Consider the following 144,179-nt stretch of genomic DNA (forward strand, 5'->3'; position numbering starts at 1 on the left):
TTAAGGTTTAAAATCACATCAGGTGATGAGACACTTAAACAACACCTATCCACAGCATCTTCCCGAGCAACATACATTAGCAGCAGTAGTCAAAATCAATTGATAACATGGGGTGAAGAAATAATTGAACAAATAATAAATCAAATAATAGTGTAATTGGTGGGTAATTTACCCCAACCTATGGGGTAAAACCGATCACCTTTTGAAAATATATGAGAAAAAACTATTAGGATGATTTCAAAAGAAAAACCACTGATTGGCACTTCAGATATGATACTTTAACAGATATAATTTGCAGCTTTCTCAATTCAAAAATAATCATGAAAACATGAAAAAAACCTCAAATTTTGGTCGGTTTTACCCCGTTCGACGGTACCATTTTTAAAGAAATAAAAGATCCTTATTTAGTTTAAAACGTTTATTTATTTTCGTTACAACATTCATAAAACAAAATACAAAAATATTGAATAATATCCTTATTTGAAAACTTAAACAATTGCTTCCACTGATCCAATAAGTTCTATTCACATCAAATTGAGATCATATTATGGATTTGTACATTTTGGTTAACATAAACTAAACTTTGCATGTTTTCATGGACATAAAGTCAACCACGAAACACAACTTACACGATCTTCATGGTAGCAAAATATTTATTTTTAGAAAAGTCAAATTCGGGGGGTTTCGTGGAATCCTTTTTGTGTCCACCGGCTAATAATTTTAAAACAATAAAATTAGTTTTACATATTGTCAATAGATCTGTTAGTTCGCTGTCAGGAACTATGCTCTCCAGCAGCTGCCGAGCTTGGTGGAAATGTTTACACCCCGCTATATATAAAAAGACACTGTCAACTGGTTGCTGCTGAAATCTCTCAAATGAAGTCATTTCCCTAAATTCAGAATATACTACAGGAGGCGGAGTTAGAAGGTTTTGAAATGGCGCAAATCTGTGCTCGTACCTTACTTGTTCGCTGTCGAAACGTGGGTTAGGGATAGTTAACTTCCCTTCTAGTCGGAAACCCATCAAAGCCTGCAACATAAATCAAAGACATGTTTTACTCTAATCCACAAATAAACATAATGTTCACGATAAAGATAGATAAAAGTAAATACAAAGGGGGAAATTATGTGAAATATGAAGGAAGAAAAGTAAAAAATTAAATATTATGTTTACATGGGTTTAAGCCACAATTGATTCTAATTAAAATTATCAATTTTATAATTGTTATTTGACGTTTCGAGCTCCACTCCGGAAATCGTTGAAACGCTATTTATGCATTACAAATAGATTTGTTGACAGTTAAAATTTTAATATTTTTCCAAACATATAAGTTGAATTTAATACAAACATTAAAATAATCTAGGGGACAGCTATATTAAAAGCTTTAAATCAAAGTTAGCTGCAAATACAAAAATAAATTTAAGTTTTTAACCTTGTTGTTTGGTTGATTATTGTACCCACTTGAATGGTAATGCTGATAAGAATGGCTATAAAAAATTTAACAAAACTGTAATATGCGTTTTTTTCTATGACATAAAAAGTAATATTTCTTTATTGGTACTTGATTTTCGATTTCTTTGTAGATTTTTATTTAGTCTAGCAATTGCCAATATTGGAGAGATATCATTTAAATCGCGAAACGCAGTGGCGTGCTATTGGGATGCTTCAAGCTGGCAAAAGTCACAGAGACGTTGCTGAGGTCCTTCACACAAACAGAAGTGTCATTAATCGTTTTTGGTTAAGGTGTTAAGAAACCGGTGATGCTGCTGAACGTCATACAGGCCGTACAAGAATAACCAACCAAATTAAAGACCGTTTTATTAGCTTGCAGGCTTTGCGAGAACGCACTGTAACTGTATCCCAATTACAAATGATGCTGCAAGAGACTCATGAGGTGATGACTCAGAGAAAATCGCGCTTATCGACTTCAGTGAGCACAAGAACACGCAAATTGGCTTAGACGTGTGAAGACCTCTACTTTGTTCACACGTGGGTCCCTATTTGGATTTGTACCAGATCAGAAGGTTCATAAAAAGCAAGGCGGCAGTATAATTGTATGGGATTGCACACTCTTGGTGGAAGAACCAAACAGACTACTGCAATATTATTTTTGAACCTATAGTTGTACCCCTTTCAAAACAAGCTGGTCCCCAATTTCATTTAATGTACGACAATGCGCGTCCTCATATTGCCAGGATCGTGCGAACATTCCTCGAAGATAATGAAATTGAGGCTTTACGATGGCCTGCACAATCGCCATATTTAAACCCAATTGAGAATGTATGGAAAATATTGGGCAAACGCATTTTACAATAAAATATTGCGTTTAATACAAGACTGAATATATAAGAATACTGTAACAAGACATTGACCAGCTGATCATGAGTTTGCCTTACAGATGTAGAATAGTAATCAACAATCGTGGAGGTCATACACTATACTAACTTAAACTAAAGACTACTTTGTTTAGAATTCAGGGGCAACAAATTGGCTTTTTATTTTTTTTTTAGCATTTTTTTGGCTTCTCTTGGAGTTATCATTTAGTTTTCTAGAGAGCTATTGTGATAATTCTAAGAAAATCTTTATTTTATATTCGGGACACTTGTTTATAACTTTTTATTAAAAATATTTGAAATAAATTATTTGAATTCGATCTGGAATTATTTGAATTTGGATTTCTAGATCATAATCATTCTTTTATTGGCGAATTCCAAATTCTTCACATCCAAAATAAAAGCCTTAAGCTAAATTTATTAGAAACTATGGAAATGAACAAATTAAAAACATACATAATTCTGAATGACCAACTTGAAACAAACAGTTCTACCCTCCTCAACCTATTTCGTTAAAGCCTTTAAATTGTAAACACATCCAAAAATAGATCACTTGAGAAAGGCACTCTGGTGAAACAGCTGTAGTGATAAAGTATTAGAATAAATTTTTGAACGAATGAATTTCCATCAAATAACGGTCGAATTCATCACTTATTTTAAATCCTTCTGTAACCTCGCATTTTGTTTTTGTCCCCTAGATTATTTTGATGTGTGTATTATAAAAAAAATCTTACTAGCTTATTATTTATAATGTATATTTTTTGAACAATAATATAATAAAAATTTATATATTTACAGAGTTTATCTGTGCTAAAAATGAGATTAAGTAATTACTCTAATAATCATTTTTTGAGATACAAATTCTAAACTCACTTTTTGTGCAATTGTAAATACAGATTTACTGTTGTAAATATATAAATTATATTATGTTATTTAATAGTATTATTGTTTTACAGAAACGTTTTATAAAACTAGTTATCACGTACAGTCCACTAATTTACCAACCGTTGCACGTCATCGGCGTCATAGCCCGTGACGTCACATGATACCAACACGAAATATTTAGGCGGTAGGTGTGTTCTTTTTTAGAATCACTTTGCCGAGTACACTGGTATTACAGCCACTAGACATATTTTATTATATACGCGTAGAACTAATATTTAAAGATTTCTATTAATGTTAACTTGAAGAAATAGGTAACAATATGTTTCATTTAATTTGTATAAATGCATTATAAAGCGTTTTTATGAAGAACATTTGTTCGGAACACACTGTAACTGTAATCGAACGAAGGTGAAATTTTGGTATAAATTAGTAACACTTATTTGACAGTTGCGGTGTTGACAATTTTTGTACTTTATTATTTTAAATTTTAAAGTGAATACCGCTTGTTTTATATTTTTACCTATTTAATAAAATCTGTTCTTTTTAGAACAAAATTAGTGTGTTTTATTTCAAAAATGTCACGTAAGAATTTAAATAGTCGTTGTAAAGAGTATAATAATAATTATGAGACCTATTTGATTTAAAATGGATTCAGGATTTTTTTATACTTTTGCAACTATGTCAACTTCGATATCTGACGTAGATAATGACGTGCAACGGTTTGTAAATTAGATGGAGTGTAATAGTAATACGTTTATAATAATAATTCAAAGTTACGTATATCCCTTCCCGTCAGCTGCACAGAACGAATAACCAAGTTGTTTGATGGTTATTGTTTTCCAAATTGACGGTTGACTTACTAGGCCTCGATCTTGTAGGCATATAGCCATGCTTCTAGTTGATAATTCTGAGGGTGATGTTTGTACCCTCAGGATAATATCAAATTCTGATTGTTTTGTTCGTTGTATATGTATTATGTATAATTTGTAGATGATGTGTCCCTGATTTTCTATTAATCCGCTAATGTTGATATGTTCTTGTTACTGCTGTGTTTGCTACATATTTTCTTCATTAAGTAGGATGAGAGCTGCTTCTTGGATTTTTCTCTTTTTCATATCTGTTCTTTCATGACTATTGATTTAACTTTCCATTGTACTCTGTGTTCACTATCCCAGGCATGTTTGAATATCTGTGATTTGGCGAAGTCTCTGTTTTTGATGTATGTTTTATACTCGTTTACTCTGATACTCAGTGGTCTTGTGGTTTCTCCCACATAGAAATTGTTGCATTCACGCACTCTTGTGTGTTGTTAAGTTTGGTTTTGGACAGAATAGAGCTGTATTTGTTGTTTTGAATGTTGCTGTGATGTTCTTATTTCCTACCTTTTTTAATATTTCCGATAAGCCCTTCACACCTTTAAATCCATCTATACATCCCTTTTTGTGGGCATTTTTGGATTGCTTATGGTGTTTTGTTGTTTCCTCTCTTCAATCTTATTAATTTAAATGTCTGCTGGTATGGGTTGTTTTTTTTTGTAAACTTTAGTTGGACCCATTACAATCAAATATATTAATGCCATATAAACATAATATTTAACTTAGACATACCACAAGAAAACAGTTACAGAATCTTTTTAAACGAAAAAAATCTCTAATAACAAAGAGTTTTTCAAAGGAAAAAACGAGGCAGAAAAGAAATGCGATACTAAAATTACCTTATAATAACCCCCGCACATGTTTTGCAGAGCTTGAAGATATACAATATCTCTGTTATATTGCCTAGATTTTTTCTTATTCCTCGGCTTCTTTTTGGTAGTTCCTTTGCCTTTGTGAACATCATGCAGAATCTCATTTTCCAATAAAAAGCTATCGGCTCTAGATAAAGCTGAGATTAGCCAGCCATACAAAAATTCATACAAATACCTGGAAAAGTAAATGTACCTTAAAGATATATTTACTGACTAAAATATGCGAGAAGTACAATAATTTTGTTACCTTTTTAGTAAATAATATATAGATCTTTCGTCTTTTATTTATGAATTGATTCCCAAGTTAGATGGGCTAGGTTAAATTACAGACGGATAAATACTTCCGCCCGTAATACTGAAATAATGGCATCTTCTATGGTAAACATTCCAGAAGTAAAAACACCTTTTTGTTGGGATCTCTAGGTGCAGGGTACTTCAGGTTGTTACAGGTTAGTAAAATCAGGATGTGGTCTTGGGAAGTCTAAAAGGTAAGAGTATGGAGTTACTGGATACATTAAAAAAAATCTCTCATTTATATTTAATAGTCGATATGAGTATGATTTATAGAAAAATGAAGGACACCCTTCTAAGGACCAGTGATAGGTGCTGAACACTGAGTGTGTACGCCCTTTAAGTTGTACTAAATGAGAATTAAACAAAAGCTTTTTACAACCAAAAGAACAGAAGATAGAATTGAATGGTGTAACGATCTGGAATTTAGTATTTTCTTCCGTTTCTTAGTATTTCTTTATGCTTTACTATTTTTCTTCTGAAAATACTTGGCAATCAATATTTCCTTTCTTATTTAATTCATTTTCGTTCTAAAATTTCTCAGAACATAATTATATTCAAGCCATGAGCTATTTTAAACAAATCACTATGGATCAAGAGATAAGATAGGTTATCAGATGAAGAGCAGAGCATTGTTTTAACTAACATGCTTTTTAGAGCGATTATTACATCTAAAATTCTGACCTATTGACTATTAGGGAAGATCCATATGTTTCGACACAGGGACAATTAAAGAGCGAAAATGAATTAAATAAGAAAGGAAATACTGTGCACAAACTACTTTTAGAAGAAAAATAGTAAAACATGAAGAGAGGCTACGAAAAGGAAGTACTTAAAGTAATGGTACCAGTGAATCAAGAGGTTACAACCTCTACGAACCTGAAATTTATATCAATGAATTCTGCTTCACTTATGGATTAATGTAAAATAATTATTAGGTGCTCAACGTTATTTTTCATGTAATTTATATTTAAAATGTCTTGAAACCACTGCCATTAAACACCATAAAACAACAAAAAATGACACCAATGATAAACGTTTCATATGCTCAAGAATGGTAATACTAACCAGTGTCACCATAATTATACAAAATATGTTTTGTTCTGAAAAATAAAAATTATCATATTTTTATGTATATTTACTCTCACCTACTTTTAACAGAAAATTATTGCTTTGTTACCATGATTACTTTAGACTTGGTGAGGTTAGGTTTGGTTACGTTAGATTAGATTAGGTTTATTAGGATTATTTTACATTTTTAATAATAAAATATCAAGGAAAATATGAAATTTAAGTTAATACATATTGTGGGATGAATCGATATCAATAAAACATTATAACTTTATTTCGGCATAACCCTGCCTCGTCAGAGATCCGAGAAGATACAACTCGTCAATTGCTTTCTAAAACTTAAAAGGCACTCGAAATAATGATATGCATTGAAATAAGCATAATATGAAAAGAAAATTTAAAGGTAATCAGTTTAGTGCAGAAAATAATTATGAATTACCCAGCTACTCGGCAAAATATCGACGAAGCTCGTATTGGTCATGCCAATAGAAGGAGCAGCGGAGGGCAGACATATTATGTAACAGTTACCAGCTGAAGTCCGTTTGAAGAGGTTTACTCTCCGGACACTGGAACTCACTTAAGCATGGGTGTATGTTACCTGAAGTAAAATTTAATTAAAATATTAAACATCATATAATATTATCAACATCATGTACAATCTTTGGTAACACATTACATTTTAAAGGGTTTTTACCCAAATATTTTGGTGGCTCAGGCATGGTAGCCTGTATTTTAACCTGATGATGGAACAGTTGTTCCGAAAACGTTCGTGTTTTTAATGTTGCCCTTTTAAGGGTTTTTATAAAATAAAATATACCCACATACAAAGACTAACCTCTTTTAGTTAAAAAAAACTCTCCACCTTTTTATTACAGAGGTAATTTCACCCCTAAACCGTTTTTTCGAACTTTTCATAAAATCGCATATAAAAACTTTTAATCTCACGAATTAATTTTGTAATATTTAAAAAAAAATTGTTACAGGAAGGCAGAAAAGTGTCTCCCAAATTAAAATGCATCTTTTGGAAGACTATTCACTACGAATTTTGACCAGGATGAACGGCTTGTGGAATGCAATTTTAGATTCCCTTGCCGAGTAATTTATCCAGCTGTTTGTTTCGCAAATTTTAGGAAATACAGTGGTTAAGATTTGAATTCGGTTTCGCTAAGTAGAAATCGTTCGATTTCTCTTTTTGTTTTTAGATGGCGTAGTTACGTCCGTATATAGTTATTTTAATAACTATTGTCTAGGACGCGAGAGATTTTTGTTTTGGTTCAGAGCAGTGACTATACCGTTCTGACGAGACCTAAGGAGGTAGAAATACGTATCAGCGGTTGTTGCTGCACTGTATCAAAACAAAAATCTAATACCGTCATTCTGTTTTGTTATTTACTTCGTTTGAAGTACCAAAAAATGAATTCACTACGAATTTTGACCAGGATGAACGGCTTGTGGAATGCAATTTTAGATTCCCTTGCCGAGTAATTTATCCAGCTGTTTGTTTCGCAAATTTTAGGAAATACAGTGGTTAAGATTTGAATTCGGTTTCGCTAAGTAGAAATCGTTCGATTTCTCTTTTTGTTTTTAGATGGCGTAGTTACGTCCGTATATAGTTATTTTAATAACTATTGTCTAGGACGCGAGAGATTTTTGTTTTGGTTCAGAGCAGTGACTATACCGTTCTGACGAGACCTAAGGAGGTAGAAATACGTATCAGCGGTTGTTGCTGCACTGTATCAAAACAAAAATCTAATACCGTCATTCTGTTTTGTTATTTACTTCGTTTGAAGTACCAAAAAATGAATTCACTACGAATTTTGACCAGGATGAACGGCTTGTGGAATGCAATTTTAGATTCCCTTGCCGAGTAATTTATCCAGCTGTTTGTTTCGCAAATTTTAGGAAATACAGTGGTTAAGATTTGAATTCGGTTTCGCTAAGTAGAAATCGTTCGATTTCTCTTTTTGTTTTTAGATGGCGTAGTTACGTCCGTATATAGTTATTTTAATAACTATTGTCTAGGACGCGAGAGATTTTTGTTTTGGTTCAGAGCAGTGACTATACCGTTCTGACGAGACCTAAGGAGGTAGAAATACGTATCAGCGGTTGTTGCTGCACTGTATCAAAACAAAAATCTAATACCGTCATTCTGTTTTGTTATTTACTTCATTTGAAGTACCAAAAAATGAATTCACTACGAATTTTGACCAGGATGAACGGCTTGTGGAATGCAATTTTAGATTCCCTTGCCGAGTAATTTATCCAGCTGTTTGTTTCGCAAATTTTAGGAAATACAGTGGTTAAGATTTGAATTCGGTTTCGCTAAGTAGAAATCGTTCGATTTCTCTTTTTGTTTTTAGATGGCGTAGTTACGTCCGTATATAGTTATTTTAATAACTATTGTCTAGGACGGGAGAGATTTTTGTTTTGGTTCAGAGCTGTGACTATACCGTTCTGACGAGACCTAAGGAGGTCGAAATACGTATCAGCGGTTGTTGCTGCACTGTATCAAAACAAAAATCTAATACCGTCATTCTGTTTTGTTATTTACTTCGTTTGAAGTACCAAAAAATGAATTCACTACGAATTTTGACCAGGATGAACGGCTTGTGGAATGCAATTTTAGATTCCCTTGCCGAGTAATTTATCCAGCTGTTTGTTTCGCAAATTTTAGGAAATACAGTGGTTAAGATTTGAATTCGGTTTCGCTAAGTAGAAATCGTTTGATTTCTCTTTTTGTTTTTAGATGGCGTAGTTACGTCCGTATATAGTTATTTTAATAACTATTGTCTAGGACGGGAGAGATTTTTGTTTTGGTTCAGAGCAGTGACTATACCGTTCTGACGAGACCTAAGGAGGTAGAAATACGTATCAGCGGTTGTTGCTGCACTGTATCAAAACAAAAATCTAATACCGTCATTCTGTTTTTAATAACAGTACAGATATTTTTTTAACTTATCCCCAGTTTAATTCATTTAAGTAAAATATAATAGAACATACCAATAAATGTAGTAAAACTCATGCACACTATAAAGTTCCAACTCAAATCCAGCCAACAGATACATAATCATGATTCTTAAAGTGTGATATAAAATCCAGGTTCCAAAGCAGGCTATATGTGGTCTAGAAATTGGAGAATTAACGGAAAGGGTGTGCAAGTATGCGTCTACTCTTTCTGCCTGAAAAAAATGTATGGTCAATATATATATATATATATATATATATATATATATATATATATATATATATATATATATATATATATATATATATATATATACATCCTGCTATCATTTTGGCAACGATATATTATGCTTTTACCATCAATTTGGCATCGTCTTGCAAAGTGGCATCTGTACATCGATGTCACTTTACAAGACCTTAATAACTTTTTTCCTGTACTTGTTACAAGAAGTCTTATCATCTCAATTGATTTGATGCCGTTTTGGTTCTTTAAAATATCAGCTTTCTTTTTTATCCCTTACTAAGTTATATAAGTTAATTCTAAAAAATGTATATCCCACTTTTATTAACAGTCATTTTGGCATCGCTGTTGAATACAATATTACCCACAAAGAAATAGTCAGCTTGAGAATATATATATATATATATATATATATATATATATATATATATATATATATATATATATATATATATATATATATATATATATATATATATATTCGGCAAATTTTTAACTACCGTATAGGTTATTCAGTATGATGTGGAACAAAGATAACACTTAATTGTTTAAATAGAAGTGAGAGGCAGTCACCATCTCGATGTAGTAGGTATGACTTTTAAACAGTGTTGCTATTATTTCTGTTACATCTTTCCTTTTAAAATTTTAGTCCGATACACGAGTCTAAAATAATATTTAAATCCACTACAGTTCATTGTAGAATGAAAATTAATATTGTCCCAAAAAAATTCAAATAAAGTAGCCACGTAATTGTTATTTTCTAATCGATTTTATCAATTACCTAATTAGTTAACAAAGAACATTGATTTAAGTAATTTATGTGTGGCAACAAAGCATTATTCCCCTGAAGAGTTATAAAATTTTAAGCAACGCCTTCTTTCACAGTGCGAAGCGGCATAAAAATACACCGATGACCGACAGTAATTATCGGACATTGATGGGGAGTGCAGTTCTTTGCATAAAATTATTTCGTCGCCAACTTTCCGTCGGTAAATCTTAAGAAAAACTCAAACACTTATAGGTATTCGAGTTTTAAATGTAATTTTTGTAGATTTTTAGTTGTGGTAGCTAGGAAATAAAACAATAATTAACTTAACAAACATTAACTAAATATAAATATTATTTTTATAAGAAAAAACCAACTAAAAAAATTATTCTAAATAATTAAAATTAAAGACATTTTTAAACAATCTCTAACCAATTAAATGTTCAAACAAACCACCATTTTAAGCTAAACAAAATCCGAATCTATCAATTAAAGCAAGTCTCATTGCATTTAGCTGATTTGGTTGTACTCGACTACAAAGTTGAACAATTTTTTCTTGCAATTCTTAGAATGTTTTAGCCAAGTAATAATATTTAAAGATCTCTATTATTGTAAACTTAAAGAAATACATCCTAACTTGCTTCATTTAATTTGTATAAGTGGATTATAAGGAGTTTTATAAAGCACACTTATCCGGATCACACTCTATCTGCGATCGAACAAAGGTATTTTAGGAATAAATTGGTAACACTTATTTGACAGTTGCGGTTTTGACACTTCAGATTTGTTTTTATTATTTACTATTAATTAAATTCTGTTCTTTTTAAAACAAAATTAGTGGGATTTAATTCCAATATCACATAAGATGTTAAATAGTCGTTGTAAAGAGATGGTAGCTTCTTTAATTCATTATATTGAACAGGCCCGTGATAAAAACGGCCCCATTCACCGATGAAGATGTTTAAAATATAAATTTTTCATTTAAAGTGTAGCTGTAGCTTTAAATTTACATATTTCCACTGCGAGTTCTATCTCTCAGGCCGTAAAAATTAATACACCTCTCACGGCACCACCCCAAATACGTACTAGGCCTAAAAAAGTTACCAATACTGAATTAATAAATACAAACTAAATTCGTAATAAAATTGACAGTATGTATAAACAAAGTAAGTATACTTTTCGTTAGATATCATAAAGTGCAATTAAGTTAAACAGATTTGTTTAACATGAAATCAAATTTAATTCTTTTCAGAAGAACATGTGACTTTGATCTCGTTATGGATTCAATTTAAGGAAAAACAACTGTTTAGTGGTTGTCTTATGTCACTCAGCATTATACTGAAGAACGCTGGTTTTAAATTGCTAAAAGATTATCGAGAACTGATGTAACAGTTTCATATTGCTGTGAAGAGAACAGAATTTTTGAGATTATATCAAAAATATAAGCATGAAGAACTAGACAAGTTTGTTTTTATAGATGAAACTTGATTTTTTAAAATGGATCTATGTGTTGCTCGATCAGAATAAAAGAAGTGTAAAATCTATTAAAACTTACCGAAAACGGTAATATATAAAAATTATTTTGTAGATACATTATTCTTCATGCTGGTAATGAAAATGGCTTGCTTCATTGAGAGCGCAGAGGCTATATTTTCCTCTAACCCGGCTTTAATGGACTACTATGGGGAAATGAATTAAGCAAATTTTTTATCGTGGTTTGAAAATCAACTATCAGAAAGTTTGTCTGACCCATCCCTAATTATAATGGATAACTTTCCATACCATAGAATATTGTTAGAGAAAGCACCAAACATGTCTTCAACCAAGACTGAAATAAAAGATTGGTTAACTAACAATAAACTGCTTTTTAATGACACAATGTTGAAAAACGAGCTTTTGCAGATAGTTGCGCAGTAAGTACGCCTGACGAGAGTTTAGGTTATTAATACTTATGTCTAGAAACAAGCCAAAAAAAGATTGTTGATGATTTAGCAGAACAATATGGCCATAAAGTATTACGTCTGTCACCATATCGCTGTATTTTCAATGCTATAGATGGTTATAAAGAAAATGTGATGCTTTAGACATGTGGAAAGAAGCTCTACAAACTGTTACACCCCACATATGGCAAAATTCTATTGGTCATATAGAAAATGTAATTAAAAAGTGGTACGACCGAGAGCATATAATAAGGAAATTCTAACTATTATAATCAATATAGACGGTGATATGACTATTTGAGCATTAAAATAAGCTTCATTTTTTATAGGTTTAAATTGATCATGAAACAAAGTTTTTCTAAAAAAAACCATAGATGGATGAAAAAAATATAAAAAAGACTAAAATCTGAAAACAGAAGTATGTACTAATATGTAACTTTTAAGCATCACACTTTTTTACACTGTTCACAAATTATATAAAACCATCATATGCACAATTGTAATATATCGATCAGAAAACTGAAACTTAAATAAAGCTGAAGACAAAAGATTGATCAACATTTGAAAATCTAGTTATAACAAATCATTTAAAAGTAAATAAGTAATGAAAAAAGTGTTGTTTTTAATCTATTTTACTTCCTTATACTACACAAGCGGCTCAAATAGTTTTTAACGTAAGATTATTAGTTAAGACTTGTTTTCTATTTCTAATTTTTTTATTTATTTACATTGAATATTAATTTGTTTTGTTGTATAATCCAATTCTGCAATAATTATGTGAAATATTTCATTTAAAATGAATTCAGTATTTTTTTTGTAATTTGGCAACAATGTCAACTTAGATCTCTGACGTAGATACTGACGTGCATCGGGGTTTATACTGTCCCTACTGTATATATTATATATTGTACAAAGAACAAAATATATTCTTACCTCATCTTGCAAAGATGCGAAGTCTTCTAAAATATGAGCCAATTTATCTCTTTGCCTTGCTCTGTTATGTCCACACAATTGCAGAAAGAGTGTAAATGGTCTTGTACAATGTGATAAAAATGTATCAACGTAATGTTTGGCCTAAAATTTAAAAAAAGTTATAGTCTGCAATCAAATTAGTTATTATAGTTTATATTTACACATTCCCTCAAGAGTAGTATACACAATAAACATATCAATCCTAATTTTTTTTATTAGAGAAAAAATGCCTATGATTAACCAGCATTTTATATTTAACCTAACCTGCTACTTTACTGTCCTAGGTATTCCCAACGATTCACCTTAGAATCTAATGATTATTGTTGCATAATTCACTGTTGTGGCTAGATTCACTGCCAGAAGTTAAACTAACATTTACACATTTATCACTATTGTGGCAGAATTATATTAGATAAATTAAAATACTAAATTTTGTAAAATGAATAGTTTTCGTTAAAATAATTAAACAATTAGTAATATAAACAAAATACAATATGTATACAATATGTTATTGGAATATCTATTGATCCGCGTAGAATGTAAACAAGTTAACCTTGTCCGATGGTAATCTCAGCGCAGTACGATTAATCATTGAAGAAATTATATAAAAACTCGATACAAGAGAGTAAAAATATATATGAAGGGGTTAGAAGCAAAAGGGTAAAAGTACATATTTGCCATAAAATCAATTATGTGCAGATTTGGGTAGTTAAAATACCAAATTACATAGTGGCATAAGGATCCAAATGAATTTAATACCTGTAGTGCCATTTATCGGCTAATGAAAATTACATAAAATTAATGAAAATTACGTAGAAATATTTACCGGCAAGCACATTTGTACCGTTTTAGATCCAAACGTTTGGGGAACTCTTTGACGGTAAAAATATTATATTGTAGGTTATGTACTTTTGTTTTAGTTTTATATTGCTAATACCGGTTCTCGTGTAAATTTAATTTTGCCAACTTTAAAATGAGTGAAATCAATAGCAGTAATAAAAGTAAATGTGCTAAAAGTAAGACAATAATAATTTATTATACATTTATTTCAATCAGTCATTAAAATAAATTTTCAGTTGATTTTTGCAAACATTAACTCATACAATGTTTTTATATTTTGCAGAATTGCAAGTCTATAAACCTGATAAATATGATTCTGATAGTGATTTGGATCCATATGCAACTGATGAGGACAGTGAATATTATGAAATATAATGTAATATTACGAAAAAAAAAACTATTAAAAAAGGGGAAATTTGGGAGCACGATTGCAAGTATGACTGCATGAAAATATCCGACAATGATGCAATAAGTATTTTTACAAAGTTTTATGAACTTCAGACATATGACAAACAAATTACATTGGTTCCTGCATTAAAAAGGTCCCTCCCAAGAGAATAAAAGCTGAGGCACACTAACACAAAGAATTTGCCACCCATATTCTCCTGATGGACTTTCGAGTCTGCAAGACGTTCTTTTTGAAACTGTTAGGAATAACTAATCGCAGATTTAATTCGGTGTGTAATAAACTATCCAAGGAAGGATTTCTGCAAGCCGATCAACGAGGCAAACATCCACCATGGAACAAAATAAGTAAAGAGAGACGTGATGACGCCATATCACACATCAAAATGTTTCTGAGACATAAGAGCCATTATTCTCGATTACAAAATTCTGCCTCCGATATCTATCAACTGATCTAAATATCAAAAAGATGTACAGGGTTTCACATTATATTTTGCCCCCCCACTTATTTTCCTTAATTTCGGGAATACAAAAAAAAAGTTTCAAATAAAAATTGTATTATTTTATCTGTACCGACCAACAGTGTAGCAACAGACCAAAATTTGTATACAGGGAGTGCCCAATAAAATGCATTTTCAATATTTCAAATGGGACACCCTGTATTTTTTATAGTTTTGAGTAGCCCTGCATTTCCTGATTACAAATATATAACATAGTGTAGCATTAGTTTTGTTCTATAATGGACTATGGTACTACTATACTATACTAAGATAAGAAAAAAATATATTTAGAAAGTCAACAAAATTAATGACTTACAATACTACATTTAAGATACAATACTACATTTAAGATTACAATATATGCTCAAAGTGCCCTCCATTGTTATCAATGCACAAGTAATATCTTCGTCTCAAATTTTCTAATGCGTCAGATATTGTGCTATTATGACCATTTAAATTTCCGCGCGAACTTTTGCCGTGACAGTGTTAATATTTGTATTTGAATCCAAATACACTTTTTCTTTTAAAAGCCCCCATAAAAGGCTATCACATGGTGTTAAGTCGGGACTATTTGGTGGCCATGTAATGGTACCCTTATTGCTGATCCACACATTAAATTGATTATTTAAATGTTCTTGAACGGCTACGACAGTTAATTTATAATCATAAAATAATGGTCCAACTAGGTATTTTGTTTTGAAATATTGCGCACCACACATTTATTGATTTTCTTCCTGACTTTTTATTTGCTTAATTTTTCTTTTTCTATTATTTTTCTGATCCCACGAATACCTATTTCTTCTATTAAAAATGCCCGAAGTTGAAAAATTTGATTCATCTGTCCATAAAATGTTATAAAAATAATTAGGATCATTGTTCAAATTTGTAAGTATGTCTTGACAGAACTGTAAACGGTTTCTCTTATGAACATTGGTAAGTTCTTGTACCGGTAATATTTTGTACGGCTTATAGTTGTACTTTTTAAAACTTTATGTATCGTCGCACGGCTTTTCTCTAATGCATTAGTAGCGTTGTTTAGACTAGTTTCGGAATTTTCTAAAATAAAAATGTTATTATAGATTTAATCCATTATTTAAGTATTTTTTACCTTCAAAGTAAAGCAAAGTATTAAGATCTTCATCATAATTTCCTACGATAGTACGTTTCTTCCGTTCAAACATTTTTTCATTTATGACATGACGATAATTAAATAAAAATGTATTTGCAGAAGGAGTCTGTCGATCTGGATAAATCATCCTATATTCTCTTCTTGCCGCTTGCTTGTTTTTATTATTTTTTACATAAATTGAGAATATATCTACTTTTTCATCTGCAGTATAACCCATTTCGGTATGAGGACTGACAGTTTATAATAAATTAATAATTGTTTCATTTTGAAATGTCAGTTGCATAGCCACCTATTGTTACCCTTTTGTAGTACCATATGCCATTATAGAACAAAACTAATGCTACACAATGTTATATACTGGTAATCAGGAAATGCAGGGCTACTCAAAACTATAAAAAAATACAGGGTGTCCCATTTGAAATATTGAAGATGCATTTTATTGGGCACTCCCTGTATACAAAATTTGGTCTGTTGCTACATTGTTGGTCGGTACAGATAAAATAATACAACTTTTATTTGAAACTTTTTTTTGTATTCCCGAAATTAAGGAAAATAAGTGGAGGGGCAAAATATAATGAGAAACCCGGTATACCCTCTACATTGAATGGTGTTCAGAATTTACCAAAGTACCAGTAAAGGAAACATACTATAGGCATATTTCTTGTACTGAGTTTAATTTGAAATTTCATAAACCTCATTCAGATACATGCGATCTGTTGAACAATTTAATAAAAAATGGCCCCAGTATCGAAGTAATCTCGCAAAGTAAAAAAGAGCTGGAGGTACATCATAGAGTTGTAGAAAGTGTCGTAGCTGCCAAGAAAAAAGATATCGAGTATTGCTCAGAACACTCTCTCTCTCAACTTGCTTAATATGCTTCGACTTCGGTTCAATGTACTAGTCTGGAAAGAATAGACCACAAATTTTATGAAAGTTGGTATTCATACATGGAATGTGATATATCTTTCGGTCAAATTGAAAAAAGGAAGAAGAAATACCCTCATGTATTTGTATCTGATGATTGGGTTGACATTATTAAAAAGACAAGCAAAAATTTCAATGTCACATGCATGAGTAATGACGACTTTCTCTCATTCCAATATCTTCATCACAACATAAAAGATACAAAGAAAGACGAGGAAAACCTGATATTTAGATGGCGTGAAAATGTCTAGCTTACTTATTTATACAAAGAATAACTTTTTGAATTTTTCTTTTAGGATGTCCAGAAATGAAAGCTGGACTCCAATTTACACCGAAAGTTGCTCTAAGGTAAAAAGGAGAAGACCAACCTTCACATTGGAAAACCTAGATAAAATACTCTACAACGACGCAGTAAAAATTTCATATGGAAAGTATGAGAATTTTAAGGACATTATTATATTATATACCGCCTTGCCATCACCAATTTTATATTGATTTGCCTCATAAAGATAAAAAAGTATTGTTCCATGCTGCTTGTTGTATATTTAAGGTTAGTTTCTCTTCTTCTTTATCAAGGTGTGGATTAGTTTTAATTGGTACATTTAGGTCAATTCTGTCAATTAACTCCTGTCTAAAGCTAGACCAGTCTGTTCCATTATTGGTTAAGGTAGGGTTATTTTCTCTTAGTATAATATGCTCACAGATTGATAGTAGTATTAGAGACTGATCAGAACTGGGACCATCAGCTTCTTCTGTTTTTATAAAACTTGCTGCAAATTGTCTTGAAATGAAAAAGTCAATCAAGTCGGGTGTTTTATTTTTACCAGTGGGCCAACAATATGTGGGTTTTTTAGTTGAGTGCCATTTTCCATATATAATTTATCATTTATATAAATCATGATATTTTATCAGTCTAAAGATTTTATTGCTGACTAAAAATTATTACCTGTGAATTGTTTAACAGAGTTTTGGAGATCAGGGCTGGCGGTGAAATAAATGATTTGACAGACTCTTTCAGTATGTCTTTTAAATTTCCAGTTGAACCAGGGTACATCATTTGTAGAGCTGAGCGAGACAATATGCAAGGACTAGTTTTACTAAAGTCAATGAAAAAATCCTAAAAAAAAATATATTGGTGTAAAGTCACAGAATTATACATTGGTGGGGGGTAAAAAAATTAGATCACATTTAAATTTTGTGTTTTGAGCTAGAAATTTGTTTACGGTTATATGGTTTCTTAGCAGGCGCTGATATATTGCTTTCCGAGAAATGATGTTGATCATTTGTTGTTGTTATCTGTCAGTTTAGTCACGTACTGTCATGTATTTATGACGTTTACGACTTTTTTTTTATAAAATATCTCCATTCACTCTAGTGGAACCTTTATAGTTAATTGCCAAGTATACAATAAAGTGTTATTTGTTTCTATCGGCGTTACATCGTATTGTTGATGGTGTATATCTAATGAATCATAATGCATTGAGATTCTCTTAGTGTGGCAAGAATTATACCATTGATGCAAACTGGTTGCGGACAACGTGAAACTGCAAGAATTGTTGGAAGGAGTCTATGAGCAGTTCAAAATGTGTACCACCGCTATGAGGAGAATGGTCTAATAATCAAAAGCCCAAGATCTCAGGTGTACGCAAGTTTGCGGAATAGAAGAACCTCTGCGGTTTTCTAAGAAATTAATTTTAAGAGGTGAAAATGTAAATGTTAGTGAATGGACCGTTAGAAGAAGGCTTTGAGCTGCTGGATTATCTTACAGAATGATGGATACAGGCCTACCATTACAACGTCGGCATCGGATAACAAGATTACAAGATAACAAGAAAATTTTGCCCAGACTCACCTCCATTGGAAGAATGTAAATTGGAGCAACATACTGGACACCGTCGAGTATGGAGAAAATCCAGAGAAAGATATGCTGCGGCTTGTAATGATGAGCGACTGCCATTTGGAGGAGGATTGGTTATGATCTGGGCAGGAATTACTTCATAAGCACGCACAGAGTAAGTCTTGATACAAAATGGTTCCCTTGCGACTCACAGATACATTAGAGAAGTTTTAGATGATCATGTTATACCTTTTATGACTATTATTGGCGAACATGGCATTTTCATGCAAGATAATGCTAGACCCCATACTGCCAGAGTTGTCAGAGAATATTTTGATGAAGTCTGAATTAGGCGGTTTGATTGGCCCCCACTAGGTCCAAACGTGAATCCTATCGATCATGTCTGGGATAAGTTGGTTCGAAGTATACGAAGGCATACACCCGCTCCAAAAACTGCCCAGGAGCTACGAGAGTTGTTAGTGCAAAGATGGGATAATTTGATTGAAAGTATGCCTTGTCTCCTACAAGCTGTCATTAATACAAGAGGGGAAATACGCGCTCTATTGATGAAGATTTTTTTCCAATGTTTAGTTTTAATCATTTTTTTTGTCAGTTTCTTAACAATAAGTCACACTTTGTTTTACTATGAACTTGTTACTTCTGCTAAATGAAGCTCAAAACAAAAATAATATTGCTATTAATTCAATATTGCTTATTAAAGTTAGTTTACAAAATACAGTACCAACGGTTTACAACCGCAAACAGAAGTTTGCAACCGAAAATGTCAACGAGACATCACAATTTCAATGTGACCTAAATTTTTTGTACATGTTAATAACTCTTACAATGTTAATTAATAAATACTTGTGATGAAATCTATATCAGAAATACTTGCCATAGCATGATGCAGTGATGTAATTGTTGTGATTTTAGTGACAATTTTGAATCTTTCAGCCACATCAATAAAGTAACCAATAGCCCCATACCGTGATTTAATTTTAGTATATCTTGGAAATGTGGGAGGTAACAGTCTTTGGTTAATTGAAGGTTCAAATCCTAATATATACTCAGAATCGGCTACAAAAAACAGATTTTAAAATATCTAAATCATAGGAGCAGATTAATATTAAAATTTTGAAAAACTGTCAAAGTAACTACTACTTTATATATATGTACAAGGAATGAACAAATAAAATAATTTAAAAAACAGGAAGAGAAACAGAAAACCCATGAAAAGAAATAAACAGATATGAAATAAGGTGAAGATAATTCTAAACAGAAGAGAAATAGAAGACGTGCAGTGATACTATAAAATATGACTAAAATAGTCTATTTAAACAATAAAATCAAGTACCACGTAAAATTTAACAATATACGATATAAAAATCTTTATATAATACTACTTACAATCCTTACTTATTATACCCATATGCATAGTCTTTTGCATAATATGTAGCATGTCCAAACAATTAGCTAAAAGCCTATTGCATTCGGAAATCACAGGTTGTTCATCTTTTTTAAACATAGACATCAGTACTTGTAAAAACAGTCTCAAAAATTTAATTCTTGCAAATAAAGCATGAGTTTCTGGTTCAGGATTACTCCTATTTTTTCTATATAGATCCTCTTCAACTTCACGTAGCATTCCAATCATACGTTGTTGAGAAATGTCTGGGTTTAGGTGGTAACCATATTGCATTGGTTGAAAATCTTCTTCCTCGTATACCATACCACTACAATCAGTCGAATAATTATCAAATACTAGTGCTAGTTAAAACAAATCAGCAGAATAATTTTATTAGCATTACATAAACATTATGTTCTGCTACACAAACTTGAATGTATAGGATTTTATGGTCTAATTTTGTTGTGGTAAAACCTATTTATCAAATCATATTCAAATTGTCGAAATAAAAAATAATAGTTCATCTATTACCTAAGTTACCTGGTGTACCTTGGTACCAACATTTGGTACCGACATTCAAGGAACAAAGCGCAAAGTGAAGAAAGAATTTCAGGAAGAGGCGAAGAATGTTACAATGAAGCGAAAAATGGAGAAGCAGGAATATTTTCCTTCCAAAAAAAAGGAACTGAGTAAACATTAAATTTGTTTAACAATTTTTTAGCTCACAAGTATTTTTTGTTTTGTATCTGTATTGAATTTTTATTATAGTTCTATAACAAGAAATGTTAATTCTATAACAACATATAAAGTTCTATTTACAAGAAAGTTAGTCAATTTAACATTATTATACATTTTACTTGATTAGTAATATAGTGTAATTTTTTATAAGATTATATGTAGACACACTTAGGTTAGGTCTGAATTTTAAAGGTAAAATTTGTACATTAAAATAGGCAATGATGTTATTTATACACTTTTATATTAGAATTTTATTTTTAAATCGGAATGTACTGTACACCAATAACGCCCCCCTCCTTTGATTTCCCAGATTTTTAATAAAGAATAAAGACATTTTAAACATAGCTATTTAGTGTTTTATTTGGTTTGCAATAGTTATTTCCAGTAAACCTCTGCTTTATTTTTGGTGAAATCTAACAGAATTTAGTGTAAGGTTCTCAAAAATGAAAATGGATAAATGTCAATTTGGATTTATGCAAGGCAGGTCTACAACAGCAATTTTTATTACAAGATAGCTAATGTAAAAATTTAGAGTGAAAGAGATAGACTTGCACATAGTATTATTAATCTTCAGAAAGCACATGATGAAGTTATCAGAAACCTGCTGTGGCAGAGATTAAGTAGGAAAGGCGTGCCTGCTGAATATGTGAGTGATGTATGAGCAAGTAACAACTAGTGTTAGAACGATTGCAGGTGAAACTGGCAAATTTTGTGTGAAAATAGGGCTTCATCAGGGTTTCGTGTTAAGCCCATATTTATTCTCATTTGTGCTGAATTAGATAACAACTGAACCTTCTTGGTATTAGTAGAAAAGACTAGAGTAGTGAAGACAGGTCCTTGAAGAAAAAGAATTAAAATTAAGTTGGATACAAACAAAATATTTAGAATATTCTTTTAAAGATGATATTTCAAGTCCAGATAGAGTAGTTGGCTTGGATAGACAAGAACTCCCAAAAGATGATTTTCGGCTTTTAGGATCGGTATTACCGTTTTATCTATATTTCAATTAAAGGTAAAGGAAAGAGGTAAATTGGGTATGTGTGATAAAAAAGGCACCAAGAAAACTAAAAGGTAAGTTGTATATGAGTGCCTTAAGACCAGCTATGATGTATGGTACTGAATGTAGGGCAGTAAAAAAAGGGGATGAACAGCAATTGCATGTTTCTGAAAAACCATAATCTCATACAAAAAGCGGAGAGGTACTTAGTCCCTGGAAGAGAAAAGAACAGAGAGGAAAATAATTAGAGAAGCCGATCTCACATAGAGAAAGCTAATGAAAATAATAATGTTAATGAATGTTCTAGAAATAAAAATAATAGGAGGAACCTCTAAATCTTAATAAAAAATTACCTAATATAAACAATATCTATATATCTAATAAAAAAAGCATCACTAGCATATCAAAATAAAATAAACACAAGTCAGAATTTAATTTTAACTACATAATCTCAAAAGAAAAATAATTAGATTTCTAATAAAATTGAAATAGCCAGCTTAATCCTAAAATGTGAATATCATCCGCTTTGTACCAATACCACAGTATAATAAAAACTTTAGCGATATACTGTGCCAATATCTCAATTGTCATTTTAATAAACATGAAACCCGCCAATTTTTAAATTGGGACCCACCCACCAACCAATCACGCCAAACTTGGGTTGTGTGTTATAATGTAGTTTCTAATAGCCTACCAAGACAAATGGATATTTTTGACTCCAAAATTAATCTGTTAACTAAAAAGTATCTAGTAAAAAGTACAATAAGTTTGTTGTACATCAGTATTATTTTTATATGTTTGTATTATTCTGAGGTGTTTGTTATTTTAATAATTTGTTGTTGTTAAGGCATTGTTTAAATAGGACTAGTTAGCCAACGCAATGTATAAATTTGTTTGATTCTAATTGAGACAGTCACTAGATGTCACCACTCTTTCTGTCTCAATAGATTTTAATATACCATTGTTTGTTTGATATACATTATACTAGATGGTGTTATGTGAAAAAGTTAAGGAATAAACTAAACGTCCATTTTTGATCCACTGAATTAAATTCACCAGCGTTGCAATATTTCACTGACATAGTAGCGACAGGTTTACTTAAACAGAATAAAATAAAAATGTTACAAAAACAGAACATGAATCACAGGTATTCATTTAAAATAGAGTTATTACTATCAACTACATAGTAAATATCGTGTCAACTAAAATTGTACCTACATAAACGTGCTGTGACTTCTAAATTTTCCTATATCTAAATAAGTTTAAAGAATTTAAATATTTTATTTTATTTGGAAGTGTATTACAAAAATTTGGTCTGAGGTAAGTAGAACATTTTAATTCTATGTGTTTAAAACAAAAAACATTTGTATGAGAAATGAACAAATTAGGTATTTAGAAATAAATTTTACCGGATAATACATACATTCGATAATATTTGAAAAAAGTGATTTTAAATTAAAGTAATGTTACTTCCATAATAAATAAATGATTTTTTACAGATGGCTGGAAATATTTGTTGTTATTACAAATGTGGTTTATCACCATACAAAATTCATAGATTAAGAATGTTCAGATTTCCGACAAAAAATCCTTCGGCTTGTCAAACATGGATATTACACTCTGGTAAGTAAATAGAAACTTTTTTTATATTCTTTTATTTTACACCGTTTCCGTTAAGCAATTAACTTGAAAAAAATGTTTATTTTTTTTTCATTCATCATTTTTTATTATCGCCAGGGTGCACGCGTCATATTCGAGATGCATTAATTTAAATTTTACGTTTTCGTTGGTATTATAATTATGATATAATAAACTTTGGAAAAACAAATTAGTGAATAAATATCAAATTAATAAACATAAACAAAGTATTAGATATTAAAATATGTATTTCTGTAGCTATTTTTAGTTATTGTATTGAAAAGTAGAAATAAGTTCATCTTTATCGGAGAACTAATTTATACAAAGGTCCATCTGGGAAAAAATTATTGGTTTCACGTAAAAATTTTATACTGATATTTGAAGGTTCTAAAAGATATATGAGGGTTAGTTAATAATAAATCTGTAAAGACATACAGGTGATTTTGGCTATAAACGTTTTTTATCCAGTTTAGAGAAAAATAGTTAAAATAAAAATTGTAGATTCAAAAAGTTCTTCCATTTGTGAGTTTCTAAATTAAAATATATAAAGAATTCACCAAAATAGTTGCAAAAAACCCTTGATTTTGCAGAAATTTATCAATTTTAATAACTTTGTTTTTGCATAATGGTATGTAATGTAACTAATAAAAATAGTGACGATTTGTTTATCGTAGAAAGCGATTATGTAAACAACTTTTTGTTGAGCTATCCCAGTTTGAAAAAAAATTATGTTTTACGTGCCACAGAAGCCAAGATATTGCAAATTTTGCAATCGCCCTTCATTTTGAAAAAGTTCAAATCTAAAAAAAACCGAGCTCAAATGGTTCTCCATTCTACTTTCCGAAGCGGTATTTTAAGAATACCATCATTTTAACGGGTTATAAATTTTTACTTCTTTACCGCATATGCCATATGTAAGTTGGAACGCACAATTCAGATCTTCATTTAGTGTCCCTTCAATTTTCAGCTCTTACTGTTGATAGACAATGGAAGTATGATTTTAAGAATAAAATGCTTTGGTTTTAAATATAAAATGCTCTCTTGCCTAGTAATGGTCATAGAAGATTCTATTTTTTTTAGAAAGTGTGTTTTTCATCAGTTTTTAATAAGCATCTAAATAAGTTTGTGGCATAAACGATATCAACGTTATTTTAAATGTTTATAAACAGAATAAATAACCTATAAACTATTTGCTCTGATTGATATTTAGCGCACTTTAATAACTTATTCATTTCCATAATTTCCAGGAGCTATGTTACATGTCTTTGCGCAAAAAAAGAGTTATTATAATTTATAAATAACTGCAAAAATGAGGTTTTTTTTGCAACTATTTTGGTTAATAGTTTCATGTATTTTAATTTGGATACTCTCAAAGATTACATAACTTTTTATGATCTACAACTCTAATAAAAGGTGAAAAAATCTTAAACAGATATTTAAAGTCTCTAAAAGGTATATGAGGGGTAGCTGATGACAATTATGTGAAGACTACAGCTAATTTTGCTTTGATTTTTTATTAAACAATCGTAAAACGTGAAAAAAGTGTATGCGCATAAAACGTTTCTTATTCATGTTAGAGATATATGATTAAAATAAAAGTTATAGATCATAAAATGTTCTCTAATATTGAGATTTTTATAATTAAAATACATAAAGAATTGTACATACCACCCAAAGTGGTGGTATCGAAATTATATAATCGGATATTATATTTCCGCTATAAAAATGATTTACAAAGATAATCCGACTAATTTTACACTCAATTCCACGCAACTTATTACATTTCTTGAGAACTCTTTTGTATGTATCACCCCACTACAAGAAGCTTAAAAATCCTCCAACATAGATGGTATTCAAAAGGACTTATTGCAGCTCTACATAGGTACAAGAAAAAGATCAATAAAAACCGTATTACTAGAATCTTAAAAAAGTTAAAAGAACAGCCTACCTCCGACTTACAAGAGTATATATAAGTGCATCCTCTGATAAATCTGATGTCAAATCTAATCACAGCATACATGATGAATAGAATTTCTCTATTTCTCTCGCATTTATTCATTTTTTCTGCTCTCTGTATATTTTTACTTCATCTTTTGCCAAATTTAGACACGATATTTAATTAAGTAAGAAAACTTTATGTACTTCAAATACTAGCCCAGTGTGGAAAAAAAAATTGTTAATAAAAAATGACCTTAAAATCTCCAATCTCTTTTTTAATCGAAAGGTTATCCTTGACAATTAAGAGACAGCCAAGATTCTGGCAGAAAATTTAAAAGAAAAGTTTTGCAACAAATCTGAACTTAACCATATATACTCTTTTCTTCCTTCGCCCTTTCATTATTCATCCTCAGTTTCACAAGATACCAATTATCCGAACTCTCGTATAAACTATTTCGAACTAAAAGCTGCACTCAAATCCTATAAAAACACAAAAATTAGGGTTTTCTAGAATAATCTTGAAAAATTTCTCGAAAATTCCTTAGGCACCAACGACCCTCTAAATGAAGCCAGTAAATTTACCACTGACATACCGCTGACAATCGTTAATGAAAGATCTTGCCCTAATCTATACTAAGATAAAAGAAAGATCATTACAAAGAACAAACGAACACAAACGGGTTATGTCATGAAGACAAATCGTTTTTGTCTTCATGACATGTCATTTTTTCGCTGTATTACTAGCTACCATTCTACCACAATTTTACAATTATTTCCCGTTCTCCAACCCTTCCTACTCACATTTTAACCCCACTCCATTAGAAATACAGACAGTTGTACACTTGACTGCTGACTGTTGCTAGAAACAGTCGTCCTCTCTTTCGTCTGCTGAGTCTTATTAGGCAGACGTATAATCTCTCTATCGCTATCTATCGCTTGGTACAGACTTACCGCGCTTTTTCTCCACTCTAACTCTCTCGCATGTAGTTACGCGAAAAATACCGAAAATACTATTTTAATCGTGTACAGACGAAAAATGTGCTCTATATCGTGATCTAAGTGTTAGTACCGCGAATCACGTCTTCAGAAACCGGTAACCGGACAGTTTCCCCGTACGAAGAACAACCGCGACTGAAAGCCTCTAAATACCGCGAGTGTGTATATGTGCAGCAGAAGAATTGGTAAGACTTTATATAAAATTAATTTGATATAGTCGGTATAACCTTTTGCCACATATCCTAATTTGTTTGAACCAGCCCTATGTAATACAGTCCTCATACACCGAAATTATATTCATAATTTCACATATGTACACCCTTTTTGTACACACACATTTCTTAAGCAATCTATAATCAACAAGATGTCGTAGCAACTGTACTTACCATTGAAGGGGCATTTTATTTAATCTCCAGAAAAGCAATCATTGACAAAATCTCCCACTATAATTTAAATGGTAATATTTTCTCATTTGTAAAAAAATATCTAATTGAAAGAATCTTTAAAGTCCTTGCCAAGGGTAAACTTTTTCAATCTCTTCCTCAACATTAAGGTGTCCCTTTAGAATCTGTATTAAGTTTAACTTTATTCATTCTTGCCATCAACGAAATTTGCCTCCCATCAAATATGTTCAATACGCTGATGACCTAATCATTTACTGCCATGTTAAATCTGTCTCAACCTGATATAAACTTATACAAAGTATAGTAAATCTAACGAATTAAGATTATTACTCTCTGAGAGCAAAACCAAATTAATAAAATTTTCCATAGGGATTTCCACTCCCTTACCCCAAATTTTATTTACCAATTCTCTACTTTCTGTTGTTAATTATTGTAAAATTCTCGGTTTTATGTTTGACTCCAGAATAAATTGAAAACATCAAATCTCTGAACTTAAAATCAATTGTTTTAAAAGGTTGAACATTTTTAAATCCCTCAGTCATCTTCAATGGGGTGCCAATAAAACTACTTCTGAGCGCTTTTCGCTTTAGTCCTATTGAGAGTGTATACCGTGAATCTAATGAACTTTCTCCTACCCAAGACGATAATCACTTCTACTTTCGTATGCTGCATCAACATCCGAAAATCCATTTAATCCCGTTCATTCCCTAATTGCCACAGTGCTGTCTTCTTCCACTAACAATAACCAACACCTTATCATAAAACCTATACCTCAATTAATTTGTCCACTACTTAAAAATATTGACCTTTTTCTGACTAGTTCATTTCCTCTACCTTTACTTCCCCTCTGGGCTAAAGATCTCCCTTCAATATATACCTCACTCACTATTTTTAACAAACTTGAATCTTCTAACCTTTGTTCTAAACTATTTGTTCAGATTAACTTTCATATATCTATTTAGTCAATACAATTTTCACTGAGCACCTATTAGTTCAAAACATTCATGACATAATACCAAAATCTCTCTGCTTACGATGTAACAGTCTCTCTCATATGGCTGCCTTCTCACAACGGAATTACTGGTTATAAAACAGCAGATCATTGTGCCAAAGAAGCTACCAACCATGCCAATTCAACTAGCTAAGGAATCTCGAAATTCGTTTTAAAAAAGTCGGTAGAGGATACTTGACAAAACTTAGAACAAAAGAGCAAAACAACTTTTCATAAACTTCAATCTTTTATTGGTCATCTCTCCCTAGACTTCATAACTATAAGAGAAGCATCGACTATTACAAGACTACGAATCAACCATACCAAACTTACCAACTGCAAACAATTCACCAGCCTGTATAAAGCACTGGACTTGAAACCTACTCTAAGGAACTAGAGAATTGTCTATCTCTTCCTCAACTGTAAATGGTATATGTTGATTATGATACTTGAAAATGTTGACTATTTCAATAATTTTGTATTTAGGAAGTGCCAAAACTAAATCATCTACATATCTTTAAAAAAAAAGGAATGAAAAAAGTGCAATTGTTTCTAAATAAGAAAAAAATTTCTTTTTTCTTACTCTTATACATATATATATATATATATATATATATATATATATATATATATATATATATATATACATATATATATATATATAGATACATATATATATATATATATACATATATATATATATATAGATACATATATATATATATACATATATATATATATATATATATATATATATATATATATATATATATATATATATATATATATAAACATATATTGGCACAACTGCGAAGTTATTTATATTTTGAATACAGAACTTAAATTGTTTTTTTACTTTATTGTGCAGAAAGTTGCTTTTTTTAAGTTGTGTTAATAATAATATTGTTGTAGGTAATGCTGCATTGGAAAGTCTGGAGCTACCCGATTTAAAAAAAAATTTCCTTGCAGTAAGCATTTTGTCCAAAAATATCTAAATGCAAACCAAAAAAATATAGTGAAGTAGAAGAGGAAGGTTTGTTAACGACACCACGCGTTTTTTATACGTATTCGATAGCAAAACAACCTCAACCAGTGCCAATAGTGTTTCGCAATACATACATTGCTTATTTTAGGTCATGAAAACAATGTTACAATCAATTTCTATAACTATTAATGTAAACAATTTTGTTTTGTTTTTTTTTATCTTGAATTATTATTTCGTTAATATTGTCTATGTGTAGATATTAGAATTTTGATAAGTGGTATATAACTATTAAAATAATGCGAATTTAATTTTTGCAATATCTATCACTTTGTAATTTAAAATTATTTCATTATTAAACAGCTCAAATCGGGCGAGTTGATTGAAAAAAACATTCTCATTTATGTAAACAGAAATACAAAAATGGTGTTTATATCATAAAATACATAAATAAATAAAATAAAGGATACTATTTATTAAAGTGTTGTTTTATTATTCCTTTTATCCCAACACATAGATTAATTTTTCCCTAAATATGTGTTGCCTCTTGTTGTGGCATATCGGTGTGTTTATTTGTTTCAAAAACATTATCAAAAAACCATACCTATAAATTTACTATATTTTCATACGTCATTTTAAAGATTAAAAGATTGAAAATTTAATTTTCTCAAAACATACATAAAACCATTGTTTAAAAAGATTTTCTTTTTTAAACAATGATAAAACTTAAGTCTTGACTAAAAAATAAACCTCTGCATTAGTGTTCTAAGACGATAGCAATCGAGTATATTTCAATTAAATATTTAATCCTTTCCTAGCAAATCATATAACCAAATTAAATATCTGGTAAACTAATAAAAATTTAAAAAAGTTAGCATTTACCTACTTCATATAAATAGATTACTAACCGATTTAGATTTAGCAAGTCTCAAAGTATAAAAACAGTTTGAAATATTCGCTCGAAATAGTCAAGTTATCTTTCACTAGACGCATACAACGATAATATCAATAAGCATTTTATTAAAGTTTTATATTTTCTTCACAATCTGGCATCCGTGTACAGGTTTGCCTTAGTTAGGAGATAGGCAAAAATATACTCGAATAGAATCCTGCCGAGAATTAAGTTTCTGTTAATAGTTTTTTAAATTTATGACTAGAGGCCGCCATGTGACGGCAGAATTAAAGTCAAACGTTTGTTCCATAAGGATTGTCTAACTAGTCCTATTTAAACAATGGTTAAGGTGTAACTTTGTAACACTTGTGATTGTTATTTTAATAATTTATTGTTTTTAAGATGTAAGTTTGTAAAAATTGTAAGTAAATGGATGCCGTATATAAATAAATAAATAAATAAATAATATTTGAAACTTCTTCACTAGTGAAGGGTATCTTCGATCCATCCAGCATTGGTGTTGAGAGCAGCTGGTGTGGAGCAGTAAAGCAGTAAAGAGATGAATTATTATTATTATTATTACATATTAACTTACTTATGAACAAGATCCTTGATCTCTTCCAATAATTTGTAAATTGCTAAACAAAATACTCTGAGAGGTCTGTCTTCAATCATGTAGGGTTTGTGCAAATATAGATTAATAAATAGCGTTTGTGCTAGAGAATGACCTTCTAACCAAGAAACCAAACATGCTAAGGTGCTATCTATGATTCCAATCAATTCTGCATTACTGAATTCATCCAATTTTAGCATCTTGTCCTAAAAATAATATAGTTGTGCTCATACAAATTTTTAAGTTTAAAAGCAATATAACAATAAAGTGTGCAAATAGAATTTTTGTATGATTGTGGGCTTCTAAATTTTTTTAAATATCCATTTTTTTATAATTTAAGAGAAACTGTCTCATTTAATATATTGTGAATAATTTACTTTAGTTTAGTCCAGTCTGTACTTCAGTATGGCTTAATATTTTGGGGTTGCTCATCTCATCTTGAACAGGTATTTATAGCTCAAAAGAAAGTTTTAAGAAGTATGTATGGTGTTTCATTTTCAGATAGTTGCAAGCCACTATTTAAGAAGTCTAATATTTTAACACTACCTAGCCTTTTAATTTTCCAATTAATATTGCACATTGAGGAAAACAAGCTCAAGTTTGACAGAAATGAAGACATTCACTCACATGATACTAGAGGTAAATCAAATTTTTGACAACCTTATCCTAGATTACGTGTATCCCAGCATGCACCTGAATATATTGGAATAAAATGGTACAATAAAATAGTCAATATATTAACTCTCAGTAATTCTTCACATAAAGGTTTTAGCCAAACTGTGTATTCATTTTTAATGGACAACACATTCTACAGTGTTGATGGATTTTTAAATTTTTAACATTTTTGCAACAATAGTTCTAAATATGTATTTGTAACTTTTATTTCTTATTTATTTTATTGTAATCACTGTTTTATTTTAATCATGTGTACTTTTACTATACATTGTACTTACTCTTTTGTACTAAAATTTTGACTAGTCCGATAAGATTTATACATTTTTTTTGTAAGAATTGTGTAAACTTTGTGGATGAATAAATTCTATCTATCTATATAAACCTTTTAAAAATGTAATGTTACCTTAAGCTGTAAGAAGTACTAGACAAACTGCTTGAGGTATGATAAATGAAAAATTAAACAAAAAGACTTTCAACAACTAAAGGATTTTGAGTTAATTGAATCCAGGGTAATTACATACATTAGTAAGGCTGATCGGATTAGTCTGAAATTTGAACAGTGGATTGTGGTTTACTTTTTATTCACCTTTCTGTATTTCTCATTAAAAAAAAACTAATATTTTGACTTCAATTTCAAACTGCATCAGCCATTACAGCTGCTGTCAATGATATGCTTATGCGTAGTGATTACTTTTTGAAGCAATGTTGCCACATTTTTCAAATATATTGTTTATAACGAAAATACTAATTCTCAAGTACCATCATAAAGGAATAATGGTAATGAGTATCATTTCAGTTTTTTCTTGTTTCTAAGGGTTTTATCTAATAGTATTTAATTTGTTATTAACATTTGTTATTAAAAATAGATTAGATTTAATTTATTTAGCTTAGGTTTTTTGACTAGTTTTGATTTGATTATGATAAATGAGGTTTTGTGAAAATACTAAAGAGTCCAATCTCCATTTCATCTTTGTGCTGTTGCTATCAATATGGTGAATATTTCATTTTATGTTGTATTTCATTTTATGCATTGGTTATTAGCTTCTTTTTAATTTAAATTTTTATATGTGATTGGGTTATTCTCTATTTTTTTATAATTTAAGGGGAAAATGATTGATATTTACAATTGGTTTATACATTTTAAATAACTAAGGCTTTTTCATATCTTCATAACATTTTCCTCTCCCTAATTTTGAATTTCCGACTTTTTGTAAATTTTTTTAATATCTTCACACTTTTCATGTTTGTTTCTATAATAAAAAACATACAAATTTTGCATTTTTTCCATTTTTCAGGCTTTTTTTCTCATTTTTCCAATACAAATTCGCATTTTCAGCTAAGCTTACTAATGTAAACAAATACCAATTCCAGTGTAAAACTTATATTTTAGTAAAGTGAAATAACTTTTGTTACTGTTTTTATTTAGCAACAAAATGAGAAGTCCAGGAATATATTATTTTACACTAGATAAGAAATGGTACTTACTTGTACAGCTTGATCAAATGATATAATTTTTCTTGATCCTCTGTTGCACAACATCCCAGCATCCATTTTTGGATCCATCATTTCAATTGCAGACATGGCTTCGAAAAGGCCAAATAAGTCATCATGGAGCAATTCTCCCAATTTCAAATCTAAAAAACATTCAAAAGTGTTAATATAGAATTAATTTCCACCTATAAAGACTGTAAGGTTTGATGGAAAACTACAAGCAATAATAAAGTCTAATTTTGCTTTTTCATATATATGATATTGTTTTATAAATTGATCATTGAAAAAATTATTGTTGAGTAAACCAGAAGTCAACAAAACCAGAAATCAAGATTAAAATCATAATTGAAAGTAGGTATGGGGTTTCTGGCACTGACAAGAGTGAGGAATTCTAGACAGTTGGGAAAATCAAATTAATAAACCAGGAATTAACGAATGCTAAAAAGGGTATAATAAAACATATAATCCTACCTTTAACTGCCTCTTGAAATTTTGATGTAATATTTTCTGATACTTTTCGAGGACATGGTTGAGAAGATTTGGCACTGCAAGCATAAGACACAATAAAGTTTGTATTTTTTTGCACTTTATACCACTTACCATTCTTTTTCCATCTTCAATTTTAAAATATAACAGTTTTACTACTTCTATCGTTTTAATAGGCCATAACCCAACTTTAACTAAAAAATCTTCTTCTTATTTTATTTTCTTTGGCTTGTATACTAAACTCTGATTAGGGCGATTTCAGCTAAGAAATAAGAAGAAAATAGAAAAAAACCCAAACCAAATTAGAGTATTGTTACGATAGATACCTACTTATAGATTAGGAGAAAATATAATAGAAGAAATAGTAGCAAATTATGCAAAATAAAACAACTTTTATCGAGACACACACTCTTTAAAAAACAAAGCAAAGTCCAAACGGGACAATAAGAAAATAATTAGATTACATGTTCTTCTTATTTTATTTTCTTTGGCTTGTATACTAAACTCTGGTTAGGGCGATTTCAGCTAAGAAATAAGAAGAAAATAGAAAAAACCCAAACCAAATTAGAGTATTGTTACGATAAATACCTACTTATAGATTAGGAGAAAATATAATAGAAGAAATAGTAGCAAATTATGCAAAATAAAACAACTTTTACAGAGACACACACTCTTTAAAAAACAAAGCAAAGTCCAAACGGGACAATAAGAAAATAATTAGATTACATGTTACGCGATGAAAAGAACATAGTATTAATACTATATGATTGACAGAAAAGACTGTCAATTAACAATAAATAAATGGAATTTTATCTGAATTTGAAATGTTTTATGAGTTACCTACATAGCATAAAAACTCGAATAGTTTGTTGTTGTTGCCTCGGAAACAATAGGTACTATAAGTAATGCAATTAAAATTGAAGGTACTATTTAAACAATAAATTAATTATGTTTTTGATTGGTCTTTCGCCTGTTTTTAAAGCAATACTTATTGTTTTTTCTGTCTGAAAACCCAAAAAAAGAACAATAAGTATTAAAATAAACTAATTTAAAAATGAAATAATTAGTATACAATAAATGAATATTGACAGCATCGTAGTAGGTACTTACATTTGTTTACTTTTGCTTTGTCGTTGTATGTCTCCCAATCACTTACAACCTCTTTGCACACCTCCACCCAGGCTAAATCTTTCACATATCTGTTGTGATAATCGGCACTGTTCAAATTCCACAAGCAAACATGCTTTTCAACAGCCATTATTAAATTTTCCGGCTCACTCATGATGCGAAAAGTGAGTTAGACGAGAGTCAGAAATCAGAACGAAAACTGACCCACCATATGCGCGGCCTTTAATTTTGTAATCGGCATGACGTCATTCGGTTTTCTCCGTCAGGAATCCCCGAACGCACAGCTCCCATTCCGAACCGAACGCCAGGAACCGTTTCCGTTCTGAAATGTAACGACCGTGTGCGCTATGCAATGTATTTTTTATGGAATGCATGACTTCCAGGTGTGCGAATCCGAAAACCGAATCAGGAAACACAACCTGTGCGTCCAGTATAAAATAAAACTTATTTATTCCCAGGAAATACAGTAACCTTGATTGACTTAGAGCCAGACTACATTAAGGCCACACTCAAACCGAGCTGGTAAATCGCAGAAGAAACAAAAAAAAACGAAGAAGTAGGCGCTAAATAACTTAAATAAAACGTTAATTCAGCAGTTTTAAATTAAAGTTAGTGATCTGTTGTTTTGAAGATTTGAAGAAGGAAATCCAATTACAATTTCACGTGTGAAATTAGTGTTTGCATTTATTACTTTGATTACTTGCAATAATTTAACATTTATTTTTATCTGGATAGTTGCCATCAAAAAAATGAATTTCGATAGAAGGTATGATGGGGAGGCTTTTTTGTATCTTTTTACTAGGCAAACTTGTCGGCGAGCTTCCCACGAATTTGAATTGGAATCAAAGCAAGAGTTGGATGAGGAAATTGTAAGAGCAGTTCCACGTGGTGTCGATCTATATTCCCTTGAATTTCTTAAGGCTCTTCATGATGATCCGGAGAACAATCTTGGCCAAATATTAGCGGTAAGCAACTAATTTTGGTAATGTTACTATTTGTAAGCCTATAGCTAATTTACAATAAAAACCAATTAGATACTACATGACCCAATACTTTTCTAATTAGATAACAATATAGAAATGTACACTAGTGAAATAAAGTGGACTTTTAAGGGACAGATACAGAGAGGACAAAGGAAAACAATCACTCTGTAGAGAATTATAAACTGCCCAAGAATTGAGAACTAAAAAATCAGGCCTATATGATAGCTGTTATTAACTAAGAATAGAAGTCAAGTGCTCTAACAAATTGCACAAATTAATAAATAAATAGAAATCATGATAAAACTTTTTATTATATTATAGACTTTATATTTCTTGTCTGAAAATATATCATATCTAGCTCCATTTTTGTGTGCCAGGATAATAGACAAAAAACTCTTGCTTATATTTTGTTAATTAAAACTGTAAGTGTAGGGAGAATAACCTCTTTGATATTGAAGGTAAATATTTACTACTCAGCAATGAAACCATGTTATTGTAAATTAATCAACTGTGAGATTATTATATATGTATGTTATTACTTCATCACATATCTATTCATCTCACAGTTGCCATATAAACAATAATATCTCTTTCTCTCCACTGCTTTCCCTCCTTATGGGGCGCTCTTGCATTTCTTAGCCAATAGTGAAAGATGGCTAATTGGCTGGATCAATGCATCCTCTTCTGTTTTATTCCTTTGAAACTTCTATACAAGTCTTTTCCAGTCCTCTCTATTTCTCACTCGCTGTTTGACCTATCTCAATCTCAGATTAATTCTTGTATGATCTCTTGTTTCAGTTCTTCTCCAGCTATTATCAGCTCTTCCTCTTCTTCTTCTTTCATCTGGTTGATATTTGAATGCCTGTCTGGTTATATTATTTTGATATTTACTTAGTGTATGTCCAATCCATTTCCTTCTTTTAATTGTGACTTATTTTCTTTTGTTTTGTCTTGTTTTCAATGATTTATTTATAATGTAGTTAAGGTAAGGTAGTTGTTTCTTCTTGTCTTCCATATTTTGTGTTGTACAATAATATACTCCTAATACAGCTGTTAAATAGTTTGATTTTGGTTAATTCAGACATATTGTTTGTGCTCCAGATTTTCTTTAAGGAGTTATATGCATGTTGTATATTTACTATTCTTTTTTCTACATCTGATCTACTAGGCACAATCTTTTTTCCATGCTTGATCCCAGATTGTACTTCCTCCATTTGGCTTCCATTTATTTTAATTTCTTGGCTGTTGTTTTTTAAGGGTTTCGTTTTTTTCTGTATTTATCTTAAGGCTCATTACATTGGAGTATTTTGCAAGCCTTTAAATCTTTTTCTGCATATAGTTGATATGTTCAGTTTGAAGACATATGTAGTCTGTGAACTCCAAGTCCTTCACCTGGTTGTGCAAGTTCCACCTGATAACAGTTTTTTATCTCTTACTCTCTCCATGATCCAATCCGTTATGATTAGGAATAGTGACAGTATGCATCCTTGTTTACCTCCATTTTGTATATCCATATCTTCTACCATTTTTCCTGCATCTTATAGTATGGCTCTGTATCCCTTGTAGAATAATTTGATCAGGTTAGTACAATGAAATGTTCTAATATAAAAATTAGTATGAATGAATTTACAAGCTATTATTATATAAATTTTGAATGTATATATAGTGTCAACTTGAAAAATTTATAACTTTTGTGTTGTGTTTATATCTTTTTATAGCAAGAAAAGTGAAATAGTAATCCTTTCATTTTATAAAATATATTTCAATTTTTAGTTTTTTCTGTTTATATGAAAGAAATTTTAATAAAAAGCCTATATGAAAGAAATGTTAATAAAAAGCTGATTGTGGTTTGCTAGACATTGCTTCGATGAAGACAATATTTCCCATCTTTTAATATTATTTCCAGGTTGAGAAACATGGAATAAACAAAGTGGAAGTTCCTGGGGGCAAGAAAGAGACAGCATTTTATTGCCACCTGATGTTGGATTATTTTTATAAAATCAAAGATTTGGCCCCTAGTAACTCCAAAAATTGGACTGACCTACATCACTTCATGAATTATGTTTATAGAAACTTCGCTAGTGAGAGCCCTAGCACTAATTCTGAATGTTTGTCACCTTATTTCCTGGACGAAATGCGAGGATTAATACACAGGTAATTTTTTCATACAAATTGTTGCTAAAAATTAATCTTTTTGTTAGATTAAGATGTTTGAAGAATAATACTTCTATTGTCAGGTAATTGGTTTAGGTGTTTAAAATGTGGTATGTGATAAATGCTGTGGATAGGTCTTGGAGAAAGGCAGAAATGAAACACACATGTTCAGTTTGAACAGTTTTCAACCATTGCTTTATTTCAGACATATGACACACACATAATACATGTTGCATACACTGCAGGGGCCAACTTATGTTTCAAACTATTTCTAACACCCCCACTAGTTTGAAATATATGAACCAATAAACAACAATATAGCTTCTACAGAATACTACTACTTACTATCAGTGATACTTAAATATTTCACAAACTTACAATGTTCACAGCTGCCTAAAGCCTTTGTTAAAATGTCAGCTGCCATTTCATTTGTTTCTAAATAATAAATACTAATGAAACCATTTTCCACAGCTTCTCTAACAAAGTGATGACCAACATCAATATGCTTAGACCGTTTATGAAATACTTACTGGATTTAATGTTAACTTTAAAGCACTTTGACTATCGCTATACAAAGAAACACAATCATTAACCTGTTAATTCTTCTAACAAATTTTTTAAATAAATTGCTTCCTTTGATGCTTCAGATAAGGCCATAGATTCACCCCCAGGTCTTGAAGACAACAGCTGAGGCCTTATGTTTCTCAACAGGAGAATATGCTTGTCCCGTCTGGGGTAGATCTAGACACGCCCAACAAGTCACCACGGCGTTAAATGAAACATGCAGAATAATTACCGGTTGTATGAAGCCTACCCCCCCTACCCCTACTGTACCGGGTAGCTGGATTCTCATCACCAGATGACCGTAGATGCGCCTCACAATATGTGGAGAAGTTCAGGCAAACTTTCGATGAAAGGCACCAACTATACGGGTTTGACGATCCACCAGGAATCAGCCGACTTAAATCAAGGAAAAGGTTTATGAGAAATGTCAGCGTCGAACCACCCGAACTGTTCCCCCTACATCCAGAACGACCTAATGGAATGAACCTGGACTGGAGAACCTGGCGGACACTGAATCGCATACGCACAGGTGTTGCCCCTGTAAAACAGAACCTCATTAAATGGGGCATCAAGACAGATAGCGACGCACTTTGTGAATGTGGGGAAATACAGAACATGGAGCACCTGAGAGTATGCAGACTTTGCCCATCACAGTGCACCCTCGATGATTTATGGCTCGCAAATACAAAGGGTGTAGACGTAGCCCGATATTGGGCAGAAAAACTGTAGTCGGATCCAGACACGAAAAAGTAAAGTAAAGTCATAAGCACTGTCATGCGACTCGTCGTGTATTCATTGTACCATGGACGGTACCTATTCCGCATGATAAAATCATATGATTTTCGGTAATAATACGGGTAACACCAACATATTTAAATATCCCGCCTTATTCTTATGTCAATTCAGCGACATTCCCTTACCAAGAGACAACATTCTTTATTATTTATTTATTTTTTGTTTGTTGCATTGATATTGAACCTATTATGTAATGTGTGCTATTGTATCGTATTTTTCTTTTATTATTTATTTAGTTTATTTTATTCTTAGTTTAGTGTTTTATAGTCTTCATACTTTTAGTTTAGTTTCTTTATTAATTATTTTTAATTTGGTATAATATTAACACTAAATTTGATATACCCTGTCCACGATTTCTTCGTAAGAGCCACCTGCAAGCCCAAAGGCGTCTGATCTTTTTCTTCTTACTGCTGTAATCTGTATGCAGTTGTTGCCGGCGTGTTATTATTAAAAGTCGGGAAGTCAATGCAATCAACGATTTATTTTCCATTATAATGGTTTAAAAATCTAATAGTTGATACCTATACTGTGTCTAATATCTCTATGACCATAAACAAAAAGAAAAATCAAGAAAACCTCACTCATTGTCACTCATATCATAAGTCATAACTTATCATGCAGTGTAAACACGATTTTTTAAAACATCATAGAAACGAGGAATCATAACAAATCTCATATGATATTGTCATATGATAAAATCATGTAATGTAAAGTCTACTTTAAAAAGAATTCTTTTTAAGCAATATACTGTACTGTGGCGGATGCTGTGGCGGAGTTAACAACACTGCGCTAGTGACATTAACACCGACTGGTATTAATGTGACGTGTAGTGTAGTCATCTGTCTTGATTTGTTTATTTCTTTGTCGTCGAGTTTTATTTTTCGTTTAATTAAGTCTAAAAATAGTTCTTTTTAGAACTAAATTATATTATCAAATTTCAACTTAGTATATTATATACGTATATATTAGTTATATCAGTTTTGTGGTTTCCAAGAGATATTTGTATATTTGTAACTTCATTATGCCTGGAGACCGTTGTGCTGTGAACACTTGCAAAAATTCGCGTTCGAAGACAGGAGGTACGTTTTGATTGTTTCTTTTTCCATGTATGCAGGGATCCTCAGCCAATCACTGTGATCATTCATATTCACTTTTAGGTAAGTAATTTTCTATTAGTGTTTTTTGGTAAATACTTATCTATTATTTTAAAAACTTCAATGTCCAAATGGTAATAGCTTTGATGAGTCTCCAAGTCCAATGTTATTTTAATATTAAATATCATGACCTACTCTTAAACCACATTTGATTCATGGACGGATTAGGCATATAACCACGATATTTGAATCCTATGTGATTCATTGGACAGTGAAGTTTTTAATATGTTGGTTATCCCAAAAAGATATTTATTTTTAGTATCAGATATTAATGTTTCATTATGAGACATCAAGTCCAAAATGTCCAAAAAGGTTATTAAAACTAAATTAAAATTAAAACTAACAAAGTGAGGGAAAAAGTAACAGCTAACTTTATTTCTTGTATATATCAATGTTTCTGGAAATGGGTATTCAATGCAAGGTGGGGAAGAGTCTGTACAAGGTCAAGTTTCAGGACCAGCACTTAATATTTTGCAGAATATTGTTATATCCAATGGTAAGTACTAAATGAGATATTTACCTCCAAAGGTATCAAGAGACTTCCATCCAGCAACTTTTAATATTTTTTCAATTTTATTTATAAAACATATTTATATAATCTTTTCTTATTTTGATTTATTTAGAGTTTTCTAAACTATTGAAACCTATGTTTCAATTTTAAATAGTGTTCTTTATGTTATTATATATCAAAGTTAAAAATGCTCTACAGGTTATATATATGGTTATTTAGTCTGTTTGATCCACTCTATGTATAATCCTATTTTTAAAAACAGTTAAAAATAAAAGTTGTTAAAAGTTATATGAATTTTAATACTAGTAGTAAACATTCAGAGGCTGCATTCATATCAAGTGATAGAATTAGTACCCTTTTTCCTAAAGAAACATACCATACATTATAACATTTCTAAATTGGACTTTTTTTCTATTATTACAAGAGTATTGACTTATGTTTAAAATATTTTTTTCTGTTTACAGATAATGTAAACAATCAGACAACTTCACCACTGCCAGAATTTTCTCAAACAGTGAGCACTCAAACACCTTTACTTCTATCTTCCCATACTTCTATCCCTCCAAGGAAGGAAGTTCTGAGATTAAAAGTAAAGGAATTGAGAAATGAAAATTATCATTTGTCCCAAAAAATAAATGAACTTGAGACTCAAGTTCTGATGCAAAAAGCAGATGTTCTTAATTCATTGTCTGCAGAGGATTGTCAGCAGTTGATTTATAAATTGTGTCAAAAGGAACTTGTCGATTTTATAACAATACAGATTGCCCAGACAAACAAGAAACCACGAGGTCGCCGCCATTCAGATGCTTTTAAGCAAGAAGGTCTAAAGATGTATTTTACAGGACCCAGGGTATATAAAATAAAATTAATGAAACTTTTTTATCTTCATAATCCTCGCACATTAAGAAGGTACACTTAGGAAATCAAGATAAAACCTGGACTTAATGAAAATATTCGGATGATTACTCTTAAAGTGAGTAATTATTCTGAACAAGATAAAATGTGTATCTTATGCTTTGATGGAATGGCAATTAAGGCAAATTTATTATACAGCCGAGGATCAGATGAAGTTGTTGGCATATAAGATTTTGGAGCTGGTGAAAAATCAATTGTTCCTGCAGTAAGTGCTACTGTATTAATGGTGAGAGGTATAATGAATAATTGGAAACAACCATTATGTTATTACCCGCATCATTCTTCATGTCCTACAGAAAAATTGCAGGTGATTTTGACAGAGACCATAAAGTCATTATTCAGATGTGGTTTAAATGTTTGTGCCATAATAAGTGACTTGGGCTCAAATAATTGGAAATTTGCTAATAGCATGAATATAACTCCTGAAAATCCCTATTTTATTTTTAAGGAAAACTCTCAGGAAGATAAAAAAATTATTTTCATGTTTGATACTCCTCATTCTGATAAAGTTGGCAAGGAACAATTTATTAAAAAAACACTTTGTATGTATCAATGAAGCAAATATTAAAAAAACAACTTCGTGGGAGCATATTAAAGCCTTTTATGTGCTTGACAATAAATATGCAAACCGAGCTGCTCCAAAATTGACAGAGGCACATATAAATCCTAACGCCTTCCAGAAGAAGAAGGTAAAGCAGGCTTCACAAGTTCTTAGTAGCACAGTTGCTGCAAGTTTAAATTTATATATTTGATTTGGTATCATTCCAGCTGCTGCCGAAGGTACTTCAGAAGTTGTTCAAATATTTGATAATTTGTTTGATTTATTAAATTCTTCTTCACTGCACCATTCTAAGAAGTATTGTCAGGCATTTAAAAACTTTTTAAATATATTAAAATACCAAAAGCAATTTTTAGAAAAATGTGACAAGTTTTTTAACACTGTACAAGTTGTCAGTAATAAAATAAAGTTGTTATAAGTCATATAAAATGTTTAAAAGGATGGAGAATTACAATTCGTGGTGTACAATTGTTGTGGGAGAAACTTAAAAGTGCTGGCTATACCTTTTTGTTAACGAGAAGGTTAAATCAAAACTCTTTGGAGATTTTTTTTGGTTCCATTAGACAACAAACAGGAAATAATTTAAGTCCAACAACGTTTCAATTTCAAATGGAATTTAGAAAATACTAATGAATTCTGGAGCAGAAAATTGCCAAGGAGATCCTGATGCAGTTTTACTGAAACTCACCGACCTTCCGTTAACATTAAATAATCAACCTGCAGCAACCACAACAGTTGGATTAACTAATATTGATTTAGATTATCAAAAATTAGATATAATTTCACAAAATACTGCCAGATATGTGTGTGTATATTATATTAAAAAGTGTTTGGAGGTACATACCTGTTCAACTTGTTCAAATTTTGGGAAAACTGTCACTGAATTAGATGGTTCTAATTTCTAATGTTTTTTAAGGCATATGATACTGATGCCCTCGATATGTTTGGTAGTCTTCAAATGCCGGATAATATTTTTTTAGAATATAAAATTCAACTAATTAATATTTAAATGGAAATAAGCCACAATTAAAGGTTAAAATACATTTATTGACGTTTCAATTTCCACTTCGGAAATCGTTCTCAAAATACAAACATTAGTAAATTAAACAAATTTTGTTTTTGTTACTTAGTGAAAAATTCTTCTAATAATTTAATTTTATCTGACTCATCTATATTGACAATTCAGACATACATTATACATTTTAAAGTAGACGACTTTAAAATGATATTGCCAATATTGTTGAGTTGCGTTCCTGGGACGACTTTACTTATAAGATAGTTCATTCGATTACATGAAATCAACTTTAACGTGAGAATATCCGTCAGAAAAAATCATAACATGTAATTCGTCTTTAAAAAGACAAATACATGCCATGATGACAGTAAAATTCTCCCGTTAGTGATTCCATAGTAAATTATGAGGGAAAAACCAGGAAAAAACCTCATAATACTATCCCGACATGGTAAGTATTTGATCTTGCATTTAGTTTACCTTCAATAAATACCAAATTCCGATTTTATATGTTTGTTATTTAAAATTTAATTAAATGTATTTTAACCTTTAATTGTGGCTTATTTCCATTTAAATATTAATTAATTTAAAATGCCACAAGAAAATAGCTTCAGAACAATAAAATTCAACTGGACAAAATATTTGAACAACATTTTGAACACATAATAATCAAAAGTGGTGTCATAAAGAACTTTATTACTCTTTATGAAAGTGTAATATTCGTACATCCTTGTGTTAATTTTCCTTCTAAATATTTTTTAAATTTGTATGCTACAGTAAGGTTGTATTACACATTAAAATTTAATCAAAATTTCAAATGCCAAAAAAATATTTCAAATAGATCTATAAAAAATAAATTAATCGTTTGGAGCAATAAATAGATTTTTTTACTACTAACATGAAAAATTACTATTATTTATTTAATTACTACAAGAAGTAAATTTTCTCTCTGTATGTAAACAGTATTTACTTTTTTACCTAGGTAAATAATGAAAAATAAGTGTTAGTACAGTGCCATGTAGTTGTTTTGATTTGTTGATTTACTTACTTCTAATAAAAGTTTTACAATGCCTTTAACTTCTTTTGCAGACACTGTTCACAATATTGAAGTAAATATTCCCGCAGAGAACTCTGTTACAGGAAATTCAGAAATACATAATAGTTTGTAACAATCGCACAATTAATTATAATTTTAAACAAATTTCCATGTTCCAAATATTACAAATAATAGTATTTTTTTATAATTGTTTGTTTTTCAAGTTTTTTTTGTTAGAATAAATTAAGCTTACATTAAGAATAAGCTAATATATAAATGTTAGTAGCAAAAAAATACTATACAGTTGTGGTAATCTGAAAACTGTATATAGCACGCATTATTAGTGCGAAAAGAACAGTATGAGGTTGTTCTACTAGCAAAGAGAAGCCGAATATAGTATGAAACTAGTACCGACATACATGCTTGTTTTTAACACCCATTAGACTGAATTGTAATTTTGTTAAAGTGACATTCAGTTTTGATAGGGTAAACGTCAAATATACGTCTATTTTTTCATTAGTAATGAAATCACAATCAATCTAGGTTTTATCACAAGAAATTCTCGAGATATTTCGGTACCCACATATAGAATTTTATATCTTACTTTCGTTTGTGACGTCCTGTCTTATGCTTCTATAGAATGGTCACCATACTATTTTAACCATATTGAACTAAGGTCAAGGCTAAATATCAGTTCCTTAGAAAACTATAGAACTAAATGCGATCTAGTTTTTCTCTATAAACTACTTAACCATACAACTGACTGTTCTGATTTATTAGGTCCTATCAACTTTAGATAGGACTTAATAAGTAACACCAGAATTCTTAGAGAAATGCTTTTGTTCTCTATAAAACACTGTCACACTAACTATGGCAAACTCCCATATTAGAATTCAGATACTGGGAAATGACTTTAGTCAATATTATGATCTGCTGGATATAAAATCTGTAAGATTCAAGCACTGTTTGACTGAGTATATTTGGGATCGAAGATGAGTGACCTTTAACTTGGGAGTTTTCATTTCATTGTTATAAGAACTTGGGGGTATTCATTTAATTATAAAATGATTTTCAGGAAAATTTAATTTATGTAATTTAATAATTGTTAACAATATTTAATAATTATTTAATATTTAGTTTTAGTATTTGTGTTATAGTTAGGATATTTTATGTTGTTAATTGTTTTGTAAAAAATGGGGACATCCCATTAATTAATAAATAATAATTCTGGTTTTATTCGCAAAAAAATACAGGAATTGATATTTCCAGTTAGGAAAATGGTAACCTTTACAACTGAACATAAAATTCAAATTATTAAATGCTATTATTCTGGAAGTAGTACCAATAATATAATCGGTACGTTTTCGTTTTCATTCGAATGCCCTGTACTATCAAAATCTGCAATTCACATTATTTTTAAATTTGAAAAAACTGGTTGTGTCAAGAATTATAGAAAATGCATGAACAAAATGTAGAACAGGAACAGCGTGAAACTGCCGTAAGTAGTCTAACTGAAATCAATTATCCTTATAACAGCACACTAATTTCAAAAGAAACTGGTATTACTGCTAGAACTGTACGAAATACTTTAAAAAGAAACAAGTACCATTGCTACTAAAAAAATCTTAAATTCACAACTATTCTACTAGAAACTGTAGTGAATGCAAATTAAAAAGGCAGGTAAAAAACTTAAAACAAAAAAGATGGCCTCTGGCTGTCTTTTATGTAATTTCAGATATAACAAGAAAAAATGCATGTTTTTTATAAAAGCGCAGATAGTCAATGTTTTTGTCTCAAAAACATTTTATGATATTACTCGGTAAAAGTCTTTTGAATGAACATCTGAAGAGATATGAAACAGCTCTCTAATGATTTAAAAACCACAATCATAAAAATTCTTGGAACAGATCAAGACAAGAGTTCAAGAAACCCAACTGAGGGACTTCCAAATCGACAACCTGCTAAGCAAACAAGATGTCATTTTTGTCCGAAACATAAAGACAGAAAAGTGAAATCATGTGATGACTGTAAGGGAGCAAGTTGTAAGGAACGTAGTGTCACCCGAAACTTTTGTCAAGATTGTTTTAGAAATTAAGATATATACGTATTCACTCTCTCTTAATTTTTCCCATATCATTTTTACTTGTTAAAATTTTTTGTAAGTTTACTTTTGTTAAATTATTGTTGTAAAAGTTACCAGTAAGTCTAATTTAAGTTAGTTTGCACACAAAATTGCCTCCCGAAACAATTGTAAGAGTTGGGAAATGCCACCGTCGTAATGAAGACAACGGAGTACAAATCAAAAAAACCAAATCTTCTAGATCCTGCGGTACATAGAAAACTTAAAAAAGATCTCACAGCAGTCACCCTACGGAAAATCAATAGACTTATAAAATCTTCGTCCATACCAGAGGATATAAAGCCAAAAATATGCAACAGCGAAGCAGTTCCACCACGCTTGTATGGCTTACCGAAAATACACAAAGACGATGTAACCCTACGCCCTATTGTTAGTTCCAGAGGATCTCCATCTTACAGAGCAATGGGAACCCAGGTCGTAGCCAACCTTTTCATGGAACGTCCAGAGAAGAGGGTAATGGACTCAGCATACAAGCCAAGGGTATGGTTTAGATACGTCGATGACACTTTTGTGATTTGGGGTCACGGAGTAGAAAAACTTAACGATTTCCTGTCGTATATAAACACACTACATTTAAACATTCAATTTACGATGGAAACAGAAAGATCAACAACTAGCGTTCCTAGATGTATTAGTAAATCGAAAGGGAGGTTACTTAGGACATAAAGTGTATCAAAAACCTACACACACACACACACACACGGACAGATACCTAAACAGGAACTCAAATCATCATCCAGGCCAAAAACAGGGTATCATCAAAACTGGCAGAGAGAGCGAAGAGAATTTGTGACCCACAGTATCTGCAAAGTGAACTTCTTCATATTGAAAAAGCACTCACCTCTAATGGTTATACCAGAAGAGAAATACATAAAGCGATAAACAACGTCTCTAGAAGAAAGAACGAAGAAACAGAATGTATAGGCAAAGCGGTCTTGCCCTATATATCGGGGGTAGCGGACATAATTGGGCGAATACTTAAAAAAGCCAATGTAAAGACCATTTTCAAGCCCACAAAGAAAATCAAGGACTGTTTAAGATCGGTGAAGGACAAACGCGACCCATTAGTAACGGCCGGAGTATACCGAGTACCATGCACATGTGGGAACCACGAAAAGACACACAAATACAAGGATAAACGAACATAAAAGCCATTGTCGTTTAGGACATATCGACAAATCTGCTTGGGAAGCGAAGAACATCGGATACTGTTTGAAGAAACGCAGATGCTGGATAAAACATCACAGTACTACCCACGGTTGTATCGGGAAGCGGTGGAGATATATAAGCACCCAAATAATTTTAATCGGATAGAAGGAGGACTAAAAATCAACAAAACATGGATACCAATATTAAAATCCACCAAAACCCTTCCTGCAAAACACAAAGAAAGAAAAGCTACTACAAACGACAACACGCCCCTCACGCCAAAACCAGTGGAGGGGAGGCGAGTAGAGAATATAAATATGGCCTCCGCAGTACAACGCGACGTCAGATTCAGCGTACAAGCGAAGCAGTAACATCTCCAGAAGATACCAACCCTTAGTGTTGGCGAAACTTCGAGAACTAATCTCAGAAGACAACGGCCTAACAGCCCGAACAAACAGTTTAACAATTGTAAGAGTTGTTTTTTACTTTAGTAGAAATATAAGTTTTTCAGTTTCTTATTTGGCTATGGTAGAAAAGTTTTATTTTTATATAAAATAAATAAAACATTTTTACTAATATTTAACTTTTGTATTTTTTAGTTATTAATAAATATTGTACGAGACGTATGTTCTTTTTTTCAATGCAGAGATAAATTCTGGTTAATTTAATTTTGGGATATTTACGCACCCCACGATACCAGTTGAGTGTTTATAAAATAGCGATACCATCTGAGGACATAAAATTAAAACAATATATTGTCGATTGTAATTGATTCAAATTAACTTGTTTACTAACTTTGAAATAATATAAACACGTCTCTGTTCTAACCACTTGTGCCAGTCCGGAACTGACCTTCATCATTGCATTCCTAAAAGTTGCCTTATTTTATAAAAAACGTCATACAAGGATTTCTATAAACAAAATTTTTGGGCTGTGCTTTAAATCCATAATTAGCTAATATATTGATGTAAGACTTCAAAACAAATATTCCTAATCAAAATTTAAAGCTCACAATACGTTGGGAATATGTAGATGATCTGTTGGAAATACTTCTGATTAATATAAATATAAGGTAAAAAGGAGGAGTCAATAAAACTTACAATGGAAAAGAAATAAAATAAATCGTTGCCTATTCTGGATGTTTAATCTCAAAAGAAAATAGTGGATATGGGACTCATGTATACAAAAAACTAACACATATGAACATATATCTAAATTATAAATCAAATCATAACATAAATGTTAAAAAGGGAGTCATTAAATCATTATATGATAAAACTAAAATTGCCTGTTCTAATGACAATTCGTTTTGGAAGAAAAATAATTATTAACATCTATTTTAGTCAAAAATGATTATCTGATGTCGGACGTCATGCGTAAGTCTGTCAGTAATTTCCCCGATTCAGAGATATGTAAGAGAGGGGATATGACACAAACGATATTTCTATATCTACTAAATGGGACCACTTAATTTGACAGGATGTACTCTCCAATATGGCGACGGGCAGGTCCGGATTCAAATTAATTCAAACTGTATTTACGATTTACTGTTTAGTTTGGGAATAAGCATTGAGTTAGATTAATAATAGTTATTTGGAATAAAATTACTTTCATTTTTAGTACTCTTCAAGTACACTTTAATAATAATTATAAAATTTATTATATACATAAAGTTTAAAAAAATGTACAAAACCAGTCAATGATGGTTTTAAAATTATAACATTTACATACAAGTAAAAAATAACAATTAGCAAGTGCACTTGCATAAGTTTATATACATTTAGATATGTTAGTTCCATGTACTATTAATATAAATTATATATTTATATATAATTATTTTATATATTTATATAAAAAATATAAAAATTAGTTATTGTGTATAGGTAGGTAGTTAAAGAATTGTATCCAAGACATGTCGTGTTCTTTATCCTTTTTTAACTTATTGTAGTTCCTATGGAATTTTTATATCTGCATATAAAGATCCCTTTTCCAGTAATGCGAGCCTATGATAAGGGATATTATAGCTAGTGTCAAAGTCGCGGGATATTTTAAACGGTTGAAAATACTACTTTTTAGCTGTTGCAACTGTCAACAATAACTAACTCAACAGGCGATTGTCGATATTCACCGGCTTTTCGTTTATTTTCCGTAACATATAAAGTTTGAGACACTCATCCTATGTATAAAGCTGGTACAAAAACTAGCTCACAATATGATGGTATATCGAGCCCTCGAATAAAACTTAGAAAAATGAAAGAGCTTTATTATATTGATGTTAACAATGTTTACAAGAATTTTTAAACAATATTTTTATTTTATTTCTTTTTAAACAATTTGAATTCCACTAAAGTGTCCACTAAATAATACCACTTTATTAATAAGAGGTCTCATACTGAGAGATTTATCAGTCTTACTCTTGCACATATAGAACATCCTAATATCAATATAGCGGCTTGCTACAGCCTTTATTAGGAGTATTCTGTGATTATCTGAGAATTGTTGATCAATGCCATGACTAAGTAAATTTAAAAAGATGTCTTTCTTTATGTACCTCCGTAAAACTTTTGTAACTAAATCGTTGGTACTCATACAAGTTGGAGAAGGGATTTCTTTTAAAATTGTCTCAGCCATAAAGCATATATCAATTACACTTTCAGATGGATATTGCAATCCTTTTTTATTTTTTTTATCAATAAATGAAAATAAAAAGTTGTTCCGAGTGACACTTACTAAGGCGCTTAAACATTCACTACAGACTAATCTTTTTTGTAAGTAAAACACAACATAACCAGCAATGTATGTAGTTATGCTTTTAGATTGAGAGAAAGGATTGATATAGCTGTGATCATGATCAATTATATCTACTGACACATCAGTATCACAACCATTACTCAATCTATATTCTCTGGAAGTGATATTAATGTAATCGGTGGGATTGCATTTTAAAATATTTAAATCTTCTAAAGGAAAGCAGTTACCACTAAATTTATTTTTCAGTTCAACATGCACCAACATTTTTTTATAAGCTGACTGAAACTTCATTTTGTACACAAATAAAGTAGCTTTAGTATAAAAAAAGCATAAATCATATTTTTAAACGCAAAAAACTGCTGTTGTTACATCAAAAAAATGTCAAATAGTACATATTTAAAGAATGGCCAAAACAAAAATGTGAGTAATTATTAACTAGTACTTTATACAAAATATCAAGAACCTTCTAGTTGAAATCTCTTTGTTCACACCTATACAAACTTATTTATTTGCAAATGAAAGCAAGTGAAATGTACAATTGAAGTTGTATACTGTGTAATGTCCAGGTGTAATTATAATTATAATGTCCAATTTACTAAATTTTGAATGTTCCCAGTTCCCACACTATTTACGAAGTGTATCCAGGCATTTCTCCTTTCAACATCTTTAGGAAATCTACAACCACATAAACCAAATTAAAAAGATTACATGTTCTTTTTACACGCGGCATCACTAAAAACGGAAGTAATACCGCCCTGTACACTGTTTACAATTTCATACTAACCTATGAAAAGATATTCCAGTGGAGATTTTCTTATTATTACGAGTGTTATTTGGACACAAAATAAAAGAACACGATGTCATAATAGTTTCGCTTTAAATAAACGTAAAAACCGTACAAAAATAAGCTCAAAATATTTTTAAAATTAAATTTCTATGCACAGAACTACTCGACACAAACAACAATCTGTCAGATACTCACCAATATGGCGAACCGATTCCATCTATTTCACCGTATGTCATATCCCCTGTCTTACATATCTCTGCCCCGATTCAAATTCATAATGGGCAACCTACATTACGCGGCTCAGAATAGTGGGTCGGGCCACCGAACAACGTTCGGTGGTCGGGCTCTAAAGAAAATGTCACACTGAGAGTGCAGTACGGGTAAGATACGGCAATGCTTTTCTTATGGAGAATAAACGCGCAGGGTTGTCGGGTTTCTCCAGCTGTTGATTATTCATTGTCTCACAAGACCGGCTTGGATAAAATGCATCTGCCAGCAGTACCAGTAAAATATTTTATATCATGTATACGTATACAGTAGAATAAAAAGGCATTGATGAGTTATTGACAACGAAAACTATGAATTTTGCATATAAAACGTCAACATGAGATATACAATTGAATCATATTCATAAGAGTAACATTTGAACACCTCTTTACAAGAACAACATACAATAACTGCAGTTTTAATGTTTTACATAAAATAGAAAAAACCTACATAATTTCTAGGAAAGAATTTGGAAACTTGGAAATGATATTATTTATAGATATTATATATAATATTCAATTTCCAATTCTTTCATAAAAATTAGATTTTTTCTATTGTATGTAAAATATTAAGAATACAGTTATGTTGTTTCTATAAATAGGTCTTCATTTCTTTTGTAAAACTTCTGCTACAAATTACCCTCATTAACATAGTCACCTAAATATGGCCATAAACTTGTTTGTCATAATTAGGATTTGATAAACTCCAAGCTTTCCTTATTTCACCCTGTAGTAGAGTAGAGTATATATGGTTTGTGGATACAACTTAAAGAAAGAAGATTTCAAAAACTTTTTTGAAACTCTGAAACTTTTTTGACATAAATTCATTAATGGTGGAGACTTCAACAGCAAACATGTATTAGTTAGATCTGGTCTCACAACTAAAGGCAGAAAACTAGTAAGTTTAATACATAAAAACAACTACCACCCTTTGTCAACAGGCTTTTAAACATACTGGCCAACGGATCCAAATAAAATACCTGATCTGCTAGATCTATTTATCACTCAGGGCACCTCTCCTGCTTGGAAGTCATGCCGAGCTATGACTTTTCATGCACCAAGGCTGCACACTGGTAGAACTAACTGGGACAAATACGGTGGCAAATTAAAAGAAGATATCAGTCTACAAGTAAGCCTCAAAACAACAAAGGAGATAGATGAAACACTAACAGCCTTAAACAACACTCTCATAGAGGCTGTACAAAATACCACACCTGCAAACAATACATGTAGCAAAGCCCAATACATCCCAGCTGAAATAAAAAAGTTGGTAGCTCAAAAAAGGAAATCTAGGACCAAATTGTGTCAGATTGTAGATTAAAAGTGTCAAACTCTCTATTCCTTAGCTTTATTTTATACTCAATATCAATACATACTACTTAGACATTGCATATTGCTGCCATGTGTTTTAGCACCATAACCTATTTATCTTAACCTCTATTTCTAATCATCTGTCATTCTGATTTACTCAATGACACAGAAGGTCACAAAAAGGATTAAGGGAAGTATTACACTTTACACCCTCCCTTAATACTTTTCTTAATTCTGCGCAAAAGAAAATCTTATTATTTATTTATATGTGAATAAGCAAATAAATATACAGTACAAAATAAGAAGCAAATTATTCAACAATACAACAAACTTAAAATTATTTCAATCTAAATCACTACTTATTTAAACTCCCCTCTCTAAACTAATACAATCCTAAATTATCTCTATTATTTCAAAACTGTACTTTATGAAGCCCTTTTGTTAACATATCTGCCAACTGTAATTTTGTATTTACAGAACAAAGTTACATGATATTTGAATTTAAAGTATCACAAACAAAATTACATTTAATATCTTATTTTCTGGGTTTTTAATGAGAGATGTACAGCCTTGATTATCTTCGTACACAGTGAAATTTTGAAATTTTATTTTCATATCAATAAACAATTTTTTAATCCATAAATACTCTTGCACTGCTGCACATAAAGCTACTAATTCTTCTGAACTTAAAGACTGACACAATTCCAGCGAAAATACCAGTAATCAGACCACTAACCAAAAACGAAGTTCAACAAGAAATTCAATATTTAAACATTAGAAAATGTCCTGGACTGGACAAAATAACACCCAAGATGATAAAGGAACTACCAGATAAAGGAATCATGCTGTTTACTCTCATCTTATGCCATTCTACGGTTAAATTACTGTCCAAAAGCAGGAAAAAATCCATAATCCAAAGGTTTCATCATATAGGCCAATAAGTCTACTACCAATCGTATCCACAATACTTGAAAGGTCACTGTTACAAAGAATTAACTTAGACCCCAATGCGGAGGAATGAATACCCAACCAATAAATTGGGCTTTCGAAAAGAACACTCAACGATACAGCAGTTTTTTTTACATATACAGCAGCGGCCTGATTTTCAAAATCAAGAAATATCTTTCCATCACCTACCTGAAAGTGTTAAAATCCTATCTAAATGGATGAGAATTCCGAACAAGGGTAAATGAAAGTAATTCCAATAATTTTCCTATACAATTTGGTGTCCCACAGGGCAGCGTTTTGGACCAATATTATATGTGCTATACTCCACAGATCTACCCTCCAATAATGAAACCATCACTGGTACGTTTGCAGATGATGCTGTCATCCTTGCAGTCGACGAAAATCCAACTATAGCATCTAACATTCTACAGGTACAACTGAATGAAATCGAGAGGTGGTCAAACAAGTGGAGAATTAAAATAAATGGAACAAAATCAGTTCTGTGACTTTTACCTTGAGAAGAGACATTTACCTGACTGGATTCTTCTAAAGAGACATTGAGTGAAATGGAAAAAAAATCTTATAGCACTTATCATACTGCTTTTAAAATCTGTTAATGTGGTTGCAGACTAAGCTCCAGGCAAAAGTTCGTTTAATTTTGAAAGTAGCCGAACATAAGTAGCTTTTGTCTTGTTAGGAATAAGTGCTTATACTAAAGTAATCGCAGTATTCTGCTCTAATTTGTGGGTTGTATATAGTTGATAAAAAAGGTGAGGTACAGTTTTGAAAGTACCAGTATTGCGACCTTGCCAGAAGAAACAGATTTTGTCTTGTTCAAAAAATTAACAACCGATCATCGTGTGGCCCTGAATCAAATAGTAAAAATTGTTCTCCATTTTGTGTTAGTTTATACTCTTCTGGAAAAAACAATGTCTTTTCTGTGAAGAGGTAAAGCCGAAGCGGCTTGCTGATTACTTCGTACACGCCTTATTGTTCTTTTAATGCTGCTCACTTTTGGAAGCGTGGCAGCTGTAGCTTGACTAAGCTGAACAGATGCAGTGGATTTTATATGATGTGGTCCATCTTGGGTTTGTGTAGCGTTTTCACGTATTCCATTAAAAAATTTTGTTTTTTTTTCACTTGCCTTGCATCGCCATATGATTGTGTGTCCCACTTCTTTTTACTACTGCATCTTCTAAGGTTATAACACGAGTTTTACACTTGAATGTCTTATAGTAATAACACTTCCAATAAATGTTTTGCTTTTCTTTATCTTTCTGGTAGAGATAACCGTCGATCAATAATTTATTCTTACCCTTTTCACTAAGTACACACCCCAAAGCCATTTTGCGTCGTGGCCCTATCTTAGAGTTTTGGCAATAACGCAATAGAAAACTTTCGTTCAAGTATTTATATGAAATTTAGTTGTTTTGGTTAGTATTAAGATTAACGGCACATATTGTAATCTCTTTTAATGGGGTGTACTTATGAAGAATTTAAGAATGGGATTTCCCACCTTCAGGTAATGAGGTAAAATAGAATTTATTTTAAGATATTATTATCAAAAAGAACAGGAAACAAATAATGGAATATTTAGAAAGCTCGTTAGCAGTTTAATCACTTTGTTAAAAAAAAACGTTACAATGTAATTAGTAAGGGATTATTGCACTCAATTCTTGCGGGGAATAGCACATAATTTATCGTATTAGTATATAGAAAATACATATAAAGATCAAATATATATTATAATAATAAATTTATTAACGAGATAGCTAGGTCGAACACAATCTAAGCAGTAATAACTATTTAAAGAGCACGTAAGTTACTGTATTAGTATACTGTTTTCGGGCAATTGTCCTAGATCCGCTGAGAAAGTGAGTATATCGAGCGACTTGAATCGACCTCTACAAGATTCTTCCGCATTGAATGCTAAGATCACCCGGACTTTTTTTAGACTATAAAGACAGATTAGCTATTCACTGCAGTACCACAGAAAATAACTCCATATCGCATAACAGAATAAAAGTTCGCATAATATACTGATATTAAGACCCCCTGGTATAGATAGCTTTTCAATACTCTTAATGAGCAGCAGGCTCTATTCAGTTTTTTTGAAGACCACCATTTTTTTGAAAATTTAAGTAATCTTACAGGTTCTGTGTTTTGTGACAGAAAATTAACTCTATCTATGAACTGTTTTCGTAACTGACTGGTTCTAAAGTAAACAGAAATGGTCTTATCAGTTTTAAGTAACAGCCTATTTCCACTGAACCACTATTCAGCTTTACTTAGAATTTGTTCTGCCACTGTAAGGAGTGTTTCTATGGTTTTATCCCAGAACAGCGCATTTGAGTCGTCAGCGTAATTTAAAAGGTTTAAAGAACCACTAACCACCGCGTTTGGCAGGTCGTTGATATAGATCAAAAAGAGAAAAGGCCCCAAGACGCTCCCCTGTGGTATGCCTAACTTGATCGGTTCAGAGTAAACCTTAACCTTACATCTCTGTTTCTCTAAGCATACTTTTTGTGACCTATCTGTGAAAATGATTTTATCCATTTCAATGCCGGTCCCTGTATTTCATAACGATGTACTTTGTCTAGCTATCGAAGGCCTTAGATAGGTCTAAATAAGCACCTAGTGTTTTCATCTTTGCCTCTAGTTTTTCTAAAATTTTTGATATAAATTGATTGATTTATATGGATCAAATGAGTTTTATGCTCATTTTATTTTGTCTTTATTACATTAAGGGGTAGATAAACATTATTCAAATATTCAGAAAACGTGTTAACAATATTTAGATAAAGGGAAAAAATAAGAGGATTAATAAAATCATGAAGAAAATAATTGGTGAAGATAAACAACATGGACTAGAAATCAACATCAGCTAAACATAATACATGATAATGTAAGACACAAAGCAAAAGACGAACAGACAGAATATAAATTTGAAAAAGTCATAAATTTTATCTACTACGAATTGATGACAAATTTCAAAATATTGTATAATTAAAAGCTCGAATAACCAATAGAAACAAAAAATATGGAAGACTAAGAATGACAATGAAGTGAAAATATGTATCCAAAGCGACAAAAATTAGACTACAATAATGTTATAAGAGCAGCATCACAATTTTCGTAAAAATATAAATACTGCGCAGAATGTTAATTTTTTATTGATTTTAAAAATAAATAATAACTATGTTTTTAAATGTTTTTTTATGTGTAGTTTGATCCAAGAAGACGAGGCTCAAGTTTGTTTAAGAGTATTGGCTACTTTAAGAGAATATTGCGATGTTGTGCTGCGGAATTACATTGAGCAAGGAGACCACCGAATTACTAGTAAGTGTCTTATATTCAACAATACTTTAATCCTATAAAATCAGCAGAAAAGTTTTCTGAGATTCTTTTTATTTATAAATTATATTCATGCTAGAATAATTTTTTTTTGTTTTCAGAACTAATTCAATATTACAAAGCCATGATGGGAGCTGCCAAACAAATAAATGAGGTATTTGATGAGTTTGCAAAAATCATGTATAAGAATTATTCTGAGGATTGGACAGATTTTAACAAATACGTATTCATAAGATATTTTTGGTGCACAGAATTTGTCCAACAGAAAGTTAAGGATATTTTAAGGGTAAGATGGTTCGTTTAATTGAACTAATATGATCATAATTTTGCTATTGCTGGGAATATTAGAAAGGTTTATATATTCAGAAGGGAGGGATTTTAATAAAAATTTGAGGTATTATTTATTGCCATTATAATTCAATGACACGTTACTAAAAAAAGTTAATTCATATTTGATCCCCCTTGTACTTATCTAATTTATGTGAACTTTAATATAGACTAGAGCAAGCCCTGGTGATCCTCCTGGTACTCTTGAAGCATTAGAAACCATACAGAATTTATGGATTACTAAAAAAAAACAAATTCAAAAAATGAAGTAAGTAAAAACTTAACGTTTATAGCAATGAAGCAGTAAAAATTATTTATTTTCCAGTGCCGATCATAGTCTGACAGAGGGTTCAGTAGGAATGTTTACAGAAGACCTTATGATTGATGATCATAGAAAAGTTCTGGCTATTAGCTTTTGGGTAAAGCGGATTGACGAGTAAGTAAATAAAACAAAAGCATAAAAAACATTTTGAATGATTCTATTAGTTTGTAAAGATACTGAACTGTTTTTATAAATCTTTTTTTTTTTTTCGTCTTTATAGAGGGGGGTCTGGAATCTTCAAAAGACATTTCAGTCCAGGACTCCGCCTGACTGACCTTACTACAGGATTCGTTCTTCGTACTCCCGGCGTTAGTTCCCGAGGTACTTTAAAATGCCCTCTCGTCGCCGAGTCTACGCCGAACGCCTACCTGCTAAACCAGACCCTCCCCTGTCATCCAGCGATCCGAAAGCGGAATGGCCGCTGTAAGCCCGGCATCACTTCCGAAGCACTACCTTTATTCATTCATTCTCCATTCATACATATCCACACTCCATTACTCTTACCCCTGCCGTTGGTCCAGCTGTCTTTCTTCCTCGTCCTTTCTCTTGATCACTGCATGGATATAGCTGTGTATGTTAGTCCAACCTGATTTATTTTAAATCATTCTCTCAATCATTTCTCTCACTGTAACAAAACTCTCACCTGTCTCTCTCTATATTCTGTTCCATTCCACTATCCATCTCCTGGAATCTAACATCGTATATTTTACAGTGTTCGAGTATCCACTCATCTATCTGTGTCAGCCTTTCCGAATATAGAGAGGTATGCCCTAAAACATCCGTGTCCTGTGAGCAACTGCATCAGGAAATACTCCAGTTGCCTGTGGCCACAGTCCACCCAATCTGTTATGTTCGGGATCAGCATTTTCGTCCACTGTGCCACATCCTCCGTGTTGTTTCATTCTTCTTGCCATCTTTCAATTTACCTTTCCCTTTCCTGTCTTCTTTCGGCAAAAGTAAGGTTTGGGCCTCTTTTCTCATAGAGCTTTTTTCTTTCCACCGCCAAAACATGCAACGGAATACATCCAGTGATGGTCCACAAGGCTACCGCAGACACAGTCCTGTAGGCGCATGCCATTGGCAACAGACTTGTTCTGTTCACTTGTGTCATGAGCCTCCTATAGGCCGTTATCTCTACCGTCTCGCTCCAGACTGGTGCCACGTAGACAATCGACTGTAAAACACCGTGTAAGACCATCCTCCTATCGGATTTGGGTCCCCCAATGTTGGGTATCATTCTTTCCAACGCAGCCGCACTATTCGCAGCCTCCCGGACCACCTCCCGCACGTGCTTCCCCCATGTTCCATTCTGGTGCAATGTCACTCCTAGGTACTTTACTTGTTTCTTGGGTGTTAGACATACTCCCGCACATTGCAATTCAACACTTTGCCTGTTCCTTTTCCCCTTTAGAATGATGGCTTCCGTTTTGTCTGCCGCAAGTTTCAGTCCGTGCTGCGTCATCCATTTCTTTACGATGCGGCCTGCGTTCTAAACCCGGTATTTGAGATCTGGCTCATCCCGGGCCACTACCAGTACAGTGAGGTCATCCGCGAATGCGAAGGGGGTTATACCCTCTCCGTATTCACAGTGCATAACCCCGTCATATGCCAGGTTCCATAGCGTTAGGCCCAAGACAGATCCCTGGGGTACCCGCCGTCACGTCCACGATCGTGCCCTTTTTCACCATAATAAGCACAGTTATTGTTTGATAGCTAACTATTAGTTTGAAGTCAAATTAGTGCAATTTAGTCTTAATGAGACATGATTTTATGTACTAAAAGATTTAAACCGTTAAAAAAGAATTTAAAAAAACTATTTACAAGCAGCGGCGGAACGAAAATTAGAAAAATACATGTTTAAGTATTCCCGAATCAATTACTGGAAATATTATACGACATAACTGACAAGAAAAAATATGACATTCGTATACAAAAAGATGCACTCTTTTCGATAATAATGTCAAAATAAGGTATTACCATTTAAAAAAATTGTAATGACGTCATAACCTGAACAGTGATGAAGTCATGAAAAATATGAGTTCATCAAAAAATGCGCAACTGAAAAATAAACCTGTCTGAGCTTTCTTTGCCCAATGGCTAAATCAAGCGTTTAACGAATTTTTTCAACCTTTGAGTGCTTACTATTTATACTACTTGGTAAAACAAATAAGTCTGCCAAATTTCCAGGCTATAATTCAATCTCCTCAGGATTTAATCATTTTTATGCGTTACGCTTAAAACGTTCATCGTTAACATTTTTTTTTTTTTTTTTTCACCTACCAGTGTTTTCCCATTTCGTTTGGATGATTATTCTAACATATATACAGACTAAAAATTATTTGCTGGTTATTTCAGGTATCCACCATTTTTGTCGATCTGTCTAGCTCTTATTATTTTCGCTGGTATCAGAACTTTTTATATAATTTTATCTATGGGATATTTAATACAGACATACATTAGCTGTATAAGTAAACATTTTACGTAGCGGAAATACTGTAATTGATGTTAACCCTTTTTTTATTTTAGAAAGAAAAATCAAAATTTAAAACGGTTTAATCACCATATTTTTCAAATACTAATCAAACCAGACTTTCAACAGGCTCGCCCATTAGTGGACACTAATGGGGAGTGCATTTGTGAGGAATGCATGATTGCATATTTCGATGTTATGTTACAACATCCGAAAGGAAATTGCGGCATGTTACCAAGTCCTCCTCGACGAATTTGCTGTCGTAGATGTCGGACACTGTTAGCGTTAGATAATTTTCATCTACACGTTAAAGGTAATTCTAGCACAACCAGTATGACGTAGATTCATGTGTTACGTAATTCATACTTACTTTTTTAAATAATCTTTTTTCTTTATCCTCAGATCACGCAGATAAAGTGGGAGAGATATCTTTAAAAGATATTTTAAAGAATAATGTAGGTCGATCTCCGGTCCTGTTTGAGGATTCGCCGGAGGATAGTGAAATATAGTGTTAAGTTTTTATTAATTCTAATTTATTGTTTTTATTTATTTATTAAAGGTTCTATTTATAACACTTACAAATTTATTAAATTATTTATTACTAATTTATCTTACACTAATAATTTATTATAATACGTGCGTTACATTTTAAAACGCAGCGCGATCTTCAAAAACTAACTAACTGTTCCTCTAAATAAAATTTCCCATTTATATATATATATATATATATATATATATATAATGCCATTATCTAGAAGGATCGATGACCTTCTCCATTAGAACGGGATTCCATCGAATAGACGAGAACTTCACTCAAGGACTAGTCTTTCGGCGAATTTACTAGAAGTCGGTCGAGGCTGAAACTGGTTTTAGCTTAGGGGTCCCTTGGATATTGTCTACTAAAAAAATACTTATTAGAAAAACATGTTTACATTTTTGAGTCATACAACACGTCATTATCTATCGTAACATTGCCCCTCTCTTAAAAGATGGTTCCTCCTGGAACTTTGTCGGGACTGGAACTGGAACGGTATGCTGGTATCGGCAACTGGACCCTCTTTTACAACTTCCAGTTCTATAAAAATGACAGGGGACGGTTTTCTCTCGGCACCAGTAACTATGCGGATTGCAACAGACTAACACCTGGACTTCGGTGTCTTTAAAGATATCCTCCACCATACTTCGGATAACCCTCCAATCTAATTGGCGGCACTCTAACTTTGGCATGGCTAACTTTTGCACGTCGTACTCTAGTACGTGCTCCCTCAATTTAAGTAAGGCTTCCCATACATATCGGTAGGTAGGTTGGTCACGGACAGTGTCTTTTGTTACCAGATAGAAAAGGTAACTTGATGCTTCTTGGAGTTTCAAGGCTTTCCCGGGAGCTGGCACTTGGCATTGAAGTTCTGCAACTCGACCGAACTTCCTTCGAAATACGGATGCCAACCCTGGTGCGTCTTTGATACTGGCCGGGATGGTAAGGGCCAGCAAGTAGTCATCGGAAAGCGCGAGTAGATCATGCTTTTCTTCAGTGGTAACACCATGTCTTGCTTTACCGGTACCTCCATAGGCACCCATGAATTCCTCGAACGTGAGGTCAGACACATCTTGGACTTGGTTTACTTCCACTTCTTCATCTACGTCGTGGTCACCTTCGAAAGACGCCAGCCGGTTATGGTGTACTATCATCGGCTTTCCCCTCGGAATCTTGCTTATTCGGTAGATGACATCGTTGATCTTCTCCATGATGAGGTATGGACCTTCCCAAAACTGGCTGCAATTTGGGAGAACAACCCTTTCGCTTTTTGGGATTATAGAGCCAGACTTTGTCGTTCTTCTTAAAGCAACCCTTTTCGGCTTGTGTATCGGACCGTTTCTGTATTCGGTCGCTAGCGATCTGAAGGTGGGAACGGACCAACGCATGTACATCATCCATTCTTCTTAGTAATTCGATCACATAATCTTCACCTGCTACATCTTCTCCAGGTCGATACCCAAACTCTAGATCACAAGGTAGTCGCATTTCGCGTCCGAATAGGACTCTGGCTGGTGTCTGGCTTGTTGATTCGTTAACAGCAGATCTGTAGGCAATTGTGAAGAACGGAAGATATTGGTCCCAGTCTCGCTGATGATCGGACACTATCTTTGTCATCATTTTGGTGGGCGTATACAAACTCTTAGGATAGGGAGAATGACATAGCAGAGCAACCTAGAATTGAACGATCTTCATGTGTTTCTGTTATCCTAATACCAAATCTTGAAATTTCTTAATATTTGAGGTTTGGAGCTGGGAAGATTTTTGTATTTTTTATTTTTTATTTTACTTATTACGTGTGTATTAGGATTATATGGAAATATATAGGAAACCATTGGATGGTGGGTAAAACCAATAATTATGCACACGCATTGTGGCTAAAAGTGCCATCCTCAAACTAAGCAAAGTGCAAAGACTAGCTTGCCTCGGAATAAAAAGGGTTATATGAGTGGCACCACACTAAGCTATGAAGACTACATGATACATTCTTTTATTATATCAAGTGGACTCTACTGGATTTCCCTCCTTTACATATAATTCTAACGGGACAGGCGAGTATGGGATATTAGAAACTACAACAAAACCTGAGTAACGTACCGGTTAGATCAGAACATAACAATATCAAGAATTAGGGATACCGATTGGATGATGATTTCTTACCATATGGTGTAGAATGAACGGTTATCTCAGAGACAACGCTTGAAGCGACCGGCGATGATAAATGTGTTAAGGTACGTCCAAGATGAATGCTGGTAAAAGCTGTTAGTCAGATTCAGATTCTCTCTCCGTCTATCTGGCTCCGAGCGGAAAATTTGGTAAAATGACTTTATTGGCTCATGATATGCGTAAACTATCTAAGTATGTACAAAATGAAATTGTCCTATAAGCGTCTTAAGTGCCTTATATACATAATGGTTTGTCCTAACTGACTAAGAAGCAATGTTTACTAAAGGCCGGTTTTCACGCTACGTCTTATTGTACGTTTTGTTGGATAGGACAAATCCTATACAATAAAACGTGGCACAAAACGTACAATAAGACGTAGTGTGAAAACGGGCCTTAACAAATACCTTTTATAATTAATTAGTTATGTTACCAACATGCTTTTGTCATACTACGCAAAATTGTCCTAACTGATGTCGTTCAGTATAAAATGCTACCTAGTCCTAACTTCATTTATAAAGTTAAAACGGACAATTTTTCTTAGCATATGTGAGATAGGACAATTTATGTTAAGGCCCGTTTTCACACTACGTCTTATTGTACGTTTTGTGGGTCATATAAAACGTACGACAAAATATACGTTTTGTCCAGTGTACACACTACGTTTTTCCTTCCGTTTTGGATTTATAAATAACATTCAGTCCTAACATATTTAAAGTGTAATATGTAGACTGTTTACTCGATTTATTATTAGGACAACAGAAATACAAAGAGATCGTTCGGTGTGCTTTTGGTACCAAGCTTCAGTCTTGAGTGGGCGTTTACTATACTAGTACAGGACCATAACTATTTCAATTTTCAATAGAAGTGTTTTATATAAAATTATTTAGTATAATAATAATGCTACTGTGGGATATATAACTTAAACAATTAACATAATATGTTATATTAAAATAATTTAATAAATGATCTTGTTTACTACTAACGCCACCTACTAACATATTATCAAAGTTTTTGGTGTATATTTCTTCTGCAATGTTGCCAAGTAAACATTGTTTACTGCTAACAGCACGGCTTGCATTAAACTTTGTTTACAAATTAATTCCAGGCAGTAGTGATTTATTTAAACAATATATAAATAGACAAAAATACACCAGTAGTATTTATTATACTAGCCTTTTATCACTTCTGATTGTGAAAAAAATTATAATACACAGTTTTGGTTTCAAACTACAAATATTTTGTCAGATCGGCAAAACTGTGATGGGAAATTAATAATTAAGCATCATTTAGTATGATTATCGTTTGATATTAAATTAATTATCATATAACTAAATCAAATGTTTAAAAATAATATTGAAAACGACTAACATGTCGAATTATGATAAGGAAAAATCTAAACTTCTTATTTATATATCTAACTATAAACTACAGTATCCCAATACTTTCAGTAAAACTTTGAACCTTAGATGACAGGTGACACTAGCAGTTAATATTAAAATTTGTTTAATTTTTAAATCAAGTATAAATAACCTGCTTTAAATATATTTATAATGTTATAATCATAGTTTAGTGATTATTAAATACTAATATTTTACATAAAAGACTTCCAGTTTTAAATATTCTTTAAAATGTTATTTACAACTTTGTCCTCACCATTTTGGTGGGCGTATACGGTGGGCGGTGTAGGGTGAGTGACGTAGTAGAGTGACCTATAATTGGAACGATCTTCATGCGTTTCTGTTATCCTAATACTAAATCTTGAAATTTCGATATTTTGCTTGAACGAACGATGAATGAGGTTTGATTTTCATACAAAGTCTAGGGTAGGGTGACTGAAGTAGTAGAGGGACCTATAATTGAACGATCTCTATGCGTCTCTGTTATCCTAATACTAAATCTTGAAATTTCGAAATGTTGCTTGAAGTGATTTGAGACTGTTTTTTAATTTGCATATTTATAAATGCTTCTTAATTAAATTAGACAATGTGAATATGGTATATTAAATTTATTAAGAAAAACAGTTTCGCTTAGTTAAATTAATTAATAGAATTTGATCAAATAGAATCAAATTAATTTTTTATTTAGGCTTTTCTTATTGGGGTTTGGAGAGATCTAGGACTCCATTACTTGATATTACGCAGCCATGTCATTTGTATTAAATTTTCGTAAGAATTAAAACTTTATTTTCTAACGTTACATGGCATTTTTAGAATGGGGCGAAGTATTCACATCTCAAAGTTTTCCAGGCGTCGTGACGAGCTAATTGTCAACGTCCAGGCTTCCATGCCATGTAGTCGGATACTATGTATACAGTATTTTATCACGCGATATCCTACTTAGATCAAGATCTCGGTCGGTGAAAAATTATTTTATTTTTAGAAATGCGTTTCTGATCTCTATTCTACATTTGACTTTGTTTTGAGCCCAAGGGCTTATGTATCCACCATCTTAGATTTTTAAACTTTTCAATTAGTTTGACATTTACTAATATTTATGTTTCGAGTACTCTCTGTTTGGGGTAGGTCTTTTTCGTCTCACATTCATGTCATAGATCTCAACAAGAGTCTTATCTTTTCCAAACAGAAACTAAAATCTAAATCCTCCCAATTGATCGAATTTCAAAGTAATTTTGTTATACATAAATCTAAAACAAAAAGATTCTTTTGTCTTACAATTTCATTTAAATCGATTTCTTATAGGTACGTCAAACTTTAGGGAAAATAATACGATTTGTTATTTTACACATTTATTAGGAAATCACAATTTTATGTCTAACAATAGATGTATATGTTATAAAGAAATTTCTATTTAAAATATCCAATTTGTGGTAGAGGGTGGAGATATCTTGTATCGTTGACTACTTCATCATCTGCAAATAAAAAAAAATTAGAAATTAATTTTCTATTTAGTAATGAATGCTGTTATTGCTAATGCTCGGTGTTAATACCGCTTAACCGAATGACAGAATAGACAGCGATAGAATATAGTAATAACATAAAAAGTATATACAAAATGGACCGTAGAGTAAATACACAGTAATTTGTCGACGAGGCCGGAGTCTGCTACAAAGAAAGTTAACAAAAAAAAACATGCAGCCTTTTGTTGGATTATTGAACATTTCAATATAAATGGGAGTGAATTTGAGTCGTATAAAGAGCGTTGTTCAGCCGCGTTGACATGGGTAGGGAATCACGAACGTGGGGCTTAATCAGTCAACAAGTACACTCGAGAAATACGAACATTAAATTCCCCCCACGATTCGAAATAATTATGATAGTGAGAACGCGAGAATATCAAACTTGTTTAATTTTTGGATCACGTAGTCAGTCGTGAGTAGTGCAAGGTTGAAGTCAGTATCCACTTCAAATAATGTCGTTTGATGTGTGTTTATAATAAATATTGAGTTTCTTTTCCTACCTTTATTTCGTTTATTATTAGGCATTTGGGCAGTGGAACACATGAATGCACTACTGGAAGCACAAACCTTTCCTGAGCCTTGGAGGACATCGAGGTTAATACTGCTCCCCAAGGCTAGGGAAAAGTATCGCCCCATCTGTCTTCTTCCACGCATCAGTAAGCTGCATGAAAAGATGCTGCGAGTACGCATAGACATGATTGAAAGGTCAGGTGGTTTATCTCGGAGTCAATTTGGTTTTTGTAAAGGGAAAAGCACGATTGATGCAATCATGAGTCTACTAGAAGCATTGCGCAACAGAGGGGATGAACATCGCTGGGCGGCCCTGCTGTTGTTTGATGTTAAGAATGCATTCAATACGCTGCAGTGGAACGAGGTAATAAAGGCAATGGAGGAGGGAGAATGTCCTGGTTACCTGATGAATGTGGTGGCAGAGTATCTGTCCGAGAGAAAGATTATGGTGGAAAAGGGCACGATCGTGGACGTGACGGCAGGGGTACCCCAGGGATCTGTCTTGGGCCCGACGCTATGAAACCTGGCATATGACGGGGTTATGCGCTGTGAATACGGAGAGGGTACAACCCCCTTCGCATTCGCGGATAAACTCGCTGTACTGGTAGTGGCCCGGGATGAGCCAGATCTCAAATACCGGGTTCGGAACGCAGGCCGCATCGTAAAGAAATGGATGACGCTGCACGGACTGAAACTTGCGGCAGAGAAAACCGAAGCCATCATTCTGAAGGGGACAAGGAACAGGCAAAGTGTTGAATTGCAATGTGCGGGAGCATGTCTAACAACCAAGAAACAAGTAAAGTACCTAGGAGTGACATTGCACCTGAATGGAAAATGGGGGGAGCACGTGCGGGAAGTGGTCCGGAAGGCTGCGAATAGTGCGGCTGCGTTGGGGAGGGTGATGCCCAAAATTGGGGGACCCAAATCCAAAAGGAGGAGGATCTTACACGGTGTTGTACAGTCGATCGTCCTCTACGCGGCACCAGACTAGTGCGAGTCGTTAGAGATAACGGTCTATAGGGAGGCTCATGACACAAGTAGACAAAACAAGTCTGTTGCGAGCGGCATACGCCTACAGAACTGTGTTTGCGTCAGCCTTGTGGGCAATCACTGGATTTGTTCCGTTGCATGTGTTGGCGGTGGAAAGAAAAGAGCTCTATGGGAGAAGAGGACCAAACCTTACTGTGGCCGGGAGAAGACAGGAAAGGGAAACGTCAATTGGGAGATGGCAAGAAGAATGGAACAACACGGAGGATATGGCACAATGGACGAAAATGCTGATCCCGAACATAAGAGATTGGGTGGACTGTGACCACAGGCAACTGGATTATTTCTTGACGCAGGTGCTCACAGGACACGGATGTTGTAGTACCTACCTCTCTAGGTTCGGAAAGGCCGACACAGATGAATGCCTATACTGTGGATACTAGGACACTGTAACACATATGATGTTAGATTGCAGCAGATGGATAGTGGAAAGGAACAGAATGGAGAGAGAGACAGGTGTGAATTTTGTTATAGTGAGAGAAATGATTGAGGGAATGATTGAAAATAAATCAGGTTGGACTAAAATACACAGCTATATCCGTGCAGTGATCAAGAAAAAAGAAGAAACACAGCTGGATCACACTGTATGAGTTAGATAGGCTTGAGTCAGACTGTGGGGAAGGAGGAAATGTCCGTCTGGGAATGATGCCGTACTAGGAGCGATAAGGGTCTTCTACGCACTACGTGGAACGAGACAAGGAGCCTCCTTGATGATGAATGAAGTGTGGATGTGTATGAATGGAGAATGAATGAATAAAGGTAGTGTTTCGGAAGTAATGCCGGCCTTACAGCGGCCATTCTGCTTCCGGATCGCTGGATGACAGAGGAGGATCTGGTTTAGCGTTTGGCGTAGACTCGGCGGCGAGAGGACATTTTAAAGTACCTCAGGAACTATCGTCGGGAGTACGAAGAACGAATCCTGCACTATGGTCAGTCAGGCGGCGTCCTGGACTGAGATGTCTTTTAAAGATTCCAGACCCCCCCTCTATACAGACGAAAAAAAAAAATTATTTGGGCAGTGTAAATATTGTTTTTCGGTTAGTAAAATTCGAAAGAAAAATGGCACCACCCAAAAGCAATGTTTGGTTGAATTTTAATAAACTTCTAAAGAGCAATATTGCTGTAATCTTTGCTCCAAAGTTTAAAAACATCAGGAAATACCTTCAATTTGTATGCCCACTTAAAACAAAAGCATGGTTTTCATTGGTCATTTACTTATGGATGATTTGGGGACTCTAAATAAATATTTTAAACTTTTAAGAGTCTCCAGTAGCTAAATACCTAAAGTGTTATTTGCAATTTCAGTTTGGCCGATAATAGATTAATTCTGGGACTAACAAGTTCCAATTAATATTGAAAACAGTGTTTCGACACTCTAAGAAATTTTTTAAAATATTCAGGGTACATGAAGATGTCTTTAATTAAATTAGTGATTTTTGATGAATCCACTCCCTTGTAAACCATCGTTTATTCTTCCTTTTTCTTGCCAACTTTTGTGAAATCCTGTCTGCTATAACTCCACATACTTCTGCCACCAAGCATTGTGTAAAGAGAAATCATGATTCCCGAAATCAATACGAACTACTCCAATATCACAAATCAAAGACATCAGCCAATGTAATCCGACAGTCATTTTTAAAGGAACTCGATACTTACGGGGAAAGTGTACATTTATACAGATGTCAAATCTGCAAAACGGTGTAGGAGCAGTATTCCTACCGGAATCCATCCATTACATCCGGCCGCAGTAGTTATGGCATTACATCAGGTCGCGACATGTATCACAGATATCTGCTTAAAAAAAATGTTTTATAAAGAATATAGTGAGCAAATTTAGTTTATCTTGATTCCAAATCAACTAAATTTCTATTTTTTATTATTTTCAAAGCAGTTCATTTAAAATCTTGATATTATTCCATCCTTATACAGTTTTATACATACTGTGGAGTAGGCAACCATCACTTCACTTGATTGTATTTGTAATTGCCTCCGATATCATTCTATCCAATGACATAATATATTCCATCCTTATAGTTTTATACGTACTGTGGAGTAGGCAACCATCACTTCACTTGATTGTATTTGTAATTGCTTACACTGTTATTAATTAAAGGGATGAGAATGAAAAATTGTAATTTAAGTCTAAAACAGACATAAAAGTAATAATAAAGAATAGACATTCATCATCGAGGCACATTTTAATTGAAATTAATTAATTTTTCGAATAAGAAATTAAAATATTGTTCTGAAGCTATTTTCTTGTGGCATTTTAAATTAATTACTATTTAACTGGGAATAAGCCACAATTAAAGGTTAAAATACGTTTATTGACGTTTCAATTTCCACTTCGGAAATCGTTCTCAAAATACAAACATTAGTAAATTAAACAAATTTTGTTTTTGTTACTTAGTGAAAAATTCTTCTATTAATTTAATTTTATCTGACTCATCTATATTGACAATTCAGACATACATTATACATTTTAAAGTAGACGACTTTTAAATTGATATTGCCAATATTGTTGAGTTGCGTTCCTGGGACGACTTTACTTATAAGATAGTTCATTCGATTACATGAAATCAACTTTAACTTGAGAATATCCGTCAGAAAAGATCATAACATGTAATTCGTCTTTAAAAAGACAAATACATGCCATGATGACAGTAAAATTCTCCTGTTAGTGATTCCATAGTAAATTATGAGGGAAAAACCAGGAAAAAAACCTCATAATACTATCCCGACATGGTAAGTATTTGATCTTGCATTTATTTTACCTTCAATAAATACCAAATTCCGATTTTATATGTTTGTTATTTAAAAAATATAAATGATGTATTCTCTATATGTTACTGACTTACCAATACTGGTATTTTCTTTTTAATAACTTCCCTCTTTCAATATGGGTAACCAGATCCTACTACATTCTGCCGAGGAATTCGCGACACAATTGGTCTCATTTAGCATAATTAGAGCCGCTTCTTTGATTTTTCTCTTTTTACCATCCGTTTCTTTTAGGACTACATTTGAATCATTCCATTGAACCCTATGTTCATTATCCCATGCATGTTTACATATTTGAGATCTATCAAATTCTCTATTTTTAATATAGGATTGATGTTCACTTATTCTAACATTTAATGGCCTTGATGTTTCACCTAAATAAAACTGATCGCATTCACAAGGTATTTTATAAATGCAATTCTTTGTCCTTTCTTGTTCATTGTTAGGTTTGGTTTTGGACAAAATAGATCTCAATGTGTTTGTTGTTTTGAATGTTGTTGAAATGTTGAATTTATTTCCTATCCTTTTAAGCTTTTCCGATAGTCCTTTTATATATGGTATTGTTATTTTCCTCGTATTATCCCTTGTATATGTTGTAGGATCTCGTTCTAAGTTGTTTTGTTCTATTCGATCTATTGTTGAAAATTCCTTATTTATAAACGATAAAGGATAATCATTTTTTAATAAAACGGTACATCAGAGACGAAGTGCTAAAAGATAATCCTCTAAGCAATCGTCAATATGCATACCAACCTGGTAAATCATCATCAGAGACGAAGTGCTAAAAGATAATCCTCTAAGCAATCGTCAATATGCATACCAACCTGGTAAATCTACGGACTCCGCGTTGGATGATCTAAATAGGCTTATCTCAAAGTCAATGGAAGACAAAGAGATAGCAATGGCCGCTTTTTTAGATATAGAAGGGGCATTTAATAATGTTACCACCAGCTCTTTGATAGGGGCTATGAGTAGACGAGGTGCACCTGCGGTAATATGCAGATGGATAAGGGCATCCCTGGAGAATAGGACAGTAATGTCCACTCTGGGTAAAGCAACCATCAAAGCAAAAGTAGGCAGAGGCTGTCCACAAGGAGGAGTTCTGTCCCCTCTACTTTGGGCAACCTTGGTAGATGATCTCCTCAGAAATCTGTCCACAGAAGGCTTTTATTGTCTAGGATATGCTGACGATATAGCAATCGTTGTCAGGGGCAGGTTTGCTCAGGTAGTTTCTGAGAGAATGCAAGCAGCCCTAAATATAGTTGACGACTGGTGTAAACAAGAGAGACTGATAGTCAATGCTCAGAAAACACAAATTGTCAACTTCACCAAAAAAACAGCACTACAAGGCCTAAAACCACCGGTGCTAGGAAGAACAGAGATTTCATTTGCCAAAGAAACAAAATACCTTGGGGTATATTTTGATCATAGGCTTACATGGAATACTCACATTCTAAAAACCACACAGAAAGCTACTATGTCCTTGGGCAGATGTAGAAGAATGTGCGGTAAGAATTGGGGACTTAACCCCAAAATGACTCTATGGCTATATACAAGGGTTATTAGACCCATGATAACCTATGGCTCGGTGACGTGGTGGACAAAGACGCAGCAAGGGGGAGCAATAAGGCTGCTAGGTAATACACAAAGGCTAGCATGCCTGTGTATTACGGGGGCCTTAAAAACAACTCCTACTGCATCGCTGGAAGTCCTGTTGAATCTACCACCACTTCATATCTTTATACAGGGCGAAGCCAGATCCGTGATGCACAGATTAATCCATAGTCAGCGACATATAAGCCAGATGCATGGTACTGACAACAGAAAGCTAATCGAGGAGCTAAAAGCCGATATTGTGATGGGGAAACCTATCGATGCAACAGTTACGAGATATAGCTTTAACAATAAGTTCACAATTAAGATACCAGGCAGGGAAGACTGGAATAAAGGTGTACCCATACAAGCTGCTGCTACCTGGTACACGGATGGCTCAAAAACATCGGAGGGTGTGGGAGCCGGCATAATAGGGACAAATCAAGGGATAGATTTCCCGGTAAGTCTATCTAAGGATGTGACAGTTTTCCAGGCGGAAATAACTGCAATCCATGTGGCGTGGAAGAAATAGAAAGGCAGGAAAGAACGTTCTGTTCAGTTGCTATCTTCACAGATAGTCAGGCAGCGCTTAAGGCACTCAATTCCGTAGAGGTCAATTCTAAGCTAGTATGGGATTGCGTGTGTGCCCTAAATAAACTAGGAGACCGTAGCAAGGTTACGGTAGCCTGGGCACCGGGGCACGAGGGTCATAAGGGCAATGAAAAAGCAGATGAAATGGCCAAACAAGGCTCATCATTGCCATTCATTGGACCGGAACCCTTCTGCGGAGTTGCTAAATCAGTAACAAGAACGGCTACAAGGAAGTGGGTAGCTCGCAAATCTCTGGAATGGTGGAGGAATTCACCAGGACAAAGACAGGCGAAACAGTTCATTACAGAACATTCGCCAAAATTTACGGCAGACCTAATAAGCAAAGACAGGAAAACAGTCAAGGTCATAGTAGGTCTTCTAACAGGGCACTGTAAGCTGAATAGGCACTTGAAGCTGATGGGATTATCAGATGATGACCTGTGCAGATTCTGTCACCTCGAAGAAGAAACAGCAGAGCACATTTTATGTCAGTGTGACAGTCTGGCAAATGTGCGGTTCTTTGCATTAGGAGAAGAAAATCCACCGGCAAATACCTACATGGAAGATACAGTCTCGAAGCTACTAGACTTTATAAAAAGGGTCAGGCTAGAGAATGTTATCTAGGACTAGAGGACCACAATAGATCTGAAAAGGTCGCAGTGGAATAGGCCGAAAGGCCACCTCTCTTAATCTAATATATATATATCTGCAACGAAAAAAATAAAATAATGAGTTAATAGCCACATATGCGCTATAGTCTTCATAGAAAATATCTTTTTGAGGTAAAATGGTTTACATATAGCAATTTATGGAACAAAATCAAAATATTATACTAACATAAGTAATAGGTTGTTCTCCTGCTTTTTAAAACAGTCCTCTTCATCTTCTCATAGAGACGTTACTGTTGTCACTCTTGTTTAGTTGAATTCTTTATCCGCCCGCAGTAGTTGCCTCATATTTTCTTTCAGTGCTATAAAAAAAATGACTATAATACATGTATCGCAGATATCTGCTTGAAAATAAATATTTTATAAATAATATATTTATTTATTTATTTATTAACGGGATACCACCCAATTCAATATATACACAAAGTATTACAAGTATTATCTAGTGATACAATAATTACAAAGATATAGCAAATATGTATGAAAATAATTGGCGATGCAGCCATATAGAAAAAAAAAACGAATATTAAAACTATATAAAGCACATAGCAAATACAAATCACATAAAATTACAAAATTTTTTTTAAACACATTCTACAGACATTTTCCGAAGCGCACAGCAACAAATCAAAGTCTATTCTATTTCCATTTAGAATGATTCTACTCAGTGGAGAATGCCTACCAAAATTAGAGCGATGAAATTTAATTGCAAAATTATGAGATGTTCTAGTAACTCTAGAGGGAACATTAAAGTCGATTAGAGACAGTAGATCATTGCAATTAATTTTTGAATTCAGTAGTTTATGAAGAAACAAAACATCAGCATACATCCGTCTGGAAGATAGCCTAGGAAGGTTTAATGTATTTCTAATTTCTGAGTAGGAATGGTCGCTTAAAGGTTTGTGTAATTTAAAACTTAAGTACCTAATGAATTTATTTTGGACTTTTTCAAGCTTGGCTATATGGACTTCATAAGTGGGTGACCAAACGACTGAGCAATACTCAAGAACAGATCTTACTAGGGAAATGTAAATCAGTCTGATGGAATTCATGTTATGCAAACATCTAGAGGTTCTAATAATGAAGCCTAACATTTTAAATGCCTGGTTATTCACATAATCAAAATGAGCGCCAAAATTTAGTTTGGAATCTAATTGAACACCTAGATCTCTTACAGTTGAGACAGCCTTCAGTGGTTCTTCAGCTAATTTGTAATTATAAGAGAGGTTGTTAATTCTTCTACAGAAACTAATAAAGTGACATTTTCCAACATTAATGCTCATTTGGTTCCAATTGCACCATGCCATAATTTTGTTAATATCAATTTGGAGTTTTTCACAATCTGAGACGTCTTCGACAATTCTATAGATTTTTAAATCATCAGCAAATAGCAAAAATTTAGAGTTGATTTGAGATTTAATGTCATTAACAAATATATTAAAAAGGAAAGGCCCTAAGTGGCTTCCTTGTGGAACACCAGATGTTACGGAGATCTCACTAGATTGAAAGTGTTTAATTTTAACAAGTTGTATTCTGCTAGTTAGGTAACTACATAACCAGTTATACAGATTGCCTGTAAATCCAATAGTTTTAAGCTTGTTACACAACAATTTATGATTCACAGTGTCAAATGCTTTGGAGAAATCTGTATAAATAGCATCCACCTGTAGTCTCCTTTCCAAAGCATCAGATATGTATTGCGTGAAAAGTAAAAGATTTGTCGAAGTTGATCTACCTGAAAGAAAACTATATAGTGAGCGAAATTAGTTTATCTTGATATTATTCCATCCTTATAGTTTTATAAATACTGTGGAGTAGGCAACCATCACTTCACTTGGTTGTATTTGAAATTGCATACATTGTTACTTATTAAAGAGATGATGAGAATGATGAATTGTAATTTAGGTCTAAAACAGACATAAAAGTAATAATAAAGGATATACATTCATCATCGAGGCACAGCTTAATTGAAGGTAGATAAAATTGATTTCTTCCTCTTGTTTTTTGACTAAGAAGTTAAAAATTGAATAATTACAGAAACAAATAGGTATGCTCAACAATTGAAAATAAATGACAATATGCCTTTTCTTAGTCGTGGATATTTGATAATCAGATAATTAAACTTTGATAATCAGAAGTTAAATAATTTGGTTCAGAATTCTCTTAGAGATTATTACAGTAAAAGGGCCTTACTAACTGTTGCATGCATTATATTTTTATCTGCTCATTGATATTTTAATTAGTAATATCCAGCATTAATCAAGAGAAACTGTTTGTAGTGGGTAGACATGTAGCACTGACCCCAGAATTGACATGATAAGATTTTAACAACACCATGGGATAGACCAAAGTTAAGGTGGAGAGATGGTGTAACACAATATGCTGAGAAGATTGGTGTTGCCAACTGGAAAATCCATGCAAGGGACAGAGCACAAACAATGGCGCAGAAAGCTTGAGAATGTCGAGACCCTCTAAGGCGTGTAGCATCGTTTAAGCGGTTTAAGTCTGACAGAGAACGAAATTTATATAATAGCCAAAATAATTATATGCTACGAGAAAAATACTGAGAATTGGTAGGATAAGATTTAGAAGTTTTAGATGACTCTTCATTTTCTTTCTAAGTATTTTGTTTAATTAAAAGACAAAATGTTTTACTAACATAAATATTGTGGATGCGATTCGCTTCTTCCTCTATTTTTTTCTTTCTGCTCCATACTGTTTATTTCCGTATTATACACTTTTAATTTTTTTGTCATCATAGTTAAATCCAATGTTAAATTAACCTAAAAAAAAGGAATATATTAGAATAATTTATTTAAATAAATTCATTGGAAAAAAATACTGGATTGTTCTTAAACTGTTTTCGGTGCTACTATAGTGTGCAAAATAAGTCAATTGTGTGACTTATTTTCAATTAAAATAGTAAATTGATACGACAAAGTATAAATTTGCAAAATTAAAACAATAATTCTTCTTATTTATGTACTTTATTCACTTACCATAATCTTTTCTTAGAAGGGTTTGCATACTATAATAAAAATCGTTACAAAGTGAATAAAACGCATAAATCAAAAGAATAACCATTTTAATTCTACAAACTAATACGTTATCATATCGATTTATTGTTTTAATTGGGAATATGCCAAAAATTAGCTTATTCTCAAATAAAATATTAAATAGAGATACACTTAACAAAGAATTATTTAAATAATAGACCACATAGAATTTAGTATTATGTTTATATGAGATTGAACCACAATTGTAAATATTCAAACGTAATGAAAACATCCAATAGTAAATGAAAAAGGTAATTTTCAATACACCAACAATTGCAGCTCAATCAATTAGTTATGAATAGATTACTTACTTTTGATTAACTCGTCAACAATTTTTCTAACTCACTCGTAACTGTATCTTCAATGTTTGTCTTCTGAACACACACATTTTGGTGGATTTTTATATTTTTTGGCATTTTATATGTATAGACTAAGTATTATCTAAAAATTGATAATATAATAATTTAATACATCTACACTTTCATCTATACTATAATACATATCATTAAATATATATTTAAAAGCTGCATAAAGAGGAGTATTAGTTTGCATATAATTATATAAATCTACTACTGACTTATCAATAAAAAAGAATGGTTAAAAACATTAAAGACAGATTTCAGTCAAGTATCTCCGACAAATAAAATTTCCAAGATGAATTAAGCCAGACATTACTACCGACAATACCTAGTAAGGGACTTGTCGGGTACTGGTGGAGCCAAACCAGGAGCTCCTCTTCCTGACCTCTTTTCGAACGTTTTGCAAGTCTCCGATTCGTTCCATTGCCATCTCGTTTGTTTGCTTTACTAAACCATGCAATGGGACCGCACGATTCTGAGATTTGTCGATATCTTTCGCACGGTACAACTCCAATTTCACGAGGTGTTTCTCTCCAGTTTCTCCCTCCCATTTCAAGATGTAATATTGATCGGGGTGATTGACACAGATACTTTGTGAGATTGTAGTAGTACTTTCCGTTGAAAACGATTTGCTTATGAAAATTTCGAGTGTCTTTTGTAGGGTAACCAGTTAAATCTGACACAACAGTCACAGATACAATCGTGGATGACGTGGGCATGGTCTGTGTGGAAGGCGTAGATGAATAAACCGCCATTATATTTTTTTTTCAGACATTTTCCAAGATAGTCATCTCTCGAATTCGGCATAAGTAATTGTCGATTTCTGGATATATACTTTGATTATGCTTAGCCAGTTCTTCCAAGATTCATCAGGGTAAAAAAAATCTCTTCGTGTCCAAATTCCTCTCCTTTACCGCTTTTTGTGCAAGTTGAGGAAGAAAAATTTCCAATGTGGTCATCATTAATCGCAAGCTGGGCCACATAAATTCTTGAAATAGAACAACAGAAGTGAGTTTTGTTGGTGATTGGGGATTGGCGATTGAGCTGTTTCTTCTTGGAAATTCATATTGTCAAGGATAATTGTATTCTTTAAAAAACTACAAAAATATAATTTTAGAGAATATATTAAAATTTTTCATTTCAACAGAAGATCCGATTAAACTAATATCACCTCATAGACTTCAGTTAAAATACCATTTCTGGTACTACCTCTTCTATTACAGTATCAATTAATTGATAATTTGGATCAATAATACAATAAGGAATACTCATATTAAGATTATAATTTAAAATTAATGAACATTTGCTATACAACATGCAATCATATTTACAAAGATGACAATGAATATGTCTATCTGAATGGAAATAAATTACTTCTACATATATTTTGACTATTCCTATACTTAATCTATATAATACGGCACGTTGCTCCGTACACTCATGACCAACTATCAAATCTAAGTGTTTTTCGCTGTCCAAATTGCAAAAAATATCCTGAATATCTGTCGTCTTTGGCTGAAAAGTTGTGACTCTTTCTACTGCATAGCTTAAATCGGCAAGAAACTCGTCAGATGTTTGAAATGTTTTATCTGTAAGTTTTTGTAATATTATCCTTTGATCTTTTCTACTATTTTCACTATCTATGTAACATCTCCAATTACTTGGATAGGATTGGATTACATTTATGTAGTTTAATATTATCCTCCCCTACATTATTTTGATTTGAAAATTGATATTGGTGCAAAACATGAATTTCAAAATCGCTTGTGCCAGACATACCTGATATATCTCTTCACTACGTTCACTCAAACTTGATTCAACTTCTATAACTTCACTGTTGTCAATATTAATAAACGAAGATGTCGAAGACATTTAAATCTGTAAACATTAACAACACTATATATGATCAAATCAAAATTTTATTATACGCACTTTTATATCAGTAGCGGTGGTAAAAAATAAAAGACTTTCGTTAAAAAGATCTAAACCTTACCTTTGTATAACTATTGAGGATGACATAAGTCTAGTTGGTTTCTGCTTGGTTCCTTAAATCACCTAGAGAATTCCTCATAATCCATCATAAAATTGCTGGGAACATGTTTCCGAAGGAATTTTAAAAGACTCTCGTTTGTAGGAGTTCATTTTTCATATGTTAGAACTGTATTTTAAATATAGCTTCCAAAGAATGGTTCCTAAAATGAAAGGCAAAAATTTAATTAATAACTTAATTAATACATAAATTTGATCACTATTTTCAGGTTAACATAGCCATTCTACAATACAGTAAGAGTGCACTGAACTAGTATAAATTTACTATTTATATATAGGTCATATATAAGTCAACTATTTAACCTTCCGTGACTGGTCGCAGACTCACAATCAGCAGTGAAATGGTTTTCAAATTTATTTCAATTTTTCTCATTCAATCCAACGGCTGCGCTCTGTATTCCTTGACCATGTCTCGACTGTGTTTATTGTATCATATTAGGTAAGACCTAAGAAAAAGAACCAGAGCAGAGTTACAGATTTAGTGGAGAGAGCTTGCAGATTGAAATGAAAATGGGCTGGCCAAGTGGCAAAGATGAAGGATGGAAGGTGGACATGCAAGTTAACCGAGATTTGATGATGATTACCTACAAAAGTGTGTTGGTTTGTTTTTAGTAGCATATTGCAAAGCAACAGTCGTCAAAGTAAGTAACAATTACATAGCAATTTAACAGATAAACATATCGAAATATTTGGTGTATTTCTTTGTATTTCAAAAAAGGTAAAAATAGTATTCTGAAAATTGTTTTTATTGACTAATCATATAGAGTTATAGAGGGCATCACATGAAAAAGAGCAAGAACAACTACAGTGGCTATAGTTAAACTGTCTCAGTGAAGATGAACATAATAAAGAGGTTTTGATTCTGAGAATGAAGTTAAAGATGAGGACATAGAAGAAAGTCCCTAACAAGTATCTTACTTGTTTGGAAAAGATGAAAAAATAAGTAGAAAAAACACCCCATCCCAGATCACAAACAAGGGCAGTAAACTTGATAACTCGGATGATAGGTGCTAAAGGGGTCGTTAAAAATTTGCAATGAATTTGAATTTGAACATGCAAAACCTACTGCACCCTACAAACGAGGGAGAATCATGATTTGCACCACATTTAGCACAGCTGTTTTTCCCTTACATTGAGAAAAATAATGCCCATATAAAAGACAGTTATGACATTGGTGAACTGAACTAACAAAGGGGATCACTCTCATAGACAGACGATAAATTTCAATTTCTTTGGGGATATTCCTTCCTGAAAAAGTTTAATTTCCTCTTCTGACAAATATTTAAAACTCCCTGACAATACCTTTACAAGAAATAAGATGAGTGTGAATGAAAACCTCATATCCTAATTCTTCCCAGTCCTTCCTAAGGATAAATGAATTGGCAGATTGTCTGTCCTAGAACACTACTACCCCAACTCTATTTTTTCCCTTTCTATCAAACTTAGCAATCTCTTTCAGTTTTAAATTGATAGTCTTAGCAATACTTAGGATATGATCAAAGAATATAGACGCTTATAGAAGAATTGTTCACTGTTATTTTTGAAAGTTAGCAAAAAGTGGGATATAGATAAAGAAAAGTGGGACGAGTGGAACGCACGTGGTACCACTAAGGAGCGGTCATGTCAGCTGTGGCTCTACCACTGCTTCTAAAATATGAAAGAGTGGGGCAATAAATGCAACTTTAGATATTTTTATATGTAGATGCCGCGTGGTCGCAGAATAGGATTAAATTTTTGCGTTTTATAAAATTTTTTAAAGAAAATAATATTATTTTACCTTTTAATAAATTAATCTTTATAGAAAAATTATTATGATTCAAAGTTTTAATTGAAATATGTACAAATCTTAAGTATAAATCAGTTTAAGACTATATTGTAATAATTTCACCAATATTCATTCATTGTGAAAATTATGTTTTAGATACTACTAGTTGTTATTTTAAAACAAGATTAAATAGTACTCATACAGCGTAAAAACTTTCACATATAGGTACTATTCATTAAAATGTACTGTTAAAGTTTATTTTGTTATTTCAAAAATAAATCAGGAATGCTTTTTGTTGTTATTGAAAAATTATGGATGAAATGGAAGTTTGGAAGTTTTGGCGAAATGGAAAATTTCATAATTTAGTAAAAAGTTTCATTGAATACTTTTTTTTTAAATTGAAATTTTTTAAAAATGTTTCGTTAATTTCTGGGCAGAAAAACAGTATAATAAAAAGTTATGTGACGGTTTTTCGTTGTGTTGGAACAAACCAATTTTTAATTCAAAGTTATACAATTAAAAAAATAAATACTTTGAATATTGTAAATATCATACATTTTTAAGTTTTAAAATTAAAAATTTAAATTGACAATAAAGATTTTATTGTGAAAAAACAAAAAAAAGACAACAAAAAAAAAGTTTGCAAATCAATGGCATCGAAATTTGGCAGCCACCCTCTTAAACCGTAAGTACCGTAACCAAATCGCCCATTTGAACTGCTCTTCTATAAGCGTCTATATTCTTTGATATGATAGTTACCCACATTACTATTTTTACCCTGAACAAAGAGCTCAAAAGACACCAAATCTGATTCAGAATATAAACTTCTTTCTTTAATGTTTACTTTTTCTATTGCATTATTTTGTACATATTTTTACTTATGTTAGGATCCGGATCTGGTGGCGGGTCAGGAGGAATATCGTCCTACATAATGGCGAATGTTAGATTTAAATCTAATCAAAAGGTTTAGATGTTGGTTTGACTATATAAAAGATTAGGTAATATGTAAAGGAATAGGATCACAAAGAAAATATTAGTAAGGCCCTTACTTGTATTATGTAGGATAAATCCAGCAATTTCTTCGAACACGAGGCAACCATTCACCATCAAAATCGTTATGTTCTTTTGAGATACCTCATTTTATGTATGTGCCCATATCAGCTCTATAGGATTAAATTCACAATGATGCGGTGCAATTCTTAATATGGTGATGCCATGCTTAAGTGCCATCTAGTCCACAGAAAAGATGATTTAGTCTACTGCAAATCTGATGTATGAAGTCTTATGTTTGCGCACTACATCAAGTAATTGAACTTTTATCATGGATTCATCAAAATCTATTAAGTCAACTACTATATCTGCCTTTCGAGATGCAGAAGTTGTCTGCATTATCCATCCACATAATGAGAATCAACTATTCAACTATCACTATCAACAACATGAACAAACTATCATAATTCATAATATTGTGATCATAACATCCCGACGCCATGTTTGAAGTTTGTTTGACGTTTGACTTTGCATTGCGGTTGCGGCTCTGAAGCAATCGTCGCGCTTTTTATACAAATTGGTACAATTTGGAAGTAAAATTTTAATTAAAATTACCCCCGTCTATGGAGGATCGTCCAACATTATATTCCGTAATGACCCGAATTAAACTTAGTTGGTAGAAATGCAAATTTGAAATTAACTAAAAATCCAACAAAAATACGCAATGTCTTAATTGTAACAAACGAAAGCAAAAATAATCAAATATCAATGACTTTTAATATTAAATTGTGTAAAAATACGTGTTTTAAAAGCAACAAAATTTATACATCTTTCAAAACAATATAACAGGTATGTGTACTAATAACGATTCAATTAATATATTTAAAATTCAATCAAATAATTTTATTATTTGTTTTCTTTTTATATTTTAAATAACTTCAATAAATTATTAAGTTTGCTCCTAACGCCACCTGTTAACGTATTAACAAAGCATACGTTATGTACTTATGACAAACCTGTCAAATTCAGATCAAAGATAAATAATAAAATATAAATAAATATCATGATAGTAAATTTAATTGTTATATATACTAAATAATATGCTTGAACAAAAGGTTTTTTGAGAAAATGGTCGCAAATTAGGGTCGCCAGCTGTTAAAAATGCGAGGTATCAAAGAAAAAGTAAAAGACAGCTAGCGCGCAACACTACTGGCACAGAATAATAAACAATCGTAATGCCCGCTCTGCTTGTCAAGATAAGTACACGCATTTTAACTGATGTGCATAGAAAAATTAACCCGGTTTAATTTATTTACGGCAACCATAGACATAATATGCACTATTTTATTCGTACTTTTAGTTGAAGAATAGATTAAATTATTTCAACTTTACTAAATTATTAATCTCTAAAAATTTAAATTACACTTCTGTCGAAGCTTGTCACAAATTTCTCAATCCGAGTCTATGTTTCCGTTTAAAATATGGCGATCGCGTGCTAACACACTTCAAAGGCGGCATCTGAGAGTGGGCGTTCTCATTGTTATTTATTGTTATATTTAATATGACCAAACGCAACATGTCATACACATTCTTGTATTTCGTGTGGCCTGACTTAAAGGCGTGACCTGAAAATAGTATTATATTTTTACAATATTTTTTAATATATTTAATTCGTATAACAATTTTAACATTTGTTTTTAATACAGATTTCAATCCTCTACAAATAGTTTCTTATGACTTTTGATGTAAAATAATTAGGGAAGCAGGAATTCAACAATTAAGAATTTCCCATTAATTTCCTATGGCCCGTTTGGCGATACACCACCCGGTATATTATATATATATATATATATATATATATATATATATATATATATATATATATATATATATATATATATAGTTGCTATGTATATAATAAATGTTAACCGTGTTAATAAAAAAGATAACCGACAGGGACTCGTAAATAACGAAGCAATCCAAGTAGCCGTTTTAGGGCAAGTTAATTTAGAGGCTGAGCAATCACAGTTACTGTCAATAATAAGCATAGCAATCGGTGTTTCACCTTCTACAGACTTCCGAATCTTCCATAAATTTAAGTTCCATCCATTCAAAATTAAATTGGTACAAGATTAATAATCCATAATTGTTAAGCAATATTTGCTTTTCCGATGAATACTCATTTTCATTAAAAGGCTTGGTAAACAGACATAATTGCCGATACTGGCCCGAGAGTGATCCACATATTGTGCGTGAATTCACACAGAGCATTCTCAAACGTTAAACTTATAGTATGGTATCTTAGGGGATCACATTATCGGACCCTTTTTTATCACTGGAAACTTAAATGGTGCATTGGATATTGAGTTACTTAGGCAAGTGGTTGATCGTATTAGAAAAATAGTAGAAAATAATAATACCCTTTCCAAAGATGTATATTGTATGTGTATTGTATTTCAACATAATAAGGCTCCTCCACACTTTGTTCTACCTGTGTAGACTTCTTCTTATGGGGGTATTTAAAAACAAAAATTTATGCTACTCAACCAGAATCTCTGGATGATTTACGACAAAGAATAGAGGATGAATGTAGGCAATTAAATGCAGATGTGGTAAGCTATGTCAGAGAAGAATTTTAAAATAGATTTTACTGTTGTATGAAAGTGAATGACAGTCATTTTAAATAATTATTTTAAACATTTTTGGTAGTGAAATGTTCATTCTAAATGTTTGTAATAAAATTGTTAAAAAATATTATTTTCTTCAATCCAGTTTTCTTGATTTTGTATTTATTTTTCTTATAAACTAATCACTTTAAGCAGTATGTGTTATACATTTTTAAAATCAATACAAAGAGGAGAATCCAAATATCAAATAAAAAATGGTGGAAGTAATAAAAGTAATATAAGTAATAAAAATTAAGGAATTATATGGGGGGTGAGCGGATGCTTTTCCCAGCAAGCTTAAGTATGACAAAATGTCTCCCCTTCAAATAGTAATTGGCGTTTTTTTTTCTGCTTTTCCTAAAAATTAGAAGTTTAAGAGTTATTTGAGGTGGATAGTTTTATCTAAAAAGCACTGTATATATTTCTCTCGTAAGCAAAAACGCGGTATGTACAAAAATTACACATATAGAGTTGGTTATATCCCTGGAATCATTTTGTATAACTTAGTAAAAATGCATTTACTCTACAGCATTTTCAAATGACTGCACATGTGCTTTGTCAATACTTAAAATGTTTTTTTGGTCTGATTCTCTTTATAAGGTCTCAAATTTTCATGTTTTTTAAAAACTATAATTATTTTTTATTATTTTCTTACAATTATTTATTACCATTATATTGGCAATATCCCTAACTTATGCCGCGCGGTATATATCTATAACCCTTTATAGTTATTCATCTTTGCAACTTTGACAACAATGTGTTTATTGTGTGACCTGTACAGGTTACAGAAAGTGAAGTTTTACATTTAAGTTTCATTTGAAACCAGAGTCTTAGTGACGCTAAGGGCTACTACAAAATTTCCCCTAGGAACCGTCACGGTTGTATCGAAAAACCGTATCAGATGTGTGCTTTGAATTATTAAATTCAATTTAAATTTCGGAAGCTTTCAAATAAAGTTTAAAGTGAAATATTTGGGTAGAAGATCTTAGTTTTTGGCTAGTTTATATGTTTGTCTTTAAATATATAGAGTGTTGCATAATTATTAACATATTATTGTAATAGATCCACAACTTTTTGACAAACCTTTCACCACAAACTGTGAAAATTACAGACAATCTCATGGATAACCCATGCTATTAAGATTCATTTGCATATGATGCCTTCTTCTTTACGTAAAATCTCTGAGGTTGGCAATTATTATAGCTATTCTGATCTTAGATGCGGCTGCTCTGAATTGACGTCATGAGATTCTTCTTCTTCCTATAATTCTCCTGTCCTGGATCTTCCATTGTATAATCAAGTATAATCAAATTCAGGTAGTCTTCGATCGTGGTTGTGTTCAGTAGTATTGTTTTGTTATCACGGTCGGCTTACTCAATTGTGTTTGTCTGTTATTGTTTTGGAGTGTTGTGGATACGACTAAACTGGTTGTAAGTTTATACCAGATTTTGTTTATTCATACTTTTGCTTTTTGTTTACAATCACTGATCCAGTTAAATATTGCAAATTTAGCCTTCGACCATGACCTATATCTGCGAGAACAGCTTTACAGAATTAGCCGAAACCGACAAATATAATAAATTACGTTGCAGTGGGGATTGTTGCAGAAATTTTTGTATGAAATGCTCTGGGAAAAAATTAAATACTTATTTATTTATTATCCAAAAAGGAGGGCAAACTGGACTATCTTGCAAAAAAAATTTGACGAGATCCATAAAATAAATAACCTGCTAAATCATGACAACGTTTTAAAATCTATAAGGTAGATGGAATAAGATATTTTCAATATATTGTCAGTTTTTTTCGGCTGTTCTGATAACACTATCAAGGTTCAAATCCAAGACTCAAATTCAACTGAGATTAAGATGGGGATAGAAAGGCTCTCTTCAAACATCAGTGAAATATCTAATCAAATGGGTAATCTTACCAACAAATTATCTACTATACAAACAAAAAAAAAATTGAAGAAAAATATATTTTATGCCACCTCAGGTACCCAAACTGAAGTCCCTCAACATTTCGAATCGACAGAGAAAAAGCCAAAAATTACAGAAGATAAATGTCATTATGTAGTTGTTACCAACTTAACCCCAATTTACACCCCTATACAAGTGGTTCACTTTGTTAAAGAGAAGCTGGGTATCAAGGAATATATTAGATGTTATGCCCTCCTTGACAGCGAGACAGCCGACACAGCGAGTGGTTCCTCATGCAAAATAGGCATAAAATCTAAAACCTCCATTGACTTATTATTTAAGAAGGAAATTTGGCCACCTGGTGTAAACATTAAATGGTCTACAGAATTTTCATATTCCGAACCAACGCCTTCATCTGAGTCAAATATAAGTCCGAAGAACATCCGAAGTCTAGTTAGCTTGGAAAATCCAATTACTATTTTAAGCAACAACAAAAGTGAAGTGGAAAATATAAAAATAGTCACAGAAAAGCAGGCCATTAAAATTTGCAAATCGAAGAATGCTTTCCATTTTCATAAACTTCATTAAGAAGGATACTTTGGAACCATCGATAAATCTGGATCATTTGACCCCACCAAGAGTTAACTCGAACAGTCGATATCTTCTAGCAAGATTAAGGGAACCGGATAGACTAAAGATCTACGAAAAATCCTTCTAGAATTTAACGATGCCTATGGAATTGGTAAAACTGATGTGGAAGCTGATCTTGCTGCTTTTAGGCTCTCTCTCACTTCGAAAAGAATTATTCTCCTACAAAAATCAAGGAAAGTCTTCGAAACTACTATTCCGATGCCTCTCCAAAACAAAATTTTTAAATAATATGACGTGTTCTGTGGGACTAGAAACCTCAAATTATTATAGTGATGACAACTTTAGCATGGTTCTGATTAATATTGATTCTATTAGATATAAAACATATGAATTATTTTTGTTTCTAGAGGGATTAGGATTTCCCCCGATAGTTGCGGTTACCTAACACTGGCTTGAAGTTAACGAGCCTTTTTTTGTAGAAAAATATACCACAATTGCTAGGTACGATCGTCCAAGTTCAGCTCATGGTCGCACTCTAATTCTTTCTACAAATAATGATTTTTCTCCTATAACAAAATATGACTTTCTGTTCAATGAATCCTTTTTTGAGTTTTCATTGGTTTATAATAAGAATCTTAATCTATACATTCTTTGCATTTATAAATCACCTGACTCTTCCACGGAACTATTTTTTCAGAATTTGTTAGACGACCTGCCCAATAAAAGCAGAAAAATTCTATGCGATGACTTGAATATTAATTACGCTGTTGCTTGTGCTACCCCATTATCCTTGGTCAATATATTCAAATCGTATGGTTTCATAATGCACCTTAATTCTCCTACAAGAATTACTAAAACAACATCTACCATAATTGATTATATTGTCTCAGATTTCTCACCCCTTGATGTACGTTCTACAATTATTAATGCAGGACTCTCTGGCCATGAAGCAGTATATACCAAGTTTAACACTCTTAATAAACAATACTGGAAAACTCAACGTTTAGTTCATTTGGAATGTTGTCTTTGATTGATCGGACAAGAGATAAAAGTTTTTGTTGGGGGGTAAATATTGTCTTTATGCATCTCGATTTTAGAATTTTGTCGATTTTGTCAGTGACACCTTTGATGTAAGGAAGAAAAGCTTTCGAATGATGAGGATCTGAGTCTTTGGGTTGAGATTGAGTGGAAGATTGATGACTTGATGATTGGGTTGGCATGCAAGTAACGATTGGTATGGGTGGGGTTTCGATAGATAGAGTGACGAAATCCTGGTTTTTGGGGAGATTGGTTTTTTTATGATAATGTCGAGAAACGGTAGGGATGAATCAGTTTACACCGCCATCGTGAACTGGATACTAGGATGGGTTTGAAAAGACACCAAAACATCCCTACTATGGGACCAAATGACGAATGTATCGTTAATATATCGTAGCCAACATGTGGGTTTGAGCATTGATGTGGATAATGCCCAGGTCTCGAAGTCTTCCATAAAGATATTGGCAATTACTGGCGATAGTGGCGAGCCCATTGGGGCACCGTTTATTTGTCTGTAGAATTGATTTTGGAAGATAAAATAAGTGTTGGACATACAATGTTTAATGAGAGATAAGTGGTCTTGGTGAATACTGTATTTAGTTTTCAGAATGTTTAGGGTTTTATCTATAAGAATGTTTGTAAAGAGTGAAACTATATCAAAACTTACTAGAATGTCTGACGGTGAGATAGGATATTGTTTAAGAAGTTCGATAAAATGATAAGAATTTTTGGCGAGAGGTTGTAGAGTTTTGGCCAAGTACTTGGCCAACGGTTGTGTAGGGCAGTTGTATGCACTGACAATGGGACGTAGAGGAATATCGGGTTTGTGAATTTTAGGTAGACCATATATTCGAGGTGTTCTGGAAGACTTTTCACGAGGAATTAGAGATTGTTTTGTACCAACTGGAAGAGAGGTTTTATTGATAATTGCTTTTGTTGTTTTCTCCAGATAGGTTGTTGGATTATTAAGAATTGGTCTGTAGTCTGAAGTATTAATGAGATTTAACAGTTTATTAATATAAGAAGAAGTGTTAAGAATGAAGGTGGCATTGACTTTATCGGCGGGAAGAATGACTATATTTGGATTTGACTGAAGTTCTTTTTTCATAGATTGGCAAATGTTCGGAGTAGAAGGCTTTGAGTTTCTGAGAACTTTAGCGATGTCTTGTCTAGTTATTTCAGCATCTTCGGAAGGTTAACTGCAGACGGCTGTTAACGGCTTCTTCAGTTTGACAGATGATTGTCATAATTGGAATGTGACTTGCAGTAACAATGTAATTAAAACCTTTTGCTAGAGCTTAAGTAGCAATGGTCGAAATATGAATATCAGAAAAGTTATGAACCACTGTAGTGGGTTTCAAAGTTGTTATTTTTGTTTAATTGTTTTATTCAAATCGCTTTACGGAGAATTCCTGTAATAGTATTAATCTTAGCTCTAGGTTTAATTGTACTAACTACGGAAACCTTTCGGAACATTTTACTCGCCTCTACAAGGAGGAATTTTACCAGCTCACAAAATCATATAGTATCATATAGATCATAAAGTCATTACCAAATTTCTAAAAGTTAAATACCATACTTCTTCTTCTTCTATCTCCCAAATTCTTAGAAAGACCAGTTTTGTACTTCTCTATTACCCTTTAATAGTATTAATCTTAGCTCTAGGTTCAATATATATGTATATACATATATACACTTGGTTTAGAACGTCTTTTGACGTTATCCGATGCCCAATTTACGATTTATGTCATTTGTTACAATATTAAGTACTTTGGAGCTCATTGATTTTATTACTCCTACCATCCATGTTTTCTTCGGTCTTCATCTCTGCCTTTCTACTTGTTTCGGGAGTTTACTGTTTTCCATTCGCCGTACATGGCTCGTACCATATGAGCTGCTTTTATTGTATGTCATTGATTAGTGTACATTCTATTCCCATGCGTTCCTGATTTCTTCATTTCTTATCCTCTCCCTTCTCGAAATCCTTAGTGTTCTACTTATTACGTCCATTTATGTGTCTTCTATCTTCCTTTGATTTCTCTGTTAATGGCCACGTTTCTTTTTCTTATCTTTTTACCAGAGTTTATCTTCTTTTTCCAGAGAATTCCCTAAATGCCTTCCACTGTCGTTTCTGGCTTATATTATTCTGGAATTAATTTCTCGGTAATCTCTTCCTTCTCGATTAAGTATTTTTCATATATACCTATATTTATGAACAGTCACGATCTCCTTGTTGATATTCAGTGCACGATTTTCTGTGAAAATGCTGAAATATTTGTTTTTTTTTATTGTTGACAATAAAACAATTACAAGATAAAATCTAGCTACTAAAGTAGTTACCATTTTTATAAATGTTTTTCGCAATGCAAACGTCTCACGATGTAATTTAAAATATTAATATTATAATTAAAAACGTATTTCCAAGGAGCATAGTATATAGGATTCAATCCTGATTATATTTGTTTTCATGTCCTTGGGGAATATTGCGACTTACCACAGAATTAGATCTTCCTCCTACACACACTGCCTTGTTACCTTAATATCTAGCTTCCTTTATACACGCATATTCCTCCATCTGATCTCCGTATGTTTACCAGAGTATACAAGTCGTACATTTTAATAAAATGTCCTGAAATTTAGAAACAACGTTGATATGATTTTGCTATACAAACATAATGAAGACAAACGACATATCACTCATTCTGAAACGCTGCATATGAATTAAAGATCGCTTCTACAGGGTGTAGTTTATAAACAAAATTTAATTCTGTTGGTTATTTAAAAAATGTATTCTGTAAATTGAATGTTGTTATTATACGATATTAAGATGTTAAAATTAGCAGGTCACATGGAAAGAAGGCGATACGAACAATCACTGAAGAAGCTATACTAGAGTCTCGCAGGAGGTAGGAAACATCTAGAAAAACCTCGTATTCATTGGACTGTTCAAGAATAAGAAGATCTGAGATAGTTGTAATAGGTAAAGTAGGATAATATAAAAATCATTCGCGTATTTACGTAAAATGATCATCTTGCTGTCTTTCTTTTCTTGTTTTGATTTCATACAACCTAAGAAATTTTATAAGATATACTAAGTGACATAGAAATCAGAACACCCAGTTTAAATGATTTTATTTCAATAAAATTTGGTGTAATTTATTCATCTTACTGAAAAAAACAAGTGATAAAGTTTTTAGCCTTATCAGTTGGAGATTCCGGTTTTTATACTTTTTGTTTTTAAATTCACTAACAATCTAAAAATGAATATTTCACCCGCAGTAAAGATCCAAATTTGGCGGATTGTAGTTCTTGACATTCTTCACGATGGGTTACGATGCCTAGAGTACGGAGACCTGTACGATTTCGTCAACTTAGTGAGTTTGATAGGGGCCGTATAAGGGGACTTCGGGAAGCTGGACTTTCTTTTCGGGAAGTTGCAGTTAGAGTGCAAAGAACTGTAGACACCGTGGTTGGGTGTTGGGTGTTGGGTGTCAGGCAAGGCTTCAAGAAGGCCGTATGCAAAGAGCAAGGGTCACTGGACGCCGCCGTAGAACAACAGACCGTGAAGATCGCGGCCTAAGATTATTGGCCTTAAGAGACCGTTTCTCCACTACCAGCTCCATTGCAAATGAATGGTTTGCAGAACACGGCAGACCTATTGGCATGCGAAGTTTTTACCGACGAATGAGAAGTTTTGGCCTGTTTTCATACCGACCACACTGGGTCCTCCCTTTAACTCCAGAACACCGATGTAATCACTTTCAGTGGTGCAGAGAACGGTCACTCTGGAATCAGGAATGGAACAGTATTGTCTTTAGTGACGAGTCTCGATTTTGTTTAGGCATGCACGATGGTCGAGCGAGGGTTAGAAGGCGACGTGGTGAAAGGAGGAATCCACAGTTTTTTGTTGAAAGACATGTTCATCACACTGTTGGAGCTATGGTTTGGTGTGCTATAGCTTATGGTTCCAGGTCACCTTTAATCTTCATCAGAGATAACATGAACGCGCAGAGTTATATCCAAGAAGTTCTAGAACCCCACCTTTTACCCTATCTTGACACCCTGGCAAATTAAACTTTCCAACAAGATAATGCCCGACCACATGTTGCAAGAGTCACAATAGACTTCTTTTAACATAATGATGTCACATTGTTAGCATGGCCACCAAGATCTCCCGACTTATCCCCAATTGAGCACGTGTGGGATATGATGAGTAGGACATTAATCAATTTGCAACGTTCTCCTCAGACTCTACAAGCACTTCGAGAGGAGTTGGTGGTTGCCTGGAATGAGATACCACAAGAGGACATTGACCACCCGATCAGAAGCATGCCTAGGCGCGTTGGAGAATGCGTAACACATCGGGGTGCATCCACATATTATTAAAGGTAAAAGGGCTTTAAAGTAATGCAATCATTTTGAAATTTTAATCATTTACTTATTGTGCTTCACTAAGTACTTATACAAAATTTTATTAAAATAAAATCATTTAAACTGGGTGTTCGGATTTCTATGTCACTTAGTATATTTGAAACGCTGGCCACTCATACAGACCTGATAAAATTTTCCTGGTACATTACTGTCAAAGGTAATAATATATTTCATGAATAGATAGATGCCCATCTTTATTTGCTGCACACATTATGAAAATTGCCAATAAATTATTTACTAGCATATTTTTTAGATTTTCTTGTAATTCCTGTATTTGAGTGTAACAGAGTACGACATAGCGTATCATCTAAAAAAAATGTAAAAAATATTCTTCAACTTTTGTGTAGCTTTTGGCATTTCCGTTGGGGCCAGTTATAAAATGAATAATATTTCTAGCTGCTGTTCTTTTTGACAATGAAGCTAATTTCTTTGACCACTTATGCCCGTTTTTTTTACTTTTTAGAACCTGTCCCGGATTTACCATAAACTGATAAACAGTGGTGTTCTCATTTGATGTTCCAGGTACTTTCTCTGTAGATTTTTCGCTTTCCACCACTATTGATTTTATAACTGGATCGATTAAATTAACAGATGAACTGGTTAACCTGGATGGCTGCAAAATTTCTGAATTACCAATACTTTAGAGTAATCTTGTTAATCTGAATCGTCCAATTTAAATTCCACAGTATCTTCTTACAACTCCCAGTCACTTCCACTATTTTCAAAGGGTTCCTGCCCACTATCTTTACCATTAATTTAATTTTGCTGTTAAAGGTTTTCTTGATGACATAATACTGCAATTAAATAAAATAATATTTACGAGAAATATAAAAAAGAATTAGATAATGACTTACCAAAAACGACACCGGCGTTCAAATAAACTTGAGGGAAACAAACGAACGTATTAGAGAAAATAATTAGGGAGTCAAAAGTCAACACCAGAGGAACAATAATAACAAAAAGTGTACAAATATTGGCATTTGCAGATGATGTTGATATCATAGCTAGAAGCGAAAGAGAGATGATAGAAGCATTTAATGCGATAGAAAAAGCGGCACAAAGTAGTGGCCTAAACATTAATGCAATAAAAACCAAATACATGAAGACCAGTAAATCGACAGGCCAAAGAAACCTACAGAATCTGACAATAGGAGACTATAACATCGAAAGCGTGAAAATTTTTACATACCTAGGTTCACTAGTTACCGCAGATAACAATGTCAGTGAAGAAGTTAAGAGAAGAATACATATCGCTAATAAAACATATAATGGACTAATTAAACATCTAAGATCTAACATCACAAGAAAAACCAAATGCAAAATATACAAGACCCTGATAAAACCGGTCCTTGTATATGGATCAGAGACATGGACACAGTCGAAAAGCGATGAAAACCTATTAGGCACATTTGAACGAAAAATCCTTAGACACATATATAAGGGGGTAAAGGAAAATGACATATGGCGCAGAAGATATAACTTTGAACTATACACAGCATACAATGAACCCAAGATCATAACATCCATAAAGATCGGATGTCTGCGCTGGATGGGCCATGTTGAACGTATGTTGGAGACTGAAACACCAAAACATATTATGTATCCAGTAGCTGATACCAATCCCATTGGCATGCCAGTGCTTGACTAGGATAGCGCTAGACAGGCATGTTTACACGTATCCAGTAGCTGGTACCAGTCTCACTGGCACGCCAGTTCCTACGAGAAGTCAGTCTTTTGTTATACTCTTTGCAGGTATGCCAGCGACTGAAATAGTGGAATGATGTGTTTTCACGTGCCTACAACCGCTGGCGAGGGATTAGAGGGGACGCGGACGAGGGTTACTGTCTCTATTCGAGACATCGCTGGCAGACAGCGCTAAACTGGCGCGAAAAATTTTTTACATGATGCCAGTGCGACTGGCGCCAGTTACTGGATAGGTGTAAACCTGCCTGTACTGTATAAATATGAAAATTAAACTTAAAATATTTTTTACTCTGTATTTCCACTAGCTGAAGATTGAACAATTCGCCTATATAATTGCCAACGTTAGAGGACATAATATGGCACTGAAACAAGAAGATACCAGTCTCGTGAATTTATTTTTAATTTTTGTTAAGAATACGAATTTATTTTGAATAAAATGTTTTATTTTAGTTAGATTTCCGTTTTTAATTGTATTACCAAACGTAGACATAAATATATTATTTTATTTTAAGATTTTATTATTGAAAACATAAATAAATAAAGTAGAAGAATGCATGAGAATAACAATAAGGGATGAAGCCAAAAATGTATGTAAGGACAGGGGCCAAGAAAGGAAAACAAAAAAAATATAAGATAAGCAGCCAAAGTTTATTATTGCGAGTTAGAAATCTCTTATTTTATTTATTATTACTGTAAATGTAATTAAAACTGTAATACATTTATTTTACCGACAGTAGTTGAGAGAATAATAGGTAATTTCTGGATCGCTTTCATTCTGCATTTTCTCCTTACTTATATCAAAAATCTCTGTACTTGGCGATCTTCTCGTTGTATCTAACACACAGATTATTATTCTTACGTATCGTCACATCAATATAATGTTGTCTGTCTAATTAGTTTATTGACTATAGTAAAATTCATTAACCGATGCAGGAAGATGTAAACATTACCACGTGTAGGCCTGCAACAGGGCCGCATTTGGGATTATCTTTTTGTTTAGTCAGAATATATATTATCTTATAAAATACGAAATTTATATTTTAATTTTGCAAAAGTGCTCTACAAAGAACCTGATTGTTTTAGTTGATATCCGATAATAGGAACCATTTATACAGGGCGAAAAACCTAAGAATTTATTTTTTTTGCCAACAATTTTATGTACAGAGTGCCTGCAAAAAATATGTTTTATTTTTAATTTTTACTATACCTAGTTGTTTGTACAATTCTAAAAAGTTTCATAATAATAATAACAAAAAAATACTCATTACTCAATTATGTTGAAATAATATATATATATATATATATATATATATATATATATATATATATATAATTATATAATTATTAATATGTCGTGACTCGTCACTGTTAAATTATCTAAATCTGAAAATTTTGGGGAATGCATATGTAGGTACTATAAATATGTCATCAGAACAAAACGTAAAGTCTATAAGCTCTCATCTTTTGAAGATATTCTCTTCGACACATCACAATGTCGTCTCTATCTAGTAAAAGAGCGTTTCTTCCCCTACGTTTGTATTGAAAATTAAGTTTTTCAATATTCGGTAAAATGTGGTTTTCGAAAAATTTGGCAAATCAGTGTCATAGTTCACCTTCTTTAAAACCTTATCAACGGTGGGTATTTTGTTGCTCATAAAAAAATTATGAACCAGCCTTCTAATGGCATTTTTGTCCAAATCATCAATTTTGTCAAACTTATTTTTCCGGGTCAGACATACTTTTGGTCCAGCGAATTGATGATTCGTTTTGTATTCCTTTATCACCGTAAACACACTTCTATCGCAAACTCCAACTTTATTAGCCACTTTTTTCACAATATCCTCAACCACTAACCCGGGATTTTCTTGTCTTTCACATTTAAAAACATTTAAAATGATTTCTTTAACTCAACGCTAAGAGGGCTCCTTTTACTTCGTTTTCGAGGAGGACTCCATGTATTTTCAACCAATTCATCAGCAGAATCAGTGGATGACATTTTTGGTTTCAATATCAGTTATTGAAATACGTGGTTATTGTTACAGTAATCACAATCACGTATAGATAGGGTCGTTATACAAATAAAAATATATACTTAAATAGTTTTAAATCGCACAACAAATAATTGCTAATTCAACATTAACAGCATAAATATAATTTATTGTCCTTTAACCATCAAGATGACTAAAAATATACTCACAAATCGATTCAAATTACAAAATTTCAATACCGAAATATAATACCTACTTAAATCGTGTCCGAACCTGTATGAGTTCCGACGACGTCGGTAGTAACGAAATAAAGATGGACATTTCGGTTAGTTTTTAAATATTCTTGAAGAACTGTTACTTGCATGTATGCATAAAATATTCATTAATTTTATGAATCGGATTATTTTTTTACTTACTATGTATTCAGTGATAAAAATAATTTATATACTATGCAATAAACACTAATAGTTGAGAAAATAAAAAAATTAATAAAGTGTCGTAATTATACTGTTACTTATCGGAACGAGTAGACTCATTTGGAACATCTTTAACAACCATCTGTTAAATTTATCTTTGTTTATACGCCCTGCATCGCTTAATGAAAGTAGGTATAGTATAAGATCCCGTCTTCAGGATAAATATAGCTGTATCACCTTTTAATTTTAATGTATTCCACTTTTTATCATTCTGTAATCGTTAAAATTTTTAGTTCCCCCAAGTTTTTTTTATTTGTTATTCATGTATGCGTTATTGCCCTCATAAATCTTATTAGTTTGTCGGGGATATTAAATCCGTCCACGGGTTCATACAATCTACTTCTTAATACGCTATCATAAACTGATTTAAAACGCGCATTCTTCATAACATACCTTTTCGTTGTGGATACTCGGATAAATTGTTCATAGCACTGTAAAAAATTGCCACAACGTATTTTGGATATGCTCAATAAAAGTTGATGAATTATCTGGATTGCTGTATCTAGTAAAGTAATTAGACCAATATGTAAATTTAAACAGACGCTTATAATTGAATATGCAAATAGATATTATTTCTGCCATAATTAAAAGGCTTAATTAGAAAATCAAACGTTAAAAATTTAATCCCTGTCAATTTAGCTCGAAACGATATATAAAATGTTTTTAACAAATCAATCGACATTATTTTTATTGAATTTTATCTATCACAAATTTAACTATTGAAACTTTAGAAAACAAATATAATGACATCAACACATAAAAACCAATAGAAAACAGAAGTATCTGCATATTTTCTCACTAAGTGTAGGGAAACAATGTATTGCTACATTAAATATATCGATATTTTCATATCAATATTCAACTTTCAATATATCGGCACATATATCGATATTTGGGATTAAATGTATCGTCATAGAGGATATTCTATTGGCATGTATGTTGCTGTGCCATGTTGTACCGGATTGTTTCCTTATGTCATAGTCCCATCTTAAATTTGGACGTATTCTTGGTTTCTTGACGCCTCTTGGATACCACAGTGTAATTCTAGTAGACCATCTATTGTCAGTTCTTCTCGTTAAATGTTCTGCTCACAGCCATTTTAAAGATTTAGTTCTGTGGATCACATCAGTGACCTTAGTTTTCTTTTTGATCCATCCTATTCTTTTTCGATATCTCTTTGTTATATCTAGCACGCATCGCTCCATTGACCTTTGAGTGACTTTGAGTTTCGCTATTATCTCTTTATTTAGTATCCAAGTTTCGCAGCCGTATAATTGGTAGTATACACTGATAGAATGCTTTTTTCTTCAGGTAAAGTGGCAACCTGGATTTGAATATAACTGCATTTTTAGCAAAAGATTTAGAAGTTTCATTCTTCTGATGATTTCTGGGAGTAAGGAGCCAGATTTATGTATTAATTGTCCCATGTATACCTATATTCGCCTACTGTCTCAAGTGCAGCGTTATTTATTATTATATTTTCGACATCCACTGGCTCGTTGTACATGGTTTTTGTACAACGTACGTTGTACAAGTTCATTTTTAGGCCAAGTTAATTGCTAACTGCATTTAGGTAGCTTATAAGTTCTTGCAGTTCTGCAAGATTATTAGCAATCAGAACGATGTCGTCTGCAAATCTTAGATGGCTGAGGTATTCTCCATCAACGGATAGGCCTTTGTTGTGCTAGTTCATTTTGCTTAATATATTTTCTAGAGTTGCAGTGAAGAGCTTTGGCAATATTGCGTCTCCTTTTCGGACGCCTCTAGTAGTGGGCAATTCTGAAGTGTTTTCATAAATTTTTACCTAAGCTTTTGCTTGTCTATATATATTTTTTAAAGTCTCTATGCACGGTTTGTCAGTGTCTTGGTTGGTCAAAGCTTCTATTACTACCTTGGGGTATCATCATCATCAGTGGCATTACAGCTCGTTATGAGCCAAAGCCTTCTTCAGAACAATCTTCCATTCGCATCTGTCTCTGGTAATTCTTCTTTCTCCATGTTTTAACTCCGATGGATTTTAGATCATCCTCTATGTTATCTTGATACCTAAGTTTTGGTCTTCCTCTGGCTCGTCTCCCCACCAAAATTTTTCTGATCGTTGCATCTTCATTTCGCCTAATTACATGTCATATCCATCGAAGGAATGCTAATTTAATACATTTTACAACGTCAGGTTCCCCAAAACTTCTGTATAACTCAAAGTTGTAGCGCTTACACCACAAACCCTGTTCTTGGACTCCTCCATATATTTTCCTTAGAATTTTTTTCTCGAAACGTTTAAGCAATTCTTGGTCGTTCTGTGGTCAAAAAGGTGACCACGTTTTTGACCCGTATGTTAACACTGGCCTTATTAGTGTTTTATATATGGTAACTTTAATTTTTCTGGGTAGTTTTGGGGCCATCTGTTTCCTCAGGCCATAATAGCACTTATTGGCAAGCACTATTCTTCTTTTAATTTCTTCGCTGACATTGTTGTCTTTGGTCAGCAGCGAGCCCAGGCATACGAAGGTGTCCACACCTTTCAGTTCCAGGTTATCAATTAATAGTCTAGGTCCTAGGTATCTGGTTGCCTGATCTAGTACAATACATATACTTTAGGGTGCATTACACCTAATTTCCAGTCTGCGGGCATTTCCTTCCGTTGCCAGATTTCGGTTACTAATTTATGCATGTGTTTAAAAAGGGTATCACCACCATTTCTAAAGAGTTAGGCAGGAAGATTGTCCAAACCGGGGGCTTTATTATTTTTCAATTTTGATATGGCTTCTCTGATTGCTTCTTCGGTGGGGGTGGCTCTTGAGCGTTTTCATCCATTTCAGGCAAAGTAATTTCTATTTGGTCTTCTTCACGACTGTCGCTAAGCAGTTCTTTAAAATGATTCGCCCACCTGTTTAGTATCTGTTCTTTGTCACTAATTATGGAACCATCTCTGTCTTTACATGCTCTGTTATTCTGGGTTTGAATTCTTTTCTGCAGCTGTTTATCTTCTGGTAGAATTTTCGCGAGTCTTTTCTATTGTGGTGGTTAACAATCTCGTTTAGAGCGTTTTCGTATGGCTCTTTCTTTTTTCTTCTAAATGTTCTTTTTTCTTCTCGTCTAAGATTTTCATGGTCTTCTAGGTTTGATCTCGTTCTGTGCTTCTGAAGTCTCTTATTTGCTTCATTTTTCTGTTGGTTACTGAATCTACATTCTTCGTCAAACCAATCTTCGTTTATTTTAGCCTGGTAAGGTTTTAAAAAGCCTTTAGCCGCTGTATGGATAGCTTTCTTGCATTTGGTCCAGTGTAAACCATTTTGGTTGCTGACAGCATGAAGACTATGCTCGCCAATCGTGGGTCGGTAAATAGTCTCTTGGCCGACTTTAGCGGTAAAATCACCAATAATAATTTTTATGTCGTTGTTCTGACATTATAAGTACTTTCCAGTTTCTCGTAAAATACGTCCTTCTCCTCGTCTTCTTTATCTTCAGTGGGAGCATGGGTATTGGTAATACTGTAATTAAAGAACCTGCCTTTAATTCGGATTCTACATATCCTTGGACTTATTGGATCAAAAGCTATGACTTCTGATTTCAATCGTTTATTCAGTATGAATCCCACGCCAAAAATATGATTATTTTCATCTCCACTGTAGTAGAGAGTGTAGTCTTTTTTTTCTAGGCTAGCACTACCTGTCCACATAATTTCTTGAAGTGCTATATTGTCTGCTGAATATTCATTAAGTTAATTGGACAGACTTCTTAGTTTACCTGCACTATACAGCGTACGCACATTACAAGTAAATAAACCAATATCATTAACCATTAGCCCAACCCCTAACCTGGAGGACCAGTTCACCCGCTCTTGTCAGTTGCCGACCCAATCGGGTTGGATACCGGTAACCGATAAATAGAGTGGACTCTGTTAAGTGGTTAACTATATATATATATATATATATATATATATATATATATATATATATATATATATATATATTAAATCCAAGAAACATATCTAACCTAAAATCACGAGTCTAGTCGTTTAGATGTTTAATTTAGTTAAGAATCAGTATTTCCAGCAGTTGCCTCTAATTTACCTTAAAAATTTGGAATGGTTCTAAGTGACTAATGTATATTTTCTATAGCTACCTCTTCGTTTCCAATTTAAATACCTAATATTGACTCAATAAAGATTCCAGTAACGGGCTTGAATTTTAATCTTTGTATTATATTTTCATCAAAACTCAATTCCTTTCTTATTAGTTCGGGTTACACAAACACTTCTAGAAAGTAAACCACCTCGAAATTAACAGAACAAATAAAATGAATCTTAGAGGATAAGGTAAAGTTGGGAAAGTGCAAACGAAGATTACGTACATTTTTTAAAATAAAAACTGTGAACTTTAATTTCGGAGACAAAAAATTCTTTGGCGGTTCATAAAAGGGTTGCAGACTACCAAATCTTAAATTAAAACCACTCACTTCTGTCAATATTTATTCCTTTACTTGTTTTAAAATTATTTAACGTTTCGGTTAGATAAAATTTGAAGGTTTTGGTCAACACGCAAAAGGAACTTATTTTAAAATTAAGCTCTGGTTAACAAAATAGAACCAAAACTGAGCAATATGTGCAATAGTAAATTATATATATATATATATATATATATATATATATATATATATATATATATATATATATATATATATATATATATATAAAGTGTAATACACTCTTATTCCTGCGAAGAAGTAACAGTTTGAATTCATCTAAAACGAGTTTATTATCATATAAAATATCATATAACATAACAAATATAAAACCTACCTGAAACGAGAATTAAGAACAATGTTAATTCCTACACAAGATAATTTGTTTGAAAATTGTGTTATGTAACTTTTAAATGTCAGTGATAGTTAACTTTAAACAATCATACAACCTAAAACTATTTATTGTGTGAAAGGTAAGCACACTCTGTTGTTTTATTAAAATAAACATAGGTTTATTTTTACATCCCCCTACCAAAGAGGTATGATCAACCATTTATGGTTTATCACAAGGCAGAGTTTTGAAACGTAAAAATAATTTAAATCTTTTCTTTTGCATACAATATCTACTTCATATAAAGTATTTGAGATTTTCTTTTTATTTGAAATAGTCTTACTTCTTCAAGTTTTTTTCTATTTAGTTTTGATTTATTTTCCACATATATTCAATTTACCCCTTTTAAATCATAGAATTTTCTATATTTGTCAGATAGTTTTTTATTATATTCAAGATGTTTGTTGGGAAAAGTGTTCAAGATTTAAATATCTTAGTTTTATTATCCAAAAATATGACCTTATTTAGTTATATCTCTTTAATTAATTATAATATATTAGCTGATTATAATGTGGCTTTAGCTATACAGCTTTTAAATTCTCACACTCAAATTGGCCGATTCAATATTGTCAAGTCCTGAGAGCTCACTTGTCTGAAAACAACATGTTTTTGGGAAACTATTAAATTTTCTGGCGGCTATATTAAATTGGTGCACGTTGTAAATCATCTTCACTTTGAAAGAGTAAGTAGTATTGCGTGGTCTACATAGGAGATTATTTTAAGTTGTTTTTCTCCCATTTGGTATCCTTTTTTAGTTCTTATTTTTTTTATTATTTCATTCATAATCAGGTTGAACAATAGAGGATTCAGGGAATCTTCCTGTCTTATCCCATTGCCAGCTTCAATAGGGTGGGTTAGTTCTTCTTCTACTTTTACTTTTGTGTTAGTTAGTTCTTATTGTGTTGTTTTGGTAAATATTTTCGATCGTTTTGATTATTTCTAGAGGTATCTTTCTCGAGCACAGTAAGTGGATCTTCTTCTTCTTTAAGTGCCATCTCCGCGACGAAGGTTGGCAATCATCATGGCTATTCTGACTTTCGAGGCAGCTGCTCTGAACAATTGCCTTGAGTTGCAACCAAACCACTCTCTCAGGTTCTTCAACCAGGAAACGCGTCTTCTTCCTACGCTCCTCCTACCCTCTACTTTTTCTTGAATTATGAGTCTCAAGATGTTGTATCTTTCGCCTCTTATCACATGTCCGAGATATTGCAATTTCCTTTCTTTTATTGTATTTTCCATTTCCCTCTCTCTGCCTATTCTCCTTAACACTTCTGTATTCGTGATTCTATCTACCCATGGAATCCTTAACAATCTTCTAAATGTCCACATTTCAAACGCGTTAAGATTTATTGTATTCCGGTTTAATGTCCATGATTCAGCTCCATAGTAGAGTACACTGTGTACATAGCATTTAACTAGCCTTATTCTTTATTATTAATGAAAATCTTTTTCATTTTCACGAAGTTGGCACGTGCTTTTTCAATTGTGACTCTTATTTCTGCAGTATAATCGTTATTTTCTGTGATTATCATTCCCAAGTAAGTATATCTTTTTACTCTCTCAATCTGCTGGCCACCTACCGTTAATATTTCGTTTGTATTGTTGTTCTTGCTAATTTTCATGAATTCGGTTTTTTTGATGTTAAGAGAGAGTCCGTATTCTCCACTATATCTTAATATTTTGTTCATTATTCTTTCTAAGTCTTCCAAGTTCTCGGCTATTATGACTGTATCGTCGGCATACCTAATGTTGTTAATTAAACTTCCGTTCACTTGTATGCCGACTGTCTCGTTTACCAATGCTTCTTGTATGATTTCTTCAGAATCAGCATTAAACAATAACGGCGACAGTATGCAACCTTGCCTGACCCCTCTCCTTATCTCCACTGCTTCTGACACTTCTCTTCCAATTTTCACATTTGATCGTTGGCTGTAGTATAAATTTGATATCAATGTTACATCTCTCACATCCAGAGTAAGTGGATATTGTCTTTTAATTTGACCCGGTCAAATGCCTTCGTAAGGTTCACGAAACATACCACGAGGTCCCTCATTATAAATATAGCGTCAGTGCATGATCTTTCCGACCTGAAACCTTATTGTTCTTCTGCTAGTGTTATAATTCCATTCAGTTTATTTGTTATTACTTTGGTTGTTAATTTTAGTGTTTGTTGTGTTTAATAAATTAATTCCTCTGTAATTTTCCGGGTCCGATTTGTTTCCCTTTCTGAAGAGAGGTATTATAATGCTTGATCTCCATTCTTGAGGAATTTTGTTTTGTTCTATTATTTTTTGGATTACTTTTAATAGTTGTTTGGTCAGATCTGGTCCTCCGTACTTGAGGAGTTCGGTATTCTGTCCTCTACTGGTGATTTTCTATGTTTTAATTTCCTTAATGCTTCCTCTACCTCTTCCTCCTCAATATTATTTTTTCGTTCGTCGTCAACTCTGGTGTTGATGGTTCATTATCGTCACCTTTTGCAAATAGGGATAGACAGTAGTCTACCCATGTTTCCTTCTGAATGTTTTTCGTTTTTATTAGTTCGTTCATCTCTTTTCTTTATCCTCTGATCATTCTCCATATTTCTTTTTGTGTTCTGTAGAAGTCGTGTTCCATTTGTTTTGAGAAACTCTGTCAGTGTTCCTTTTTTATTTGTCTAACTAAAGGATTCGTTTCATTTCTGATTCATTTATAGTGGTTGTATGCCTGTTGTGTTTGTTATGTTCTGTATTGTAAAAAGGCTTTCTTTTTTTCTTCACATTTCGTCTTTACTTCCTCTCTAAACCATGTCTTTTTTGATATGTTAGTGTTCTCTACTTTCTTCTCTTCAAGTGATTCTGAATGCTGCGTTAATTATATTAATTATGTTATTTTTGAGTTTTTTCCAGCTTTTCTCGATATTATCGTTTTCTAATATTTCATTTCCATAGACCTTCGCTCATATTCTTTTCCTGGTATTCCGTGGATTCCGTATTTAGTCCTTCGACTTTGATTTTTGTTTGTGTTGGCGCCGCTCTCTTAAGTGGGAAGTATTTCGTTTATTAAACTAAGTAATAGTGTGAGGAAAAAAACTAATATAGCGTTTTAATTGTCTATTTGTCTAATTTATAACATTTTTATCAAAATCGTATACAGGGTGAAATGTTCTATGAATAAAACGAACAAATTTTATTAAACCGTAACCACGTTTTTTAACCACGTTTGACCAAAATATGAAACACACCTAATATACCGTTCAAAAGTTATGACAAATAGAAATTTCAGTCAAAATCGCCCTGTACATTAATAAACAATGGGAACAGACATTTTTTAATGGTCATTTGTTATTTCTCATAGGGGCCTCCATACGAGGTCGGAGTATGTACAGTTCCTCATTACTCACTCTGTATTAAAAGCTATCTATACTAAGCGTTGTTTTATACTGTGTTTTTTATATATTTCACAATAAATGAAAATAATGATTTTGTTTATAATTAAATGCCCTGGAATCTTTCCTGGTCACAATGAAACAATACCGCAACTAAAACCACTAATAGCTTTTCCATAGATTTACAATTTCTACAACAAAAAGTAAAATTCCCATTCATCGAAATATATTCAGCAAATGTATTAAAGGCATAGTGCAGCTGGTAATAATTATTTTTACAGTATCGTTTTCATTGCCAGCTATAATGAAAAACTCCCACTGAAAGTGCTCAGTTTCCATCATACTCATTTATTGGTACGTTAAAAATTTGTTACAGTTTTCGGTTCAATACTTTTATTCGCATTTCGGAAATTATCTGGCCTTTGAATAGGTCCCAATTTTTTGACTATTCTTCTGTAAACAGTAGTAGTGGAGAAAGGCCACGAGCTGACTTTTTGTATTTTATCATCACAGTAAATAGAACACCTATAACTAATTTTTTGTTATAAATTTATACTTACACTATCATGGATATTATTTAATTTTCATCAAACGATTAATTTATAATTTCTTCCCATTATTCAGTAAAGTTATTTTTCCAATATTTATTATACCTAACAATATGTCCATTAAGAGAAACTTAATCCACTTGAAACTGAAGAATCATCTATAAAAGATGGCAAAAAGGAAAGGTGAATACTATTCATTCCTTCTATTCCATTTCTATATTCTATTTTTGTTCTCCAGTTGGGTAGCTTCATTCTATTGATATCTTTTCTGACTAGGTCTTCCCATCCGCACTTTGGTCTTTCTATAGCTATTGTATTTGTAGGTTTCCACATTAATATTTTCTTTATTAATTTCTCTGATCCAACAAAATGAAATCGTTGGGTTTTGTAGGAAACCATTTAGGATGATTTTGAAGTCTGTTCAAGTAGTGGATTGACCATTTTTTCCAAAACAATTGTTGTCCGAAAATTCCCCAAGGGAATGAGGTAAGAGATTGCCCAGATTGCTTAAGCAGTATCCCGGAGTAAGGTACGTTAAATCAGAGGGATCACTTGAAAGATAGCAGAGAGAACTGGGATTGAGCACAGCTTCAATTTGAATGAAAACTGTGGTGAATTCTTTGAACGAAAGCTTAAGATTGCCCAGGAGCCTACGATTGCCCAGGTGCTTTGTGCTCTTTATAGCACTTTCCCAGATACCACTATGATAAGGGGCTCGAGGACTATAATTTTCCAGCGAATCTGGGACAAGGCCAAAAATTCTTTAATAGAGCGGGAGCTTTCCTTTTCCATTAAAAATTTCAGACAAAGAGTTCAAACAAATGATTACGAGCATCAAGAAAATTCGTGGCGTTGTCACTGAATATTGTCTAAGGGAGGCCTCTATGGGCAATAAAGCGTTTTAGATCGAGAAGAAACTTTTCTACAGAGAGGCCGGAAACAACTTCAATATGCTCGAGTTGACAGACAAACGAAAAGAGAAATATAGGATTTTATTAAAGGAGTCTTGCGAAGGTTGGAAGTCTTTATCTGAAAGGAACTGCCAAAATCTAATTCGACATGAGTGAACAGTTGAGAGGAGTTTAACCGTTTGTTTGGTAAATCTGGCTATCGGGTTTGGGACGAAACTTAAAACAAACCATACATTGGCGAATGACATTTTTGATTTCTCCTAGTCCATTCAAAGGCCAATATTTGAGACGAATTTGAGACAGAGTGTTTTGAGGACCTAAGTGACAGAGTCTGACATGTTCTCTGTGGAGAATGAGATGGGTTATACGATTTTTTGAGGGAAAGACAAGAGGGTATCTTTGATCAAACGTAACGTCTGAGTTGCCAAGGTTGCCTCCTACCCTGAGCATTTCATTATCATCCAAGAAGAGATTTAGGGGTAAAAGACACTTATTAGAGTTTTCTTAAGTTACATTCATATAGACCTTCCGTCGATTCGGGAAAAGCCTATATCTTAGAATCGTGCTTATTATATTCTTTATATCCTCGTTTATGTCCCTAAACCTTCCTATATGTATTTATGTTTACTCTTCTGTAGTGCTGAGTGCTTCCTCTATGATGTTCCCAAACTGTAGAATTATTTTCTTTATTTCTAGTGGATTGTTTATCACTGGGAAGTTGTTTATTCCAGTACTCATAAGTCTTTTGTCGTTTGTCCAATTTGTTTTCTTGCTTCCTTTTTTCGGTGGTACTTTCCTCCCGTTCCTATCTCCAATAATATGGGGTTGCGGTCTGCTGTTCCTTCATTTAACGTTTGGTAGCTTCAGTTACTAGCAACTAAATTGTTAATATGGATTGAAAATACATTTCCTGGCAAGTGTGTTGGCTCAATAGGTCTCATGGCCATGATGTCATCGTTGTTTTCTGTGTAATTGTTTAGTAGTCTTCTGTTTGTATTCGTAGCTCTATCATTCCAATTGGGAGATCTTCAAGGGGGGCGTTCAAGTCGTCATCTATCAATGGATCCTATGGTGTTACGTAGGTAGAGGTAATCCTGATGTCTCCTTTCCTCATTTGCACTGTGATTGTTGTTGCTTCCATAGTAATTGTGGAGTTAGCATTGTAGTATGAATTATCCATTTTTTACTAGGATAACTGTGCCTCCTGATCTTCCTGTGTTGTCGTTCCTGTTAGCCAGGAAACTTTAGGTTTATGGTGTTCGTTAGCTTAGTTTCCTGTATTGCTACGACACTATTTTCTATCTATTTACCAGTTCGTCCAATATATTTTGGATGGTTCTTATGTCGCCTGGATTTCAGGAGCCTATCCTTAAGTATCATCTGTTAGCGTGCCTTAGTTCAGCGCTCACTTGATGTCATCAATTGATTCATAAACGATTCTAGTGATCAGTTCTTTCACTGTTTTCACTAGCTCATCCTGCTGATTTTTGGAAATCAATATGGTATTGTTCTTCGTCTGTTGGGTCCTTGTAGCCTGTGCATATGATGTCTCGGTTGTTTGTCTTGAATGTTGTTGTTCCCTCCTTAGAGGGTCTTGTTGTCCTTGGGGTCTTCCTCAGGTTAGGCATCTGGGGTGTCCTCGGAAGTTGGCAGGATGCTGTCACTGGCAATTGACAAACTTTGCCTTTTGCTACAATGTCATCTTGAACAGTTTACTGGGATGGTCTTCACCACATTTGAAGCATTTCGGCTCTTTGTATCATGCGTTTGATGCATGGTGGTGTCATTGACAGTTCATGCACTTTGTAGGACCTTGTGCTTTCCTTAGATCTTCGATCACGATCTTCATATGCATTAGGTTGGCAATGCGCTTTGCTTTAACCACATCTCCTTTTCCAGGGTTAGCACGAACATCGGCAGTGGTTTCTATCTCTTTTCTTTAAATGAAAGTTATATGTGGATAGTAATTATATACCGTATTTGTCGAACAGGTTGTCGTATATGTCCTTTGGCATTCGTTTGGTATTCAGTTCCATAATTATTTCTTGTTATCTGATTATCCATGATTTAATATTCCAATATGCTACCCTAAACATATCCTTTCTCGTTGTCCTTTTTCTCGCCGTTTTTATCATCGTTTGGTTCCGTCTTGTTTCCGAAGCTTGTTGACCGGTTCTTTGAGGTTCTTAGGTTTCTAACCTAGCCTATCAACTGTCCATTCCATTTTTATCCGGGCTTGGGACCGGCGCGACCTTGATAACTACCAAGCTACTCGATTCACCCGATAGTCATCCCAAGCAGTGTTTTTCGGCAATATTTTTCGTACTTGATTATTTTTTCTATTGGCGTACATAATGCTATTTGTTGTTCTTTCTTCAATTTAAAAGGCTTCTGAGACAAATTAGCAACCCTTACTAGAATTATCTCATCTGCATTAACGAGACATTCGGATATCAAAATTCCGTTACTAAAGGGTTCATCGCTTTCCACGACGCCGAAATGTCTTCATCTTCGAACTTCGATACTTTCAGAATTTTGAGGTATCTCCGTATCCTTACTCACTCTAACTCTTACTTGAGGTATCGATTTTTCCAAATGTAGGACAACTTCTTTATTTTCAATAATCAAAATTTTATTTTAAAAATCAATGATACATTTGTTCTGTATAATATCCAACCTAAGAACGCATTCATATTTATTATCGGCGACAAAAAAATGCATGTTCTATGAAGGTGTTACTAATCTGTATGATTGCCGTTATCTCTCCATGAATTGGGATAGTGTGGCCTGAAGCTGTTCCAAGAACTAAGTTTGGGTTAGTTGGCTGTAGGAATTCAGTTCAAATAAAAGATCTAGTTGCGCTGGTATCAATCATAAAGATGCTTTTTTGATGGCAACGTAGCCATTAAGTAATAAACTCTGTTCATTTTGATTTAAAGCCTAGGCGACCGCGAGCTTCTAACCTCATTCTTTGATTCTCCTTTTCTTCCTTAGGATCAGCTTCTACAATTGTTTTGCAAGTGTCCTATTCTTCAGCAATTAAAACATATTCTGTTGTTATTTCGAGTTTTTGTAGAATATTTTGCAGTAGGCCCAGGATTTGGGAGAAAATGGGTTGTAAATTATCTGCAGTAGTGGCTCCTTCATTTTCTAGAAATCCTATTTCTTTTCATTTTGAGCGGGATCTGGAAATGCTTTTCGCCCCTTCATATTCCTGGTCTAAGATTAGTGCTCCATTTAGCGTTTTGTGATGTTGTAGTCATAAAGCTTGGTGCTACCCAGTGGTGAACCCAGTTCAACATTTTCTTAATATCTTTTAATATCAGCTTCATATTCTTGCAAGTTTTCGTTATGCTTTTGATATCGAACTTTTAGCTGATTTTAAAAAACCTGCTTTAGATACTGCTGGTCATATCTTGTTTCTAAAGCTTGAATGAGAGGGGTATAACTGGGTGCATCCTAGGGAAGAAATTGTTTGCTGCATGTCCTCGAAGCGACACTACCAAGGAAACTGCATTTCTTTCTTAATCCAGTCATTTGCTGTAGCTGCTTCTTCCAATTGAAAACGATAAGTTTCCCATACTATTTGACCATCAAATGTGGGTGGTTCTAAAATTTTGCTATTTCTAATTGTGCCTGGTTCAACTATGGAGGATGATGAAGCTATTTGTTCAGATTCGACATTAGTTACTGAAACAGTGTTAGATAATGAAGCTTGGATATTAATTATTTGTCTTTCTAAATTAAATTTAAAATCAGTTTGATGTTGTACTATTTTATTTTCTAAATTATTTTTTAAATGGTTTTGTTGCTGTGATATTTAATTTTCTAAATTGGTTTTAAAATTGTATTGTTGATCTACTATTTTTTTTTCTTGTTTTTCTAATTTATCTATTCTATTAGTGATTTGACTTAGCTCTAACTTTTTCGTGAATTTGTGATATACTCCAGTCGTCAGACGAAAATGCCACTGAACCTCTAAAAATTATACGAACAAGCTGAAAATATTAGCATTTAGCATATTAAAGCATTTTTACCCACGGGTTTCCACCTAAAACCCCCCTCATAGGGGGGTAAAAACGCAAAAAATCGATTTACGAAGAATTTGTACGCCGTAGAAAAAAATATTTTAAACAAAAAATGTAGCTGTGATAATTTTAAACAAAAATATTTATTAGCCCTTTTTCTGTAGAATGAACCGTTCTGCTATAAACAATGCTTGAATCGATCGTCGTTTATGAATGTCAGTTACGCGCGCGAAATCAATGTTAAATAAAATTTGTATCAGCTCGACGGTAAAAATTCGATATCTTTAGATTCAAGTGTCCTAACGACAAAAATCAAATCTTTTTGGAAGCAACTCCAGTTGCTTCCATAAAGTCCTCGTAGACCTCTCAGGAATAGCAACTTCACGTGGAGTCATATGTCGCCATGTTACCTAATCCAACGGTAACTTTAACATCTTAATATTTTATAAGAAATACTGTAAAGCAAATATAACTAATTATTTTTAACGGGTTTTTATCCATATATTTAGTGGCTACATTCATGTACTCCTAGACACTGATGATAGAATTTGGATTCCGAAAACGTTTTGTCTAACATAGCCCATTTGGGTTTTTAAATATATACCTTTTACAAAGGATTTTAATAAATTTTTTGAAAAAAAAGTCATTACAACTACATTTTCTATACTCGGTAAATTCACGGTAAATAATTTATATAATAGTAATTAAAAATGGCCGTTTATCTGCAAAAATACGTATTTATTTTTCAAATCATATTTGCACACCAATAAATAAAATATTTTATAAATGTATCAAGTGACATAATAAATTTTTCGCCCAATTAAAATTAAAATTTGTAATAAAATAGTTTCTTTGTGTTTGCTTTATTGGTTGATAAATAAAATGGTTGTGTGTATATGTGTATATATAAAAAATATTACAATTGTAACGTATTTCATATAAATATAAAATAAAGAGAAAGCAATAAAATATTGATCCCAGGATGATAATAAACTGAAAAAGCACAAACCGAGTCATAAAAAGACATGAGACGAATACGAAAAACCATGTTGGGGACAAATCACATAGAAACAAAAATAAGATATATCACATACGTTTTTCGACGGATTTATAGGATTTTTGACCTGCTGTGTTATACAGTAATGTCAGAAAGTTAAGCTACTCGCTGCTTGTAATGCAAAATTCGTTGGATTTTTTGATTTTATTGACGTATATACAGGGTTACGTTAAATGAACGAAACACGAATTTTATTGCTGAACTAGGTCTAGTGTAAATTGGATTTTCCTAATAGTTTTTGGTTATACCTACATGTTACTAAATCTCAGATATTTAGTAACATGTAGGTATAATGTTTTTTATCCATTTGCTTTCAGTGTTTTTCATCATGGCACCACTTCAGTCTAATCTTGTGTAATTTTTTTTGAACCTATTCTCTATCCTTCCATTGTTGGATGTAAGTCTTCCCCAGTTCTCTCCATCTTTCCCTATCTTGAGCTGTTCTCTGCCATGTGGGACCTCCTTGTTTCCTGATGTCATCTTTTCACCGCATCTGTGGTCTGCCTTTTGATCTCTTTGCATTACATGGACGCCACTTTCCGATGGCATTGTTCCATCGTCCGTCTTGGAGACGTTCATTGTGTCCAGCCCATTTCCATTTTAGTTTTGCTGCTTGTTCTATCGCGTCTACTGTCTTTGTTCTGGTTCTGATCCACTGGTTACGTTTTCTATCTTTAAGTGATAGAAACATTTGTCTCTCCATCGCTCTTTGTGCCTTCCTTATCCTATCCAAATTGGCCTGTGTAAATGTCCATGTCTGTGCTCCGTAGGTGAGCACCGGTATTATATAGGAGTTATATACCTTGCTTCGTAAGTATAGAGGGATTGTCTGATTTTTTAGAACGTAAGAAAGTTTGCCGAACGCTGCCCATCCCATTCTTACTCGTCTTGATATTTCGGCTGTTTGATTTTCTCTGTTAGCTCTGATTGCTTGTCCTAGATAGATATACTCATTTACCTGTTCTATTTTTTCTGTTTGTATTTTTATTGCCTCTTGATCTTCCGTGTTTGTCATTACTTTTGTTTTGTTGAAGTTAATTTTTAGGCCTTTTTGCAGTGATTTTTCATAAAGTTCATTCAGCATTAATTCTAGTTCTTGTCCTTCTGAGGAGATCAGGAGTATATCATCCGCATATCTAAGGTGATTTAGGTACTTTCCGTTAATACATATTCCTCTGTTTTCCCAATCTGTTGATTTTATTATATCTTCGAGGGTCAAGGTAAATAGTTTAGGTGAAATTATATCGCCTTGTCGGACTCCTCGTTTAACTTTTATATTATCCGTTATTAATTTGTCGTCCAGAATTACGGTCATGGTTGCGTTTTGGTAAATATCATGTATCAATTGTCGGTATCTTGAATCTATGCTACTATTGACCAGAGCTTCTTCCACAGCCCAGTGTTCAATGCTGTCGAAAGCCTTTTCATAATCTACGAATGCTAAGTACAGCGGAAGGTTGTATTCATTGGTTTTCTCAATTAAGATTTTAAGCGCATGTAGATGGTCGATGGTCGATATCCTTTCCTGAATCCGGCCTGTTACACTGGTTGGTAGTTATCAAGTTTATAGGTTAGTCGGTTGTTTATTATTCTTGTGAAGGTTTTATATATTTGTGACAAAAGGGAAATAGGACGGTAGTTGTTTAGGTCTGTTCGGTCTCCTTTCTTATGTATTAAGATTGTGTTGGCATTTCTCCATTGTTTAGGTATTTTACCTTCAAACAGACATTTGTTGAACAGTATTTTTAGCATTTTTTTTATCGTGTCTCCTCCTTCTTTTGGCAGTTCCGCCAGTATTTTGTCCTCACCGGCCGCTTTATTTCTTTTTATGTCGTTTCTGGATTTTTCGATTTCATCTTCAGTTATTTCTGGTAATATCTCTGAGCCAATATTTTGTATTTTCCTCGAGAGATTCTGTTTAGATGATAGTGGTGGGTCATTTTTAGAACTGTATAGGTCTGTGTAATATCTTTCTGTGATTTTTACTATTTCTCCTAGATCTCTTTCTTCATTGTTTTCAGCTTTAAACATGATTAGTGTTCTTTTCCTATATTTGTCTTCATTGTTTCTAAACTTTTGTTCTTCTCTATGATTTTCTTAATGCGATCTTCTTGGTATTTCTTTAAATCTTCCTTTATCTGTTTTCTTATGGTTTTGTTCAGTTCGGTAAACTCCACTGTATTTCTTTTGTTATCATTCAGGAGTTGTCGTCGTTTTTTTAGCATATCTTGTGATTTAGTGCTAATTTTTTGTTGTTTTCGTTTTTTTTTATTAGCAATCTTCAGGCCTGCTTCTAGTAGTTCTGTTGTTATTTTCGAAAATCGAAAATCGACCGACAGGCAATCTCCACAATAGGAACGCAATTCGGAAAACTAAAAGAAGTCAACGTCAAGGTGTGCACTTTGGCAGCCCTGCCAAGCCCATTTATTCAATCCAATCAAAAAAATTTATTCGTAACGGACCCTACATAACAGTTCGATGAGATCAGGTTGTTAAGGAACTTTTAAAAATATAAAATATACAGGGTGTTTCATTAAAAATAATTATTACGGACTATGCTAGACTGGAATGAATCACCCTGTACATTTTAATTTATGTTTAAAAAGCGCACATTTATATTTAAAAGTTGACGTACAAAGTTAATGCTGAATTGTTTGTAGGAAGTTGATATTTTATTTGCAGAAACTTCCCCATGACGCAATACTAAGTTTTATAAAGAACTAGAAGAGTATTAATATTTTTTAAAGAAAGATTTTGTGAGACAATAATTTTTTACAAGGCACCTGTATATTATTTTTATTTTCAGGCCAAACTAGATGAAAAATTTCGCGAATTTTGCTCTAGAGTTTTATTAAGTCATACAGCAGTGACATCAAACAATAATAAAACTTACATGTTTTTCTATCGTACCTAAAACTACACTTTTCATGTATCTAAAACTACGTGTTTTTTAAAAATATGGAATTATATTTTAGGTTTGAGACCCAAGATTGAGTGCTTTAAAATTTAAAAATCCAAGTTATTACACCCTTATTATAGGAATATAAACAAATTTGTTATGCTTCAGAAAAGCCTATCTTGCAACTTCCTGTTCCACCTTCTAGTTTTGCACGCTTTTAGAGTTTGTATGTTACGAGTAAACCCTATCTGTATGTAAACAATATCACAATAGATTAATGAACCCTTTCCGGAAAGTGTGATATCAGCGAAATTGTTATTTGACTTTGGTATCGAATTATGGTGAGTTATTACATAATATAACCCATTATCAAGTGGTTAATTAGAGTTTTGTCACTGACAGGGATATTTAAACCCCCCAAAAGTTATTAAACAGCTTGGAATAATTAAAGAAATACTCATATCACACCGCACAGGAAATAGTTTTGGCTTAAAAGATCAGTCATGCTCTTATTTTCTAAATATTACGAGAGAGTAGCATACATCACTAACATTCTTTGCAAATGTCGGCAAAATGAAATTCATTTCGATAAGGATCTGCATGATAACTTTTTCTAGTTATATTTCTTTCATTATACGTATCTTCTAGTTATTTGCAAATGTTTTATATTTATATTACAAAAATACAAAAGTTTACTTAATTTAATATATATAATCACCTGTATTTCACAAAATATAATGCTACAGAATCAAATGCTCGGAGGCGGTATTACTTGACATTCATTGACGTTTGAAGTTTAAATTAAAATAGTAATTGTCACCTATAATTTTGTAATCTGATATTTGAAGTGCACTCTGGTCACTCTATAATTTATCATTAGCAAGTAAAAATGATTTTTTGCATATAAAATACGGTAATAATTCTCTCTTCTTTAATTAGTATATTAACGGATGTTTTAAAGTATTCATTGACTATTTTATTTTTTAAATTTAAATTGAAATTGATTTACGTGGAATATTTTTCAACTTTTGAGTTTAAAATGATAAAATAAAAGAATAGAACAAAAAAGATACTGCATTATATATCAGTAGTTATCAGTTTTTGTTCTAAATCCCTTTTCAGTATTTCCGACTATAACACTACCCCAACAGCATACCAATGAGAATAAAGAAAGTCTCTTTATATCATGTCTCTCACAATATTCATATAATCATCGGGAACTTTATTGTTTATGGCTCTGTAGTTTGTGCATTGTTATATATCTTCTGTATTTGTGTAAACAGGTACCAATACATTACTTTTTCATTTGTTTCACTTCCATAACTCTATTAAACAAATTTTTAGTCAACTTATTCCTGTCTTTCTTAAATCCGTCGGCTATTGGCTAACGATCATCATCATCGTCTTTGGTTCGACAATCCTTTGTAGATCCTGAACTACTCCAAGATTCGTCGCCATTCTGCTCCGTTTTTGGCGGCATGCTACCTATCTTCTGATTTTTAATACTCCAAATCGGTCTTAATTTCATTTAACCAATCTCATGGTTCTTAATAGTTTCATTTCTGTAGTACTCATCAATCTTTTTTTGTTTTCAAGCGTTGGCTTTGGTCGTATTAACAAGCTCACGAAAACGACCAAGCATTTTCCTTCGATTTTGCCCTGATTAATCAACCGGAGTAAGCGATATTCAGGTCCCCTCTTATATGACCCAAGTATTAAACCTTTCAAGTCAGATTTTTGGATCAGAATTGGCAGCACCACGTCGGAGGAATTCCTCATTGACACCGGGCTTAGACAAGGAGATCCTCTCGCCTTCCTGCCATTTAATTTTGCACTGGAACATGCGGCAAGGAAAGCTCAACCACAACTGACAAACGGATTTGCCGCCCAAGGATCAAAAATATTTTTGGCGTTTGCGGATGACGTAGACACAATTGCACAATCCACCAGAGATGCAAAAAAAGTTTTCACCTTATTCGAAAAGAGAGCCAAGGAAGTTGGTCTGAAGGTCAACGAGGACAAGACCAAGTACATTGTGGTTACGAAGAACCCAAGACCAAGGGTTAGACAAAACGTAACTATCAATGAATACAACTTTGAAGTCGTCAAAGAATTCAAGTACCTGGGAGCGATCATAACATCTGAAAATAAATATGAAAAGGACGTGGCAGCCAGGATCATTGCAGGAAACAGGGCATATTACTCATTAATGACCGTACTTAAATCAAAAATACTCTCAATACCAGCAAAAATAAGAGTGTACAAGACAATAATTCCTCCCACAATAACCTATGGAAGCGAGACATGGACTCTGAACCAGCAAGAAACGACAAAATTACTGGTACTGGAAAGAAAGATACTGTGGACTATCTATGGGCCTTGCAGAGAAGAGACAACAGGAGAATGGAGAAGAAGACAAAATGATGAACTCCAGACAGTATATGGAGATAAAAACAGAGTACGCTACATTAAAGCAAACCGAATAAGATAAGCGGGCCACGTACTAAGATCGAGTGACGAAAGACTCCTGAACGCCACATTCTGGGAAAGGCCTGATGGCAGAAGGTCAGTTCGTCGCCCAAGAAAGAGATGGAAGGACGCAGTAGCCAGTGATCTACGCAAAATGGGAATACAGCAATGGGAAATAGCTGCTCAGGACCGACAACAATGGAGGCAAAAGTAAACGAGGCCAAGACTCACATAGATTTGTAGAGAAAAATGATGATGCTGATTGGACCTTTCTCATTTTAATGATGTTGATCAGTTCTCTCTTTGTGCATGATCTCTAGTACACGTTCGTTAGATATATGTGCTGTCCACGGGATTCTGAGCATGCAAGGGTAACACCACGACTTAAGAGCTTCTAATTTATTAAGATTGTTTGTTTTTGTTATCCAGGTATCACATCCATAAAACAAAGCGGACCAAACGTAGCACTTCAATACCCTTAGACGTGTGGTCAATGACAAACTTCAACTGCACAATACAGAACGCCAGCGAATAAAGCTTTTTCGTGCAAGTTCTATCCTGGTCAAAATTTCCTCGTCGCTTTCAAACCTTCAGTCAATCCAACTACCAAATATCTAAAGTGCTGCACCCTTTCCAGGATTTTGTTATTTAATTTTAGTATTGAATCTTCGAAATTAATTTTTCCGACACCATCCATTTTGTTTTCTTTGCATTGATTGTTAAGCCCTTTTCAGTACATTCGTTGTTTACAGCGTTCAACAGGGTTTGAAGGTCTTATAGGCTCTCTGCCATTATGGCGGTTCAATCTGCGTCTTCTTCTTCTTTTTAGCCTTCTGTCGTCCATGTTTGGACATAGGCCTCTCCCAACTTCTTCTGAGCAACATATTTTCAATTTGTTCCGGCTATTCTTTTAATGTCATCAACCCATCTCATCTGTGGTCTTCCTCTTGGTCGTTTACTTTCGTAAGGTCTCCAATGATGTATTGTAGTATTCCAATGTTGGTCTTTTTGTCTAGCAGTGTGGCCCGCGAAGCTCCATTTAAGTTTGGCAATTTTTGTTGCTATGTCCTTGACTTTTGTTTTGGATCTTACCCAGTCGTTCCTCTTTTCATCTGACAGTCGTATACCTAACATTGCTCTTTCCATTGTTCTTTCTGTTGTGGCTAGTTTATTCATGTTTGCTTTGGTTAGGGTCTAAGTTTGACATCCATATGTCATGATAGGAAGGATGCATTGGTTAAACACTTTGCTCCTCAAGTATCTGATGTTATTATTAATTTCACCACCGACTTTAACACCTTTGCGACGACTACTTTAAGCTATCTCAAAAACTGGTTCAGTATATGCATTAAATAACGTCAGTGACATAACACATCCCTATTTAAAACCACGCTTTAATAGAAACTTTAGCTGAAAACTCTTGATCCACCTTTATACAAGCGGTCTGATTTAAGTAAAGATTCTATCATTCGAGACATCTATTCCGAGGTAGTTAAATTCATGACTTGTTCTATTATGTGTTCGTTAATCATTAGTTTATATCTGATAGGGCTCTTGGCTCTATAAACACTGACTGGGTCTTTTCGTGGGGTATCAACATGTTTAAAATTAACATTAACATTGATGTGCTGTTAAATTGAACCTGTAACGTAGGCGCTGGAGGTCATCTTTATTTCCTGCCATGATTATTGCATTATTCGCATAGCAGACGATATTCAAAGCTTGGTTGCCCATTTTGTAGAGTTTCTAGCTTAGAGTTTTATTTATTTAATTACTAAACAAATACAAATATTGTTTGTATCAAGTCAAAAATACATAGTATATAAAAAAGGAATATAAAACGTAACTTAAAAATTTCAAAAACAAGAACACATATTATCAGCAAATGATTTATGGTAAAGTCATGGTAAGCAGTTCAGTGGATGTTCTGCAATGAGTCATATATTCTTCTGAATAGTAAAAGCAATGTTTCAGAAGATATTTTTTATAACTTTTTTGGAACTATTATAGCTTAACTGTTTAATACTTTACGGTAAATAATTGTAATAGTTATAGTTAAGGCAATTTTTATCTGAAAGACGCAATCGACGGCGATTTGTTCGTAAGTAATAAATGGGTCCGTTTTATATAAATTTTAGTCAGAACTTGAAATATCAACAGAGTCGGTAGCTGCATAATTTTGAATTTGATAAAGAAAGGTCGGCAATGTTCTAGATAACTAACCCCTGCTAAAATCCTAATAGTTTTCTTCTGCATTTTAAAAATTTGGTGTGAGTGAAATAAAGAAAAATACGTCATTTTAATGTTTTAAAGTTTACAACCCTTTGTCTTTGTTATCTGGATCATTATGTGAATTACTTGCAGGTATAACCAAGTTTTGCGATTTATCGGAGTTAAGTTTCAGTTTACTTGCAACAAACCATGTGCTAGATTTAGTAGAAACTTTCTCGTAAGACATTTAAACTTAAATCATCATTATTTTTTCCTAATATAACGTATGTCGGGTCATCTACGAATGGTACAAATTTGTACAGAGATATGAATTTAGGCAAATCGTTGACATAAATAATAAACAAAAGAGGTCGTAAGACCAAATCTGTGGGACTCCATCTGTTACGGATAGAAAATCGGAGATATGACCTTTAGACACTATCGCCTGGTGTCTGCTACATAGGTAAGAAGTTATAAGCTTAAGAAGGATACCTGTAATTCCATAGTAATTTAATTTGTGGAGCAAAATGTCATGTGAAACGCAGCTAAAAGCCTTCGACAAGTCGCAAACAGAAATTGCTATGCGATTATCTCCTTCAAACCCCTCAATCACCTCGCTCACAACATTATATACCGCGTTCGTACTAGAACGAGCACTTCTGAATCCATATTGTGAGTTGCTAAAGTAATTATTGGCCTCAAAATAGGAATAAACTTGTTGTTTGATACCCTTTTCAATTACTTTCCAAAAAGTAGAAACAATGCTTATGGGTCTGTAATTGTCAGTTTTTGAGGAATCACCTTTTTATAAATAGGTAGTACTTTTGAGTAGTACTTTTGAGTATTTTAGTACTACCGGAAATACTCGAGTTGATAGAATTAAATAAATAAGATGAGTGAGAGATGTTAAAATTATTTGGTAAGTTTCTTTTAAAGCCTTACTATTAATTTCGTGAACGACTCTACAATTGGAATTATTAAGGGACTTTATTATTTGAGATACCTCTTCTTCCAGAACGGGGCGAAAAAAAGGACTTGCTCGGAGAAAGATAATTTCTGTAATTGAAGCGGACATCGATATTAATAGTGGGAAGAGATGGAATTATATTCTCTGTAATTGTAATAAAAATTTAAAACACTGATTTATTTCGTCTGCAGGTAGATCAGGTTATACCGAACTGGATCTTGTATTGTTTCTTTCGAAATTTACTATTTTAGAGCACGCTCTAGATTTATTATTGGAGTTAGTAATAAAATCACAGTAAGCTGACTTTATAGCATTTTGTAATTGCCGCTTATATTCAAATTTTTGTTGTTTATACACTTTGAACAAATCGGGTTCCTTAGTGGCATCTGCAATGTGTATAATAAGAGAAAAATTATATCTGTAAGACCTTAACTTGTTATTAAACCATTGCACGGGTATTTTTTTAGCCGTTTGTCGTACTTTTTTTAGTGGAAAATGCTTTAATATTAAGTTGTTATAAGTTTCGGTTAGAAAGACTATCAAAAAATCAGGATCATTATTGGTATCATAGAAAAAGTCTATCTTTGTACTAACTAGCGTAAATTTAAGCTTATGTAAACCAAAAGAAGTGATAAACCGTTAAAATGTTTGATTGGTATCAACAACTTTATGCTCAGAGTCAAAAAATAAAAATTGAGGTCCATGTTCAGAAAACAAGGTTCAAATACGGCCGCTCTGTAGGTACATATGTTCAGAAAAATTTGTATAGTTACTTTTAGACTAAAAGATACTAATAGAGTGTAAATACCAAAATAAGGGTCAGATGCAATTTTAAAAGTTATATTAAAAGCACCAAGTATGATCAGTTTGAACATTCTCAAAATTCAGGAAAAAACAAGTCAAAGTCACCCTTACCCGATTTGTATACATTTAAAAAAGTCAAGATAGGTACATGAATTCCACAAAACTCTGAACTTTGCTCTACATTATATTCATTTAGATTAAGAGAAGAATACATAAGATTTTCTTTTACATAAATTGCAACTCCACCTTGTTTCTTTTTTACAAAAGAAATTAGCTAATAAAAAGGTAATGCTAATTAATTATAGCTGATGCTAATTAATTTTAGATTTTCTTCAGTTTTTCAGTGCTCCGAAAAATAAAAATTTTGATCCGCAAGAAAAGTATTGATCATATCGACATTTTTTGGAATACACTACAAATTTACATGAAACATGCTTACGCTACCTTTTCAAATTAGTTTATTTTAATAAAAATTTGTAGAAGTAATAAAGCCTAAATTTAACTAATGGTGGTTCCATTTACGCTTTCTATTATCTTGTCTATGATTATGTTCAAAGAGATTCAGGGTAAGGCTATCCCCTTGCCTGATTCATGCCGTTATGTTTATTTCGGTCAATTCATGTTCCGTTTGTATTCTTGTTTTATTGCGACTATTAAGTTCCCTGATTATTGCTATGCGTTTTTTATTGACGTTTTTCTGCTTCATAATTTGGATTACGTCTATCAATTGGACTCTGTCAAATGCTTTTATGAGATCTACAAATCATAGAAAAAGAGATTTTTAAACTCTATGGACTTCTTTACTAGTTGCCGTAATATGAAGATTGCGTAGGTTGCAGATCTATTGATCCTGAATCCTTGTTGATTTTCTGATATGCCTACGGTGGTAATTAACTTCTGTGACAATATTTTTAAACAATTATGGACATGGCTGATAAATACAACGGCCCCAAGTACGGACGCTCCTTAAATGGAGGGTTCAGAAGAATCTTCCGGTCAGCTAGAAATATAAATGTATTTTCTGATGAAAGAAAAATAGGTGCATGGAATGTAAAAAGCATGTACGAACCAGGAAAGATTCATAACACGATAAAAGAAATAAAGCGCCTGAATATAAGTATACTTGACATAAGTGAAATGACATGGCCAGGGTCTGGCAAAGTAACTTGTATATACGTTGAATTACTATTCAGAAGACAGTTCAAAACACAAATATGGTATAGCAATATTTGAAGAACTTGGAAGGTGAAGGTGTTATGTTATATTTGTTTGAAACTTTGGATATCTTTGTGGATGAAGGCGATATGTGCTATTATTTCTCATGGCACCATCTCCCATTTACTTCCAGCCATAATTTAATATTTAGTTAGCTGGTGAAGGGGTACATTAACATGGAGAATGTTTTACAGAAGAAGGTGCTATGTGTCTTCAGCATGCACATAACACCTTCATCCACTTAGTCACTGTGCTTTGTTGACTTTGTAAACTAAGGCGCAGCTGCTTGTTGAGATGGGAAGAAGTTAACAAATACTAAAATTGGCTCTTAAGAAAAAGAAGACAGTTATGAAGGTAAGCTTAATGAAATAACTAGCCTAAAATAATATACTGAAATAAATTACCATTATAAATACATTAAAACATTGCTTTCCTCGCATCAACGATTTTGAGGTTTTGTTAACAGGTAAAGTAGACAATATTTTTTCAAATAACAAGTTAAAGACAGCGTTATAATTATAATAGTATAAAATAATGTTATAGGCTACTGCTTTTGTTCAGTTTCAGGTGAAGATAAAATGACAGTTGCAAATTTCGACGATCCATCAAGTGATGAATCTGTACCATACTCAGACATCTTAGAGATAGTGATGTTGATAATAATGATGATTATACATGAAGTGCTTGCATTTCCTCTTCTAGAAGGTTTGTTTCCTGTCGAGATAAAACTAATTTTCTAGAACTCCATTCAACAAGTTCAAATTCTCCAGCAAAAATACATCCACGCCCTGATGGAAAAAGTAATGTGGTAAACTGACAAATTCACACTTTAATTACAAACAGTAGGTGTGTTGAGGATAGAGTGGTAAGTAGCTCTATTAATGGTGACTAGGCTAATGTAGATGTAGAACCACGAGTAAAAAAACAAAAATTGTCCAGGCAACGACAGAAAAACAAACAACAATGGAGATGAAATGTGTTGTGATTCCTGCCAAGAGTATTAATGAGGATAACATTATTTGTAGTGCCGATTAAAACGTTCAACTAGGATTAACCAGGATACAAGAGTAAGCAGACACAGTAAGCAGCGACGCACAAGCACTTTTAGGAGTCCGTGTATGGAGAAGAGCAGCCACAGACAGACAAGGGTGGAGGCAAAAAATAAAGGAGGCCAAGGCTCATTTTGGGCTGTAGTGCCGTAGAAGAAGAAGAAGAGGTTAAATCTTTAATGACTTCTACAAACATGATATTAACGGGAAAAATGTAATTATTTTTAAATAAAGTTTCAATAGTGAACCTCAGCGAAAACGTAAGGGTGCAATTAGACATAAAATTGCATCTTTTAAGTACAGTATTAAAGTAAAAGGAAATCATGTGCCAATTTTTAAATCATCCCTAATGTCATTGTATCAAATAGGTCGAAAGAAAATATGTTTTATCCAAAATCAAATAAAAAAAGGTTTGTCACCGCCGGATTTAGACAGACGAGGCAAGCATAACAACAGGCATACTAAACATTATTTAATTTAATGCTTAGTAAAAGAGTCCATGTACAGATTTATTTATGATAATGAGTTCGATCAACATGTTGATTTTTATAAATCTGCATTTGAGGCTCAAAAAGCTGACAGGTAAAGTACCAATGTGTTAAACGATTTACATACGTTACTATGGCTCTGCAACAGACTAGGCCATTGTCTCGTTAGTCCATAAACTTTTTATAAAAGACAGATTTGGTTTTACAATCTTGGTATGAATATAATTTTAAAAAATGTAGACAGGGGCCTATTTTTTACCTGGAAAGAAGACATAGCAATTCGTGGCAGTACAGAAGTTGCAAGGTTACAGAAGTTACTAAAAATTAGTAAAGCTTAGATAATTTAATCAAACTAAAGAACAAGAAAATGTAGAATTGACACATCTACAATTCAATAGCTATACTAGGCTATATATGGCTATATATGGAAAGACTTTTTTATATTTTATATATAGACTGAAATTGATAACGCCTACCCCGTATTTACCTCAAAAGTTTATCTCTACGTGGCTGGTTAAATTCTCAATAAATTACCTTGTATACACTTTATAAAACTAAATGCTATAATAAGCATTTTCATCATACAGTATGCTTAATACTCTACGTAAACTCTACCGATGTTTCTATTTAGATATAATTAATGTCAAATTTCCAAACGGGGCAAGGGCGGCATTAAGTGAAAAGTGCTATCTCGGTTTCCAACAGGATGGTTTTCTATTTAACTAGCTCCATCAGATTGCTCTAGCCATAATCAACAAGAAAAGCTTATAAAGGTCCCTAATTACAATGTTCACACCTGACTTACTTCTATTGGAAGTATTTGGCATTAGGCTTTGCGCTGACCCGTCCTTATTCATGTACCCAACGGCGATGTTTCTTCAACTACGCATTTATATAATGCGGATAAAACATAAATTATTACGTGTTACAGTTATGGAATATTATTTTGTTGTGGTTATTAATAAACAGGGTTAAATAGTTTCGTTTTTTGTCATACTGTCGCCTTCGTATATCCAATTTTGAACCAAAATTATATTTTTATTCTTGTGGATGGAAAACCTCGTATTTCACATAGAACAGCTGTCAAAATAAATCTTTCTGTCTTGTGATGCTCTTTTTTGAGGAATAAAAAAGAACCACGTATATTGGTGAGCTTTCCATGTTTAATAGGAAATCCACGCAGATAAGTTTTACTTGTAATCCTTGTTTCAAGTGAAGTTTTTACAGAACAGAAAACTTAAACATTTTATACACTTTTTAATTATATTCAATGACAAAAAACCTTAATTTGTAAGTGGTTATATTTAGGAAAACCTCTTAAAAGGTTATGTTTACTATAGTTGTTCAGAAAACCTCTTACGTCAAATTTACGAGGTTTTTGTCTATCCGGTCGCCCAGTGAATGCATGATATTTTACATGATTTGTACTGATTTACGAACTTTTCTGGTTGTTGGACCTACTATTTAATTTTATGGCATAAAATAATAAATTCGAACAAAGACTGATAATTAATTAATAGACCATAATCTGACATACTTTACCAATGATAAATTATAGCTTAATATTCTTTCTGAAATGAAAAGAACACGTACTTATACTTACAGAATTGCGACAGAAATACAAAAAAAATATTTATGAAGTTATAATGTTGTATCTGAATTTGTTTAAACAATTTGAAATAACAAATAGTGCGCCTAAAAGGGAATTGTTGTAAAAGTAATTATCAGTTCAGACTTAAACTCAAATCGACCTGATTGATTTACAATCATACGGCGATTACAAGTTTATATTGGTTTTGTTCAGTTACGACAGGTGATATCTGCGCGAAATGTCATACTGGACGATCAAACTTAGCATTACGTAGAAAACACCGTATCGCAACGTGAAATGTTAAAAAATAAACAAAAAATTCTCATCGGCGGGGAATCGAACTGACGCGAATTGGTCATTCGCGTGAAAAGTAAAAAAAGTTAATAGACGTGAAGATAGCCACGGTTTTCGTAACGTCAATCCAAAGGAGTATTATACAACTGTTTGTATGTGAAAATAAAATTGTTGTTTTTACTATTCTAACCTTTTAAACCTTCCTTGGACTTCCACAAATATTTCAAAATCAAAATTAGCTAAATATATGACGTTTCTTAAACGTCATAATAAGTCATTAAAACGTTATATTAAGTGTATATGTATGTATAGCCGGTTCACAATTTGTTGATAGCTCACTACAAGTTTAACCCTAATTAGAAAACTGAAATACAGAGAGGATAGGTAATACGATATAATAGTAAAAAACAACCTAAAACTGACGGTTTAAGACGTTTTCGACTAACCCACCTTATATCTGAAGGAATACAATACCTTATAATCCTATTACGGGGGTATTTTGAATGGTTAGAGATGAACGACCAGTGTCATAGAGTATATGATTGAAACATTTATTTGAACTAAATAAATATATTTTTTAAATTGTACTTATGTAAATTGTATTTTTTAATAAAACTTATTTATTTTATTCAAAAATAAAAAGTTTCTTGCCATTTGTAAAAGATACATTTATTTAATTAACGAAAAAGGCGCCAAATGTCGCCTGGCATAATTTCCAATGTGTTTTAAATGTATCCATTATTTTTGAATCCGTAGAAAACTAATAAATATTTTTGAAAAATTTAAACGCAGAATGAAAGATTACATTATTACTGAGGGCATAAAGTCCCTTAAAACTTCTACAATGTTTATTTTAATATGTTATGTAACAGGGGTGAAAATAAAAGAGAAAATATAGTGTAATTTTTAATTGAAAATATTGCATGCAAAAGAAACTTTTTATTTATTCTAATAAATATTTTATTCTGCCTTTAAATTTTTCAAAAATGCTGTTTAGTTGTATCAAGATTTGAAAAAAAAATGGATACATTTAAAACACATTGAACATTTTGACAGGAGACATTTTGCGCCTTTCCCCTTTAATACCTTACGATTACAACTATTATTACTTACCTTATATAATTACGATTAGAAAACTATTCAAATTCAAAATAAATAGGATCAACTTCGGAATCCGAGTTATCTTGAGGATTAATAATTAGCGGTTGTGTCTCTACGGTCGCATCAATTATGTTATCAAGATACCACATTTTTTGTTCTTCTTCTATTACATGCCTTACTGCATCTTTCCAGTTTTGTTCTGTAATATGTTGTAAAGACTCGTATAACAATTTACGTACAGCTTGTATTTTATATAACGTATTTTTTCTAGCCACATAACTTTTCATTTGTGCCCAAATGAGTTCAATTGGATTTATTTCGCAGTGGTAGGGTGGAAGTCTAAGGACTGTAATGTTTCGCCTTTCCGCCATTTTATCAACTACGTATTCCTTGAACTTAGATTTGTGTTGCCAGGCAATTTTTAGAAGTTCTGCTTTTACCATTCCATCTTCGTAAGGCAGATACTTATTCCGCAGCCAGTCAAGAATATCCTGTTTCTTCCACGCAGTTGTTGGAAGTCTTTCTACTAGTCGTGAATGATAACGTGCATTATCTAATACTATAATTGAATTTTACCTTCCATAAAGGCTTGCCTGGAGCTTAATATATTTTTATCTGACCAAATTTTTTTTAGAGTATGACCTGAGTTTACCCACGTTTCATCCTGGTAGAAGATGGGCCTTCCTTCAGCCCGGAATTTTCGTATGGATCTTAGATAATTTCTTCTCCAACGTATTATCTCTTCCCGGTCAATCAAAAGTGATTTTCGGTCTGATTTATCCCACCGGAAATTTAATTCTTTTAAAACTTGTCACAATTTAGTTCGTCCGATATAAGGCAAATCCGGGTCATCTCTAACTTCTTGTAAAATTTTGTTTAGGTTTGGTATTTCTTTTTTGAAAAAAAATCCATGAATTTTCCTTCGAATACCATTTTTGGCAAATTCATTAATTTCAATAGGCTTTTTCCCTCTCTTTAAGTGTTCGTTTGTGTTTGGGTTAGCTATACCGTGTTTTTTTCTTTCTGATAGGAACCTATATATAGTTGACTCTCCTACGACAGTCATGTTGGCACAACTTTCGACTATGTTGCGAACAGTGTTTGTGGGATTCTGAGAAACCAGAGCATCGTGAACATTCAGGACAATAGTCTTCTCTCTTGGTAAATAGACAGACTTACTGACTGTACACAACAGTACCGGTGTAAAACTTGATGATGTTGATGATGAAGCCATCACAAACAATCCAACAAAACGAGCACGAAAAGGTACGTATATGTTCGTAGGTATATGGAATAAAAAATCACTCACGCACTGCATATAATTCGCAAAAGAAATATTCGAGACGTTAATTACTGCCGTAGACGCGGACACACCGACGAGCCGTAAATTACATGCGATCAAAAACGTACTAAACAAAAAAATTGTTTTCGTTCGTAATAACTTCACCCTTTTAAGTTAAGTTTCGAATATAAACTGAACAAACGAGGCACGTGGCCAAAGCATACCCATTATATTATTAAAAATCTGGGGAATTCCATCCTAATTATCTTGCAACGAATAGTATCTTCGGATATGAATTCCAGGTTTTCTAGTAAAGTGATTAAACGCGAAGATTAGTATTGAAATATCCAAAGAGATAAGGTATCCTTATTTACAAAATTATTAATGGTTAAATTCCTATTTTTATTAATATAATATAATTACATAACATTAGCCGTGAAAGTTTTAATTGTTTTTTTGTTAAATATATTAGTATTAAAATATTATTAATATTATATATATATATATATATATATATATATATATATATATATATAACAGTATTAAAAAATATTATATTATTATTTAATGAATAAACACCTCAGGAACGCCTATGGTTTACGACCGTTTTATGAGTTTGAGGCACATTTCGTAATCTCAACAATTTATGAACGGAGAATATATTATTAATATTACTGTATACCGCAAGGTTACTGCACGCGTCTTCATATTTTGCGTCACGCTAATTATTTCGGACCCCTACAAAATCTAATAAAGCTAAAGTATTTTCTTCTTAAACCTTCGCTGAATTTATCGCCATATTTACCACTTATTTACCAAAATTATGCATAAATTAAGGCACTATTTTTGTGGATGTACCTTACAAACTATCGAGAGGCAGATTCGACTTGAGATGTTAGGTTTTTGAAAATTACAAACTTTTAGAAATACTTCGATTTCAGATTGACTACAAAATTCTCCAAATTAGATAAAAAATTTCATGCAAGAGAACAATTTTTAGGGTTTCCCAATGTATAATTATGTTTGAGACTGCTTAAAACAGATCAGCAGATGTCTTAGGTTACTACTCTCGAATATTTCGGAGCCAGGATGTTATTATTCAATCTGAGCGTCTGCTTCCCGAAATCTTGACCTGTAATTTGAAATGTAGAAGGTTATACTTCCCTGGATTTTTCATCATGTACCCGAAATACTCTAGCGTATTATTCGTTATATATAGTATAATCAAAAGGATATAGTAAATACTACATAGTCGGGACATTTCTCCATAATAAATGAACGTCTGAAATTTAGAAACAGTTGAGGAAAATCTCACAGTAACTAGATTTTTTAGCAGAATCGCCACGTAATGTCAACTGTTATTGGAAACATTTGGAATAATATCCCACATACCATATCCAATAAATATATTATACTTGTCTTTAGGAATTGATGTAAAAATCTATACTATTACATATTGACTTTAAAGAACTTTATTTTTTTTACATAAGGCTCATAACCGTCACTTAATACTATTTAGGAAAATACCAATTGCAGTACCTACCGTTGGCAAAGTTTAGATTTGATTCAATAATCAAAAGTTTGTTAAACAATAGGTATTCAAAATTTAATATGTAAGGCATGTCGCCAGTTCTCGTGGACAAACTCATTTTGTGACAATTTAAAAACAGCAATTTACAGCCTTTTATTTTTAAAACGACAAAATATTTAAATGAAAGTAATGTTTACCGTGAATAGAGCACATAAAGTCAACTATAACTTTGACAACTCTTCGGATTGGTAGGCACGCAAATATAAATGTAAAAAGTAATTTCAAAAACGAATGCCAAAAGCAATGTATATCGAATGAAACACAATCAAGCTGCTGGATACACTTCCATAAAATGGCATTAGTAATTGATGGAGGACGGTTAAAAATGTTGACTTTTATAACGGCCCCGAGAAAAATAAATACAGGTCATTTATTACTGGCCAAATAATTTAATACCATAGAAAAGGGGTTATGTTTTCAATTAAATTATGTTTTTCTTTTGTAATATGAATATGTAATATAAAACGAAAAGGTTACTCTATGTTTAAACTCTATAACAACGTGTTTTTATCTTAGAATAAAAAGAGTAATAATTCTAACATGTTAAATCGTTCAAAACTTTATCCAGTGCCTCGGAGTCTGCAGCGAATTGGCTTCTCGTACATCTCCCATTAACATACAACTCCTCGAAAATTCGGCAGATCAGCTATATTTAAGTTTTACGCCAACAACCGAAACACCTTTTATTTGACCTAGAGCTCTTGTATTAATGCTAAATTAAACCGTCTCCTAGAAAAAGTAAGTTTTTCCGGAGCTGCATAACTGCGCTGAAAGTTTGCCTGTAAAGCCTGGGGTCATTGAGACCTATTCGGGCCAGAGTCCACGATCGCCTCTGCTGGATCCCCTTACATTTTTATTTCTAATTTTTAAGTCCTCTTCTAGGTTATCCCTTTTTATCTCCCTGTCTATCTTGTTTCTACGATTTGGGACATAGTGCTGACAAATACAGTAGGTGTAACACCAAACATGCCCTCTTGGTACCATGGACTCGTTATTCAGTTTTATTTCTTTGAGTTTTTGCGCCACTTCCAGTTTTCGCCAATGTTGCTATATTGCGATATATATATATATATATATATATATATATATATATATATATATATATATATATATATATATATATATATATATATATATATATATATATATATACACTCGCGATCATAAAATCCGGATCACCTTGAAAATTTCAAGTTTCTTGAATATTTTTGCATCTGGTGCAGTAATTACCTTTTTTTTAAGCTAATGTATTTTTTATTTGTCATCAATGTTTGTTTTGAAAGAAAGAAAAAACGGTTTTTTATTGTTTTTATTGGAAAGCAGAAAACAAACCAAATTGTTGAAACAGACATACATAAGAAAAAATAAAAAATACAGAACGTGGTAAAACATCGGTGGAATTTCAATGACTAATATCGTGTATTGCCTCCTCTTGCTCTAATAACCTCTTGCAGACGACGGGGCATATTCTCAATTGTTCTCCGGATTACATGTTGTGGTATGTTATTCCACTCTCTCACTAACAGATCCTTAAGCTCCTGTGCGTTGTTAGGAGGAGGTGTATGGGTTTGAATACGTTTTTTCAAATCGTCCCAGAGATGTTTGATGGGATTCAGATCCGGAGATCTAGCTAGCCAGGGTAACCTCGTAATTCCAACCTTGTCCAAGTATTGCATACTGATCCTGGCAACCTGCGGTCGCACGTTGTCCTGCATAAAAACTGCGTCTTCTCCAAGCCCTGTCATGGTGGGCATAACATGTTCTTCCAGAATCTCCGTAATGTACCTTCGTGCAGTTAAGGACCCATTTTCGATTAAGGGTAATTCTGTGCGGAAGTCGGAAGATACACCTCCCCAAGCCATGACTGAGTCTCCACCAAATGGCATTCTTGAAGCAATGCAAGCTTGGGAAAATTGTTCACCGGTTCTCCTCCAAACTCTTACACGTCCATTGGATCCAGTTAGGCTAAAACGGGATTTATCTGAGAATAACACTTTGCTCCAATCAATAATTCCCCAATGCGCGTATTGTCGAGCAAAAACTAGTCGTGCAACTTGATGCGCACGGCCAAGTGGCGGTCCTGTAGCCATTACCCGAGAAGATAGTCCAGAAGAACGAAGTCTTCTCCTGACTGTTGCAACGCTAACATTGCAATTTCGTACTTCCTGTAGGCAATTTCGATGCATAACCGCAGTTGAGGTCCGGTTTCGTAAAGCCTGAAACACAAGGAAACGGTCATCTCGTGCCGTGGTCGTTCTTCTTCGTCCAGAGCCAGGTCGTCTGGTTAGCAAACTCGTCTTCTGAAAGCGTTGAAGCACTCGTTGAACCGCAGAAAGGCTTACGCCAACAGTTCTTGCGACTTGCCGTTGAGTGTGACCGTCTTCCACAAACGCAACAATGCGTGCTGTTTTAACAACAGTCACAAATAAGACATTTAAAACAAGCGGCAGTTAAAGTTACCGTTCATTTTGGGAAGTGTATAGTTTTCCGCGAAATCGGCATTATTGGAATTCTTTATTACAAAGGAAACCGCTAAGCCGAAAACAATTCTCAGAAACATGCATTAGTTTGTATTTGTGTTATTATTATTTACGTATGTTATTTGTGATAAAGCTCGTTAAAAATGAAATAACGGCGATTTTCAAGGTGACCCGGATTTTATGATCGCGAGTGTATATATATATATATATATATATATATATATATATATATATATATATATATATATATATCGCTGGCTCAATATTACAAAGATGTATGTAACATTTTTTTCACTTTCAGACCTTTCAGTGTCACAAGGTTGTATGTGCAAACACGATATTTTTTGAATTTGTTGGTAGATCGCGGAACCTATAGTATTGTCACAAAAATCAATTAATTAGTTGTATGTCAAGAAAAGTTTAAAATTCACTATCATGATAGGTGCATGTATTACACATACCACCTTCTTTAAAAGCAAAATAAAATGTACACTGTATGTTTGTATGTTTGAAACGTACAACTTTGTGTATGGTCAGAAAGGTAGTAAACAGAATGTAAATAAGTTTATGTTATTTAGTGTCATACATAGAAACATAGAACATAGAAAACATGCACTCTGAAGATGTTAGTGATGAGAGTGTGAAGGACAAGGATTATGAACCATCCGATTCAAGAAATGAAACTGAAAAGTAAAATAATTAGAATTGTCAAGTAGCTAAATATTAAGATTATTATCAATTGAGGTTATGTTGATTTATGATCAACAATTATTATCATTGATTTAGACGAAAACTATGTTTTTTGTTGTTACTTGTTAGTATGAAAGATGATAACGCCTTGCAACAAAACAACACAAAGGAGGAAGTAACTGCGGAGGAATCAAATAGTATTTCAAAAATAAGTTAAGGGGCAGCGTTCAGACATTAGACAGAATTAGATGAGCAAGCAGAAGTTTCCAATCCCCAAACATCGAGAATTTTTTTATTATTATTATATTTTACTGAGTTTATTAGTCTAATTTATTAACTTTATTTATTATAAAAATGTTCTATCACTTAGTTTATTTAAAGTCTTTATTTGTACAATATAACTAATTCATTTCACACTAATAATTGTATAATTTATTTACATTTATTACAACAAGCGCGTTACATTTTAAAAACCAAACGCGATATTATCTTCAGACTGCCCCACACAATGAAAGTCCCGCTATATATACCAAAACATCAAAACAGCCGTAAACATGGAATTTCTCGAAGCCCATGGATGTTGACCTGAATTGCCTGGAATGAATGGGAACCCAGACTGGTTTTTATAGCGGCTCGGAGAAAATACTAGAACAGAAGTGAGAATAAACAACATGTTTACAGGTTTTTAATATGACTCATATTTTATCGTAACAATATTATAGTTTTGACGTAATTAATCAATTTTTTTTATTTTAGAAAAAAACTGAAGTCGTAGGCAACATAGAAACGCAGAAAATTGGAAATGCAGCAAGAGAAAGAAACTCTTTGATCAAGGACTGGAATATGTATCGATAAGAAATAAAACAGTCCCAGTAAAGTCTGTCAAGGAAATAAAAGACTGTCTACGTAAGTGCCTTTGATTTGATTTCACAACTGCCCGGGTCTTAATTAATTTACGTATTGGGAATATTACTGAGTATAACTAAGTATATATATATATATATATATATATATATATATATATATATATATATATATGTATATATATATATATATATATATATATATGTATATATATATATGTATATATATATATAATATATTTATATTTCTTTCCCAATAATAAAAATTTGATAACACAAATGTGCATGTGCATTGTTGAAAACGGTTGAAAAAATAGTGTATACTAATCGCATCAATAAACCCATTAACAAATTGCCGTTAAATATATGGTATTAATAGCTAAGATTTCTTTGAATAATGAGAAAGACACATTTTCATTAGAGTAAGAAATCGGTATTAAAACAATCATTTGAGTTGTTTTCAAACGACATTGATTTAAGCGCAGTTCGTCTTTGAACACCGGATCCATGGGAGCATGGTGCATTCTAATCTTTGTAATTGTGCTTTTGACGCCTTTTGCCGAATAAGCCTTATTCAGCTTACTACTTCATATGTAAATCTCGCCCTTTATTCTGATAGTTCCTTTGTTTTTATGAGATGCTTTTTCATAATTACGCTCGAAAGTCTCGTTTTAATAAAATTCTTGAACTCAAATAATATTGCAATTCTAGAGGAATCGTTGTTAAATATTTTTTACTTTTTTATTATTATATGTGATTAAAAAACTGGGTTTAATGTAATTAAGAAGACTATGTTTGCTGAAAAATATCCGAGCTTTATCCTATTTTATATTATGTATAATTAAATGTTATTTTAATGAAATAATAAAAATAATAATTTTTTTTTTATTTACATAAAGTACCTCGACAACTATGGCCATTGGTACAGGAACAATAATATTAAATATATAATAAATAATGAAAACAAATAATATTTATATCACTTTAACTAATGTCTATTTAGTTAAATCTTCTGGTATAGTTTAGCGGTTTTTAGAAACTACATAGTTTTCGGAAAACAAATAATAATTGTATCACTTTACCTAATGACTATTAGGCTAAATCTTGTGGTAGAATTGAGCGGTTTTTAGAAACTATATAGTTTTTGTGATCTCTGTACAGTTGTTGAGCATTTATTTCCTTAAGAGTAGGTTTCAAGTCCAGTGCTTTATAGTCGGTTAAGTCGGTGAGGATGTGTTTTACAGTCAGGTAAACATTGCAATGGTGACAAGTTGCACGAGTTCCAGAGGACATCAAGAAACCATGATTAAGTTTGGTGTGGTTGATTCGGAGTCTTCTAATAGTCGATGCTTCTCTTCCAGTTAGGAAGTCCAGGGAGAGATGACCAATAAACGGTTGGAGTTGGAGTCCAGGAGTCCTAGTTGAATTGGGGTGACTCCAGTATTATGGTTGGTAGTTTCTTTAGCAAAATGATCTGCTGTTTCATTACCAGTAATTCCAGTATAACAAGGCAGCCATATGAAAGAGCCTGTTACATCGTGAGCAGAGAGATTTTGGTATATGTCATGAATGTTTTGAACTAATGGGTGTCAGTGAAAATTGTATTGACTGAATAGATATATGAAAGGGAATCTGAACAAATGGCAATATGTATGTTTCGATGGGAGATGCATTAAAAAGCCAACAGAATACTATATAGTTCACCTGTGTAAAAGCTGCATGTTAAGGGTAACCGAGATGATCTTACAAGTTCATGTTTAGTGGTTACTGCAGGGCCAACACCAGTGGTAGTTTTAGAAGCATCGCTATAGAGCATCATATGATTTTTTTTGTATAATTTCTAAAAATGCTTTCTTTATAAGAGTGTTTGTTAAAGATGGTGAGTGAGGTGTCTATTAAAGGGAGATTTTTAGCTTAGAGAAAAATAAAGCTAAAGGAAATGAACTAGTCAGAAGGTGGTCAATATTTTTAAGAAGTGGAGAAATTAATTGAGGTATAGGTGTTATGATAAGGTGTTGGATATTGTTATTGGAAGAAGACGGTATTGTGGTAATTAGAGAATGAACGGGATGAAAGGGATTTGCGGATGTTGATGGATTTATTGGATTCACGGTACATATTCTCAATAGGACTAGAGCGAAAAGCACCTAGACCCAGACGGAGCACGCTATTGTGAACAGAGTTTAATGAATCAATGTCAGATCAAGAGACAGAGGAATAGAAAAAGCTATCGTAGTCGACCTTAGATCGGATGAGGGTTTTAAAGACTAATAAAGTAGTTTCATCGGCACCCCATTGAAGATGATTGAGGGTTTTAAGTTCAGATTTTTAATTGGTTTTAAATTTGAGTTACGAATTTAATCTGGAGTCAAATATTGAACCGAGAATTTTACATTAATTAACAACAGAAAGTGGAGAATTGTTAAATAAAATTTGAGGTAAAGAAGTGAAAATCATTCTGGAAAATTTTATTAATTTGGTTTTGCCCTGAGAGAGTAATAACCCCATATGACAAGAGATTTACCATTGGAAAGGGCTTTAAAGGTTCTTCCAGTTTTTTACAAATGAGAAAATATTACCATCTAAATTATAGTGGTTGAGTTTGTTAATGATTGCTTTTCTGGAGATTGAATCAAATCATTCAATGTCAAATATGGCTTGAATTTGGCTTTAGGTTTAAGTTGTTTGTGTATTAGAAGATTTTTCTGTTATTGATTGATATTTATTCTGTTGACATTTATTTAAAACATTCTTGAATAAACGGATGTTATTATTACAATCAGAGTTCCACCAAGGTACTATTTTTTGAGTAGAAGAGATGATTTTTTTACCGAAATGTGTATACCAATTTATCGTACTTTTTGCAATCACATTTTTAAAGATGATAAAGACTCGTATTAAATTTCTATTAACTTTGTAAAGTAAGAGACGCCACATCTTTATTCATTTATATTTAAATAATTATTTTTTCTATTTTTTCTTCAAAAAGTAGTTGGCGCCCTCTGTTTTTCTTTTCTTTCTCTTTCTGTCCCGTAGAATAAATATTTGCCTTCTCTTTGTCTGTCTGGTAGACTAAATATTCTGTTCTATGTTGACAGAAAAGCTAATTCTATATCTATAGCTATTCTAGGCATAGGTACTATGTCATTTGTGCAAACTTCAGTTTAGTCTCTTTACTTTCTGTCAATCAACTTTTCTAACGTAGTGGGAATATAATTTTTTGCCTGTTTCTAAGCTTCAGTTTATGGTCTGCAGAATTCTCTTGGGGTGAGTACTTTCATTGTAATCTATATTTTATAATTCTGACAGCATTTTTAACATTCGTAACCTCACTGATTTTAAAACCACGTTTCCAGTTATATGCATATAGGAATATTAACAAAGAATTTAACTTAGTAATAATAATTATATTTCATTTTATTTTTGCCATCTGCTATTTGTTTCATTGTAATTTTGTAAAATGTCAAGGAAATTAAACCCTTTTGATATGTCTCTAATACAAGCTGTTGTATTTTAGTCTTATTGGCCGAATTCAAGTTTTATTGGCTGTATAGAAGACTATTGGAGATTTTATGAGAAATTTTAGAACATAATATGGAACAACTGTAATATTGTACAACATACTCTGGAAGACCTAACCGTCTAATTGGGAGGCCACACAAGCAGCCCATTGATACCATAGATGCCATACGTATCATCCACATTGTATTCATTGTAAAGCATTGGCAGGGTTGATTGTTTCCTATTTTTAATAAATATGATTAGTTAAAAATTGTTTTATTTGCTATCAGCTAAGGGCTCATGGTTTGATTTCTAGTTTAAGACAAGACTAACTCACACTTGAGATACTGAGCTAGGCGAAGCATAGACGATAAGCTCCCATGGTTGATTGGGGTATTATTTTTATAATAGTATTTCAATTCTCTTTATATGGATGGTACAAAACATCCAAAAAATTGTTTAGAAAAAATGTAGGCAATGATATTCTCCAGGTTTGGATAATATGGCGAATTATACAGGGTGACTAATAACTACGTGGTAAAGAAAACATAGAATTTTTTAAATAGGACACCCTGTATATTTTCTTATAGTTAGATTTATATAAAGAAAGAATAAATAAGTAAGTTTTCATTTTACACAATAAGGTAAACTACATGATCTAATTTTGAAATTAAATAACAGAAGTCATTGAAAAATATTCGTATACAGAATGAATTACAAAAGAAAATTACGATTTTCTCATATTTTTTAAAAGTACAACGCTATATTTTATTTTTTCAGAAGATTTCATTTTTTTGTATTTTAATGCTCTTTCAATTTTTGTCAGTAGAAATAACTTGTCTTGTATAATAATATAACAAAATTATTCTTATTCAATATATAAATCTAATACAAAATATACATCAAAACAATATATGCAAAAATGTAACAGTTTTTAGATCAATTTTATATCAATAATATTCTAAGCCAAGAAGTTTTTAGTAAGTCGATTTAGTACTGTCGATTGTGACAAGCAATTTTTAATAAGCAAAAAGGTACTTGTATCAGTTAACAAGGGTAAAACAGTAGGCTTTGAAAAAATGACAGTTATCATATTAATATTAGATTTGTAACCGGTCGGTGTGGATTGTCTTTAATTTTAAAAATAAATTTTTCTGGAAAAGAATCAACAGATATGATCTGGGTATTATGAGAAAGTTCGAGGAAAAGCCAACATTAGCAATCGTAAAATTTCACGTCAACGTGACATTAGTCAAACTTCGGCGCCAAAAACCTCCCGTAAACATAAAATGCATCCCTACCGCATACAGTTACATCAAGAATTGACAGTCGATGATTATCATCGCAGATTAGCTTTTTGTCAATGGTCTCAGTAGCAAATGCATAGCGACCGATTTATTTTTCAAATATGTGCTTTTTAGAGATGAGACTACATTTCACAAATATAAAACAGTGAATCGTCATAATTTTCAATAATATGCATCAAGCAATTCCAGTTTTATTAACCTTCATAGTCAAACTATTTGGTCTATAAATGTTTGGAGTGGTATTGTTGGGGACTATGCGATTGGCCCTAATTTTTTTGACAGCCATGTGAATGGATTTTCTGAATAACCATTTGCCACTACTACTGCAACATACTCCACTTAATATTAAAAAAAAATTGTGGTTTTTACAAGACAGTTCATCACACTCCTCTTATTAACAAACATTTTTTTTTGTTTTTTTTTCTTCTTTTTTTTTTCTTCTCTGAGGGTGGAAATTTTCTAAAAACCGTACCAGGTTAACCCATCCCTAGAGATGGCTGGCGTGTGTTGGACTCAAGGTAGAGAAGTACAGCCGAGCTCATTTCTCCCTAGAAGGAGGTCCTGCAAACGGATGCCTTCCTTTTATTCTGCCTACAAACTAAAACCACCCTCCTACTTGTGCGTAGTTGACTGTCGCACGTACGAAAAGTGAGATGTCCGCTGGAAGGCTGACGACACTTTCGGAGCACTCCTTTCTCTTATCTAGATCTTATCCGTTCTCTCAACTGAGAAAGAGTCCCCAATCCCCACACAACTTTCCATCCGTTAAATACGCGTCGATCAATCTCAGTAATTGACCACGGGTACCAAGGTGTTCCAATTTATATAATAGTCTTCGCTTTGGAATTAGATCAAAAGCTTTAGCAAAATCGAGGTAAATAATGTCTACCGGGGCTTTTATGTCTAATGCTTTTGACCATTCATGACACACCAGAGAAGATTTGTCATTGTAGAACGTCCTTTGACAAAACCATGCTGATGTACTGGTATAACCAGTTCATTTTGCTAAAAAAAATCAGAAATTGTCTCGGCAATAATAGATTCCATTATCTTAGATATTATAGGTGTTAAGCTGATAGGACGTTAGTGCTTAGGATTCAATTTGTTCTCTTTTTTAAAAATCGGTGTTACAAATGCGGTTTTCCATATAGGAGGCAAAATATGTGTAGTGAATAATAAGGACATAATCACATATAGTGGGTAAGCTAAAGCATCAGAACATTTCTTTAAAAATAAAGAAGATATTAAGTCGAGACCAGGAGACGAATTATTTTTTAGGCTTTGAAGATGATCTTTAACCTTTTCAGGAGTAATGATTATATTTTTCAGGGAAGAAGAAACTCGTGACGAAGTAATATTAGGCAACAGATGATTAGTGGGTTTGACAGAGAAAACCTTAGAGAAAGTACTGGCGAGGACTCGGCATTCTCATAGTTACTTTGGGATATATCCCCATTATCATTTTCCAATAAAGGTATAAAAACTTTTGTTGTCAACGAAGATCTAATATACTTATACAATTTTTTACAGTTATTATTAATGGCTATACTCTCTTCGTAGGCAACACGAGCTTCATGTAGAGATTTCTTTAAATCTTTGGCAAAGTCTCGATGAATTAGTAAATCCTCTATGCGATTTGTACGTCTATATTTGTTCCACAACTTTCTTTTATACTTATCAGATATATTAATTCCTCATTATTCCAAGGTTTCATGTTAATTTTGTATATGGTTTTTTTAAAGGTATTTTCGTTTTTGCAGAAATTAACAACGTGTAAAAACTTATCCCAGAATACTGTATTTCTTATGTCGCCAAAAATATCATTCCGATAAATATCAGCCAGTTGGCGATTTGCATTTTCAAAATCAATTAGTTCATATACCGTTTTATTAACATTAGGATTAGAAGTACAGTACTGTAAGTTAAACTGAATATGAAACCTTATGACTGCATGATCTCAGTTACCTACTGGAGAGCTTATTAGGGGATGTGTTAATAAATGGGGATTTATCATTAGAGAATACCAAGTCCAAAATAGATAGTAAATTATTGATTCTGAAACGAGTCGGCTCTGTTATGAATTGATGTAAATTAGAATTTAATACAAAAATCTGTAAATACATTTTTGGAAGTTTTTAAGCCACTAGGTGGATCGCTAATAGGCCACGGAATGTCTCTAAAATAACAATTAGATTCTCTAGCCTAGACAGTTCATCAAGTGATGCGATAAGGGACTCATCATCTGCTAATCTAGAATCACCTGGCCGATAAACACATACTAGGTGAAAAACAAAAGAACTTTTATGACATTTTTAAGCCAAGAAGTTCCATATTAGGGACAGTAATATCAAGAGATGTAACAGAGAAATTATTAGTAATTCCTGAAGACAAGTAGATACAAGTTTCTCCTCCACATCGATTACGATGATCACATCTATAAAGGATATAATTATCAATATTATAAACAGAGTCAAGATCATTTGGTGTTAACCATGTTTCAGTGATAAGAATTATTTGAGGATTTACGTTTTGAATGTTGCATGAAAATTCATTAAATTTGGAATTTAAAGTAGCTAGATTAGTATAGAAACAGAGCCAATTATGAAAATCTGAAATATCAGAATTAGTGACAAAAGTTATCTGTTCCAGTTCCACTCGAAGTTCTCTTAGGCATTCTATTTGATTCGGAGTCTTATCGTCGATGATGGAAACGTTTTTTAAATAGATGTTTTGTAAAAGTTTTTTTTTGTTTTTCAAAATATGTTTGGCTTCATGTCCATTTTACATAATGACCTTTTATCATCCTAGAGAAGCGATTGTTTGGTTTTCCAATCCTGAAAAATGTGACGGGAGTGGAGTTACACATTACAGTATCTAATATATTTTTTAATATTCCACCATGGTGACTTTTCTTTTTCCGGTACATCCCTAACAAAAATATTTTTAGTCCGGTTAATGCGATCAACTGATTCATTTGCTATGGTATCTGTAAATTTTGGAGATGAAGAATGATCCTCAATAGATAACTTGTTTTCGATCTGTAAATTCATCATGGAATTTAGGTCTAGAGATCATTACATGAAAAATAATCAATATTTCTTATGGACTTTAAAAAAACGGAAAATCTGATAACAATGTAAACACTACCATTATCGGCCGCATCACAAGACCCTTACATACCAAAAGTTATAAAAATCGTGCAAGCCGTTTCCGAGATAATTAAGGTGTTCCATACTTAAATCTCATTTTTTAGATTGAGAATGAATTTATTTAGGTGCTTTTAAACATATTCTACAGTGATTTTAAATCGCTTCATTTTTGAAATGAAGCGATTTAAATGAATGATGAATTAAAGAACAAAAAAAAAATTGGTCCCAAGAATGTGCCCTCGAATTTCAAAATCAATGTTTTTGGCATCAAAAAAGTTAATATTTTTAGTGTAATTCAACACAGAGTAGATCATATAGGAATCCCCGAACAAAATACGGGACTAACTTAAATAAATCCTAGCGAACACTTCCTCGTCGCCCCTCGTAAAATTGTGAAGTATTTCGTGAAATTATTTAAGAGGTTTAAACAATTAGAACCAGAGAGCAAAAGAAAATGACTACAAACCAATGTATCTACAAAGCGAAAAGAATCTAAATTTGAATTTCTAAAAAGAAAAATTCCGCACTGTGAATATACATGAATAGAACAAAATTATTTATAATGTATAGCTCACTAGCAATTCCGAAAAGGTCGTAGCAATTGAACATTCAATACCTTGTGGGAGTTTAAAATGTAGATAATTAAAAATTTACATTGAAACGATTTTGGCCGTGGAGCTCTCCTGGGTGCATTGGATAAGTTGACAAGTGGGTCTCCTGTGAAATAATATATACATCAATATCTGCACTCTATACAAAGCCCCGACATTGTTGCATATGTGCCATTGTTTGGCCAAATAATAGAGATCGCGCCTCTATCAAAACGTCACATTTACTATCGGCGTTTACACACGTTTAGGTGTTGAATGAATGTTTTGTACTTAAGCAAATCATTTAACTATTGAATTGTCGTTAGCAATTAGCACTAATTTGTAAATTGTTAATATATTAAGACTGCAGTAAAAGCTTTTTATTTTGAATGAAGTATAACCTACAACGACTGAGACACTTTGGCACCACAGAATAAAACTGAATTTAACACACATATATATATATATATATATATATATATATATATATATATATATATATATATATATATATATATATGTTCAGAAAGATTTTCGCGGTTAATACAAATAAACCTAAAGCTAAGATTAATACTATTACAAAAATTAATATTAACCTCACCAGGCTTATTCCGGGGTAAACCACGTTGATCATTACTGAGCCGAGTTTTCAACATCCTTTATGATGCCTTCTTCAGAGCTTAAGATGCCCTCTTCCAAGTCTCAGGCGCCCGTCCCCAGATACTACTACATTGATCACTAATCAGTAACACTGATCGCTAACAGTGATGCATTGATTATTGATAAGTATAGTAGTGTCTGTAGGCTCAGGAGACTGAGACCTCGGAAGCCCTTAAGGAGGCATCAGAAAGGATGTCGAAAGCTCAGCGCAGTTTAACTCGAAAGCCGGGTGAGCTTAATATTAATTTTTGTCATATTAATAATGTTAGCTTTAGGTTATATATATATATATATATATATATATATATATATATATATATAAAGTGCACTCGTAAGTTAATGGGATGTTTTCGGTCAATTTGGAGATAAAAAAGGCAAGAGTTGTGCTACTTTATCTATTTAATGAAGATGTTTCGCCTACTGTTTAATGAGCATCATCAGTTCATCTAAAAGAGTGTTATTAGCGATACATCTAATATGAGAAACAATTAAGTATGTACATATTGAGTTTTCATCGAAATTATTTACAAAATAAACGTTTGAAAAAGGCGTATGTTTTTTGCTTATAAACAATTGTAATAACTTCTATATTTTTCAAGCTACAGACTTGTACGTACAACCATTGGATAACGGGTAAAAAAGCTCACGTTAAAAAATAAAAAACCTTCTATGACCAATAGAAACGAAGTTAGTGACTGTTTTTAAAAAAATCATATCTCCATTGTTTATAAACATTAAGAAGTAAAATTTGCACAAATTTTGAATGAAAATCTAAACTTTATATTGAAACTTATAGCTATAAAATTTATCTAATTTTTCGAAACGACGGTACTTTCGAAAGATCGACATAGGAAAGTGGAGAGGATATCTGTTTCAGCTCCGTTTTTTTTTTCGGCATCGGAACTTCAAATTGCAACACGTAGGAAAAATTTACATTATCTTGGCTTCCTTTGCAGCTGAAAGATTCTTTTTTTTATTCTGGGGTAGCTCGTCGAAATATGAATAACTACATAGTTTTCACTGGCCGGAAAATATGGGAAAACTCGGAAAAATTGAGTCCATTTGAAATTCACCCTAAATACTTATTTTTTTTTAATTAGCTCGAATAGTCTGTCATAATGTATGTTGACATAATTTTCACCCCCCATAAACCTCGGAAAATCCCGGAAAATCAACATATGTTTTTTCATTTTATATCAATGATGTAATAATACTTATATATTTTATAAATTAAATTTCAGGTAATTTTTTACACATGATATTATTATATTCCTTATATTAATCATAATTGTTTGTATTTTTATAATTAACAATATTGATTTTTATTCTATTTTTCTTACAAATATGATACACAATATTAATCTAATCTGCCTTACTGCTTTGATAAAATAAGTCGATTTTTTCATCACTTGCCTTATTAAATTTTGCAATGTTTATTGAACTTTACTTTTTTTATTTTCTTTACATACATTGGTTTAAAAGTTAAAATTTGGTTTATTTATTCGACTTCACTGTCAGGTCTGAACCTTTTTGTTGCAGGTTGTTTGTCTTCACTTATTAAGTCAGTCTTTCCATACATTAACAATTAAATAACAATTTTGTCAAAGTGAAGACTTCGTAATAACAAATACCTTTTTCAAATTACCTCCTCGACGGTTATATACATGGACATTTCCACAACATACCAAAGAAAAAATAGTGAGAAATTAAATAGACCACATTATGATAGCAAGGAGGTATCATAATGCTGTTAAATGTACTAAGACGTACCCAGGAGCTGATATAGGCTCAGATCATAACCCGGTAGTTACTGTGACAGAGGCGAGAACAAAAAAGATTAGAAGACCACACAGAAAGGCACTAGATTTAAATAAACTTAGAAACAAAAATATACGACAAGAAACAGGAGAAGAAATAAGTGAAAACCTCAGTTCAGTGTAGCAACAAATTAATGATACAAACAACGTTAACCAAAAATTAAAGTACATAAATACAGCTATACAAACAGCAGGAAAGAAACACCTTACAAAAACAACAACAAATAATAAGGGGTGGATGACACAAGATATACTAGACTTGATGGAACAAAGAAGAAAGATGAAGAATTACCCAGACAAATACAAAGAAATAAATAAACACATAAAAAAGAGAATAAAACAAGCCAAAGAGGAGTGGATTAAAGAACAATGTGAAGAAATAGAAACCTATGAGAAAAAGTACGATGCGTTCAATATGCACAAAAAATTAAAAGAGATAACAGGAAGCATAAAGAAATGCCAAATAGGTAAACTTAAAGACAAAGATGGAAATCTTATTGTAGATCTAGAGAATAAAATAAAAAGATGGACAGAATACCTGAATGAATTATTTGAAGACGATAGAAACAACTTAACTAAGATAATCAATGCAACTGGGCCAGACATATTGAAAGAAGAAGTAAATACGCAATAAGAAACGCTAAAAATGGAAAAGCAAATGGACCTGATGAAATTCCTACAGAACTGTTGAAGCTTTTGAATGATAAATCCGTAACCATAATATTAAATTTTGCAGCGAGGAGCTAAAACAGTTTCCCCTCCACTTTCCTATGTCGATCTTTAGAAAGTAACTTCGTTTCAAAAGGTTTTAAGTTTCGAAAAATTGGATG

General features: G+C 32.7%; 3 protein-coding genes and 1 long non-coding RNA gene across 7 annotated transcripts; 2 read left to right on the forward strand and 2 right to left on the reverse strand.

Moving 5' to 3' along the window:
* Positions 1 to 400: 400 nt before the first annotated feature.
* LOC140451966 (N-alpha-acetyltransferase 35, NatC auxiliary subunit-like) lies at positions 401 to 34,326 on the reverse strand. Of its 3 annotated transcripts, XM_072545953.1 has the most exons (13): positions 34,203 to 34,326; positions 33,937 to 34,096; positions 33,207 to 33,354; positions 33,078 to 33,151; positions 32,601 to 32,749; positions 30,423 to 30,646; positions 20,254 to 20,579; positions 19,742 to 19,923; positions 17,956 to 18,126; positions 13,173 to 13,313; positions 9,329 to 9,507; positions 4,934 to 5,141; positions 401 to 1,030 (listed from the first exon to the last, which is right to left on the reverse strand). In XM_072545953.1, exons 3-13 carry the CDS (start codon positions 33,218 to 33,220, stop codon positions 626 to 628), a joined length of 2,073 nt encoding a protein of 690 aa, XP_072402054.1. In that variant the 5' UTR covers positions 33,221 to 33,354; positions 33,937 to 34,096; positions 34,203 to 34,326; the 3' UTR covers positions 401 to 625. The 3 variants fall into 3 exon arrangements, with proteins under 3 accessions (XP_072402054.1, XP_072402055.1, XP_072402056.1); XM_072545954.1 differs by having other exon boundaries at positions 20,263 to 20,579; positions 33,207 to 34,096; XM_072545955.1 differs by lacking the exons at positions 4,934 to 5,141; positions 9,329 to 9,507 and having other exon boundaries at positions 33,207 to 34,096.
* Positions 34,327 to 34,527: 201 nt separating this feature from the next.
* Positions 34,528 to 47,807, forward strand: LOC140451967 (uncharacterized). The gene is made up of 3 exons (XM_072545956.1): positions 34,528 to 35,185; positions 37,110 to 37,357; positions 43,957 to 47,807. The coding sequence occupies exons 1-3, from the start codon at positions 34,970 to 34,972 to the stop codon at positions 43,973 to 43,975; spliced, it is 483 nt and encodes a 160-aa protein (XP_072402057.1). The 5' UTR covers positions 34,528 to 34,969; the 3' UTR covers positions 43,976 to 47,807.
* Positions 39,557 to 60,237, forward strand: LOC140451706 (uncharacterized). The gene is made up of 7 exons (XM_072545550.1): positions 39,557 to 39,873; positions 56,482 to 56,594; positions 56,711 to 56,895; positions 57,107 to 57,204; positions 57,262 to 57,372; positions 59,785 to 60,041; positions 60,131 to 60,237. The coding sequence occupies exons 3-7, from the start codon at positions 56,734 to 56,736 to the stop codon at positions 60,235 to 60,237; spliced, it is 735 nt and encodes a 244-aa protein (XP_072401651.1). The 5' UTR covers positions 39,557 to 39,873; positions 56,482 to 56,594; positions 56,711 to 56,733.
* Positions 60,238 to 65,158: 4,921 nt separating this feature from the next.
* Positions 65,159 to 81,242, reverse strand: LOC140452379 (uncharacterized). Of its 2 annotated transcripts, XR_011952181.1 has the most exons (7): positions 80,815 to 81,242; positions 77,945 to 78,143; positions 77,731 to 77,829; positions 75,904 to 76,033; positions 75,196 to 75,319; positions 72,706 to 72,838; positions 65,159 to 65,298 (listed from the first exon to the last, which is right to left on the reverse strand). It is a non-coding gene; the product is annotated as an uncharacterized lncRNA (long non-coding RNA). The 2 variants fall into 2 exon arrangements; XR_011952180.1 differs by lacking the exon at positions 77,731 to 77,829.
* Between the last annotated feature and the right edge of the window lie 62,937 nt (positions 81,243 to 144,179).

Source organism: Diabrotica undecimpunctata, chromosome 10 (genome assembly GCF_040954645.1).
Source record: "Diabrotica undecimpunctata isolate CICGRU chromosome 10, icDiaUnde3, whole genome shotgun sequence".
Classification (NCBI taxonomy): Eukaryota; Metazoa; Arthropoda; class Insecta; order Coleoptera; family Chrysomelidae; genus Diabrotica; species Diabrotica undecimpunctata.

Bases quoted from the DNA above. Each gene is read 5' to 3' on its own strand.
- LOC140451966 (XM_072545953.1), bottom strand. The intron at 20,580-30,422 runs GTAAGTTAATAT...GACTGATTGTAG, and splicing joins ATCAAGGATCTTGTTCATAA to TGGTATGGTATACGAGGAAG. The intron at 5,142-9,328 runs GTATGTTCTATT...TTACTTTTCCAG, and splicing joins GAGTTTTACTACATTTATTG to GTATTTGTATGAATTTTTGT.
- LOC140451967 (XM_072545956.1), top strand. From the start codon at position 34,970: ATGAATTTCGATAGAAGGTATGATGGGGAGGCTTTTTTGTATCTTTTT. The intron at 35,186-37,109 runs GTAAGCAACTAA...TATTATTTCCAG, and splicing joins ATCTTGGCCAAATATTAGCG to GTTGAGAAACATGGAATAAA.
- LOC140451706 (XM_072545550.1), top strand. From the start codon at position 56,734: ATGATGGGAGCTGCCAAACAAATAAATGAGGTATTTGATGAGTTTGCA. The intron at 57,205-57,261 runs GTAAGTAAAAAC...TTTATTTTCCAG, and splicing joins AAACAAATTCAAAAAATGAA to TGCCGATCATAGTCTGACAG. The intron at 57,373-59,784 runs GTAAGTAAATAA...TTTTTATTTTAG, and splicing joins TGGGTAAAGCGGATTGACGA to AAAGAAAAATCAAAATTTAA.